Source organism: Leptosomus discolor, chromosome 13 (genome assembly GCF_034619465.1).
Source record: "Leptosomus discolor isolate bLepDis1 chromosome 13, bLepDis1.hap2, whole genome shotgun sequence".
In the NCBI taxonomy this organism is placed as follows: Eukaryota; Metazoa; Chordata; class Aves; order Leptosomiformes; family Leptosomidae; genus Leptosomus; species Leptosomus discolor.
Genome location: NC_141403.1, coordinates 2,822,717 through 2,944,612, shown reverse-complemented (window position 1 = coordinate 2,944,612; position 121,896 = coordinate 2,822,717). Strand labels below are relative to the sequence as shown.

Sequence of the window (121,896 nt, the reverse complement as noted above, 5' to 3'; positions counted from 1 at the left end):
CTGTTTGTCTTCTGTAATCTGCTGAACAGGCTGACTGATCTTTGGCCTGCTGGAACTGTGACACTCCACAGCAGCCGAGAGTCTCGAGTCTGATTTCCTTTCAGGACAGCTAATGCCCTGTCTAGGAAATGTCCCAAAATGCAGTGTTTGCAGACAGTAATACAACACATAATTTAGGACACGACAGATAACCATCATCCAATAAAACATTTAGAAATATAAGTTAATACCATGCCTTTCCACCTGAAGATCTCCACGTGCATTAGAGCAGTGCCATGATGTCCATTTTGCAGGCCAGAAGCTACTGGCCTGCAAAAGGACCCAGTGAAGGCTGAACTACCCACTCAAGGATTAACTAATTATCCTACAATTAGTGTCTGAGGAACAGGTATAAAGCTTTGTTGGATCATGAGTTGTAACTCAGAGTTTGATGTGCACTTTCACAGCACTTTACACGTGCTTATGATGAACAGAAGTCCAGATTTCTGTTTTTTCCAGGAAAAAAAAAGTACAATTCAGTTATGGCTGGAATTTATTATAATACAATAACATAATTGTAATAAAATAATGGGATGGTAGTGAAATCATTAAACAGAAAACCTTAAGCTCTTAGTTCTGTGGTCAAACACTGGAACAGGCTGCCCAGGGAAGTGGTGGAGTCACCATCCCTGGAGGTGCTCAAACAACCGTGTAGATGTGGCACTTTGGGACATGGTTTAGTGGGCATGGCGGTGTTGGGCTGATGGTTGGACTTGATGATCTTAGAGGTCTTTTCGAGCCCTGACGATTCCATGACTCTCCATCATCCTGCCTTCCACCTGCCTATTCACGTGTACCGATAGACTTGAGAGAAGGAGCAGTGTCGAGACACAAAGGTGACCCAAGAGTAAGCGGGAGATCGTGAATCTGAGCTGTGGCACCCAAACAGGTTTCTGAACAACAAAATGCACTGCCCAAAACCTGCTGGTTTTTCTCAGCTGCACAGACCCGAGCAGGACCAGGCAACAGCCTACTTAGTGCTCTGCGTTTCCTGGGGCTAGGAACGCTTACGTATTCAGTTGCTGTAAGCCCTCCTAACGTCCAGCCAGTAACGAAATCAGCTGTATGGATTGTAAGTCTGAGCCTTAGACATAGCTCCTCTTTTTAAATTGTTCTTTTCAAAGTAACCTCCTAGTTTGAAGCAATTACCTTTTGCATTGTTCTGTATTGTGTGTGCTGAACATAATGGTTTGATCTGAACCGTAATCTTTAATCTCTGTTACAGTCAGTAAAGCTACAATAATTATAGCTTTGGATGTACAGATGCTTAGTTGCTAATCCTTTCAAATAAAAATATTTAAAAAATGAACGTGGGAGCGATCTAATCACAGAAGTAGCAGCACGGATTCCACCAGCATAAATAATGCTGGGTAATAAATTTGCAAGTTATTTAGTCCTGCTTCCAAGTGTAAGGCTTCACCCTTATTGCTCTGCCCTGGAGGCAGGTTGTCTGATAACTTCCACTGAAACTTTGGCTCTCCCAGATCTGTGAGCTTCACAATGCGGCTCCTATATGTGTGAAAGAACTTCTCTGTTATGCTAAAAGCAGTGAATAGTTCAGAGTTAAAATGTTATTCTACCGTGTTCCATTAGCAGAGCGTTTATTTGCTTGATTAACCTGCTGCGATGGATCAAACTGCAAAATTTTTAAACGCCCAGAATGGCTGGGATTCATTTAGCTCCCTGCGCTGTCCCAGACAGAAGGACTTTGTCAAGAAAGAGGGTGGATACATCTGCTTCTTCATGACACAAAAACTCCTCAGCGTCTGCTGCCAGCAGGTTGGGGGCTACTGGAACCAGGAATTCAGACAGAACCATTGAGCTCATCAGTAACTATTAAATGCATCTCCTGTGACTTGGACTAATTTTTCAAACCACATTAACATTTGCCCCCTATAACTCCCTGTAGCAGCGAGCTCTAAAATGTGGTTTTGCATTGTTTGAAAATACACTTCTTTTTGTATGCTTTAAACTTGCAGCCTGATCATTTATTTGGAGGATTCCCAATTTCTGCTTTTGGAGGGAAAAAATAACCCCCAAACCATTCACTAATTACCAAGTTCTAGCTGTCAGATTCCAAACTGAAGTGTCCTGACCCATTTCGGTTCCTTTGTATGAAAGCCAAGCACAGCTCTGCCTCTCTTTTTCCACTTCTCCTTGTACCCTTTTAAATTGTACTTTTTGGAGATGCAATGATCAGAACTGCAACCATGAATTTATCCATTGAAAAAGAGAAGTTTTTTATACAACACTTAAAAAATTCTATTTCCTACGTAATTCCTGATCCATCAATGAAACCTTTGCGGACAGAAACGTTGCAAAGTTCCCTGCAGGACTGTAAGAACATGTTTTCTGGATATTTTCATCTCCACCTTTCTGCAAATCCCCTATGCATCCAGGATAATGAGAACAGCCCTGGAAATTTGATAGTTTAGTGTTGCCTCTTAGAGCATTTGGGTCATTTTTCTAAGACATTTTCAAAGTCTTTCTAGACTTAGCTGAACATAAGGAGCTCTAAAATCATGAGCTAAGGATTTTGAACTAAGCCACACTGAATACAGGAATAACTAAAATGAACATATGATTTTCAGGAAATTAAAGCTAGAAAGCATTTTCTGTTGAACCACAAATATTATAAATGACTAATTTTATTTTGTGTTACAGGGCTATTTATTTTCGAATGCTTCTTTTGTTCACATATTTATTTGCAAAGTTCCATATTTGCTGAAAAGACAACGCGGGAAAAAGAAAGAGGAAACGAAGAAAACAAATAGTGATCGTGGAAGAAAGTAAGGCAACTAAAAAACCGTCAGTGGAAACACAAATGTCACAGCACACGTACTGAAAAACATGTAAGTAACAACACTAGGGCAAAAAAAACAAGGAAAAGAAATAACTAGAAACTCAAATTCTGGTTTTTCTGCATAAAGAATGTTTTTCCTGGGTTTGGGAAGGGTTCAACCACTCTCTCACGAAGTCAGTAACGCTGGTGTCGAGAACCGAACAAAGCAGTGCAATTGCACCAACCGTAACCTTTGCTAAAGTTCTCTGTGACTTGTGCAATTTCTAAATGAGACCGTGATAGAAAGCTTAATCAGAAAACATCTGTCTCCTAAGATGTAAGACTCTGCTCTCTCTGAACTCTGTTTAACAAATTCTGATTGCTTTTCTCCTAATTGCAGTAGAAAGAGTGGGACCAGATTGTTTCTATTTTTATATGCAAAGGAATTGCATCTCCGAGGATAAGATTTTAGCCACGACAAACAAAGCAAAGCAAAACTCCTCCAGCCTTCCACAAAAATCTTCTATTAATTTCTTTCACCACTGCAGTGATTTCCAGCCAAACTGCACCATCTAGTTTTGTGCTCTGGTTTTTGAGGCTTGAATGACATCTTTAAAAGCGAGGTTAGAGAAGCAGCCCGGGGGTGGAAGCTCAGCCTTGCAGTCCGCTCTCAGGATTTCTTAGCCACTCTCCTTTCCCAGAAATGTTTTAAGGAACCGCTATTACTCCAAATGCAGCAAATAGAGGTTTCAGACTGATTCTGATGTAATTCAGGTCATTTAAATTCTGATTTCCGTAAAAAATAGTATCTGATGTTAGTGGCGATTATGTCACCTTCTGCACTTATTTTTCACCTGTACAAGTTACAGCGAAATAACTCCCACGATACCCAAACAGTAAACCTACTCTTCTATCAATCTCTCTTCATGCTGCACTTTTACAGCAACAAAAATGTCTTTTACTGGCACATTGTCTTTGCCATGTAGATTTCAAACAGCTACGGATGCATCATTTTAAAGGAATCTACACATGACCTAATGCAAGACACTGTCTTTTCCACATGAGATGCTTACTATGTTACGGCGTGGCAAATAGTTACATCCATGACATAGAAAAAATGACAAAGTGCCTAATCACAAGACAATAATCCTCGTTAGATTCACCCTTTTTAGGATACGACAGCAGTGGTTAGGGCAATGAATGTTTTCCCACAGTAACGACTGATTATTTGTGATTTTGGGTATCTCGCGTACCTCTGAAAACACGGCCAAGTCACACAGCCTGGCGAACCGAGGCTCCTTATGCCAATCGCTGTCTGCAAAATGCAGATTAGGGGCTGCTTCCTCTCAGCTGACGATGTGAGAAAGCCCGAAGTTACGTGACAGGATTGTCCCCTCTATCCCATTGCACGGGTCTCTCTTTCCTCTCTCCAGCTAACACCAGTCAAGGGCGGCACATGAACACGCGGTCTGCGGCTCTGGTCTGTGCTGGGGGGGAAAGGCCAGAGGCATTCCCAGCCGTCCTCGGCTTGCTGGTGCGCGGTATGGTAACGGTGCATTTGGTCGTGCCATGCCCTGACATGTCAACCCCCTGCTCCTACTGGCTTTGGTGAAAGACTTGTCTGTAAATCCAAAGGTGACCGTTAATTATTTTATTCGCTGTCTCTGCCTTTATTTGTCCCCTTCAGTACTACAGAAGTTGGTGACAAAAACAACTAACTGCTCTGGCTGAGAAACTGGTTGAAGACCATCGGAGAGATAAGACAGTTATCACAACGGTATTCATCAAAGTATAAAGATGACAAAAGTTGCAGGGCGCCAAACTCCAACCCTGCAGAAGCAAAGGTCTGCAGATGTTCTCCTTCTGTAGCGGAATGGAGGCACAGGAGTCGTAACTGAAGCTTTTTATAAGAAACAGATCTACTCCAAACCAAAAAAAGCAGTATCAGCTCGAAAAGTTAAAGATGAACCCAGTCGTTATCTATTCACTTATTTGAAGATAAAAGCGTTATGATTTTCCAAACTCTCACAGCCTGGGAAACGTGGGAGGAACACGGGAAGCAAAGAAGGTAAGGTCTTACCTAATGTTTTGGCTTTTTCCTTCCACCCGTGAAAGAGAAGAGCTTCACAGCCCTCCCTGTCGGGTAATGCTCTTCCCTGGTAGCAACTACATCACACTTACAAACCTATTTTGGGACGTAGAACTCTGAGCCTGCAGCTATCGAAACCAAGTTTCAGGTCCAAAGTTGTACTCCCGGAAAAATTCTCAAAATATTTCCAATTTGACATTCGATTTAATAACGGGATTACGACTGATGTAATGAGGTTAGGTCACATGACCCCAAACATAACCACATTACTCTGGTTCTCGCTACCTATTGGTGTGAGTTTTAGCTGTTTGTGTGCCCCATTGAAGGACACCGACTTTCCTTGCTGAATTGGTCTAGATCACCCTGACACAACCTGATTTAATCTTTAATCGTAACTAATCTTCATCTTAATCTTTAAAAATGTTAATCTTTCAAAACCTTACACAGACTGTGCATTTTCTTGGAATTGTCAGGCCTGTTCTCGTGCTTCTTACCCTGAGCTTTTTAACTCAAGGCGTTTTAACTCCTTGTTGACCTTGCAAGAAGGATTACGTGCCCATTATCGTACAGGATCCTGAAATGCTGCTGCCCTGTGTAACAAAGTGTTATTAATAGAAGTGAAGCTGCTAAATCCAAGTAAATGAAACCCCAAAGGTATTTACGAACACCACCAAAGTAACCTCTACGTGTAGGATTAGTAACAAAACCATGCTATGCTCATTGGTCGATTTTTATTACCACCATTTCGGAAATCAGAAAAGGCAAGGAAGAAAACTGGAGCAGTGATGGCAAAAGGGTTCAGAAGCCAAGCCTCAGGGAAGATTTCATGGAGTTCCCTGCGGTGAGGAGAAAGCTGATCATGTACTTCTGCCTGTGGCTCAGAGGTTGCTTTGGAACCCAGGGAAGTTTGTGGCTTGGCTGCAGCTCTCCGGGCTCGTCTGGGGAAAGGTGCCGTGAGTAGCAGAGAGCTCTTGCAGAAAGAGTGTGAAGGAATCATTGCTGGGCTATCCATTACAGCCTGAACGAGGCAGTCGGGCTGGCTCAGCTGAGAGGGAAGACAAAGTGACAGCAACCAGAGAGCAAGTAAACACGACTGGATTGGAATTTAAATGTAGGGTGTAAGGAAGACGCAAGGAGGCTGGTGTGAGTGATTAAACTTGCAGAAACAAAAAAGACAATGCAAAAGTTGCGAGATTTACGTGGTACTTTAGTAATTTATTGCTGATAAACAGGTGAATGACAAGAAAAGTTGTGACAGTCACGCAATCTTTCTGCCTGAACAATACAGAGTATGGAGGCAGAGGGGTAAAACTCGGCCCCGTGCACAGGAGCGTTAACCGGAGGAAAGACAGACTCAAGACAGACCATCACGCGGCAGAGGAAGAACAGCCAGTTAAACAAGAGTTTACTACAGCTGATTCAAAGACTGGGTATGAGCAGTAAGAACTAACAGAAACATGCAGCGGTAAATGGCGGGAGAACAAAATGTGAGATGTACAAACAGCATTGCAGACTGTAGGAATGGAGGCTCCATGGGCAGCACATTCGTACGTGTTCTCTCTGATGTCAGCAGAATACCCCCTGCCGCCTCCTTGGGTAGCAGAACCTCTGACACCTCTCCAGAGGCGCTTGTGTTGGGCTCAAGTTCTACCGTCGGTGAGCACCGTAGTTTAAGGTACTTTTTCTTCCCTCAAGATCTTCTGGCATTCCTTCCCGCCCGTTGTCTCACTGCACCCGACATCCACAATCGTAAAGCCACAAGGGTTTGTGGTGTCTCTCTTCCAAATGCATTCCAGAAGCGACCCAGCTGAAAAAAAATCATCAAACCTCTCCCTCTTGTCCTACCCAAAATTGCGCTGTACTTTCCTCCCACCGATCGGTGCCTGATCTTGTCGGCAGATCATCATCACGCACGACTGTGCCAATGCAGCGTGGGAAGCGCGTCAGTTCCGTGCACGTACTTCCTCTGGCAGCACTTGGTGGGTTTGATGAAATCTGTGGCCTTTTGGAATGACCGATAGAAAATCTACTTTTGGATGGTTCGACTGAAAACACGAGCGAGGAACAAGTTTTTTTGAGTCGTCACCTTCTTCCAGAGTAAGCTACAATTGTTTAAGAACTTTTCTGTATAAATTCCATTGCAGGATGAAACATAGCAGAGAGCAACGTCTACTCAGTGGAAATTCCTTTTCTTACAACGGTTAAGTACATTGCAATATTGTAAGTTATTCAAAGAAGTAATCCAGCGATTGTGCAGTAATCTTTTTACTGAGGAAAATAATATTTAAAGAAGATGGAGGATGTTTCAAGTGTTCTTTTCAGAGCAGATACCTGGGCCCAGTCGTCTATAAGTGTGTGCGAGCCACGCTGCTGCTCCTGCAGCGTCCTGCTGCTGGAGATTCAATTAAACACAACACACCTATCTTCTGAAACTCCATTTTGATATTCTTCCACAAATGCCTCTACGTATTTATTATCTCACAGGTTCTCAAGCGCATCAGAGTAGCATTTAAAGTCTTGCAAAAGCCCATCTAGCAGTCTAAGCAATTAAAAGAAAACAAATACTGTCGAGCTTTAGACATGGCACTGGCTTCTAGTTATGCAGAGACAGAGATGTGTTCGGCACCGCTTAATGTTCCTCCACACAAAACTTAGGGCCAGTCTTGAGATTCCACGTACCGTGGGTCTCACAGCTCTGACAAGATTCTGCAAGTTGTCGCTGTGCTGCTCTTCTAACGTCCTTCCCTACGCTCACAGCACAGAAACAAGTCTTCTGAAACAGCAGCAAAACCACAAATAGAAGTGGAATATCAGAGAAGCACGTGTCAACACTCTGTTATTACAGCTAATACAGGGAATCAGCAGCTACACTGTGTAAAAATAAAGCAGTAAAAACACTGCATCTCATATAAAATAAATTTTACTTTTGTCTATGTTTAGCCTGTATCCGGGGCTAAACTCTAACAGTTGCTCTGTCACCCACTGACCCCTCACCAGCCAGGAAGGGGAACCGGGAAAAGGAGAAGAGACCCATGGGTTGAAGTGAAACAGATTTAATGAAACAGCACTAACACCAACAAAATTATATGAAGCCACACGAATACACAGCAGTCACAGTCAACAGGAGAGCAGTCCTCAGGAACAAGAAGCCAGAGGAGCAGGAGGAACCCCCCAGGAGCTCCCCTTCCTCTGCCAACCTCCCCCCTTTACAATGACCGTGACATTGTGGTACAGGTACCCCTGCAGCTCACCCAGGGCAGCTGCCCGGGCTGACTCAAACGGCTCATGGCCTGTCTGGGCTGGGATCCTGTCCCAGACAAACCAGGACAACTTTAATGTGAGATGGTAACAAGACACAAAGCTACAGCACGTTTTCGCTTCATAAACCCAAGTTCATGTACACAGGGACTATATTAAAGTCAGCTGAAGCTTCAAATTTAAGCCATATATGTATACAGCAGCTCAATGTTGTATTTTTATAGCTAGTTTTACACTCAATAAAATAAATGACATATGTCAAGTTACATAGCCACTACTGGTAACTCAGAAATAATTTTGTGACAAAATGCATCACTCAATGTACCCATCCATTTGGTACCCACTGCAATAACATCCATCAAAGTATTACTGACAAATCTCAGTTTCAGAGCTGAAGGAGCAGAATTTCTCCCTCTGCTACGGAAACCCTCACTAGGAAATTCTTATGTCTGTGCTCTGCATCAAAGCGACAATGAGGAAATTCCACGATGTGGCTATAGATCGTTACTGCGTGTACTGTGTTCTACTGCACATAGAAATGTTCCTGTTCAACATCTACCGATGCTGGAGGACAGAGAAACCTCTTTTTGACTGTTGCATAGAATCACAGAGTGGTTTGGGTCGGAAGGGACCCTAAAGCTCACCCAGTGCCACCCCCCTGCCACGGGCAGGGACACCTCCCACCAGAGCAGGTTGCTCCCAGCCCCATCCAGCCTGGCCTTGAGCCCTGTCAGGGAGGGGGCAGCCACGGCTGCTCTGGGCAGCCTGGGCCACGGCCTCACCGCCCTCACAGGGAAGAATTTCTTCCCAATATCTCATCTCAATCTCCCCTCTTTCAGTTTGAAACCATTACCCCTCACCCTATCCCTACCCTCCCTGATCCAGAGTCCCTCCCCACCTCTCCTGCAGCCCCTTTCAGCACTGAAGGCCGCTCTAAGGTCTCCCCAGAGCCTTCTCTTCTCCAGGCTGAACACCCCCAAATCTCTCAGCCTGTCCTCACAGGGGAGCTGCTCCAGCCCCCTGAGCATCTTCGTGGCCTCCTCTGGACCCACTTGAGCAGGTCCGTGCCTGTCTTGTGCTGGGGGCCCCAAGTTTAAGTAGAAGGTCATTTTACTATCACTTATTTGCATCACTACTTCAGTGATTCACCAATAATTTTGTATTTCTAGCTCAGAGTTTTACACGTCAAGAGACTTTTTACATTTATGATCCAAAAAAACTGATACAGAAGCCTGTGGAGCGTTTGGAAGCTGTGTGCCTGCGACTGGAGCGAAGAAACTCCTAAGATGATCCCCTCAACTTAACTCTACTAGATCAGGAGCTGGGTAAAACAAAATGAAGCCACCAGTAACGCCTACTGCATAAAAACAAGCACAGTGACTGAGACCAAATCGTATTTGGGGGAGGCGAGCAATTCCATATCTCCATCCTTTTTTTACTCCATGTCTGAAGAAACTCAACACACGTGAACAACACGGATCTGGATTCTTACGCTCCTGCTGCCATCTCGGGTGCACTTGGGCGCACTCCAGCCAGCTGCCAGCCCCTTGGCACCCATCTTCCCACGGGCAACAGCAGAGGAACCGAGAGATCAGTGGCTTGACCCTATCACCCAGCAACTTGTGGCCGCCAGGGTTAGTTGCTAAAGCCAGAAGGAATAGCTACGTTACCCACTTTTAAAATCCTTTTTTTTCACGCAATGGGCTTGAGAGGAAAGCACTAATGGGGCGTGTGGATTATCACTCATCAAATCTGAAAGCACAAGTGTACCCAGATCTTCAGGAACTACTTTCGAACGTGCCCTGTGGAGAACTGTTGGGTCTGCTGGCCCCATTTCCAGCTGTTTTGCACCAAAAGCGGCTCAAGCCCGACGAGAGCCGCACTCGGCAGAGGGGCAGCAGGGACTGCGAAGGGGAAGAGGGGGGGGAGAACAGCATCCCCGCTGACAAGCGGGCACGGCCGGGGCAGGCCGAGCTCCCGAGAGACCCGGCGGTGCCCCCGCCGGCCGGACGCGGCCCTTCCCCGCCGTGTCCCGCAGAACGCCGAGGTGGCGGGTCACGGCAGGGGTATCCCGGGCACGGCAGGGGTATCCCGGGCACGGCAGGGGTATCCCGGGCACGGCAGGGGTATCCCCCGCCCGACATGGCCGTAGGAGGGGGAGAGCAGAGCGACCCTCTCCCCTCACCGCCCGCTCCCGCCCAGCGCCTCTTCCCGCCCCGCCCTCACGTGACGGCCGCGCGGACCCCGCCGGACCGCGGCCACGCCGGGCCCGACCACCCCCGCCCAGCCCCGGTGATACAAACGCTCGCGCACGCACCAGCCAATCAGGGCAGCGGGCTCGCTTCTCCCTGCCCTCCCATTGGCCCGTGCCGCAGGGCGGGCCGTGCCGCAGTACAGCGGCGGCACTGCCGGGCGCACCCCCTCCTCCCCCACCCGCGTTCCCCTCCGCCGGTAGCGGGCGGGCGGGCGGACGGGAGCGCGCGCGCGCGCGCGCCCCCGCCGCAGTTCTGCAGTCTGCCGCCGCCGCCGCCGCCGCGGCGGGGTCTCGCGCACGCTCCGACCGCCGCAGTAGCCCGGGTCTCGGTGGGGCGGGGCCGGGCCGCGGCGCGCCGCGCGCTCCCCGCCGGTTGCGGGAGGAGGCGGGAGCGGCGGGGCTGGGCCGGGCTGGGCCGGGCTGGGCGCGGAGGTGACTGCCCGCCGGCAGCGGGGATGCTGCTGCCGCTACCGCCGCCGCTTGCGAGGGGGCAGCAGGCGGCAGAGCGGGCGGCCGGCGGCATGAGCAGCGGCGGGAACGTTCGCCGAGCCCCGCGGCAGCGCTAAGGGACTCCTCCTCACCGCTCCGGCCGCCACCTGCGAGCCGCGGCGGTGGGTTCAGGCCGCCCCCGGAGGCAGCAGCGCGAAGGCAGGCGGGTCCCCTCCGGCCGCCTGCGAAGGGGGGGGGCGGGCGGGCAGCCGGGCCCCGGCCCCCAAACCGCCGCCCTCCCTCCTCCTCGGGCCGCGGCGCTGCCCCCACCGGCCAGCCCCCCTCCCGGGGAGGCGGCGGGAGGGAGGGAGGGGGCCAGCGGAGCCCCCTCGTCACCTTCTCGCTGCCCGATCCATGGGAGGAGCGGGCCGCCTCCCTCTGGCTCGCCGGGATTGAGCGGAGCGGCCGGCCGCCGGCTCGGAGGGAGGATGCCACTGCTGCGGAAGGTGCTGCGGGTCTCCAATCGCTCCATGCTCGCCTTCATCTTTTTTTTCTCCTTCTCTTCCTCCTGCCTCTACTTCATCTATGTGGCCCCCGGGATCGGTGAGTCGGGAGCCGCCCCCTGCTTCGGGGTGGGTGGGTGGGTGAGGGCGGGGAGTGGGATCCGCGGCCCAACGGGCCGGGGGGGGGGGGGGGGGCAGCCGTGCGCCCCGGCCTCTCACGGCGGGCACCGGGACGGGACGGGCGTCTGGGGGGGTCGAAAGGCGAGGCCCCCCCCCCCCCCCCTCGCCATGGGGGGGTCGGGGCGGCGGTAACGTGCGTTAATGTCGCATCTTTGTTCTGTTGGTTTCTGATGCTCTAGAAGATTCATCTGCCATCGCGAGGTAGGTAAGTGCTGTTCTTGCTTCCCAGGCCGGAGAAGGGAGGCAAAAAAAAGCAGCTCACCGTGTCATCGTGTTATAAATTAACGGTAGAAACCGGGAAAGAACGGCACAACTGCCCGCTGGAGTCACCCGAGTGCGTTCGTCTCTTAATTCATTAGTAGCTGCGTTAATAATAAAGCACGTGTGAACAGCAATTGAGAACCAATTGGAATATTTTCTGTTTACTTCTGTTGGTGGGATCGCTCTTCACGGGTTGTAGTTTAACTTCCACCTCTGAAGGAACAACTTCAGAGGGGAAACCAATCATTTATTTAAGAAAAGCTACGTAAAATAACTGTGTAAGTCTGAGTCAGACAAAAAAATGTGCGGTTTTCCCAAGTTTGCTTTTCTGCTGTTTCTGGGAGACCATCAGGCTTTTTCTCACTGGATGATCCTTTCAGAACTGGTGAGCCTGACCCCTGAGCTCAGGCAACGGTGTCCTGTATGGTGCCTGTGGTGTTTCACTGTGCTGGGTGTCTGTTGGCAGCGTTTTCCTTTTTTTTTTTTTCTTCTTTCAGGTTAACGTTAACACTTTCTCCCACACTACTCCTTCCTCATCAGGTACCTAAATAGCTGTAAAACCATCTTGCTCTTCGTCCTCAGTGCTTAAAATTCCTCGTGGCAGTTATTACTACATGTCCACATTGATTTGACCACTGTGTCTGCAGGAATGGTTTCCCTGCTGACTGGTGTCTCTGCGGTTTGGCTTCCTCTTGTTCACAGTCTTCTCTCTGGCTTGTAAAGCCTTTCAGGGTGCAGTTACTACTCCCATACTTAGAGCACTTCATACGATATCGGCATGCCTGTCAATTGTGATTACAGTTCAAATAAATATAAAAAAATATTACGGGATGATGTGTCAGGGGTTGGAGTTCTTGAGTTCCTTGTCTGTCAGTGTTTCCCCGCTGAAAGGGCTGTAATTTAGTCTTGTGAGAGAATGACGCTGCTGGGGTCCATTTAAACATCGTGGTTCTGTGAGACACCAGTGCAGTGTCAGAGCAGACTTTAGTTACAAGCGGTTGGTGTATGATTTAGAAAACAAAGTGCAGTTTCCATATCGTTATTAACGTCGTACATAATATATGCAGCTGGAGTTCTACTTTGTTATTTAAACATTCCTTCTTCAATGAGTATCTTCGTAGAAGTACATCCCCTTCTTACTAAACACGGCGTATACCTTGTTAGAATCAGAGCCTGTAGTGATGAGACTTTTCTTTCCCGCCATCATCTTGCTGCTCAGCTCTTGGGGTTTACATGTCTGTTCAGTTCCCTTTGTAGCAGCAGTGAAATGAAATCAACAGTCTGGACCAAAAGTATTCCTGGGGTAGGTGGTTTGGGTCTGATCAACCTTAAGGAAAAAAAATCGTACCCAGACTGGTCTCTCTTGCTCTCTCAGCCGCCTGTAGCGCAGTTAGCGATTTCGGGCTGTGGTTTAATGGTACAAACCCTTCGGTAGTTACAGGAGTTGGTGAGATTACGGCTCTTTCTGGCTCCTGATCAATGGCGTGCTGCCCTCGCTCTGTATGCTGTTGTGAACTCATCCAGATTAAACAAAGCAAAACCCCACAACATTGGAATTATTCTTTGTGGCATGTCTTGGATCCAGTTTGAAATGCCGCCATGCTGTGCTGGTTTTACTGGGGGAGGGAACATAGAAAATGGTAAAGGAAAGGGCAATAGGAAAGTTTTACACTGGTAATCTCAGCCTGTCATCTTGCAGATGTGATGCTGATTTCCCAGGAATTTGCTGCTGGAAATGTTACTGTTTAGAATGGAGAGAAGGTCAAATAGTATCTTAAAACCACCAGGCATGCTGGCAGCGTTCTTGGGGAAAATGTTAGTTGTAAGAATGGAAGATTTGAAAAAACCCCACTAACACCTCACCCCCCCCCCCCAAGTTTATAGGCAGATGATTCATCTGATAATCCGATGCTGTATGCTCGTGCCATTTGCATATTGCGATAGAATAGAATAGAGTATTTCGGTGAGCTTGCTCTCCTTTCCACCGAGTGTGACAAAATAGGGGTATCTAAGTCAAAGGTGACTGTGTGGAGAGGAGGGGGGCTTTAAGATTGCTTATGGAGTACCTGTTAGCAGCAGCTTTTCATGAAATATATTCTGCAGTTAAGCCATAAATGGTTAGGATCTGTCACGGTTCCTGTGTACAGATATGTTTGAGTGAAGATATTTTGGTTCATCAGAACGCTTTCTTCCTCAAGAAGCTACAAGGCACAGAGTAGGAAAGTTCTAATTGTGTTGTAGGGAACTGGAGCTGCTCCCTGGCTGGTTTCTCTTCCTGATGGTCAGAGGAACTGAGAAGAGAGGGAGAAGTTGGACTCCCAAATGTTTTATGGAGCGGCAGTGTACTGGAAGGTGGGAGGGGAAAAAATAAGTGGGTTATGTAGCAGAATGGCTTCCTGAGATGTCAAAGCAGAGTGAAAATTTGAAAATTATGGGCTAAGGGAGTGGAAACCCCTCCTAGCAAGCAGTTCATAGCTTATCAAAGACAGGAGATGTCTGCACGAGTAAGCCCTTGGCACTGGGAGCTGCTGGTTTTGAATTAGTCAGTGAAGGTGGCCTGTGATTCTGAAACTTCACTGGAAGTTACAAATATCTGTGTACACTGCAGTTAGGGACTGGAGAAGCCCGCTGAGAGCAGGAATATACCAATATGTTCTTTTTCAGTGTTGTAGATAACAGCACTGATAAAAGGGACTTGAATAGTCGATGTCTGGTGCTGACAGCGATTCGGAACACGTGTTTAGGTTTGAATTTACATCATGGAAAGGATCCAAAGCTGAGGAGAATAGGACAAAGTGGCAAGGCAATGGTGACCAAGAGAGCGTTTGCTGATCTTGTTTCACTGCCGAGCCAATCTGAGTGTTGCCAGAGAATTATTTTTCCTTGCTTTTCCCATTCTCTGTCAGCATCATAACTGAAACCGCGTTGGACAACATAACTGATCTCAGAAAATGATCTCTTACTCATATCTAGGTTATTCCTTTCCGTCTGACTCAGCAGAGAACCTTTACCAGGTAGCGTGGAGGAGTACCGCGGAGCTGCCAGCGTTGTAGCCGACCGCAGTCTGACTCGGCCAGCTTGGACGTGGTGACCTTTGTAGTTCCCAGAAGAACTGGTCATGGGACAGTGCGGTGATCGGGGGAGATGCAGTCTGTCTTTGACATCGGCAACTAGAAATCCTGAACGGTGGAATGAGATTGAGGAGCTAAAAAACAGTTACTGTTCTCTGTCTTCTGCTTCTTTTCTTGAAACTTTAGTACTCCGGCAATCCCAACCAAAGGGCAGCTGGGCAGGCTGGGTGGAACTTGGAAGCATCTCCATTGGTTTTAGCTCACAATTTGGTATCAGGCTATTTCTTATTCTGTTACTAGAAATAGTTTTCCTAATAGGAAACGGTGTGTTCACTCCTTTTTGAACTTGCACAGGAATGGGGGAAAGAGCTGAAAATACTCTCAGCAAGGTGAATGGTTGCCAGTGCTTCCAGGTGCTGAGCCCCTAGTGATGGGCCCAGCCTCTGGGCTGATATTCTGTGTTCCTGGCTTCTGTCGCAGTTGTGGTATTTCTGAAGACTTGCTGTATGGTCATAGAAAAATTTAGACTGGCAGGGACCTCTGGAAGTTACCTGATCCAACCTCCAGCTGAAAGCAGATCCTTCTAGATCGGATTGCTCAGGGCCATGTCCGGTTGAGTTTTGAGTAACTCCAGGGATGGAGATTCTGCAGTCTCTCTGGGAAACCTGTTCCGGTGTCTGGCAACTGTGAGAAAGCTGTAATATGTCATTGTAATTTCCCATCTTGCACCTACTTTGCATGGACTTGTTTGCATGGCCGTGTGTCTCTTCTCTGTCTATCTCCAAGTGTTCGATTTCGTCTTCTCTATGCACTTGTACTACATAGCTGAAGACAGCAAAAGAATTCATCCTCCCCTTAGCTTTCCTACTTAAGTCTGAACAAACCCTACAAACAGTATCCTATTACTTTATGCCCCATCTTGGAAGCGTTCCTCTGGGCCTTGCTCTGGTAGCCTGATGTCTGTCTCTTACTGGGATCCCCAAACTGGACACAGTACCCCAAACACAGTTTCACAAGCTGCTGGATAGAGAGTAGTTGTTTCTATTGATCTGCTGGTAATGGTGTTGCTGATGCAGGGCAGCATCCTGTTGGCTGTGTTTGACTGGAAGTATCCTCTGATAACAGACTGATGGCTTTTGCAGGATGTGGTAGATGTTCACAGGTTTGTTTGTTGGGTTTTGTTTTTTTTTTCTGCTATCACCTTTTACTCCTTTCTAGAGAATTGTTCTCATGGGTCTCTTACAAGTTTCTTGAGTGAATGAAACTTGTCTGTCCCGTTGTTTCGTAATTTCTGCAGGGAATGCCTGTACTACAGACCTGGTTGTTGTTTGGGAGCTATTTTTGGCTGTATTCCTTTATTAAGGCTCACCCGTTATTAAATGCTTCGTTTGGAGGCAGGAGTGATTTCGTGAGCTGCAGTGGTCTTGCTCGCCTTGCAGGTTTTTCACTTCAGTTCCACAAATTACAACCAAACCCTTCGACAGAAAACATTTAGTCGGTTTTAAGGTCTTCCCTTCTTTTCTTGTGCAAAGAGGAGTATGAGGGTTACGCATTCTTCTGCTTGATCACTGATTTCCAGTATCAAAAGTTCCTTGGCATTCTGACTAATGGCTTGAGCTCATGAACTCAGGCAGTTTTGTGGGTAAGTTTTCTGCCTTATTCTGGGAGGTGCAAAGATTTTTCCATGATGTTGGCCCAGCACAGTCATTCCTAGCACCTGATGCTGAATAAATTATTGCAGTTCAGTCATTCATGACTGTCTTTCACTTTTACCAGCAGATAAGCTTTGACTAAACATGCATATTTTTTTCTGAATCAGTTGTTTTGCATCTTTATCTGACAGTTTTCCTGAAGCCCTTAGGTATATTCAGTTAGTCAGGGAACTGCCTGCATAAGATTTCATGGAGTATTCTTCTTGTGGTGTTGCTCTTAGGCAGAAAAGGGAAAAAAATACAGGCAGTTATGGTGTACAGCTCACTTCACAAGGACAAAGTGATTAGGAGACCTCATGTGAAATGAGTTTTCACTTAAGCCAGCCAGTTATTTGAATGTGGTGTTCTCATCTATTGAGGAGGAAGGCACTGTATGCCCTGGAAGCATTTATTTGAGCTGTGGTGTTTTACTGACATGGCCAGAGCTGTAACCGTTTCCACATTGGTCTGTGGTGACAGATAGCTTCCACACTGGCTTTTCGTTATAAGGCTGTTTCTACAAGTGGCCATCTCTGCTTGCTTTTCCACAGCTCTTAGCCTGTTTTGGGCAATCTTTCGTATCCAAATTATGCAGGGATTATGGGGAGCATGCAAGGATTGTGCATTGTGTGGCATCCAGTGCTGGATTCTTGTGAATGCAATGCAGAGATTGGGTTCGGAACTTTCAGTTAAAAAAGAGGCTTTTTTGCAAAGTATCCCCGATGGTCAGTTCACTTTCTTAAATTTGCAGTTGTCCTTCTTTACCTTCGCTTATTGAGTATGTATCTTTTTTTATTTAATTCTTGATGATACTTGGAACATTCCATTTACAGATACTACAGTTTTCTATTTTTCTCAATAACTAAACTCATTAAAACAAAATTCTGGAAGAATTGGCAAAGCTTAGGCTTAAAATGTCATTATAAAACAATTTAATTGTTGATGTCCAAAGTCAGCCTGCCTGGAACAGTCTTCACTGAACAAATCTCTTAATGAAATTTAATGATGTATTTTGACGTTGGAGTTGAAATTTTGCTAAAATAGTAGAAATTCAAGGAAAAATATTTACTTTCCTGATTGAATCTGCCTTGTGTGGATGAAAAAAAACAAAATAAATGTATGTAGTTGTGTTGTGGGTGATGACAGCGATGCCAGTTTTTGAATCTCTGCCGTTTCAGAATTGGCTGTTGAATTAGTTCTGACTTGCTATAGAGTCACCTGATAGCCTGAGACTGGAGGACAGAGTAGTATCGAATGTGTTAGAAATTGTACTGAACGTGGTATCATTTATCATGCTTAAAAGTATTGCTTGAGAAAGAAATTTTGATTTAAGTTTTTTTTTCTTCGCCCATAAATGGAGACTTGATCAATGACATTTCCTCTTTTACTGGTTCCAGTAAACAGTGAACTGACATTTATTCAATTCCTCGGAGGACTCATCCGTTCGGCATGCCTTTTGTGGCACTGAGTACACAGAGCTTGTCCTGGAGCATTGAAAAAACACACCACTAAAAACAATGCTGAAGCCTCTCTGGTGCAGCTGATACAGATTCATCCATCTGCACCATATGAATGATCCCTATTAGCTTCCAGAAGCGTCAGTAGTTTTTGGTATTTTCAGTAGATTGGGGTGGTCTGTATCTTTCTAAGACATTTTCCTTACAAGGAGGTATACAGATGCAGGCTTAAATGCAGTCTCACCATCCCTGTGAAATAGGATTGGATTGCTAAATTACAGATAGTGCAAAATTGATATTAAATATTCATCAACAGATCAAGTCGAAAATGAGTTTCAAGGCATACAATTTTTTGCTTCTTTTCTGGTTGTTGCATGTATTTTGAAAACAACTTCTGATCAACAATAAATCTGTAAAAATAAATAAAATCGTATGGAAGTGGAACACTTCCTATAGGATTTGTCTCTGCTTGCTGTAAATTTCGTTCTGTGAATAGGAACCACTTTACAGCAGTCTTAGGTTACTTTGGGTATCGCCCTTCGCTGCGGAGTTGTTCAATGAATCTGGACTGAAGTCACAATCTTGTAGTTGTGGAAAATATTCCTGGCTCCTGGAATCGTGACTGTGATGAGAAACAATCTTCAGCTGAGCTCTACTTACTGTATATTTGGATTAGTTTGTAGAATTTAATCTTTAACACTTTTGTGTTAATTTACCATGCATGAACTCTGCCAATAGAGTATTTATAACTCCAGTATTGCTGAGAATAATATCACATAACCTTGAGATGAGAAGAGATCCACGTGGGACTTGTTCTAGAAATGTTCCTGTGAGATGATTCCCCATTTGCAATTACTAGTGGAGGACTTTCTGTTAACCCATTCGAATCCCTGGCAGGTTTTATGGGACGTGTTCAATGTGCTTTTCAGAAGCCCTGTGAAAACAGGGGTCGCGGATGAGGACCTTCAGGGGCAGCGGTCATTTGGCAAGACCTGTTTTCTGTAAAGCTGTGTTTATTGCGTTTGAGTTTTGCAGTGTCCCTGGATTCTCTATGAAGTATCTCCTGCCTGAGCTTTTCGGTACCCCCCACCCCCAGAAAATCAATGCATAATGTGGCTACAGCTGCTCTGATGAGCATTATCTCACTTTTTAAGTATGGGGAGTGCTAACCTGTTTTGCTAATTGCTTTGCAAGTGTTCTGAGATAAGGCTTTTTTGTGTGTTTGTTTTCGGGTTTGGTTTGGGTTTTTTGGTATGATAAAAGCTGCATTTTTAAATTAAAATTGTGGTCTTCAATTCTGTTCATCTTTTCTTCTTTGTCATTTAAGAAATCATAGCTTGTAATCTAATTAATGCTTTTCTGACTGTCTTGTTAAAATAATCACAGTTCTAACTCCCTACTGTTCCTAGAATGTTAGTTATTGACCCAGCTTTAACTTCAGTTGATCTGGCGTATGCTTTACTACATCGATTACTTCTAAGTGCATGGCACATTGTTTTGGCTTTGCTTTGGTGTGTGTGTACAGCATGATAAATTGCTACATTTTGATATAAAACTGAGTTTTGTGCTTTTCCTGTGAAGCTAAGGGATGATAAACTAACGCAGTTTGTGAGAAGTGCTTTAATTTTTTGGTGTGCTGCTGGAAGAAGCTTGATTCCCTAATGGAGAGTGATCTCTGAATGAGACCTTTCTCTTTAAAAAAGGTCTAAATAGTCCTCGGGTGAATTTTTAAATGACAGGAAGCTACCTGATGTAAAACATTGAGCCATTTTAACAGATATTTGTGTATTTTAAGAATTAATGCATTCCTGCCCCGAGGGTCTTGTTTTCAGTCTAACACATAAACCTATTAATAACTAGTGAGCTACAAAAACTGGAGACAAAAATATGATCCGTCTGATATTTTTAACATCTCTGAAATACAGGATGATCCCTTTAACGCCCTAATGTGCCTTGTCAGAATGAGTTTTAAATAATGCCCTAAAACCAGGACTTTTGATGACTGACGTTTGGCTGTGTGTCCATGATTGCCAATTCAGATCGGGATCAAATGCTAGTGAAAATTCCGTGTGAATTGGGTAGGAGCTCATGCTCACACTGCGGTTGCTTTAGGTGGAACATCGAGTATAGTATTTATTCCAAGGTGTCCTGTATGGATGTGTTGGTTTATATCCTGCGCTGCACTTCCGATTTGCTTACCTTGTAAACGGCGTGACAGTCTGGGTTCTGTATGTTTCTTGAATCAGAAGTGCTGTTTCTTGCTTACTGTGGACCATGTGCAGTGAAATAAGGAGAATGTGAATAAAACTAGTTCTAGGTGGTTACGCTGTTAGGTGGTGGGTTTTTTTTGTTAAATGTGAAATTTTGCCTCCCTGGTTTGTGCGTGCGTTGCAGTGTGACAGGAGTGACGGTTGGTACAAACGCAGAAAGACAATAGTGGAAGAAAATCACAGAATAGTTGACATTGGACAGGACCTATGGAGGTCATCTGCTCCAACCCCCCTCCTCAAGCAGGGCCACCTGGAGCCAGTTGCCCAGGACTGTGTCCAGACGGCTTTGTAGTATCTCCGAGGACAGAGACTCCACAACCTCCACGGGCAACCTGTGCCAGTGCTCGGTCACCCTCGCAGTGACAAAGTGTTTCCTGATGTTCAGAAGGAGAAACTCTCCTGTGTTTCAGTTTTTGCCCGTCACTGGGCACCACCGAAAAGAGCCTGGCTCTGTCTTCTTTGCACCCTCCCTTCATACATCCATATACACCCACCCTTCACGTAAATGGATGTGATCCCCCCGAGCCTTCTCTTCTCCAGGTTGAATAGTCCCAGCTGTCTCAGCCTTTCCTCGTAGAAGAGATGCCTCAATCCCTTTGCCTTCTTCATGGCCCTTTGCTGGGCCCTCTGCAGCGTGTCCCTGAAGACGGCAGCCCTCCAGTCCTGGGAGTCATCCCACCACGTCTCTGTGAGGCTGGTAAGACTGTAGCCCTGGAACTGCCCGCAGGTCTCTAAGTCATCGTGGTTGTTCCCCGTGCTGCGTACGTCAGTACACAGGCACTTGAGGGGCACCCCAGCACGTTAAGGGTCGTAGCTGTGGCAGCATGGGTAAGGTTTGTGGAAACCAGTGCTAAGCCCAGGAAGATGACTGGTGTTAAAGTACCGGTGACAGCTGAAAAAGAGGATTGCTGCGGAATCCTCATCGAACTCCAGCCCTGACAGAGTTCTGCTGGCAGTTGTCTTCCCTCACCACGCTGGCAGAAGAGATGTGTTTCTCTGTTGCGCTTCTGGCCGCTGTGGATTACCTTGAGTGCTTTGGTGCTGTCGTGGCTGGGTGATGTGACATGTGAACTGTGCTGTTTTTCACAGGTCTTTGCCGACAAACCTGTGCCAGTAGATGAGGTTTATTTTTAGGACTAAATGAATATCTTTGGGTTTTGCCTGATGCTTTTAGCTTCTGAAGTAATTAATTGGCTACTCAAGCATCTGCTGCTTCCTAAGCAGCTGTTGAACGACAGTGGAATAGAGGGATCAGGTCTGTGCTCCTTGTAACTATGATTGCGCTGGAGACCCAGGCAGCGGGGAGAGAGACTGCACGGAAAGGAAGATGTTTCATTGTGTTTCTGTATTTGGGTAGAGCTGGACGGTGAGTTGACAAGCAGACCAGCCAGGAAGAGGAGGTGTTGGATTGGGGGAGACTACAAGAGTAGCTTGATGGAAACATGGCAAGGCTAGATCTTCATGTTAGCCAGAGCAGCTCTCGAATACTTAGGCCAAGGTGGCAGCAGACTTTGGCTGGTTTTTTAATTCTGTCTTTTCATGATGCCTGCTTTTGAGAGAACTGCCTTCCCTAGCTCTCACAAAGGTCTGGTGTATTTATTCTAATTTTTGTCCGTTTTGTCAGAAGAAGGAAGTTGGGCTTCAACAAAGGGGAGATGCAGAAGCTTTTGCAGAAAGTCTGTTTTAGCAAGGTTTATGTCTGCATTATCTGCACTACAGTAAAGTTTTTCCACTTTCTTGTGGACTTGTTTGAAGGTCTTAGTCTCAGTTCTGTACTGTATCAGTCCTGAGACTGCAACAATAACGTGTTTGAGTAGGTTTTACTGATATTCCCTGCGGTGACTTCTGGGGCAGACCTTTCGTCTTGGCCGTACCAGGAGCAATGCTGGCTGCTCAGTGACCATAATTCCCGTCACTGTGTGTAGTGAGTGACATACCTCTGTCTGACAGCTGAAGAGTTTGCGATCGATGTGAATTGGTAGCAGCCAGAAAGAAATTCCCAAGGCGGGTGGACACGTACATAGAAGAAAAAGCACTGATCCCTCTCCCGTTAAGAAAGGTGGTGTCATTCTGAAGAAGTTTGAGGGTAGGGGCTTGTGGTGGTGGTGATGACAAAGAAACAACCAGCAGCTAATGAGGTGACTTATGGGCTATCAGAAAGAGGTCTGGGCGTACGTGCCTTGGGTTTGAGAGACCTGCACAGTGTTGACAAACTGAACGTTTTGGCTGGTGCTGCACAGTGCTCACACAGCGTCGGGGCTTTTCTGTTTCCCACTCTGTCCCCACAGTGATTAGGCTGGGGGTGGGCAAGAGGTTGGGAGGGGACACAGCTGGCACAGCTGACCTGTGAGACCAAAGAGATATTCCATAACAAGGCATGTCACGCTCAGCAACAAAACTGGTGGGGTTTTTTCCCCCCAAAGTAGCTGCTGCTTGGGCACTGGCAGGGCGTTTGTCTCCTGTTGGTGAGTCTGGTTGGGTTTTTTTTTGGTTTTGTTTTTCATCACTTCTGCCCTTCTGATTCTTTCCCCCATCCCACTGTAGGGGAGTGAGCAAGCAACGGGGTGGGAGCTTACCTGCCAGCCAGGTCAACCCACCACGCCTGGTAGGTGTGAATTAAGGTTATGTTTCTATAAACCTGCTGTTCTGCAGTGTTAAAAACTCAAGTGACTTTGGCTTTTGATATCACATTAAAAAGGACAACATAGCACAATCTTACAGAGGTTATTGTTGAAATCAGTATTTACTGATTTATATTTGGAAAGAACTTCATTTTAGTGTTGGAATAAGAAGATACTGAAGAGCTGTACAGTAATACATGAGGAACAGAGAAGGGAGGATATCAAATTGAAATATGTTAAAGTTTAAAGTCAGTCATTCTCTGTTAATTAGGAAAATTTTGTCCTATTTGAAAGGCACATTTCCACTTAGTTTTGCTTTCAGGGAAGCCTTGAATTTTGAAACTGTTTGTTTGAACGTGGGTGATTGTTCTTGGAGGAACAGATCAAATGACTTTTATGTTAATTCCTAAAGGAAAAGGTTTCTTGAGTAGGTAACTTCATATATGAACTCAAGAATGGTACAGATTCCCTGAAATGTTTAAGACACCCTAAAAACCCCCAGAATTTGAATGGAAAACTACAACTGTGAGAAAATAATTGGAACCCCAAAGTGCCACTTTACAGTGAATCGGGTTAAAATTTTGAGACGTTTTTGTGCAAGTTTTCTGTGAGGAAATCTGAGCGTTATCTGTTGTCTTGGATCCAGTTGTCTTGAATCTCAGTAAGAATCGTTCTTGTTCCATCTCCTACCTCTGTCATCACGTCAAGGTTGTAGGTTTGTTGGTTTTGTTTCTGTCTTGGTGGCTGGGGGGGTGTGTTGAGACAACTTCAGGATGCTAACAGCTGAGTAACTTCCACACACGTGTAAACTCTGGTTAACTGAAACAGTTGGTCACCGTGGCCAAGAGTTTGAGAATTGTGCGCCATGCGTAGCACTTGACGTGTTCAGAGCCTCTCTTTTAAGTGATAATATACCTTGTTTTAATAAGGAGTTCTTTGAAAGCAGGGAGAGCCCCTCCATTCATTCTTTTTAAAACAAAAACATTATTGTAAGGTTTGCAAATAATATTCCTGAAAAGATGATGTTGGTATTTCTATCTCTGTGGGTGTCGGTAGTATTGTTTGCTACCGTGGTGGATTCAGTCACTGTATTTTCCTCTGGAAATGCCCCAGTCCATCATCAACAGTTCTCTGTAGCTCTGGTCTCTTTGTGTTCGGCTGTAAGGAGATACCAACCGATCTGGAGTTATTTGTGTCATGGTACTGCCGGGTCATCTGCTGAAGTGGGGTTCCTGAGATAATTTTCTAACTTTCTCTGATCCCTTTAGGACAGGTTAAGATTAATCTGTTGTTTTTCTGGTGTGTTTAGTTCTTTCTTCCACAGTCTCAAAGCATTTTTTTTTGGTTAGGTTGGTTACTAGTTACAGCGAGCCAAAAATCTGCCAGACAAGCGGGTGCTTAACATAGGTGAAGTGACAGATAATCCCGCTGATCCTCTTTGCTACCCAGAGTAAAAACTGTTCTGCAAAGGGAATTTGTCCTTCCCTTTGCATTGATTTTTGAGCTCTGTGAGCCCTGGATAGGTATTTGCATACTCAGACAGAAGTGCAGCTTCTTTTCCAACTTACTTTCTTCTGTTTAGGACAAAGAATTATCTTGAGATCAGATTTGGGGCTGAGACAGAGAAGTATTTCATGCTGTTGTTATTAGCGAGTTGCTTAATTACTCAGAATGTTGATTTACACACCCTTGATGCCTATATTAAATATTTCCCATATAATTATCAGACATTAATGCTTTGAGGTTGGCAATGGTTTGTAGCAGTTGTGTAACGAAGCAGCTGTTGCGGGTGAGTGAGCAGCAGTACATTTGACTGAAAGTTGTGTTCGCTAATGAGTAAAAAGGGGGACTGTTCTATGAGATTAAAAGATTTTCCAGACTTTTTTTTGTCCTATATTTCTATATGTAGATGGATATAGGGATGTGTCTGCATATGGAAACCTTTTCATTGATGAATTCAATTGTTTCTTGACACTATCAGGTGCTTTTTGTAAGTTAGAGAAGTGAAAATGTCATATAAAGTGTGTATGGACAATTGATAATTTTGGGGGTTTGTCTAGACCTGTGAATATGAATCCATTTTATTCTTTTGTTTTGCTGCTGTTAGGTTTCACTCTTTGTGGATCTTTGTCTCAAAGGATTAATAGTCACTAGTCATGGATTCAGACGTAGTAACAAATACTGAACACATCAGAAACGGATGTTAGAATAACTTGGAAATACCTTGTTTTAATTCAAATTCTCAATTGCTTTTTGTTTTATCAGCAAACACGTATCTCTTTATGGTGCAAGCTCGTGGTATAATGTTGAGAGAAAATGTAAAAACAATAGGACACATGATCAGATTGTACACTAACAAAAATACTACACTGAACGGCACAGGTAAGAATATTTCTTATTTAATTTCATTTTTTAAAGCATTTTATGAAGGAAAAAAACCTAGCCAAACCTTAATGGCATAGCTTGATTATGAAAACCTAGACACAAGTCCTACTTCTCTAACTGGAGCGAAGCCCAAATAGTTACTCTTTATCAGTTCACTTTAGTAGGAAATGTTTGTCATAGATGGAACAAAGATATCTTAGTTTAATTACTGCTCTTTTAGTGCAGTAAAATGTTGAGGGTTTTTTTTAATCATGCTGCTAGGAATTTGTTGCTTACCAAGTTAATGCTTTCACCTGCATGATGATATGTTGTAAATTCAGTGGATAACATAGGTTTTTACAAAATTCAATTCCTCTTTTGAAGATTATCCAGAAGGAAACAATTCTAGTGACTGTGTTGCTCAAACAACAATGTATCTTCCAGAAAACTTCACTTACTCCCCTTACCAGGCTTGTCCAGAGAAGCTGCCTTACATGCGTAAGTTTTAAACTGACCTTAATGTTTGTCTGGTAAATTGGATTGTACTTAAACCAAAATACAATTATTTTAATATAAAATATAATTGTAAGTATATAGCAGAAAGTAATGAATATTATGATTTTATTTACGAATCATTTTACTTTATACAAATTAAATGTTTTTATTAATGTGTAGAAATACTTTAACTTTATAAAAAGTACCCATTCAGGGTTGCATATTTTGAGGAATAGTTAAAAATTTCCTTTTTGGAAGTGGTGTTACGAATACAAAGATTCGTGAGTCAGAAACTAGTTCTCCGATCTTCATCAGCTAATCACAGTTACCTCAATATACAAGAAACAGAACGAGATGGTGTAGTGAAGTGAGATGTGATGGAGGTAAGAAAGTGCTAAAGCCCTGTCGTCATGAGGAAGCAGTGCTTACATAACAAGTGAAAAATTCTCATCCTCAGGCAATTTTAAATTTAAACTTTCGAACCCAGGTGTTTAAGATCCCAGGTTATTAAACAGAGCTCGGTTAGGTAACCCTAGCTTTATTTGTCTTTAACCCTAGAATCTAAGCTTCTCATTATTTTGTTTGAAAGTGTTTAGTCGCAGGGGAGCATCGTGCAGAAATAAGAAACTGAGCTGAGTACTTTGGCACCGTTCCTGTTTCGGTTTTCTGGGTTTTTCTAAGACCTGTGGTATCACAGCTGTCCTAGGGAGCAGCATCACAGCGTAGGAGGTCTTGTAAGCAGGTGTTGCACAGTTAAAGCAGTTACAGAAACTCAGATTGCAAGAGTTCCTCGATGTAATTCAGGGTCCTTAGCCTGGTTTAATAAAGTGGCTGAAAGGCTGTTAGCATGACTTTTTTTTATCTTCTTTCTGTAGACAAAGTGTAGCTTTGTTAGGGAATAATCTTTAAAAATCTTGTTTAGAACTGTACATTTTCATGTGATTTCCCCTTTCCGGCAAACTTGCCGTTGTTCAGATTCAGACAGAATTCTGGGCACTGCTTGCTCTCCTCCAGCTTGTAGAGAAAGAAATCCTTACGGAGCCAGAAGTGTTAGGTAGGAAACCAGTTCTGATAATTAAAAAGAAAGAGGCAAATCACTCCTGATGGTGACTGCTTTACCTCGACCTTCACCACTGATCGCTTGCTATCAGGTAGTTCTTATATTTAACCTTTATAAAATTGCAGTGCTTTGGCTATAACAGAGTTCCTTCTTAGAAACCACTATTGAGTTTTCAGCTCTTTTCTCTGTGGTAGGAATTGTTGTTACATTATCAGTTGCCGTAGGAAGCAAGGGATGATTAAGTAGTTTATTTGCGCTCTGCGTTTGGAAGAAATCATAACTTTAGTCAGTAATCCGTGGAATTACTTCAGTTCTGGTAAATGTTTTGTAGACAGGCTTAGTATTTTTGAGTGAAGAGCTAATAGTAGCATTAGTATAGATCTCAAAGCTAATTTGTTAAATTGAAATGTCTCATTTGGTGTCAGAATGTACCAACTAGAGAAGAAGAATCAACAGCTCTCTGTAAATAAGTGTAAACAAGTGACTGTTTATTAGTATTTGGCAGTATCTGTTATGCTAACGTGTTTATTTTACTTGCTGTATTTAAAATCAAATGAGTAAACTACTAATTTGTGAGAGAGAAAATTTGAAATAGTTTCTGAAGGTATTTGTGGTGCCTTCCAAAATTCTAACCTCTTGTCTTCTAGGCTAACGGCTGACTTAAGCTGTAGGCTGTCATTCAACGTGAGCAAGTAATTAAATATTTAATACAGCAGTTCAGGTCCATATCATGCCGAACAGTGTTGCTCACAGCCGAACTGAAATGTTGATCATTTTTTCTTCAAAGGAAAACAGTGGGTTTTATTAGGCTAATCTGGATTCCATTGTAACTTATTTTTTAATCTCGATAGGGAAGTTTATCCGGTGGAGAGTACAGTAACAGTGCTTGTTATCTGTGTTTCTCTTCAACGCTTTCAAATTCTAAACTTTGTCTCTTACACTGTACATATACAGAGACAGAGCCGAAAGTGCAAATCAGTTGCTGTTGCTTATGAATTAAATCATGTAGAAAACTGTCTTAAGCTAAGTAGCAATTAGCCATGGTGTGATAATATCCTTATTTCAACCTCTTTCCCTCCAGAAATAGGGTTTGACTTTCAAAATCGTGTGGATGTTTTTTTCTATAATACCACATTGTAAATAGATAAAACTAAATTATTCCAATAGCACATGTTTTAACTACTTTGGGAAATACATAGTTAAAAATAAAAAGTTAAAAAAAAAGTCAACTCTGGATAATCAGAGGAGCAAGAATGATGCTGATGCTGACTGAAAAATGCATATAAATTAGTATTTTTAATGAACCTCTCCAGGGATCTGGCGGCTGAATTCTGCCAGATTAGTTGGTTCAAAACTGTATTGACTTCTGCTGCCTGTGCTGCTTGGGTATGGTCTGCTGCCCAGGGGTGGAGGGATGGGGCAAGTCAGAAGGTACCAAGGCCCCTTAGTAGGTCAGCCTGCTTACAGCACGTTGCCTGCAGTCCCTGGTGGGGACTTGGTCGCCCTGATGGGTATTTAGAGTGGCCAGAGTAGGGCTGCGTTCTGCTCTGCCGCCCTTGCTGTGAACCTCGTTGGCTATAGGTAACTCTACCAGAGTTTGTCTATAGGTCTCCTTACTGCTGCTCTCTTTGCCATCTTTGTGCTTATTCTGTCCTGCTTAATTTAATAGGGAAATCATAATTTTAATAGGAAATAATTCGCTGGGTGAGTTACTGTTCATCAGAGGGATGTATGTCTTGCCCTTTGGTTTTCATGTCTACCTTTTTAATCACAATCTCTGTATTTAATCTAAATAATTCTTCTCTGAAGATTGTTTAATGCAATGGAATGTTGTCGGTGGTCCTGAGATAGCCAGGGGAAAAAAATCTGCTTGAATCACGTATATTTTGACCTGCTTAATAGCCTACGGTTACTGCAGAAGTAAACTGCTCTTCTTTACATCAACCTGCCAAATTTGTATCGTGAAAGGGATGTGGTAAAATCATGTTTTGTCCCGAGTTCATATGCTCTTAAAAAAGGATCAACCAGTGCCTTTTGTGTGTGACGCAGTCTTTCAGGTTATACCCCCCTGGCTGAGCGCTGGTTCGTAAGCAAGACACTTCTCAGTACAAAAGAGTCTTTAGTCAGCGTAATTTTAATACTGACTTGAGAGGTAAGTGGAAAGCAGATCAGTTTTTTTCAGTTGTATGAAACAAACCCCCCACATCAAGAATTTTTAAGCAATCTGCCCGGATCATTTCATGGTTGGTCTAAGAACTGGCTCTTAGTGAGACGTAAGAAATGTCCAGATCTTCTAGCTTGATCACCTCAGTATGCTGGGGTTGAATGCACCTGAACCATTTAAAAGAGATATTAGAAAAATCTGTTTTGTATTTTAAAAAAAAAAATCATAAAAGCAATCAGTGGAGGAAGTTCTACTGTCTCCAGAAGCAGTGTATTCTAGTATTCCATCGACTCAGTAGTTAAGCTTTTCCTGATTCTCACCCTGCATTCACTTCTTTCTTTTATTTTTTTCCTCCCCCCTCCTGCAAGTTGGTCATATTTCTCCTTGCCCTTCTTGATGCATGGAAAAAAAGTTTACCGTCTGTGTACCGAATTATTCAGTCTTGGAAAAGAGTTGTCGTTTTGTCACTCTCTTCCTTTGTAGCTAAACCAGTCCTTTCAGCCTTTCTACGCTGCACGGTTTCTAAAGCTCTTGTCATTCTTGATTTTTGTGCTGTAGACTTTCTCCAGTTGGATTTCCTTTTGAGGCATTGTATCTGGCTAAAACCCTGGCTACAAAACAAACTAGTAATTACCTTGTCTTCTAAATAACAGTGGTTAATGTATTCCAGAATGAGTTTTGCCATTTTTGTGCAGTTGCATTACAGTTTATTGTCCCGTATTAATAGGCAATCCATTATAAACCATCAAAATATCTTTCTGTGCACGGCAGCATAGGCAGGTATGTCCTGTTTTGTGAGTGTGTGCTTCATTTCTCCTTCAACCACCCATCCTTTTGTTGGTGTTTGGTTTTTTTTTGAATTTCACTCTATTGATTTCAGTATGTATCTGATTTGTTGAAATTACTTTATTTTCTGATTCAGTTCTTCAAAATGCTTTCTGCTTCCTCGGCTTCCTTTTTTGTGGGCTCTATAAACGTGTTTTGTGCAGTGTGAAGGGGTGAATGCTAAGCCAGGTATTTACTGAGCTGCTTCTCCTGCCCCACACCAGGGACAGGGAAATGCTGCTGATCTCTCCTGGCCCATCTGCTCTGTACTTTTGGCAGTACCGATATTTCAGGGGTTACTATAGCTGCATTTTAAACGGTCCGGAGGGAATTTTGTCATGTCCCATCAAGTCAGAAGCACCTGCCTCATGTAAATACTGTTTTACCATTCTTTCTATTTTTTTTTATTTTTTTTTTTAATTTAAAGTCTGTGGGCATCTTAATCGCCTCTCAGCTTTTCTCAGGAGTCTAAGGCACCTGAGTCCTTTGCGTCATGTGTTGTTTGCTTCCTTTTCTGGTATAGTAATTGACTTTTATTTATCTTTATTTTCCCATTAGGTTCTATAAATAAACTGGAAGGCTCTTGTTGCTTCTCTGCCTCTTGGTAGTTGAAATTGATTTGGTGATTTATTTATTTTTTTAAAATTTAGTTTGTGCGTGTTTCTACTGTATAAACTGGTCTTCTGTTGATTGCCCTTGTTTCTACTTTCTGTAAGATTTCTTTTTCAGGTTATCGAAGAGTTTCAGATACAACTATAATGATCATCAGCTGTTTTTTTTAAAAAAATATTTTTATTTAAAGCTCTGTAAGATTAACTTGTCCTGGTGTATATTTATGCAGTCTTTTTTTAGGCAACTACCAAGTTTCCTTTCTCTTCTAAAATAAATAAATAAATGTGGATTTGTTTAAATCTGCGCTTAAAAGATCATCTTGTGCTGTTCCTGATCCTTTTTTTCCTATCATTCTCCTTTTTTAAAGTTACCATCTGTATTTCCAAGTAGTTCTACATTTAATCATATCCAAACCCAAACTAGCTCTTGCAGCGTCTTCTGCTTTCTTCTGAAAGCAACAGTTATTCCTGGTATGCTCCAAAAATTTCGATCTTTCCGAAAGATCTAGCTAGGTAGTCAGTTCAGTGTTACAACATGCAGTGATCTTTTGGGTATGAGCACAGGGGAGAAAAGGGGAGTGATTTCTTTCGTTGACTTTAGAATTCCAACCCTTACCAAAAGGCTTAAATTTTTAGACAAAAATAAGTAGAATATTTTATGGTGGCTCTCAGATAGTTATTGCAAGATTTTTATTGTATGATCCAGCGTAGTAGTTGCTGAAGAACAACTTGAACTCCTGGTTAATGACTGTTACACTAATGTTCTCCCCAGATTTGCTTGATTCCTTCTACTGCTGCTTTTGGGGCTATTTGCTATGAATCTTTATTTCCAGTTTTGAAATTTATACACATGCATAAGCTAGTGTCTGTCAACTTTTAACAGTCATCTAAGCGTAAATATTTCCTCACAATAAGTACTAACTTGATTTTTTTGCTACCATATTGTGGTCTTAATTCACTGTCTTAGTGAATTCCACTCTCCTCAGTAGCGAATGCTTTTCCTGTTGGGCTAGTTAGTGCTATCAGTGGGAATTCTCAAATCCAGCTGCTTGATGCAGACAGTGGTGAATTAGTGGGTGAAGGCTGCACATGAAATGCGTGTAATTAGCTTCAATTATCCTTAAAACTGAGAAAGTTTGAGTGCAGTGATGATGCGTTTTCTTTTTTCGTGGAAGTGCAGGTAGGAAGACACCCAGAATTTGAATATCAGCTCAGTGGTGCAGATGATGTGGAATTGTTGACAGTGGTACTTGAAAGATGATTTTTCTAGAATAGAGTCAGAATTCAAGTTACTTTGTATGTTCTGTGTCCTTTGAAATGAGTATTTTGCTCGTAGGATTTACTGAAGGAATGTTTATATTGGGAAATACTGAAATTCATTCTGTAAAAACTGAATATTAAGAGGTCAGTATAAATTATTTCTTTCTTATCTGTAGGTAGTATAACAAATTTCTGATGCTATTTGTCTATGATATACCTGTTAGCGTTAGATCTGTTGTCTTAATTGAAATTAATAAATATTTTTTTTTTTCCCCTCTGTTTAGGAGGCCTTATTGATGTCAATATGAGTGAAATTAGTTTTGATGAAATTCAGCAACTGTTTTCAAAAGATTTAGACATTAAACCAGGAGGACACTGGAAACCAAAAGACTGTAAGCCACGGTGGAAGGTGAGATGCTGCTTTTCTGTCATTTTGGTTTTTTCCTGTTGGTGTATAAGAGTAGCTTCCATTGCAGTCAGTCTTTTACTGCTACATATTGTATATAATATGTAGTATGTTACTGTGTATGTGTTATGCTATCTGTGCTCAAGAAGAGACTAAAGCTTGCAGAAAAACTTGAAATAGATTGTCAGTAACTTCTAAAGGTTCATTAACTGTTGTTACTAAACATTTTATCATGTGGATGCAAACTTGTCCTGTGTGTATGTTGCTTAAAGTATAATTAGAAGCAAGTGAACATAAAAGGAAAATCTTACTTATATTTCACTCGATTTTTTTTTTTTTTTTCTTTTTTTAATTGTTTGAGCAAAATTCCAACACACTTCCCTAGCAGGAATGAAAGTGTAAAACACTGAGCCAATTTAAGTGTGAAAGTTGGAAAACCTACGTAAGCTTGATCTGTATTGAAACGTTAACATTTTAAAATGCTAGTATAATAGCTTAATATATATATAATTTTTTGAAGGTGGCGATCCTTATTCCTTTTCGGAACCGCCATGAGCATCTTCCAATCTTTTTCCGTCATCTGATACCTATGTTGCAGAAGCAGCGGCTGGAATTTGCCTTCTATGTTGTTGAACAGGTAACAACATTTGCTTGGAAAGTGAGTCTTCAGCATTCCTTACTAAAGGGAATTTGATATTCTTGCCAAGATTTGGATGAATCAAGAGTTTAAAATTTGTTACTCCTCTGTTCTAATCCTTTGAATGAAGAAGGAAAGTTCGGCTCCACGGCCCAGTTTAAGCAGTGGCCAGATACATGTTGCTTTTGTTCAAATATGGGCTGGTATATAGGTGACAACGTGGCCTCTTTGTAAGTTTTCAAGGACAAAAAAAATGGGGCCACATCTGGCGGGTGACCGGTCACCAGTGGTGTTCCTCAGGGCTCGATTCTAGGGCCAGTTCTGTTCGAGACATTTATGAGCGACCTGGATGCAGCAAGTTTGCTGATGATCCCAAACTGGGAGGTGGTGTTGACTCCATTGAGGCAAGGGATGCCTTGCAGAGGGGTGTGGATAGGTTGGAGCGTTGGGCTATGATTAATGGGATGAGATTTAACAAATCAAAATGCCAGATTCTGCATCCAGGGTGGAGTAAAGCTTGGCACAAGTGTGAAAGGAGAGAGGAGCGGCGGGAGAGCAGCCCTGCAGAAAGGGCCCGGGGGGTGCTGGTTGACAGCAGGCTCAGCAGGAGCCAGCAGTGGGCCCTGGCAGCCAAGAGGGCAGCCCCCATCCTGGGGAGCACCAAACACGGCATGACCAGCCGGCCAAAAGAGGTGATGATCCCGCTGTCGTTGTCCCGAGGCGTTGGTGCGGCCTCCCCTTGAGTGCTGAGCGCGGTCCTGGGGCCTGCGGTTCAAGAAGGATGTGAAGGTCCTTGAATGGTTCAGAGGAAAGCAGCAAAGCTGGTGAAAGGGCTTGAAGGAATGTCCTGTGAGGAGCGGCTGAGGACTCTGGGTTTGTCCAGTTTGGAGAAAAGGGGGCTGAGGGGTGACCTCACTGCTCTCCGCAGCTTCCCGAGAAGGAGACGTGGGGAGGGAGGTGCTGAGCTCTTCTCACTGGGATCCAGTGACAGGACACGTGGAAATGGTCCAGAGCTGCGCCAGAGGAGGTTCAGACTGGACATCAGGAAGCATTTCTTTACCAAGAGGGTGGTCAAACCCTGGAAGAGGCTTCCTGGAGAGGTGGTTGATGTCCCAAGGCTGTCAGCATTTGAGGCATTTGGACAATGTCCTTAATAACAAGCTTCAACTTTTGGTCAACCCTGGAGTGGTCAGGCAGGTGGACTGGATGATCTTTGTAGGTCCCTTCCAACTGAAATACTCCGTTCTACTCTAGTTGTCTGTTTTAACAAGAAACAGAACGTAATGGTTCTCACTTGGTTTGCATCGGTGCTTCTTTAGCTCATAACGTCATGCTGGATTAATCCAAACCACCCACGTTTTGATACGTCACAGTTACTAGTGCTATAAGTTCTAGTGCTGTTAAGTTTGGTGCAAGAGGGGAGAACATCTAGACTTTTTAGATCCTGATGAAGTACAGTTGATTCTGTTGGTGCTAAGCGGAGCTCTGCTGAGCTAGAGAAATAAGAGGCATCTTGGTCAGTGCTTTTGGTTTGTGTGGTAGAGGAGGCATTTCTCAGAGTGTTGAAATTTTGTCTCTCCTTGATTCATTACAACGTCTCCTTTGTCTTCTGGTTGAAGACAGGTACACAACCTTTTAATCGTGCAATGCTCTTTAACGTTGGCTTCAAAGAGGCTATGAAGGATGCTGCCTGGGACTGCATAATATTTCATGATGTGGATCACTTACCTGAAAATGACCGGAATTATTATGGATGTGGAGAAATGCCACGCCATTTTGCAGCAAAGCTGGATAAGTACATGTACATGTAAGTAATTAGCTTAATTCACACTGTTTCTTAGAGACCCAGAAACTTTCTTAAAGCGTGTATGAAGTTTGTGACAGTAGAGTGAAACCAATAAAACAGCCTCCTGCCGTGCTACTTACGTCAATAAGTATCTAGTTATTAAAAGGAAGATTTAAGTTTAGTGCATACATTTGATGTGTTGCTAATTTGATGATATTATTTATAATTTTCAGGGTTGAACTTGTTGCAATCAGGTGAAAATATGGCGATGTTAGTCAAGGGGGAAAAGCTTACCTTGCTTATTAGAAATATATCTGGCTACAGAGGCCTTTGCAGTGGCTGTTAACAAAGATAAGCAGGAAATCTGCAGCAAAATACCGCGGGGAAAAATGTCTTCCTTAATTTTCTTGTAAATGTATTGTTTATTCTTTGTGCTGCTTTTTGAACAGAAGATGTTCTGACTGCTAGACCATTTCGTGTCTTGTGTTCAGTCTCTGTTGACCTTTGAATGTAGTGGGTCCTGCAGTTTTGTTACCTCCTCTCCTTCTGCCACTTTACACTAAGGATGTTTCACCTGCTTTTGAACACTCTGCTGTCTCACTGCACTCTTCACACAAAGCTGTAGCTTATTGCTTGCTCCATCGTACGTATTTGCCATCCTGAGGTTTTATTTGTGAAGCTGATCAACTAGAGAACCTGGTCAACCTGACAGATCACAAGTAATGCGCTGAAAACATAACTCCGTGTTTGGACTTCAGGTTGTCAGCCAATTAGCCGTCAAACCTTTAAATATTTCGTAGGTATTTAAAAATATATAAATGAACACATAAATGTGTAAGAGATTTCATCTATCTTTATGTGTATTTATAAAATACTTTATATATATAATTTATAAAATGTATAAAATGACTAGATACAGATATTTACTAATATATGTTTCTGAAATAGATAAAAGTAGATATAAATACGTATTATAAACTATAAAAATAAATATATTTTTATCTATATATACAAAAAAGAGCACGGGTACCACACACAGTGCATACATATGAATAGAAACCTCAAACAGTTCCAGAAACTGCCATACCCCTGTTGTTTTTAACTGTGGTTGGTGGGTTGGTTTTGGGTTGTTGGTGGGTTTTGTTGGTTGTCTTTTGGGGGGAGGTGTTTGGGATTTTGTTGTGGGGTTTTTCGTTTTTAGAACACCTGTTATTTCAGTTCGATGTTGAAAGGGATATATAGTAACAACCTTCCCCGAGAGCTGTTAAGATTTGGTTGAATCCTGTGTTTCCACAGAGATCAGAAATTACGTGACTGTGTATTTCTTTTTCTTTCCCCTTGCATTCTGGAGTTATTTGTCCTTCAGTGTGGCAATTGTGCCCTAAGCAATGGTAAATTTTTTTGTAGTTAGTCCTAACTCCTTGAAGGTTCCAGATTTGGGAGCATCTCCTGAGAAATATGTTTTATTACTTTTATTTGATGAAATTGTGTGCTGTTTCTGAGAGAGGAACACCTTTTCTGTAGCAGTTCTGGGTTAAGTCGGTATTGATGGAAGTAAATATAGAAACGTAAATTTTTTTTTTTTTTTTTTTTTTTTTTAGATTGACAAAGTGTTTTGAAAACTGGAAATCATATTGTCTGAGCTTTAGTATGCTCTTATATAGCTATAGTGGCTGTTCGTGTTGGCCAACTGCTTATTACTTAATAATATCTTAGTAATTACTGTGTGCTTACTGACAAAAAAGCCTATAGATCCTTTTGAGTCAGAAGTTTAGCTTCTGAAAACTGGGAAATTGTTTTTTAGATAAGGGTGTATTTCACTGTGGTTGAACACGTGCTGTGAAACTGTTCCTCTCAAGTTTTAACAGTTCTGTAGAACACAGTTATGGTTCAAAATGACTGAATTGAAGCATTACTAGTTTGTAATTTTTTCAGTTGACTAAAGAGAGGTTTTTTCAGTGGAATAGTGTCAAGATAAAACAGTTTGAGGGCTTCACTTAACTCTTCAGCTATGGGTCTAAATAAGCCATCTGAAATAAGTGATGGACTTTTGTTTCATGTGGTGATACTAATTTCAGCTACAGCTTGAGCACCTTTTCTGCAAATCGGACAGCACTGCCGGATTTTGTTCAACTTCCGTATGTGTGACTTAGCGGCAGCGATTTGTGAACCAGTTTCCCTTCGTGAAACACGTTCAGGGTCTGTTCATGCCCCTTAGTTTGGGGTTCTTGGCTTTTTTTGAAAGGTAGTGTTCAAAGAGAGGGCTCCCCATCTGAGTTCAGCTGATAATTCAGGATTTGTCTTTTGGTTTCAGTCTTCCCTACAACGAGTTCTTTGGCGGTGTGAGTGGCCTGACAGTGGAACAGTTCAAGAAGATCAATGGGTTTCCAAATGCCTTTTGGGGATGGGGTGGAGAAGACGATGATCTTTGGAACAGGTGAGCAGTCAGTGCTTATGTCTTTCTCCTTGTCCTGTGGTATCCCCCCTTTGAGAGCAATTAGGGAGTTGGTTTTTTGTCAGTTGTTACCTTTATTTGATTTGTTTTTAAATGAACAAATTCCAACATTTCTAAAGAGTTCATGTTTGAGGGAATAAATATTGATGTTCTTTTCTCTTGGCCTGGGGACAGTTAACAGCCTTTGAAGAGAGAAGTCTTCTAACAAATAACAGATATTACAACAGGTGACAGCGTTAAGCATATTTAGTCTCATTCCTTCTAGTCTGTGCGTTGCTTTTTGATTCTAATTTACCTCTCTCTTGCTGCTGAGCGTTACTGAATGCCACCCCACAGACTTGTAGAGTAAGCGTGAGTTTAAGTCTCTTTCGTACCTTAGGAGCAGTATTTGAGAGGTAGGTTAGTTTGTGACTGCATTGGTACTCACAAATTGGACCACGGACAACAGTCTCACTGTATTCTACCTGCTCACGGTAAACAAGTGTAAAATATTCCAGTTGAGCTGGAGACAAAGCGTCTGCATGAGTTTATACAGAGAGAGGTGTTTTAAAGGGAGAGTTGTGTGTGTTTTCATTCTTTTTTTCGTACTATTTTCGTATTTTTATGCTGTTGTGCTTTTTAAGAGCGAAGCAGGAAATACTAAACATGAAATTATTATTATTATTTCACGCTTCATTGGTTTTGCCAGATTTTTTGGTTGTTGGGTGAGGAGTGTTTAGGGTTTTTTAGGGAGAGAATGTCAGTGAACGCAAAGACCTGGCTTATAAGCTTTGATGCATGTTTTTCACTTTAGCTGTAACTAGTAAAACCATCTTTTTAATACTTTTCAACTGTTTCTGTGTTACCCTGCAGGGTTCACTATGCTGGATTCAATGTAACCAGACCAGAGGGGGATTTAGGGAAGTACAAATCCATTCCTCATCATCACAGGGGTGAAGTCCAGTTTTTAGGACGGTAAGAAAACCAGGGAACCGTTCAAATACTAGAGCTGAGGATGTAAAATGATTTCTTACACACCTACAACTAAGCAGTCAGTGCTTATCAGTGTTATTTCCTCTTTAGTGCTAAACTTTGTGTTTTCTCAAACACATGAAGTTCGGTGCTCAGGTATTTCTTGTTTAACCATGAGAGAGACTGAGTTGGTGTGTCAGAAGATATTCTCATCATAATCTTTGGTGCAGAATGTTATTGTTCCTTAATAGTTCGGGCATTAGTGCTGGCAGGGCTCCATTAGTTGGTTAATTTGGATATTTTGCAGAAGGAAGCAGTACAGCTAGGGAAAGTGGCTCCTGCATGGAAACAGGCTTGAAAACTCCTCAAGGATTGATTGATTTCTTGTCTGAGACACAGGTCTGAGACAGGAGCCTCAAGAATGAAATGAGAAACAATTCAGACATTTAAATGTATAATGATGAACAGTGAAGGTTCCTAGATCTTCTCCGAGCTCTATAGTCGAGTTTTATAGGAAAAGAACGTGAAGAAATTAAATGTTCTTTAAAAATCAGTTTAGTTTGGGACCATAAAAAGCATACACGTTAAATGTCTTCTTTGTTATTTAGTCTTAATGTTAACTTGTATATGTGGACATTAAATCTAAGCGTATTAAAAAGCAGAAAGTGGCTTGCTTAGGTAGGTAATTTGGTAATTTCAAAGGGCTGAGAGGTAGTTTCAGAATTTAAAGTGTGTTTCAAAATGAAACGACTGTTTACAGTATCATGTCTAACATCAATTGAATTATTTCTTGCAAACCTTTCTCGTGTTTTCTTCTTCCAACTCCCTCTGCAGATATAAACTTCTGAGGTATTCCAGAGAACGTCAGTATATTGATGGGTTGAACAATTTAAAATATACTCCTAAAATACTTGTCGGTAGATTGTATAAAAATATAACTGTTAATCTCATACCAGAACTTGCTCCTGTTAGAGACTATTGACGGAGGTGGAACGACAAGCTACCCTACCAGAACAAACTTTTAACACTGGAAGCTACTAACAGACACTGTAAAGCAAAACAAAACCAACAAACAGCAGCTTAGAATTAGAGATCTTTGACCATTTGATGATGCATATCTGGGATGAGAAGTGATTGTATGTACCCTGCGTTTTGTCCTGAAAGAAAAGCCAGCAGCTACCACTCAGCAGTACCACTCAGATGTTTACAGCATGAGACTACTGTTCAAGCCTTCATTCTTCATATTCTCTATCTTAATCACTTAAATAAACTGCAGAAAACAGACTTGTAGCTTCTCTGGAAGCAGGGACTGAGACCTCTTCTTCCAGGAATTTTTTTTTATACTAAACTGCCCCCCCCCCCCCCCCCGTATTTAAATTAATGCTTTTGTTTCTTTGTAAAATGTGTTTTGTAAATACGTGATGTAAATTAATGTGTATACATTGCTTTTAAATTGCTCAATATTTTATGCTTCAGTATGTACTTGAGTGTGTTCTCGTTTGAATTCTATAGGAATGTTTTTATTAGCATGAAAGAACAAGTGTAAACTGTAAGTATGCTTAAAAAAAGGTTATACCTTATGTGAAATGAAGGAAATATTAATTGTTGGCCAGCTATGACTGCAAACTGTTATACTAGTTTTGAGCTCTAGGCCTCCTGCATATCTAAATAGAAAAATCAATTTTGTATATGAACTTGCTAGAAAGAAAGCTTTTAATTTTATTTATTGCCAGCAAAATTGTATGATACCCTGCCTGCCATCTAAATCCTATTTATATGCATATTGCATGTGTATGACAGAAAATCTTGCGGTGGTTGTGTATTATGATCTACAGGAGCTCTTAACTGTTTCAAGTGTGCCACTAGTGTCAATGTCAGGGATTTTAACGCCTAAAACAATGTGTCTGGGTGCGTACAGTATTTTGGTATTGTTCTTTTTTTTCCTTTTTCTTTTTAAATCCTAGTAAACAGCACTTTTATTCCTCCAAAATCAGAAGAGCCAAAAATGTGTCTTCATTGGAAGAATATTACAGTTAGATTTTTAAGAAAATACTAAACCATAGTTCTAATAGTTCTAATGCTTGCAGGGCGGGATTTTCAGAACCACGGTGTTGGTCAGGCTGTTCCGCTGCCGATGGCGTGAGCGGGACGGAAAGCAGGCCAACCCCAAGGGCTTCTTAAAATTCCACCCGTAGTAATCCATATAGCTATTCCAGGGCCTGTTCTGGTCGAGTGCTGAGCGCTTCTACGACGCACTAAGTCTCCTCAAGTCGGTGACTTCCGCTGAGAGGGAGGTTGCGCAGTCCCGCTCAGGATCGCTCCTCTCTGTTTCTCTGGTTTTGTGGTGTCACACGTGTGAGTAACTCGCCTCGTTCCTTGGCTTATAATGAACAACATTTCTTCTTCTTTTCTGTTGGCTCGTGATGTTATGCTACCTAAACTATCCCGCTGCTGAGCGTTATTATCTTTTCCTGATATTTTTTTACGTCCCTTGTTAATACTAAGGAAAAGGACCGGATCGTATATTTTCTACGTTAGCGCAAAGGTACTGACCAAGATCTATTAAACTGTTTCGTTTCTCCATTACTCAACTCTTTAGGAACCAAAGACTGACTTCTGCTCTCCTGCAGAGTGGGAAGCAGTACGTACTGAGGATTGCTTATCCACAGAGTGTCCTGTAAGAGCGCTGACAGAGAGTGCTAACTTGAACGCGTCACTAGGTGTTGGCTTCCCAAATCGCCGCCGCGGGCGGTGTGGTGCTTTGTGTATTTGAGTTTGTTGGCCGTAAACACCTTTTCTTTCTTCGACATCCCAGCAGCTAATTTTGCCCTTAGCCGTCATCCTTCAGGAAAGTTCTGAGTGTAGTCGTAGGCATCCCAAATATTTAGTAGAAATGTAATGATTTAACTCCAGCAGTTGGGAGCCGTTGTAAGGGATATTTTAAACGGCACTGCAATGACCTTAAAAATCTGCCAGTTAATCTTTACCAGTTCATGCTTTAGGGGTGATGTAAGGCAATGAAAATAACAAAAAGCATAAAGTGAACAAAACATCCTTCCAAAGCACGCTGAAGTGGTTTGATCACCTCTTGATATATTTTTCTATAACTGAGTGTATAGGATATTCTGAAGCGTATGGATAAAGGGGAGATAATTAATATACTGTATGAGCAACTATATCTTCAAAATAAAATTAGTCTTACTTCGTAACAGAGTAGTACAATTCTTTAAGAACTGTTGAATAGATTTTTAAATCCCTGATGTAATTTTGCGGTGATTTCTGGTTTTCAGTACAAGTTCACCTACAATTTAACGCCTGTGATGATGAAACATCCTTTGGTGCTGTAGGTCTGTGCTGTTTCTGAAGCATGCTTCTGTGCCCATTTGTCAGGCATTCTGTGAAATTAATATGCAATTTGTAAAAACTCTAATGCATATATATGTATATATACACGTACATATATACGTACTATTTTACACCTATGCTGTGGCTGAACTAATACACCCTGACAGCTCTAAGTGATTAATCATGTATGGTCTCATAAAAATGGGATTTAAAGCGGCATGGGAACGGGTGATGATATACAGCTGAGTCCTCCAAAAGTTTACGTTTTGGTGCCCCGAAGTGACTGGCAGATACTAAATTAACCAACTCTTAACCACGCTGCCAACCAACCCTTCTCTAAATACCTTCTGTCACTTTGTTGGGAAGTTTTAGAAGTTACCATCTTAAATTGCATCCAGATAGTGCTTGTGTACTGCCTGCCTGAACTCGGTACTATTCTGTGGTGGGTTTTAACATAGACAGTGCCTTCAAACACAATAAATGCGATGCAGAACTAAGAGTTGTGCACATTCCTTTTGATATTTTCGTGATTCTTGTAAAATGTAGAGAGAAGCCGATCACGTTGGCTTTTGCATTGCTGACAAGGCCAATTAAGGATGTCTTCCCTTTGAGGACTGACCACGGAGGGAGAAGAAAGAGGGAGTATTTTACAAGATTCTGAAGGTCTTGCAAATTAGCAAGTAAAAATATTACAGAAATGTTAACTGTGGAATCTGGTTGATACGCTAAGATACTCTTAAGCCCGTTTGCTGTAGCTCAAATTTAAGTAGGAGAATATAAAATATAAAATCCATTTTGCAGTAGACAGTATATTGAAAAGCAAGTGCAAAATGTCCTTTTTCTTGGATCTTGCCAGACTATTTTTCTATCATTATGTTTACTAATGACTGTGTTGTAGTGGGTGACTAATGAGCCAGTTAGTTAAAAATATTAAAAGAACCCATTGTGTATCAGCAAGAGGAAGTGTACTTAAGATTATTTTATTTGTAGAGGTATGTAAGATAGGCTTAATGAAAAATGCACTGAAACAAATGCTGGGAATTTCCTGTGTACTATCATAGTTTTGTTTTTTTGTTGTTCATGAAAATGTTTGTACTTTTTTATCATTGTCTTTTATGAAATATAATGTTCTAAAGCTTGTGTTGGCTTGTTTATTCTGAGGTTCTGCGGAGAAAATATTTTCTTTGTGTTTTGTTTCTAGATGAAAGTGCTCATTTTTCTAGTGCTCGGTTCCTCGAAGGAACAACAAAGGGAAGGAAGGGACACCTGGCCAGCAGACGCATCAGGTTAGGCTGTGATGGGCTCAAGCCTCAGGCTAACAAATCTTTTTTCCCTTTATTGGTATTTAAAGGTTTTCAGCTTTTGGCTTTATTAGGCTAAGTGACTCAACATTTTTGTGTACTTTTCCAGATAGGGCTGCTGTTCTGTTGCGTCTCCTCATGGCTCCTCTCTGTACTTATTTCTGTCTAGGAGTAACCATCCTTGTATGTGGATTACAGGAACGGGAAAGAGAAGAATCCATTTGTTTTTTCCTGGCATTAAATAGGGAGCTGGTTTTCTCAGGAATCATCAGTCATCCTTATTTTTCTTTGTATCTTAGAGCTACTACGAAAGCGTCTGGTGGTTAGAGGCATGCAGGTCGTTTTGGGGAGTGCTTCAACTTGGGGCAAAGGTATTTGCAGAACTTAATGAAAATACACGAAAAAACTTCTTCAGGGATGTTTGATGAATACATTTTTCTGCAGCACTGGATGTGGACTCTCCTTGAAAGTGTCCCCAGTTACAACATGTGGGAAAGCAGGGCAGGAGGCGTTTTCAGTGCGTGTGGCATCCTGATCACCCTTAAGTGCTGCTCTGGCTTGCTCTCGCTTTTAAGCTGCTTTTGCTTCTGTATCTTAAGAATCAGCACTGGGAGGTGAGGTTACGTGGTGGTTACGTGAGGCCCTGGGTAGGTGTCCCGTGTGACTTCATCTCCCGTGGGCTTCAGCAACAGAGCACGGGTGACGGCAGGAGGGGGACCGCGTTTCCCGTGTGCTCGCTTTTCGTGAGACGCCTTCAGGTGGGTTTTGTTCGCTCCCTTTGCAAGAAGCAATGTCGTTTATTGACTTCATGGAAGACTTTGGGTTATTCTCAGAATCCCAGTAATGGAGTTTCAGTGGATTTTTTTTGTAGAGCTTGTTGTGTTTTCTGAAACCCTAAACTTTTATTCAGAAGAGCAATACTTACAGAATACAGAAATACAGAATACTTGTGTTCAGAAGAGTATTTGAAAAAAAAGTCAGTACACATTCTTCCTAAAGTTAACAAAGTTAATAAACAACTGGACTGTTACTGTTCAACATTTACTATGAACTCTAAAGCTGTTGATAAAGTCAGAAACTTAAGTTGTTATCATTTATGGAAATTTTAATTTACATGTCTGAATTTTCATGCTTAATGTCGGCTTCTATTCCACTGGCTCACTGACTACTGCTGTAGTTGAGTAAGAAAAGGGACTGAGGAGAACAGTAATGGAGTAATGTCGATACCCAGAATCGTTAGCTGTGAACACCACCTGGAAAAAGAAAAAACAAATACAAGACAAATGGGAAGTGGTCTCTAGGTACGAGCCTGGATGGAACCGTTGTGCTGCTTTGATCGCTGGGATCCGTGGCTGCTTGTCACACATGGTTTTTTCCGCTGGTTAAATATCCTTTGTTAAAAGCACACATGGCACTTATATTACTTCAAATTTCGTCATATATATTTATTATCCAAATCCGTGTTTCCTTGTTGGTGCTCGTAAATGGCAACAAGTTTGGGTTTTTTCCTTATTGAAGGTCTAAATTGAACCCCATTTATTGCCTTTATTTAAAAAATCCCACAAAACCAACCACCAGAAACATCCCTTCAAGTATTTGAATATTTTTCTTGCCCTTACGAAGCCCTGAACGTTGAGGAACAGGATTAAACGTAGTGCTACAGTAACGGTCATCAGGCCAGAATAGGAAGCAATGAGTTTCTTTAATCCAACTCGGGTGTCTGGTAGACAGAGGAGGACTGCGTTAGCGCTTTGGCCACACCCTGGTCATGACGTTACGTGCGAATGATTTACAGCGACCCTTTTGAGCTCTTCCACGTCAGCTCGTGGCCTGTCCTTTGACTTCTCCCCCTGTTTTGTGTGGTGAGATGATGGGTGTCAACTTTTAGAATGGCCCCAGTTTAGTAACGCTGTGATGCAGAGCTTGTGCTCCTTTCAACACCGATAAAAGCCACCAGAGAACTGAGCAAAACGTGACCCACGCTGGGGCTTATTTTTAAGAAAGGAGGCTTTTGCACTCTGGATTAAATTAATTTCTAGTCTGGAATATAGACTTACTTTGATGTGTAGTCAATTTAGTTGCACGCTGTAGATCTTTCATCTTACCTCTCTTGTTTCAGTTATCACAGGAGGCAAGACTACCTGGCATTAACCTTCATTATTGTCTGGAATAAGAATGCCATCTCGTCCGTTTCAGGGAGGCAGAGACAAAATTTAACCCAGGGGTTTGCCACCTTTTCTCCAAGGAGTGAGGAATGGCTGTTGCCATTCGGTTACAGACCGTACAGCTGCTGGTGCTCACTGGTGTGTCCCAGTCCGGCCAACAACTGATACAGGACTGCTCCTGCTCCTGGAAGGTCGTAGGAAAGGGCTGATGCTCTGGAAGGGAAGGGGAGAGCCCCCAGGGATTCCAAACCCTGCAGTTGGTACCTGGTTTGGACCACCTTCCTCTAACCGCTTTATCTGTCCCGTGCAAACTGAGGAGGCCTCTTACGCTTTTTTCCTGCTGTGAACTGAGGATCCAAGCATCCAGAGCACGGATCATACTTCCATCATCTTTAAAAATCTGAATTTTGTCTGCAGCTGTACAAATACAGCATCCAAAAGGCAGAAAAATCCTTTTCCCAGAAGATTTAACAGAGTAGTGCACCTGCTCTTCTCCCTCAGGTGCCTACGAATAGTCACAGGACAAATCACAGGTTTGAGTAGAGGTAGGAGGACAGAAAACCTCTTCATAAGGAATTCATTGAAGAGCTTAATGAGAGTTATGGGGAAGCTAGCAACTAGGTTCTCTCATGAGTACGTTGTTACAAGCTTTGAGACTGGATTTGAAGTGTTAATGCGAAATTATTTTAAAGTGAAAAGGAAATTCCCCGTGTGCAATTGGTAACTGAAGCCTAGATATATAAAGAATCTTTATTCTTTGCCACTAAAGTGCAGGAGAAAACGAATACTCACGTCAGCATGGTGATGGAAGGGATTCAAGCCCAGTCTCTTCCAGTAAGAGGCTGTGTCAAACTCAGTCTTGTATGTCCCTGCTACGAATTGTTCTTTAGTCGTGAGCTCGTGGAGCTCTCCGTTGTCATTCGTTTGTCTGTGTGGTGGCAGAAGAATGCACACTTATATTTTGGTTAAAAGCCCGAGAAAAACGCAATTGAACTGGGGGGGGGGGGTGGTGTGTAGCTTCAGGAATGTGGTGAACGCTCGTGTTGGTCTGGAACGCCTTACGTCCGCCCGTATCACGGCTCCTCCAGAGCTTCTCTTGGCATTTGCTGCTTCCACGGTGGCCGCAGCAGGTGGCTGCCTGCCCTGTCCCTGCTCTGCACGGCTTGGGGCTCAGCCGGGTACTGCTCACAGACCCTTGGCAGAGTCTTGGGAGTTAATTAGGTGAACCCCCTCAGAGGGAAAACCTCACCACTGCTGTAAGCCACGTGGAAGCTCTAGGACGCGCTTACTGTGCAAGTAAGTGGGGTCAGCTCTTGATTTTTCCATACTTTTCCTTTCTTCTTTAAATTTATTGAGCTGTTTTGTGAGCACGAACGTTTTTTGCCGCTGGCTGTTTGAAAGGACTGTAGGTCAGCCAACGGCGTGGCCTGCCTGAGTTCCCTGTGCTCTGTATCGACCCGTTGGTTTTCCATCCTCAGCAAACAGAGGGCTTTGTTTGGTTTGAAGGTGCTATCAGTGCTGCCCAAGGCCATAGCGCTGGCTTGACGCTATACACCTTGGAACACCAACTGATTTAGGGCTCCAGAACCGATACTGAATGCTGTCTCTCAAAGATAGCTCTTGGCTGAAACCTGTTTCTGTGAAATAAGTTAATTAATTATTATAAGTTATTAATTATAAGTTTTTGGTTGGGTGGGTGATCTGCACATGACAGCGCTGCCAGTGCCTGGTTTTAGTAGTCACAACCCCCTGTTCTGTGTCCTAGCTGCCAAATCTTTTTGTGAACATATTTTGTTCAAATTGCATGGAGAGAAAAATAAAGTTGAATTTTTATTTATTTTTTTAAATCATTGTCCAGTGGATTACTTAGGATTTGTGCTTTAATATAGCTTATAACTGAAGTCATAGAACACCCTTGGTATCTTAGTTGCTCTGTAGTCATCAGGGGGTTTTTTAGCTGTTCAAATGTCTCTATTTTTTTCTTTGCCATAGGTTGATCATTGTTAGGTAACTCTTCATTTATCTAATGAACTTTCTCAGCTAAAACCAAGCACGTCTTTAACTGAGAACAGTTACTGCAGAATTTCTTGCTAGCATTCAATTATTTACAGATTAACAAGGCTGGAGAGGTTGATTTAGCATTGCCATGACTTTCGCATACCTCGCCTTAAGGTTACTTTGTGCTTTGTTTCAGATGTTCGGTATGTTTTTAAGGCTTCAGTTAACATCCAGCTGTTCAGCCAGCTGTCTTTATATAGAGCATCTAAGCTCAGATTTGAAGACAAATAAACTGAACGCCCTCTTAATAGAAAACTTTGCGCATTTCCAGTGACCAGACTGAAGCTGTCATCCCACTGGAGGGGTGGGAGGCAATTTAGGTAGGACCACATGGAGAGATTTTTGTCCCCCACCTTGTGCAAGTACGTGGTGGCCTTCGCTGTAGCTGTGTTTTTCAAGGACGCGTACGAGAGCGCTGTTGCTTCTGCCAGCCCCCTGCTCTGCGACACCAAAGAGCCCCTTACACACAGCTCCTCATGGACCTCCTAGAAATGCGTCTGAGCCTGGGATCCCACTGCTGGAATTCCTGCCCTGTGTCGGCTTTAGCCCTATCTCACTTTTTTAGGTAGAATAGACCGTTAACAGACCTGGAAAGGTCTCAGGTGAGACTTTACAATTCCCTTGAGGTAAGGGCAGCAGTGGGATGTTGTTTGTTGGAGAACGTTCATTCTCTGTACCCCCTAAAAATTTTTTCCAGTTTCATTTCAGATTATACTTTAAGTAAAAATTGCTTTTGAATTTTTAAAGTGTTAATATGTCCTAAAATTGAGGGCGATTTTAAAAAAAAAAAAGTTATCTACACTTGAAATTCTATATATAGAGAGAGTTATATATAGAGTTATATATTCTATATAACTATATTTTTTAAAAGATGTGGCAACATTTAAATATCTGGGAGATTCTTTTTCTTATTTTAGATGTAATTGCTTCTCTGTGGGGGAGGAGTTGATAAAGCTTAATCCCCGAATTTTCTCCTTTCGGCTGACTTCTTGAAGCGAAGGCGGCTAGCAGGTAGGATGTGGTATGGGTTCAAAACAGTTCCGTGTTTTCTTTTGAAAGCTGTGGTGGTGTGGGAAATGAAAATCCATTTAGAAAGAAGGAAAATAGCCAATAAAGGCAGGATTCTCAACCGGAGTCTTAGTTTCGAACAAACCAGAAGAGTCTGCCTGATTCTTCTGGTAACAATGCAGCAGTTCATTGCTGGGTACTAAAAAGTAATAGAATCCTTTGTAATGAAATCGAAGAGAAGCGATGATTGAATTAAAGGATCGTTTAAAATACTTTCTTGTGCTCACAGTAATTAGAAAGCATTATAAAACCATTTTGGTAGTTGAAGCTGTACTACAGTTAAAAGCCAATCTGCAGCAAATTCATCCAATAATGTGTTCTCTTTCCTCTGAGTGCGAAGGACATCTTAACGTTAGAGCACGTGAAACCCGTCTCTCAACTCTTTGGCCTCTTCCCCTTGCCTTTCCCGTCTCTCACTCATTATTTTGGTATGACTTACTTTGAGTTTAACAGTTCCCAAGATCCATCTGCAGCTTCTTTATATAACTTAACTGGAACGTTTGGAGCCGGACTTCCTCGGACTGAATCCAGAATTTTTATAGAAAGAGGATGCTTGGAGTCAGCAGAGTCCTTCGGATAGGAAGGGAGAGTTTTAATGTTGTGAGAAAGGTGAGTGACGGTGCATAATGAAGCAGTAAGGGATATTATTCTTTAGATCTACAGAATATACCTTTCTTTCTTTTTTTTAAATTTTTTTCCCCCAAGAGGATCCCTGTGTACTGCAGAAATACAGCCTGAAGCTTTCGGGGGGCTGGGCAGGGTGGGAGCGGGGAGGAAGGCGTCGGGCGGAGCGCAGACGTGCGCGCTGGGGAGGCACCGCGGCCGGCTGGGAGAACGCTTCTCTGTTTTCTCTTTGGCGTGGCTTAGCTGCACATCAGCTCCAGCGTGGACTTGTAACTAAACTGTGACCTCAACGGGAAAGGATTAAATCATCAAAGGCAGTAGGAATGCTTAAAATTCTGGCAACTCTTCCTCCCTGTTTTGGAGTGGCAACTCGAGCGCAGCTGTCTGGGTTTGAGAGCCTCTGGTGTCTTGTGGCCATGGAGTTCTCTTAATTCTGCTGTAAACTTGGTAAGTGCCACGTACAGACTCTCTCCTAACACTGTTGGATGAGATTTGTCCGCCCCTGGCAGCTCTGCAGGGACTGGAGAGGAAAACCTTCCTTCAAAGGTGGGATGGCTGTCGTTTCGCTCCCAACTTGCTCACCACAAGCCGTGGTTATGCCCTGATGCTTTGCTGGTTCAAAGGCAGAGTTGAATTGGGGCTTTGACCTTTGGTGACCTAATTCTGCAGATGAAAAGCGAGAAAGTAGAGCTTTGTGGAAGGTGGTAATCAGGGATGATCTCAAAACAGCAATCATTGAGCTCCGTTTGATCACTGCAAAACGATTTGTGATGGAGATGGTCAAAACCAAGAGCCCTCTTGTGCGTCCCCGCCTACGGTCCGTGATGTCCTGAGCATCCCACCAGCCGGGGCCCTGCCCTGGGCCAGACCCACGCCCTGACTCCTCACGCTCCCTTTCTGGAACGCAGAGGCTCCTCAGCCTTTGCCTTGAGGCGTTGGCAAGGGGGGCTCTAGTGCCACCACCTGTTTTCGGGACTTTTACACCCTGGGAGCTCAATGATTGAGGCTGCTTCCTCGCAAAGGGTGGTCAGGTATTCGTGAGCTGGAGAGGAAGAATGAGCAGGGGAGAGAGACAGAGAGAGGGAGAGACGAGGCTGACGTTGGAGGATAACGTGGCCGCGGCTGTAGCCCGCTTTGCTGGAATAGATGAGCCCTCTGGAAGGGGGATCCTGGCTCTGGCTCTGCCCTTGGCTGCGCCAGTGGGTGCTGGGATCCCCTCTTGGCTTGCGTGGGACAGAGCGGCAGGGGAGAGGACTACAGGAGGCATTTCTCCAGCACGGATCTCATGAAGGGAAGTGAAATCCCCCATGCCAGGAGCTTGTTCACAGCGGTGTGAGGGCTATTCGTGACTTTTCCACAGGCCTAAGGCTTCCGTGTAGTGAATATGGGATTTTTTTCCTTTCTTGTCTTACACTGTTTTTCACGTAGCTGCTGAGGCTGATGACAAGTGCTGCTTCTCTCACCATAAAGCCCCCTCGCTAATCGCTAGAGAAGGAGAAAGAAGGACCAGGAAAGCAGCAGTAGGAGAGAACTACAGCCAGTGCATACCATAAAATCAAAGTAATTGCAATGAAATTCTATTTTTCACTTACACTAATTACAGTTTAAAAAAAAAAGAAAAAAAAGGGAAAAAAAAGCAGGAACTACATCAGTATGAAGGACTTCAATCCTGAGACACTTACCGGTGGTGCAGCTTCGGAGAAAAATGCCAGGCCAGCTAAGAAAACAAGAGATACAGAATAAAAAGTCATTTTGCCTACCACTAGGAAGTCTCAGTGTCAGCAAGTAGAAACTGGTGGGATCTGTGATTTTTATATCAAGGCCTCTAAACTGAGGCTACTTATCAGAAAACCCGTATGACTTTCAACATGCTGATTCATCCTATTTACTCAGCAAACAATGAGAAAATAAGTAACTGATACAAACTTGAACCCTGTCTGCAAAAATAAGTCTCCTCTATCATTGCCTGTGGAAATATTGTGAATATTGCCTAGCCCAACTGCGGTGAACTATTTTCTCAGAAACAATGTCTATTCTGGTTTATTTTTCTCTTTTTGTTGAGGGACAACGGTGTAGAGATGTCATATCGTTGAGAGAAATACAGATTTCTCATCAACTCAGCAATTTCGAGTCCAGTAAGAACTTCTCTGTGGTTATGGCGTGGCATGATTGACTCACCCGTGTTTATCTGTTAAGAGATTTCTCTCTGTGGTGGCCTTCTCGCCACCACTGATAGAAGGTAAGTAGATGATGTGTGGGCTGTCTAGCTGTCTTAGGCATTCTCCTGCAGGAAAAATATGTGACCTTTGGTTTGCAGCACGATAAACGGAGACCTACATACCCCTTTCTGAAGCAGTTAAAACAGGGTTTTAAGTCCTATCACTTTACTTGTCCCTTAGATTCAGTTCAAGTTCAGGACTTCCCTGTACCACTGCAAGTCAGCTCCCACCAGAAGCATCTCCTTCATTTTAGGGAAATGTTAGTTCTTGAAATCAAACTTCTTTCTGATCTTTGGTTAGACACATGTGTGTGCACTCTCTTACTAGGTCTGTCTTATCATCAGATGGGTGACTACGTGCAGAGCAGTTTTTGTTTTTTTTTTTTTTTTGTGGGTTTGGGTTTTTTTTTAATGACTACCACTGCATGAACATATTTATGTCCTATTTTGCGGGCTGGGCATAGCCCACTGCAAATCAAACCTACTGGTTTTCAAGCTCTGGGAATAGCAGGATCCCATGAATTCTGCAGGTTTTAAGATGGGTGCTGGTTTGAAACTATTTGCACTGCTTACAAGAGTTGTGTAACCATGGTAGTATCTAGAAATCAGGGAAAAAAGTAACCAAATAGTGAAACGTTAAAGGCAGGATTTTGTAACTGGTGAATTCACTCAGTATGCAGCCATCCCAGCGGGCTGTGGGTGCAGAGGTAAACTCCAAGGTCAGTGGCAGATGAGTGCTGATGGTTTCTGAATGGCATCATTTCAGTAACTGTCTGTAGTTTCTGTAATCCTGTTAAAAAACAATTCCTCTGCTTCAGGGTATTTTAAATACAACAGTCTGCAGAAATCACTGCTGAAGCCCTCAAAGTCTTTGGTCGGTTTATCCACCACATGGTTTGAATCACAGTCACTCCACAGCTTACCTTTCCCTGTTTCTAAAAATCTGAAGAGAATATTGAGATGATGCCTCTATTTTAGGACTTTTTTTTTGTAGTGATGGCTGGAGATTTGACTTATTGGAGATTTAATTGGAATGAACCTGAATACGGCAGCCAGATGGGTTAAAGATCAAAGTTGTTAAATGCGGCGCTAATTGAAATTGCTTCAGAACTTCCTAGATTAATTGAGCAGCAAACCTTCCTCTTGGAACAACAAAGTGTTGAGATTTACCTGAAGTCTGAAAAAGGTACAGAGATGTTAACTCTTTAATCTCTCTGGATAGATGTATTTGAAGAGCCTTTCTGCATTGTTTGTGCTGCTGCTAGGTATTCGGAATTTCTCCTGTTTACCCTGTGGCCTAGTGGATAGTGGGACCTTCCCTTCTGCGTGTAAACTGAGGAGCACGATGACTTTATAACTTCAAGTATATGTCTTTGGTCAGGTTCATTAAGGTAGCGCGACTCTATACCTTTCTTACTTTGAGCCAATGCATTTGGTGAGACTTCTTTAAGGTAGTGGAGGAGGAGAACAGAACCAAATCAAGTGCTGCGCCGTGCGTGTTTCCCAGATGTCCTTTGCACTTGGATGCAAATCATGACACCTTAGAACACAATAAAACTTCACCAGTAGAATCAAAACCGTTTTAAAGACTTAACATTTTATTGACTCGTCTGAAATTTGCCAGGTTATAAAATGGGAAAAAAAAAAAACCCCAAACAACTAACATAGCAAAAAGTTATGCATTAGCAGTAGGAAAAACCTTCCTCCTAAAAGCCTACGATAGTTCTAGCAGAGGAGGGTGTTTGTGGAACGACAGTACGTGTTTATTCCTGGGGATCAGTGACAACAGCAGTGGTTGAATAAGAGAAAGGACTGAGGAGAGCGGCAATGGTATAATGGCGGTGACCGGAATCATTAGCGGTGAACACCACCTGGAAAAGAGAAAACTTGTGATCACGATGAACAATGTATATCCCAAACTGCCTTAATAAGAATTAGCAAGCACACGCCATTGCCTCTGCAGAATACTTCGCCAGTTCTGCCCAGTCAGGGGTTTTACCCCTCTGAAGGGGAATGCTCCCCGTGTCCAGTCAGGGGTTTTACCCCTCTGAAGGGGAATGCTTCCCGTTCTCTTTGCGCTGCTTGCTGAAGACTGAGAAATCTGTGAGATTTGGGCCGAGGTCCACAAAGAGCCTCAGCTGCGGTGAAGCGAGGTGGAGGTACCTGCTCCTGAGCCAGGCGAACTACTTTGCGATGTGGAACGGGAGGATGAGGGGAAGGTGTCTCAAAGGGCCAACAAGAAAAACAGAGAGGTGAAATCCCACCTAGTGGACTTGCACACCACCTCCGTGTGAGGGGTCCAGGCCAGGTGGGCAGTTGGAGCCCAAAGCTGCTTTCTGTGCTTCAGGGCCTCGCTCCTGTTTTCAACACAGCTGGTGATGGGTCGGCTCTTGCATTCAGAACCGAGTGGCTGGACTTGCCAGAGCAAGGAGAGGCCCTTGTCCTAACATAACTCAAATTTGCTGCTCTCCAAGTCTGTCCCTAGAACTTGGGACACCCAGTTCGCAGGGAAGCGTCGTCACGTGAGTTAAGCTCCCGCTTTCTTTGGCTCTCTTTAGCCTGATGTTTGATCTGTTTTCTGAACCATGACCTATTTTCTACAAGAGAACTAGAGAGTTCCCTCCTCCATCCTGGTCTGCCAAAGCCTAAGCTGCTGGGACGTGAGGAGGTCAGTTGCCTCTCACCCAGACAGCCATTGACCTCTGCCCACCTCCCAGGCCAGTTTGTTGGCCTGCAGGCTGTTACATCCAAGGAAAGCTGCTTCAACAGCCGAGCTGGAACAGTCTCAACCGGGTGTTTTTAAGCACCTTCTGAGCTGAAGCCCTTCCGCAGGCCCCAGCAGCTTTCAGGTATCCAAATGGTTGGGGAATATTTTTGAGGATTGTTTATGTGACCTAAATGGCCCAAACTGCACCTCACGCTTCACGGACCTGGGCTTCAGTCATTTGTTTTAGTCTTCCACAGAGCTTCATAAACTTGTGGTTTAGAATGTTCTACCACACAAGCCATTCCAGACTACTTAATTTGGGGAAACTTAAATTTAATGGCAGATTAAGCCTGAATAATTTAAACAAATGTTTTGGAAGTGCCAAGTAAATGTAATAGAATAGAGCACACGGTAAATCGGTGTAGGGCTGAAAGCAAAGGGAAGCACAAAACATAATTATATTGCTGGCCTGGTTATGAAATCTGAGTATCGGTGAAACAGCCAACTTTTCCTTTCCCACTATGGTTATTTCTTTATATTTTTATGCCTTTTTTTCCTATTGCATATTTCAATACTGAGCATCTTTTTTTTAAAGAAAGAATTGTTTTTTCCTGTAATTACAGCTCATACATTCAGGGGTTTTCAGGTGACTGATATGGGGGAAATATGTCTGATGAAAGAATAACTTATTTCCTATAAAATTAGGGTTTCCAAATCCCTGTATTCCTTCAGCAACAATAAAAGCAGTGCCTGTTTTTTTTTCATGGGTTTTCTTTTTCTTGTTTGTTTTTTTTTTTGAAACACTGCCTACTTTTGGATAACGTAGCTCTCTTTGAGCAAAGGTCCCCACTGGTCTGAATGGGTGAACGGGCACAGCTCCACTTTGGAGGAGCTGTTGTGTGGGCATTTGCAGGGAAGTTGGCTGCTTCCTTTGGCTCAGCCGGCTGTGTGCTGCCTCTGTCTGCCCGCTGTCGTGTCGCACTGAACCGTTTCACCGAACGATGCCGCTCCCTCAGGGTTAAAGGACTGTATTTGCTCTGTCTAGCTGATGCCACTGCACAGCAGAGAGGTGGTTATTGCAAATACTTACGTCAGCGTACTCATGGAATGGAGAAAGCCCAAGTCCCTTCCAGTAAGAGCTGGTGTCAAACTCAACCCTGTATATTCCTTCTACAAACTGTTCTTCTGTTGTGAGCTCGTGGATCTCCCCGTACTCTGTGGTTTTCCTGTAATGGTAAAATATCTACGTAAACATTTTATACTGTCATTTAAATGCTGAACAGAAGCAGTCGATGTGGAACAGCAAATAGCAGAGGGGCTGCACATCAAATTCTTCATAATTTGAAACAATTCCCCCCTCCCATGCAGTGTATGTTTCTGTATTGCAGAGCCTGTCCTTGCTGCCGCCTCGTCCGTATACATCACAAATCAAAGCTGGCTGGTTTTTTGGTCATTTCGGTTGCTAGGGCAGGGATTATAGTTAAGGCCCCTCTTTTGATGTCACGTTTAACTTGTACCAAGTGCCCTCGAACCAACTGTTAGTGGCTTTGGAAAAGGATTGTCATGATGAAAGGCAAGATGCCAAATCTCAAATTATAATTAAAGAGGGAAGAGAGATTCTAGTGGAAAATTATTTTATCCTCTAGTTATTAGCACTGAGGCTACAGGTTTTACCCCTATACACTGATGTGATTTTATGTGACCCTGAGGGGTAGTGTCTTGGAAGAGCAATTTAGCATCACAAGATGTTATTAATTTGAATTACAATGCCTCAGTCAAAGAGCAGGGGCCTCTTCCACTGGGTGCCGTATAAATGAGCAATAGGAATTCCCAGCTCAGAGAGATTATGTGCTCAGCTCGTAACAAAAAAATGTGGGTGAATGAAGCCCAGAAACAAGAAGGGAATATGGCTGGCATTGCACCCTGTTTGTTTGAAAAGGAACAAGCTTTGTATGACAGCTGTTCAAATATTTACGTGCTTAGCTCCTAAACCCCATTTATCTCTTTTCCATCCTTTTATTTCTGATTTTTTTACCAGTTTTGTTTTTTTGTTTTTTTTTTTTTTTTTTTTTTTTTTCTTCTGCTGAAAGTATTTATTTGATGTTTGTAGCACTTCCTAACCACGGGATGCAGTTGAAGGAAAAATGGAGAAAGCCTTGACTTGAAGAACGAGTGAAACGTTCTTGTCTCATGGCAAGGAGTAGCCGTCTGGGCAGAAAACAGGAAAGCTTGAGGAGGAAGAGAGGGAGGGGAGAAAGCAGAGACGTGCTGCTGTCAGAGGTAGAATCACTCGTGCTATTGCAGCTTTTCTTCCCCAGCTGCTGCCGCCTCCGTTTTATTTGTCATCGCTGGCTAATGGTGGTGAATGCAAAAAGTCTGAACGACAGAGATTTGCCTTAAAGGAAGAAGTAACAGGGTGGAAAATCCCATGCTAGTTTGCAGGTTTTCTTCTATTTCAAGTTTAGCACTTTGAAGACCGACCAAAGTCTCACTGGCCCAATACAAGTGAAATCAACTGTGTCCAGGGGAGACTCAACCTGCAGAGAATCCAAGCCCTGTTTGAAACGTGGCTCACGGGCAGTCTGTGAAGTGTACACATCTCTCTTCTGTTAATGAGGGCTTCCTGGCTTAACCTATATCGCCTTCATAACAGTCAGTGGGTAAAAGGAGGAAGAATTCATCGGCCAGTGTGCTTGAGCCAGTGAAACAGAACTGCTGAGGTGCTGCAGAAGCGTTCACAGTACGAGTTAGCAATTCAGATCCACCCGCTTACAAGTTGGATAGTCTAGGCACAAAGCAATTAAAAGGAAAAATGGCCTCAAAATCCTTGTTCAGGCAAACAAATAAGATTTCGTTTGAGAAAAGCGTGGATGTAGCTTGAATGGTGCTTTCCCTGATGGGTGCTGACCCAGAGCTGCAGGTGTAACCATCCAGAAGAGCTGGGAAAGCGGGAACAGGAGTTCACTGGAAGACCCTCGCCCGCTACCAGGAGTTAATGGCACTTTCTTAGTTGTTAAGTGGTGGCCATTCAGTGCAAGTGCTCTCGCAAGCAAACCCTTCGGCATCGCTGCTGCGCTGGCAGCCAACAGGACAGCGTGTGATCAGAGCCGGGATGGGATTAGGACAAGGCAGAGGATGCCCTGCGTTCTTCCCTGGTAGCAAAATGATTCCTTCTGAACAGCACTTGTTTTTCTGTCTGAGTAGGGGAACAAATACAGTATGGTTGCTTGTTCTTAGCAGGATGGGGGCTGCCAGCATCTTCTCTAAGACAGACAGTTAAAAAAAAAAAAGCTGTGCTTTTCCAGCCAAAAAATTTGCAAACCACTGGTTGAGTTACTACAGCTGCAGCCCCGACTGCCATCCTGATCCTGTTTTTCGCTGTCTGGACCTTAGCTGTATGTCGTGACCAGTTAAATCTGCGCTGTCTGTGCAGTGGTGTTTGTGAGCTCTCGGGACACGTGCTGCGCGGAGATCAACTCTGCCCTCAGGTGCAGACTGCTGAGAAAGCATCTCAGGAACATGAATTATTATTTTGGAGTTTTAGAAGAAAGAAAAAAAGGAGGGTGGGAGGAACCACTTCAAATATGCTGAAGTCTTTTTTTTTTGGATGATGCTTTACAGCCTAGGTCCCATGAGAGCTGTGCTTGATGAATGTAGCTCTTGAACTACACGATAAGACCTAGGTTTCCAAAAACATGTGAGGAGTGAGAAGGTCAAAGCTAGCCATGGGAGGAGCTCCTATAGAACCCAGCTCACATGCTTGCCAGGTCTCTGTGCCCTGAAGCCTTCCTCAGAGTGCATCTCCGCTTGAGTTCGCTCTTGCATATTTTTGCCTGGACTAATTTTGAACTAAGCCTCTTCATAAAGTCAGCTGTTGCTATGCGAGCTTCCTCCCTGCCGTCTAAATACTGTTCCTCTGGCCAGTTGCTAGGTGCGTTTGCCTAATTCCCTAAAATGTGTTAGAAAGTAAAAACAAGCAAACAAAAAGGTGGAGAATATAACCTTTATGGACGTTTGTCGAAAACGCAAATTTTCCATATGCATCTGCCTATCTACTGTAACTTCAAAACATCATTGACCTGACAGGGGTAGTTACAGATTGTGTTCCTTGGTTGCATTCAGATTTTCTTCTGGTTTAACACAGAGAAACTCTGATTTTTCCAAAAGAAAAAAAAATGGCAATCACGTGTGAAAACCCCCTTCAAACAAGTGTCATCAGCTCAAGTCAATCGTGTTGCTGAAAGCAACCTTGGTGCAGATGCAAGTCAAGGGAAAGGTCCAAATCTTTACCTGCGATTAAAAATTGTGGTTTAATATTCCTCCAGTGCCTTCCCCCAGCAAAATGCTTCTCACTTGCCTAGGGCTAATCTTCTCAATTTATATTTAAGAAGAAGTGGTTTGATTTTTCTCAGGGGTGTGCTGACCTCAAGTGTCAGCAGAGGTTGGCTGAGAAGAACTGCGGGATTTCTCTCCTGGGGCTTGTTGGCAGCAGCATTGCAAACTGAACAAGAAAACACTGTTATGCCCCAAAAGTGAGGGCATTTAACACTGATGTTGCATTTATCTTATTCCTCTGTAAACTGTATTTTGTATTACGTCTTTAAGAGCACTTGGTGAAACATCTGAAATAATCTGGGTTTCCTAATAATGGCGGGAATACTCACTGAGGCCAAGAGGTTATCCTTGTCTCTGCTTTCCTCGAAAACATCATTTTTTTTCCATGGGGTTTCTCTGTTCAGTAAGGTGTATAAATCCATTCTGAGAGGCAGTTGTTCCTAGATTAACACTCAGCATTTGGGAGTGGAGGTGTTCGTTTCTTCCTCAGTCTCCTAACCTTTCTTGTTCCTTTTCAATGGGGAAAAGTATTTTTTTATTTGGAGTTTTATAAAAAGAAACCCTTCAGATGGAGAGAAAGGTAGCTCTCCTTGTAGTCTTCACCTCTGTTGTTTGTTTGGGTTTTATTTTAATGCAGCTTTTGTGTGCATCATGTTATAAAAACCCTAGTAAAAGGCAGTGGGATGCTCTGGTGGCTCCTGTCCACGCTTGTGCTTGTCCTCCTCTGCTTGACTATCCTGCTGTTAGTAGGAATTTCTCCTGACTTATTTGAAAATCTGATTCAATCAGTTCTTACAACGAAACTCCAACGCCTGAATGCCGCACCTATTTGAATTTTCGTCACCTGTATTCCTGTATTACCTGCACTTTTCCCACAGACTGCAGATATTATTATTGTTATTATTGTTATTATTACTATTATGGTTGTTATTATTATTATTATTATTATTATTGCCTGCCCCTCAGCGATGTTCTGAGGATGCTTTGCAAGTGTTAGGCTGTCGTTCCAGCGACAGCCATGCAGGTCTGTAGAAATGAGCACGAACAAATGCTGAGATTGTGCTTCTGTGTTGGGTCACAGTGGGACTCTGTAAAACTTCCTGGTCCAGGACTTTCTTCCAGCCAGAGCGTTTGTTACACAGGAGGAGATTAATGTGCTTGTTATTTGTGTGTGTACGAAGCTGACAGGGAGGGATTTTGTATGGGGCTGCTGCAAATAAAGCTCTCTGTCCGTTGCATGTGAAGGTAGGAGGTTAGCCTGGAGTACCTACAAAATTCCAGTAAATAGGATTCTATTTTGGGTTTTTTTGATAGAAATGAAAGTACTGAAGCTAGGAGAAAAATTAATTATTAAACCTATTCCCCTAAAAAGACAAGATGAACATCTCAACATACTTTTGCAATTAGCACGTATTTCAGTCATGGATAAGTTCCGTTTGAATTTGATGGATTTTTAGACCAGAATTCGTGTGCTGTTAACAGTGACAGCGTGACACGTGCTAGAAAACATACTGCTTTTTTGATCAGAGCTCCATTCCCTTTATTTCTCAATTGTTTGCCCGAGGCCCCTTGAAAGTGGCTCCATAAGACCACGTAACTTACCCCGTAGCAAAGTCCTGCCAGCTTCCATCTGCAGCCTTTTTAAAGACTTTAACAGCTACGTTGGCTGCAGGACTTCCTCTGACTGCATCCAGCACTTTCACCATGAGAGGGCATTTGGAATCAACAGAGCCATGGGAGACCTTGGGGAAAGCAGGAGAAGTTGTGTAGGAGCTGTTCACCCGCCTGCAAAAACCTTCTTTCAATGAGAAGATGGATTCTTACTGCAGAGTTAACGTTGACTTGACAGCAAGTTCTTTGCCAAATGGTATTCAAAGCTAGTTTGCAAACATCTATTTCTTAAAGCAAAGTGTCTTAGAGCTTTATACTGGGCACTTTATTACAAACACACACACACACACAATTTGCTTGATAAATAGAGTTGCATATGGCCCTGGGAAAGTGTTGTAAGTTATACCTTTTTAATGAGGTCACAAATAAGAAAATAATAAAGTACTATAAGTGCAGGCAGGGTATGTTAGCCTAGGAAACCAACAAAGAAACACCTATGACCTCCCTAGGGCTGAAAGGATATTTGTTTCTTAAACTTCGTACTGTACAGAATCCTTAGTCATACCTCGAAAACATGTTTTTAGTGCTTTAGGGCAGTACTTGTTTGGTGAAGAAGGTAAAGCTGCCTCTGCAGTGAAGATATAAGATGCGAGTTAGGAACAGACAGAAAGAGACAGAAATAAAAGGTCACACCTCCTAGATCCCTGGTGCTTTCGTAATATCCTAAAATCGATGGGTAAATGGCAAAAAAAAAAAAAAAAAAGTAGTTTTAAGAATTCTGAAGAAGCTACTTTAAAAGGTAGTAAACCAACACTCCAGCAGAGCCTAATGGTTACAGAATTTCATGGATGAGGAGGATGCTAGTCATCTAGAAAATCTAGATTATCATTCTTGTAATGTCTGAGTTTGAATAAAAAGAGACTTACCAGTGGTGCAGCTTCAGAGAAAAATACCAGTCCAGCTAAGAAAACAAAGAGCACAGAGTGAGAGGCCATTCTGTTTGCTGTTAGTGAGCCTTGGTGCCAGCAGCTAGGAGCTGAGAGGATTTGGGATTTTATACCCAATCCTACAACAAAACAGGCCGCTTATTGGGTGCCCATATGACTCCAAATCTGCTGATTCTGATTATTTGCTTAGTAAACTGTCCAATCCTTGAGTCAGTCCATGAATAGCACTGCCATTGCAGTCAATGGAGGGACTGCAGGATCACTAGAGCAAAGAGAATAAGTAACGGACACAAACATGACCCTTGCCTGGGGAGATTAGGCTCGTAGAAAGCCCTCCACAGAATAATGTAAATGACCTTTGTTTGCCCAGAAGTCCAACCTGTTGGAGGAGATCTCCTTTACCTTGCCCTCAGGTTGTGCACAGTAACGCCCCGATGCTTTCCCCACGCCTGCTCCACGGTTCTCCTCCATGTACTCAGTGCGTTCTGAAGAGCAGTTGCCACGCAGAGATGCGGACTCGGTGGGGGTTGGTGGAGTTTGTTCGTTGTCTGGCTCAAGCAGTGCTAGTGGTCCGTGCTGGGAGACAGGTTCCCAAGCAGTTCCCTCGCTTGTTTAAAAGGAGCGATGTTTCTTTTGAAACTTCATTCAGATAGGCCCTGACAGCGTGCTGCCTCGCACCAGAAGTTCCCAAGGATTCATCTTGTCTAACCTTCAGGTAGACACTGTGAGGTTTCTTCTTGGTCACTGGGAAAAGACCTGCAGAGAACAGTCCCCTTGGGAACGTAAAGATCCAAGACAGTTGAAATGAGTCCTCTCTTGCTCCACGTGCCCCAGAAGGAGCGAAGGCAACGACCACAGACTGGTAGCTGAAGTTGACATCTAGCTAATGTTCCTGTTGCCAGACTCCTGTTGTACTGGAAGTGTTACTGTCGTGCTCTGAAATGTACATTTAGGTAAGAGGTTCTTCAGGGATGAGCTCAGCCCCAACCTAAGTTGGAAAGGAGAGTGTGTCAGCCGGGGGAGTTGGCATGGTGTAGCTGGGTTTCTCCAACTGCATCACATAAACGTTGTCCATAGCGTGCCCTGTGCTAGCTGAGAGAGAAGGAAGCCCTCTGGCATTTCCTTTTCCCCATGTCCTAAACAACCCTGAGTCTGCAGGAGCTGGCACATTTAGTCTTTACTGATTTCACAGGATTCTGATGAAAACCAATTTTGCCTCTTAACTTGCGTGAGGTTGTGGTGAAGGTCTTGGAGAGACGTCATGGGCGGTATTCCCCAGTGGCTTTCGTGCCTTCAGGCTGCTTTATGCAATCGTTCTCTTTAGGCAAAGTTGGTTTTTGAAAAAAAAAAAAAAAAAAAAAAAAAAATCTATATTACAGTAATCTCCTGAACTGGGCTCAAAGTGCCCTTTGTACTTACAGCACCACAGGGCAGTCCGTGGGCAGCATCGTGCGCTCTTTTTGCGTGCACAGGAAAGTCAGCGCGAGGTGTCCAGGAGTAACAGACCAAGCTACAATCTGGTGCTTCTGGGATGTATTCGGATCTTGGAGTGGTAAATACTGCTCTTAGACCTGTGCATTGACGGTTTACTTCGTTATTTTGCTCTCATTGTTTGTAAATATTTCTCTGACACAACGTCAGGAAGAGAAATTATCTGTATTCCAGTGCGAGGAGGCTGGCTGCTCATTTGCTGCCAGCTGTTCTGCAAGGGAATGGTGCCAAGGAGCTAATGATATTGGCACCTGCCTGCACCCAAAATTGTTCTCCCATGGGAGAATAACTTCCAAAAAAGTAATTGTTTTTCCTAGGTTTTCCTGAAAGGCAGCAGTTTCTGAAAAACCAGGTCTACAGGGATAGCAGATTTATCACCTCTTTTTACTTTCCTCTATTAGAACCTTGACTGTTTGGCAGCTGGTTTTCAAAGTGGGTAAGGAGCGTGGAAAATTCTAACCCCAAACGATCTTGTTGCCCTTGTCCTTCAGTCTTCAGCTCTCCCCAGCCACAGACTAGACAGGGGTCCTTTGACTCTTAACAGGGGCACCATTTTGAAGGGAAATCAGGGTTTGTGTTTGGGAATCTCCAAAATCTTCACACATTTTGCAGATAACTAGATTATTGCTCTAAGAGATGAGTGGACTCAGCGAAAAGGTAAAAAAAAAAAAAGGTCTTTGTTATTTCTCTGAACTGGAAGGCCATGGAGCATCTAGAATATATATAGAATTCTATTAAAATCCTGTGTGAGCCTAACTTAAAATTACTGAAGCCTAGTGAGCCCAGTGTTAGGTGGATCTTCCTCCCTCCATTGTCAGCCTCAACCTATTAGCGCAACATGCTGATGTTTTCCGTAAAACGTAGGGGAGGGCTAAGGAATATGGAATAGCTGGCTGGGAAGAATGATGAGCAGAGTATTTGCTGAAAGAAAAAGGCACTTGTTTAGAGTCAGAAGAAAAGATGAAACCAAAGGGAAGGAAGAGGCTCCCACGTGGCTGGTTTTTAAATGGAGAAGGACACGATGGTTCAAGAGACACCATCGTCTTGGTACCGGCGGAGTTTTTTACATTTGCATCCGACTGAATTCTCTGATTTTTACAGAATGTACCAACCTCAGTGGATGGAATTTTACTGCCTTGGGGGAGAAGCAAACATTGTGTGAGAGAGAAGGAGAAAGGGGATGGGTGACGGCTGGGCATCCCGCTGACTGGTGTTTGTCTGTGGTTGTTAAACCCTTTCTGCGTGATGGGAATCTGAACCTTATAAACCGAATAACTTATCCCGGATATAAAAAACATGTGAAAGTGAAATTAAAAGGGGCTTAGCGTTGAGGAGTACGTGTGGTTGGGAAACGAAGCGTTCTGAAGGAGCAGGGAAGCTGCCGTGAAGAGCGGGAAACATGTCACCAGGGGAGGGGTGCAGCACGGAGCCTTAGCAGAGAGGAACAGCATAAAAGCATAATAGCATAAAATCCTACATAACAGCATATTGTAAGAAAAGAGCAGACAGAGTCACTGAAAACCCCTCAGAAAGAGATATTTGGGAATCCTAGTGTGGAAGAAACAGTAGGGTTCTATAGCTAATACAGAGATAGCATAAAGCTATTTGGGGACTAGGGGACACACAGATGAAGGGGTGATCCCCCAGCAAAGAGGGTGATTAAGGGGCCAGGGAAGAGGAAGGCAGAGTCCCTGGTGTGCACAGTAACCTCAGCTTTACGGAAGCCAAGAAGCATGAGACCCCAGTTATGGAAAAAATTAGATAATCCTCAAATATGTAAATGCTTTAAGGCTTATCTGAATTCCGAATCAGTTGAAGTCCATCTCTGAAGAATTAGAAATAATGCCTGTTTTTAATGAAAACATGCTCCCTGCTTGGAAGCATTACAGTGTTCAGGTCAAGAACAAACATGTCCCACTAATACTCTTGTTTATGTCGAGGATTTTTCCAACTGCGCTGCAGTATCTGCCTCTCTCTTCCATATAGTCTCACAAACTCACACTTGTTTTACACGGATAAGCTCCTTACTCTCTGCGCCATTCCCTTGTATTGGATTTTATTTAGCAAGCCGACTGCTTCTGCAGGACAAAATGCTCAGACAGGCTGGTCTATCTGACTTGGGCCATAAAACCCCATAAGCTACTCCTGTGACATTGGAGTGAAAGGGGCTGAGAGATGGTAAGCCATTCAGTGATCTGGATGGATTAGATAGATAGATTTCCCTAGCACTTTCCAAAGAATTAATGAATTCCTGAGCTCTGAAAAAATCCTTTCTGTACTATAGAGAACGTGACACCTTCTTTCACTTTTCTGGAGTAACATTCCGGTAGGATTTATAGGAACAGGCCTGAGATTTTTGCCTGAATTCATTCTGAACTAGAATCAAGAACTCCTTGGGTTTTACTCCAGGTGTCTGCCAGCCGGGCTGCTGTGGCGGAGCGCTGGCCACGTCAGCAAGCGCTCAGTGCAGTGCCTGCTGAAGTCAGTGAGAGATTTTCTGTTGGCTTCACTATTTGCTAATCAGGTAACATTTTCCCTCCCTGCAAAGCCAGGGGTAATACTTTTCTAATTAAAAAATGTGCTCACGGAGAGTCAGGTTTGAGCTTGAATTTCAATTTGCAAAGAATCGCGTTAAAAAAAGAGTGGCATTTCAGGCGTGTGTGCGTGTTTGTCAGCCTGCTTGGTTTTCTGTGAGGAGTATGCCTGTAGTTAGGGTTTTAATGGTCACTCTGAAATTCCTTTGTTCATAGGACTGACACTGCTGTTTTAATGGGAAGTAAGGAAACACTACTGCTCTTGAACAGAAAAAATGAGAAAAACATTCTTATTTTATACCCTGTATAAATTCCCGTTAATTTGAAAACAAGGAAGTGTAAACTGTTAACAAACCATTTAGCAGACAGATGGGTTGGGTTGGGCTTCAGGTACAAACTCACAGGTTTTGGCCATTTCAAGGTTATGTCCAAGGGGCATCCTGGGACACAGCCCAAAGTTCAAAAAAAAAAAAAAGGAAACATCTAAATAGATGATTGTTGCTTTGGGGCGTTTGTAACGTATGAATTCTCCTGGCACCTGCTCGTCTCAGCAGGCTTTTGCTCTGCAGTGTTTAAGCTCCAAGGTCACTGGGCACTATGAGGTACTACTTTAGCTACCCCTCTAGTCCCTGTGCTCTCTCTAAAACAAACTTCTGTTCTCCAACTTTAATATGTATTCACGTCTACTTACTAATCCATCAGTCTAGGTAAGTGATTGCAAAAAAAACCCCAAATTAATTTATACACAAAGCTAACTGAGTAACCTTGTGCCAGCCCTGGTGCCTCAACCTTTCCTGTCACTGAAAGGTGCTTGAAACCTGCCCTGAGATTGGTGTTTTTAAAGGTCAGGTTCTTTGTTAGCAAAATGATAAGATTGTTCAGGTTATAAATTTATTTTTTGTGCTCTTCTTACAGTAAGCGGTACGCAGTAAATCTGCAACATGACTCGAATGTTTCTGAAAAAACCCATTAACAGGAGCCATCGTTTTCGGAGGGTTTTGGCGAGGCTCTTTTGGGAGCGTATGACATTTTTTAAGGGAATCTCCGTAAATTCTTAGTTTTTCCTCAGTGGACTGCTGATGTCAATTGAATGATTAGATCTGACACGACAATTAAAATCTTCCCCTAGCTATTATGGCCATTAAAAAGATTCTGTAGGGTTAAATTATAATCTTTTCTCAGGTTGTATATCTATTTGCTAAAGCTGTTGCAGCTCTGTACTTTGCTCAGCATCTTGCGGTTCGAGATTGTAAAACGCTGAGTCTAAGGCCCTTCGTCCTGGTACCTGAATACAAACAGGTGTGTGGAAATGCCTGTTTTTCCAGCAGCCCAGGGCCACCTGGGTAGTCTCTTCAAAAAGCTTCTTCAAATTTGCACAGGGCCACCTGAGCCATTGGTTAATGCCTAATCATCCTATAACGTCCTTTAAATCACTCCTTCATTAGTGGAGATCCACGTACATGGATCACCACACGGACTCAGCCGGATGGAGCTTGGATGTGAACTGTTGCCCGGGAATAAAATCCACCGGGCGTGCTGTGGGGTGGGAAGCTACCGAGTTACAGTGACAGCCACACACCTTTGCCTTTCTTTTCATTAACTGAATCAGTGCCTGCTTCCCGCCCACACCCCCGAGGGAGCGCTGCGCTGATCATTTGATCTCATAGACACTGTTCCTGTACCTGCCGTGGGCTTCGCTGAACTTTTGCATCAGTTTCCAAGTACTTCTACAAGTGGCACTGGTCTGGAAAAACGGACGTGTGCCACGTGAAAATGGGTCTGAGGGGAAACAACCTTTTGAGGGACAGAAAGAGAAAGGGATCTCAGAAGGGCAGGAACAGGGAGGATTATGACCCTGACGTACAACACAGTAGTAACATCTGGATTTCCTTTTTTTTTTTGGGTCTTTCTGCTCTTCCTCAAATTTAAGAAGAAGAATAGAGCATTCTGCAACATTTCAAGGAGAAATACTGTTGAGGAAGGGCTAGGCACTTCTGTGCTGCCGAACCAGCAGACAGTGTGATGCATAAGCAGAAGAAAAGAGTTAACAGCTATCATAGACCAGCCCCTGCTCTTCGACTTGGTTACCTGAGCCAAGAGCCGGCGGGACCCGCAGCGGGTGGGAAAGCTAACCCTGAGCAAGGCGGGAAACGCGCGGCGAAGGCGTGCTGCAGCACACACAAGTGGCTCTGAGATTCCTCGTGCTTCCCGTGACGTGGCCAGCAAATGGAGCTGGTTTTGTACTACGTGGGACAGAAGTCATTGGTACTCTCTGAGGTGCTGTGGGGCTACGTGAGCCAGCAGGACGTTAACTGGCAGTCGTGACTCGGGGTATGGCGAGGGCAAATGTAGCTTGTGCCTGTTTTCGTACCTGCGAGTACACAGACTCTCAGCACGCCTTCGGTGTGGAGTGCTGCCTGCCCTACGTGGTGGCAAACACCGCTTGCTGCTTTAAACGGGGGAAGAAGGGCAATATATGTGGATCCTTTCCCTGCTGAAGCCCCTTTGCTACTGCCAGGCAGGCTGGGAGACTGAATTCTAATCACCTAACAGGGACTTGCTCAGGTTTATAGAGTGCAAGCCTGGGAACAGCTCAGTGCAACGCTTGCTGAGGATAAAAATAGCAGTTTCTTTGCTCACTGTCTCTGAATTAAGTTCAGGACATCTCTTGCAGCACAAAAATAAAACAGTCAGCTGAGGCTACAGCCTGGCTGTACGTGTGGCTGTTGGGCCGGTGTTCCGGATCTACAGTCACAGCCATTATAAGCTATGCAGTTGGGGTGTGCATTTTATCCCTGCCCTATGTCTGTGTATGCGGGGAGCACGTGGCTTCTCTTCCTCGGTCCGTGTAGTGCCCAGCACCTCCCATTGCTGAGAAACCGTCCTGTCACAGGACAGTGCGGGACCTGTTCTGCGTCCCGGGAGGCTTTATCAAGAGCCATCACGAAGCAGAGGCCTGATGCATGTTTAGGACAAACTCGAGCAGAACAACAACCCCCGTAACTCTGTGTGTCGTGCAGGACGTCACGTCCAGGGGTGAAACAGCAGCCGGCTGAGAGCCGCCGGTCAGGTCTCTGCTAGAGTTAGGAAAAAAGACCTGTACTCAAGTCAGAGAGAGAGGAAGTTTGAGTTCCTGACTCCAACATCTGGTTTTACAAACCTGGAGTCCGCATCGTGATTTCAAATGTTGTGTAAAAAACCGCCCTGTGCAAAACGTTACTCCCACCGCTCACCCTCATGGGCTGTGGAGGTCTCAGGCAACTTTCTAGGAAGGCTCATTTTCCTTGCTCACAGCAATCCAAGCTTGCAGCAGAGCTGTCCAAAGGACCCCTTGGTGCTGGATGTTTGTCACTGAATGCTATATACCAATGATTTAACTTCAGTATAAGCCCATGGGCCTTTCATGTTCAGGCAATTAGTCTAAACCCTTCTCTTTGCTTGGCTCTAAAAATCTATAAATTCTATCATGCAGATTATGCTGCAGAATGTACCAGTAAAACAGGCCTAGGTTGTGGTTTACCTTTTGGGACGTTTTTTCCTCCAGAGTTTTGAGTTTGGGTTTTTCAAATCGCTGAGAAATTTGGTGTTGCTTGACTGAAAAGGAAATCTGGAGTCCTTGCAGTATGAGCTGTGCTTGTTCTGTGATTCGAACAGCAGTGCCCAGACCAGACCTCACGGCCCACTCCTGCCCCTCCTCACCCCGGCGTTCGTGCAGGGCTGATCCGGGGGGTGCCCTCCCTGTCTGCAGGGCAGCACCACGGTCCCTTCGCTGCCACACCACGCAGTGCACAGCACCCCGTCTCTTCCCGAAACTCTGCCTCACAGCCCGCCACGCTGGAGCCACTGGAACCAGCTTAGGGAAACATGTACTGCTAAACTGAATTTGTTTAATCCCCTTCATCTCTGTGATTTTCCCCTCTGAGTGTGTTTCGAAGGAATTTTAATCCCCTTTCGTGCAGGCCAGGGAAGGCACCGAGGCTAGCAGCTCGTCCACACCTAGCAGGATGGTTTCCACCCTTTATGTTCACAACTATTCAAGTCCTTAGGATCACTTGGATCCCTCAAAACGCTTTGGAAGGTCAGCCCAAAATCCTTATCCACCCTTGCTCATTAGCATTCTCCCCCAAGAGAGGACAGAAGACTTAGGCACTCTGGATGATTTTCTTTGTTCTGCTTTCCTTCACGTCCTTTAAAAGATTCCCTCTGTCCTCGGTATTAGACTTCTTCACCCCATCGGCTATTTGTGCTGATGACTTCCCAAGAGCTTGACATCATTAGCTGTTGGGCTCCTGGTGACAGGGAAAAAGTAAATTTTAGCTTTTTCTTTAACGATGATACTCGGCAAGTGGGTGCTTTAATCATTGAAAAACGATGAAAGCAGCGCAGCCTGAAATGGGAAAAACCAGCAAGTAACTCCAGCCCACGGCTATTATCTGGGGAATATTTGACTGTAGACTGAATCGTGGATCTTTTCTTAGCACCAGCTTGATGAGGCTATTGAAGTTCCTCCTCAAAGTACGAAAAGTCACATAAAAGGAGGAACACATACTAATTTTGCTCCTTCCTTGCACCGTTACGGAGGAAGGCTGTAAATAGCAGGAAAGGTGTGTAATTGCTAGTCACGCTCCTTTCTGTGGAGCAATCTGGCACGCAGAAGTTGGGGAAAACTCCGTGCCTGAACACACTGAGCTATACGTGGAAAATGAGACTTTTTCCCTCCTCTGCCTGAAGTGACGTGCCCAACTGCACAGTGCAAAACCACAGCTGGATGGTGGATGGTGGGTTTATTTCCTGCAGAGGTCCTTAAATGTTCTAGTAACTCCTGCCAACACGAGTGCAACTGCTCTGAGAAACCACCCCCTGGGCTCTTTCGAAAGCCAGAACTCCTCCAGCTGCTCCTTTCACCCAACCACCCAAAAAACCACCCCAAAACACCCCAAAACACCCCAAAAGGGTGCCCTGTTCTGCCCTTCCCATTCACCTGCCTGTCAGCCCGTTCCCGAGGGGACCCTCCCCCGTGGCCCGTGGCAGGGCACCTGGTGGCCGTGGAGCTCTGCAGCCCCCCGGGCCAGACCCGTGCCACCGGGGGTGGTTTGGCCTGGGAAGAAATGGCTCCTGCAACCTGAAGCGGAGTCACGTTGTGGTACAAAGGGACTCACGGCTCTGGCGTAGGCAGGTCTTGGCTGCTCGGTTTCAGAGCAAAACTTCACTGTAAAAATCAAAAAAAAAAAAAAAAAAGAGCCACGTCCTTGGCTGAAGATAAACAAACCCAGCAAAACAAAGTTAATCCTTTTAAAATGTAAATATTAAATTAAACTTCCATTTTGACAGCACCCTTGGGTCTGTTGCCCTTTGGCTGTGATACCTCCCCTCTCTCCTCTGCTGCTGGGCAGCCCCGCTGGGATGGGAGCCCATCCCTTCCACCGTACGGGGAGCAAATGGCTCAAGGTGGGAGGAAGCTGTTGTCCCTGGAGTCTTGTCCCTGCGGATCACGGCACAGGGAAAGGAAAAGGCACTCGAGCTGGACTGGGGGGGGGAGAGTCTGCTGATGGTTTGGGTACGACAAGCAGGGTGTGCCGTCTTCCCAGCGTGTCTTTTAACGGCCTCTCTGCTCCCAGGATCAGAGCAATGCTGCAAACGATGATGGCTTGCCTGGCTGCTCCAGACTGAATAGCTAAAAAGCACGGGAGAATTAAAAAAAGATAAGAAGAAGGAGGGAAAAAAGGGAAGAAGGAGGGAAAAAAGTTAAGAAGGAAAAGAAGGTAAGAAGGAGGTGGAAAAAAGAGGCTGAGATGTAAAGAGTGTGGTGGTAGGCAGGTGAATCCGACCCTTTTCATGCTGTTCGTGCGAAGAGCTGAACCTAGGAGAGGGCTGAGGTGGGCTGGCCCTCTGTCATGTGTGGAGTCCCTCTCACAGGTAGGACGATGAAGGCCAGTGGCTCTGGGTAGGGATTGTTGCAGTAGGATAACACCCTCCTGCACCCATCTCTGAGCATCTCTGTGGCACTGTGGATCCCCCAAAAGGTGGGTGACTCTTGTTTCTATCTACCAGCTAAGGGTAATTTTCAGTGCAGCAGTTTTGGCCCACCAGTCTCTTCCACACTCCTCCTGCTTGCGACGTATGACCTTAACGCAGCCCGTGGATGTATTTGTTTGGATTAATCCTGTTTCTATGAGTAAACTTTGCTAATTCTTCTAAACAACTTTATTTGCCCAGTTGAGCTGGACTTTGGGCAACTTGAAATTCAGGTGTCTGCATAACAGTGCTGAAAGGCACAACACAGCCAGTACCTGGAAAACCTGTTGTGCCTGCCCAGAGGGGGACCTTTCCTCCTCCCTGCCTAGCAAAGAGAGGAATTTTAAGTCACCCTGGCTTTCCATCCTCAGTTTGTAATTCTGTTGCTAAGTGGCAACGAAAGAAGATTATCGGATCACAGATTAGCAGAAACCTCTATTCAGTGCTTTTGTGTAATTATACATTTCAGTTACTCGTTTGAGAACTGATTTTTAGCTGCTGTGCCCCCACCCCGCCCTCACCGCTCCACAGAGCTCTTATCCTCAGGGCTTGGGCAGGATCCTGAACAACTGGCCCATCCTTTCCACACTCAGCCTCTGCGCCCCAGGGTGGCTCTGTCTGCTGGGGTACCCCAGGGGTCTCTGCTCTTGGAGGGAGGGGTGTGTCTCAGAAATGGCTTATTTTGGGAGAAAGCAGGAAAGTGTAGAAAATGGTTTAGAGAGTTCAGCTCTTTCAGAGGTCGCCCATTTGCTGCCTTCACTGACAAATTCCCCGTTTCTTTTTCTCTTCCCCCAGCCGAGGCGGTTCCGCTCTCTCAAGCAAAAGTGGTCAAGCAGCTTCGGAAAGCGGAGGAAGAAACAAACCTGAGAGGCCAAGGTAATTGTTAAATGTTGAGGGTGAACCTCTGGCAGAAATTGCTCAGGGTGGGGTTTGAGAGGGAACCAGCGAAAAGGGGACGGAAAAATCCAGGAACAGCACATCTGGCTGGTGTCGGGGCGGCAGAGGGAGAGGGAGTCTGGGAAGGAGATGTCATTGCCCAGCGGGGCGGAGGGGACGGTGGTGCACAGGAGTACCACCTCGTCGTGTAGGAACGCAGGCAAAAAAACCCCGTGTGGTTTATTTTAGGTAGAAAAGCTGCACCGAGGAGAGCAATGCAAGGAAGAGGAGACAGAAAGAAGGGCAGAGCTGTGCGGGGACCCATCCCTGGGGCTGAGGGAGGGGAGAAGCATGAGCTGAAGATTTAATAAGGGCAGGGAAGGGGAGGAGGAGAAGTGCTTGGCTAAAATGGCAGTGAAAGGTAGGATCGGCGTGGAGGGATGGTGAGAAACAAGGGCTGCAAAAGCAACAGAAGGGAAGGGCGTGCGGAGGGAGAGAGGTAAACAGAAGGATGCGCTTGCAGGAGGTGATGGACACAGACTGTCACGCAAATAAAACACAGAAACAGAAAGTAGCCGCATACAGAAAAGCAATTCTGTGGGCAGTTCGATGTACCTGCTTTTCAGGGGACTGGTATTTTCAGTGTCTTTTGTGCTCGAGTCTCCCAGGGAAGCAGTAACTCAAGAAAAATATTTTCTGGGCAGTCTCTGTGGTTTAAGCTGCAGCTGACATGAAACACGTCCTGCCCATGTGCCTGCTGGCCTTGTGTCTGAGGGACACCCTGCTTTGCAGAGTCCCTTGCAGAGGAGACGTTAGGGGTTTTTTTTGGTTTCAAATTTTAGGAGGAATCAATACATGCTGTCCTTTTTCCTGAAGAGCTTGTGTAATCCTCCTGTCACCCCACTCTGCCTTAGCTTTGCATGTAAGTTCTCTTGGGAGGTAACTGTGCTGTTTTCCAACGGGACACTGTTCGCTAAGATCCGTTTTAGCTCAGTGGCCACACCAGGGTAGCCGGTCACCAGAGCAGCGGGCCCAGAAATGGAACTTCTCTTGCTGGGGTGTGCTAGTTCAGCCACTCAAAGGCAAGGCCAACATTCCCTCTGCAGTTCCTACCCCAGCACAGATTTTCCCCTGTGTGTCACAGACCTCCTCCAGACTCCAAGAGGAGAAGGGGGTTTGATTTCTTCCCGCCCTTCGCAGCAAGCTGCAGGAGGCGTTTGCCGCCGCGGCGGCTCTTTTGTTTCGGCACAGGAGGACGGGAGGTTGCTCCGTTTCTTTCCTTCCCACCTGGGTCCTTTCAGCTCTTCAGATCTTTCGGGGGTTTCAGTCTGAACAGGCAGCATTGGCTTAATTAGAGCAGCACCCAGGGAGCACACCAGAAGCAAGGGGCTGGGAGAGCTTGCCAGGTGGAGATGGCGGAAGGCGGAGAAGCGAGCAGGCAGAGGGACCAGCGGGTGCTTCGGGGCAGCGATAAGCACAGCCTCTGCTTTTGATTGCTGCCCCCCCTGAGCGGTCTGCTTTCAGAAACCAACCAAAAAATAAGGTTTTGCCCGAGATCAGGTAGGGCCCTTCATCTGAAGTCGTTCTGGAAGGAAGAAAAATACCGTTCAAAAAAAGAGAGCATTCTCGTTTCACTCCTCCAGACATCCCACTGCTCTCATGGTTAGTCATCCGCGGGCTAAACTCCATCTCTGACCAGTTACCAAGAACGAAATTCCTGTGCAAACTCAATTACCAGGATGATGGGAGCCTTGCTGTTTGTCCGAATATCCGGTTATGAGGGTGACTAATTCGTCCCTGACCTCGTAATTACGACTGCTGTGATTAACGCAGCAGCGCCCGTCAGGGTTACGCTTGCCTCTCACCCGAGGCCAAGCTCTGCTCAGAAGGAAAAGGAATTGCTGGACCCTCTCGTGGTGCCCTGGCCTAGATGCTGAGGAAACTACCGAGTGAACCCTGATGAAGCAAACATCATAGTTTGCTGTTGCGGCAAGTAGGGTCCAGTCTTGACCCTGGGTCAAATCTAGGCTCCAGCATAGTGGGGTGCAAAGGATGGACCATGAAAGAGGCACCAGTAGAAGAAAATCAGCTTTCTGTGGAAAACCTGCGAAGAAAAGAGAGAGGAAAGGGTGAAAAACGCGCTGTGTTGCACAGCACGTAACGAGACTGTTCGTCAGCTCTCTGAGGGAGCAGACACCCTGTGCTGTTTCACAGAACCACGGAATGTTAGGGGGTGACATTTTCTATTGACACCACCCCCCCCCCCCCCTTCATTTTTGCTGTTAAGAAAATACACATCCATAACAGGTCTCTCTTCTAAAGGTGTCGCTGACTGGTCGTTCCTTTTGGCTTGGGGTGGCAGTTCTACACAAACCACCACACAGTGAACTGGGACGCTGGGAGGTCTTTTTCCCCACCCCACAGCTTGACTCATCCCCTGGGTAAGCCCAGCACCCTGGCAGAGATGCCTCAGGTTAACGCCACGCAAAGCCGAGAGGGAGAAGAGTGAAGGAAAAGGGGGACGGAGGGGTGCTGCCGGGCACTTTGCTCCGGCATTACTCGATGACAAGACCAACAAAGAAACTTGCCGTTTCCCTGGGGTACCTCTCGTTAGCTGCAGCTCTGTTAGTCAGGCTGGGTTTTTCTTTTCGTTACAAAAAGTGGCAAAACTTTTAAAAGAAAAACGCCAGAAGTGCCTCCTAAGAAGGGGTTTGTCCTTTGAGAACACGGAAGCGTGGATACGTTGCCGCACGTGTTTATTGACATACATGTGTTGCCAGGGAACATCTTATTGAAGAGCTCAGTGACAAAGCTGGAAGAATCGTTATTCTTTGGAGGGGATTTGTGACCTGCACGAAAGGGAACGCTAGAAAGGAGAGGCTGTCTTGCACTCCAGGACCTCGTTCTTCATTCCCACGGGCTGTGGTGAGCACGGCAGCTCCCCGCGGGTGCCCCTGGAGCTCTTTGTAACCAAGGGTGGTGGGTTGGCCCTGGCCAGATGGCAGGTACCCACCCAAGCCACTCTATCACTCTCACCCCCTCAGCTGGACAAGGGGAGAGAAAATATCACAACAGGCACGTGGGTCAGATAAAGACAGTTTAATGAAGCAAAAAAGCCGCGCAAAAGCAACCCAAAAGGTCTTATACTCTACTCCCCATCAGCAGGCGATGTCCAGCCACGCTCTGGGAAGCAGGGCTCCGGTACGTGCAGTTGTTCCGAATGACAAACTCAAACTCAAAACGAATGTGTCCCCCCCTTCCTCCTGGTTTCCCCAGCTTACATCGCTGAGCAGACGTCCTGTGGGATGGAATGTCCCTTTGGTCAGCCTGGGTCAGCTCTCCTGGCTATAGCCCCCCCCGAGTTTTTACCCACCCCCAGCCTACTGGGGAAAAGGTTGGGGAAGCAGCCTCGGTGCGGGGTGAGCCCCGCTCAGCAGCAGCCCAAACCCTGGGGTGTCACCAGCTGCCGTCAGGGCTGCGCCCGGGGCGGACCCGTTCCACCAAACCGCCGGCCCGTCAGCTCCGGCGGCGCTGGCGAAGCCGGGCGGGTCCTCGCCGGCGGGGAGGGCGCTCGGGGCTCTGCTGCCGGCCCTCGCCCACCCCGCAGCCCCGGCCCTCACCCCGCAGCCCCGGCCCTCCCTCACCCCGCAGCTCTATCCCTCACCCCGCAGCCCCGTCCCTCACCCCGCAGCCCCATCCCTCCCTCATCCCGCAGCCCCATCCCTCACCCCGCAGCCCCATCCCTCACCCCGCAGCCCCATCCCTCATCCCGCAGCCCCATCCCTCATCCCGCAGCCCCATCCCTCACCCCGCAGCCCCATCCCTCACCCCGCAGCCCCATCCCTCATCCCGCAGCCCCATCCCTCCCTCACCCCGCAGCCCCATCCCTCACCCCGCAGCCCCATCCCTCATCCCGCAGCCCCATCCCTCCCTCACCCCGCAGCCCCATCCCTCACCCCGCAGCCCCGTCCCTCCCTCACCCCGCAGCCCCATCCCTCACCCCGCAGCCCCGTCCCTCCCTCACCCCGCAGCCCCATCCCTCATCCCGCAGCCCCATCCCTCCCTCACCCCGCAGCCCCATCCCTCATCCCGCAGCCCCGTCCCTCCCTCACCCCGCAGCCCCATCCCTCATCCCGCAGCCCCGTCCCTCACCCCGCAGCCCCGTCCCTCATCCCGCAGCCCCGTCCCTCCCTCACCCCGCAGCCCCATCCCTCACCCCGCAGCCCCGTCCCTCATCCCGCAGCCCCGTCCCTCCCTCACCCCGCAGCCCCATCCCTCACCCCGCAGCCCCATCCCTCACCCCGCAGCTCCATCCCTCACCCCGCAGCCCCATCCCTCCCTCACCCCGCAGCCCCATCCCTCACCCCCGGCTCGGCGGGGCGCGGCTCAGCATCCCTGCCGTCAGGGGGGATGCAGGGACAGGCGCCATCGCAGGCTGCCCCCTGGCGGCCGCAGGCACCCCTTGCCGCCACCTCCCACTGGGGGTTTTCACCGTCTTTGGGAAAAATCCTTTTTTTTTTTCTTTTTTTCTTTTTTTCTTTTTTTTTTTTTTTTTTTTCCCCCGAGGCACCGGGCCGACGGCAGGCAGGGCTGCAGGCAGGAGGAGGCAGGGGAGGCAGGAGGCAGGCAGGAGGAGGCAGGAGGCAGGCAGGGCTGCAGGCAGGAGGAGGCAGAGGAGGCAGGAGGCAGGCAGGGCTGCAGGCAGGAGGAGGCAGAGGAGGCAGGAGGAGGCAGAGGAGGCAGGAGGAGGCAGGGCTGCAGGCAGGAGGAGGCAGGAGGCAGGCAGGGCTGCAGGCAGGGCTGCAGGCAGGAGGAGGCAGGAGGAGGCAGGAGGAGGCAGGGGAGGCAGGAAGCAGGCAGGGCTGCAGGCAGGAGGAGGCAGGGCTGCAGGCAGGAGGAGGCAGGAGGAGGCAGGAGGAGGCAGGGGAGGCAGGAGGCAGGCAGGGCTGCAGGCAGGAGGAGGCAGGGGAGGCAGGAGGAGGCAGGGGAGGCAGGAGGCAGGCAGGGCTGCAGGCAGGAGGAGGCAGGAGGCAGGCAGGGCTGCAGGCAGGAGGCAGGCAGGGGAGGCAGGAGGAGGCAGGGGAGGCAGGAGGAGGCAGGGGAGGCAGGAGGCAGGCAGGGCTGCAGGCAGGAGGAGGCAGGAGGAGGCAGGAGGCAGGCAGGGCTGCAGGCAGGAGGCAGGCAGGGCAGCGAGCATCACACTCTCCTGTACAGAGAGAAAAACTCAATGGTTCTGCTTCAAGAAGCGCGTTAACGCCCTTCTTGGTCATCTGTTGGCGGTAAAGATAAGGAACCCATCCTCTTTGCGGTGGCACCAGGGACCAGGCCTGCCCTTCCTCTGTCACCGTGATTCAGGAGCTTATCTCTTGTGGCAGACAGAGCCAGCCATAAAAAACTGGAAATCATTCTGTCACCAAGGTAAATAAAGGAAAAATATAAGCTGAAGGCAGATTGCCCTTCCCTTTGGAAGCCTGGATTTCTTTGCTGATGCACCACAAACAACCTTAATGCACTCAGACAGGTCAGGTATTGTCAAACTCGACCCCCTCTGGACAAAAAGTACCGAGTAGGCGGCACAGGGGAGTATTTCGAGTCCTGTTGATCCTTTAAACCCAGCTGTAGAGCACAGCAGGAAAAGGGAGATGGGGGAGAGAAGCAAAGGGGGGGCAGCTGAGGGCAGGGCTTTGCGAAGGAGGCGCGCTCTGAAATGGGCCCTGGTGGGGTGAACTGCCGAGTTACTCGTGGTACAAATTCCTTCCAGGGCAGCAAACATTCCCCGCAGGTTATTTCTCTCTAACACACAGCAGATAATTTCGTAAGCTCAGGCGGAGAGGCACGTTCAGCACACCCCCTTCCAGAAACGATTCAAAAAATAACAGCTTCTCTCCTTCTTCCACCCCATCACGTATTGTGCTGCATTGTCTTTTTCTGACAGTCCCAAACTTCAGCGGACGCGATAAATCATCTTTCAGGAGCCTAAAATCACGTTTACAGCAGAACCTCACTGCTCTGGAGCTTCCTACCGCAAATTATTTTCTCCCTCCTTGCACCAGATGACAGCAAGAATGTTTCTGCTGCATCCGTGGCCTTCAAAGACGGATTTTTGCACCGTGTCCGCAGTGTCCCCTCCCAAGTTCTTGCCCACCCCCAGCCTGCTGGCTGGCAGGGCAACGGGAGAAGCAGAAAAGGCCGTGACGCTGTGCAAGGACTGTGCAGGAAGGACTAACACATCCCTGTGTCGTCAACTGGTCCAAAACCTAACACCATTGGAGCTACTATGAAGAAAATCAACTTTATCCCAGCCAAAACCCTTACAGTGGGATCCCAGACTGCTCTAGAAGTTACCAGCAGGATTTGTAGGAAGGGAAACATAATAAAATAGTGAGGTTTTATTTTTTGGTAAATGACACACTGAAATATACCTTACAAGTGGGTTAGTGGGGGCCTTGAATGTTCAGGATCTTTTAGCAGAATTGTTTGCTTAAAATATCATCTCCTTTAAGAGACTGCCTTAATCCTTGAAGAGCTAACTGTGCTTCTACACTGACCTGGATCAATTTAGGAGTCCCAATTCTACTGCGATTGCTTTCCCAGCTCCTGCTACTGGTACTTAGGTCTTCTTTTACCAGCTCCTGCTGCTGCAAAAGCCCGGCTCGCTGGCTGCGGGGCAGAAGCGTGAGGTGTGTCACAGGATGATGCCCGGCGGAACGGCGAGCGCCCTTGCACACCGAGCGCACCTGCCCCGCCAGCGCTAGCTGTGCTGTCAGGTGTGGGTGACATCAGGTGCAGTGTGGGAGATGGGATTTGGCTCCGTTTAAAGCTGATGGCCGTAAGTACGTTAACTCCTTCTACTTGGGAGCTCTGCTTTTGTTTTTCTGTTCAAGAAAGGATGAGAGGAGTAATTGGTAATGCTTGCAGAGTTAGGAAAAAGAACATAAATCTGTTTTACGTTAGAGAGGCAATGCTGGGAGGTTTTCGCGAGGGAAATAACTCAAGGGAAGCAAGGCAGGCACCAGCTTGGCCAGCACGGGTGGCAGGAGAAGGCAGCGAACGCAACCAGCCAGGCTGGAGGAGGCCATCGCAGCCCTGCCCCCGGTACCCGGCGCAGGGCACCGCTGCAGCCCGTGTCCTCCTGCCGCCCAGTGCCACGTCGCTGCCACCCAGCTGCTCCCAGCAGCTCAGTGCCTGCCACCTTCCTGTGTCCCACAGGTGCCCCATCCCCAGCAGGAGAAGGGGAGTTGGCTGCTTGGGGGGGCTGGCTGCCAGGCCTGAGGGAGAGCCGTCGGTACCGGTGCTGTCCTCTCAAATCCTGCGCTCCCCCCGGGTTTAAACTTTAGCCACGCTCCAAAGATCTTGGATAATCATTAGCCAGGGAATCGATGCAGTTTGTTGCTTCATCACTGGGAGGTGATATCTCATCTTTGAGTCTTATTTGCTAGAGATAACAGATCTAAGAGAAATATTGTGCTGAAACCTTCGAATCGGTAGGTCAGAAACCAGCTTGGAGCTGAGGCGGGAGGGCTATAAACCCTCCCGCCCCCCCAGCACCCTGCAGAACAAACTCTTTGCCATGCCATTTCCCCCACCCCCAGCGCGTCCCCAGCACCTTCTGGAGGCGTTCCCACCGTTCGGCTGAAGACACTTTCTGATACATATTTCAAGGAAATGGGTTTCAGGGCAATTTTAAACCCACTGCTATCGCTTCGTACACTTACTTCAGTAACTAAAGGAAAATAATGGAGTAAGTAGAGGGAACAGCTGCACAGTGTGAATCTCTCTCTCCCTGGGCTTCCCCAGCTAATACAAGGTGATGATGGAAGTTTCCCTCAGCATTTGGCATGTCCAAAAAATTTACTTAGTATTAAAAAAAATGACACTTTTCAGCTGTGGCCTCTACTCTCATGCCCCCTTTCACTCCAGCCTCAGTGGCTCCATGAATGGGGAGCTGTAAAAATGAGGACAACCTCCCCACACACCCCCTGCCCTCACGCAACAGGGGAACAGGTACTCAGCCCTGCACTGCCTCCAAATTTCATCTGCAGCTTTGCCTGCTTTGGTGTTTCTTCTGCCTGTGGAAATAAAAGACGTGGTGCAGTGAGGAGGGTGGCCTGGGGCACTGGTACAACCTATTTTGTCCGTATCCTCTTGGGCTGCAAAACCTGAGACCCTCCAGCACTCGGTAGTGCCCAGGGAGTTGTCAGAGAGCGACGGGCATGGCCGCTCTGTGCGGCAGCACCTGAAATTCAATAAAGTGCCCATTTTGTGAGCAGCTTTCAGCGTGTCTTCTGCATCGGCTGTATCGCCATCCATCCCCCTCTTGGGGTAGCGGTCCTGGGTTGGATTTCCAGCTGCCAGGGTGCTGAGCACCAGGACGTGCTGGGGAGACTTGACTGCCTGCAGGGCCAGCTCCTGAGGTGAGGCCACCCGGAGAAAGTGGGAGCTGGAGACCGCCACCGCTTTGTGTGGTTCGAGGGTCACAACGTTTGCGCAGCTGGTTGTTGGCAGAAGCTGTCACGGCAGGGTTGGGGCACTGGGCACGGCTTATCTGGCAAGCAGGTCCCTGCCCCGCGCTAGTTTTTTGTTCAGGGATTGCTTTCTCTGCAGGGAGAGCAAAACGCCACGTTTCTCCACGTTTCTCCCTAATCTACCGCCCATTTGCCCCAGGTGACTGCTGTCCTGTTCCCTCTTGACATCGAGCCTCTCCTGGACCACGCCAAGAGTCTTTCTCCTCCGGTATCTCACCAGCAGCAGTCACCGTGAGGGGACACCTAGGAAAGAGGGTCTTCCCACCAGGGCTCCCAGCTATCGGCTTTCTCCAGAGCTGAAAGCCATTTTCTAGGCGCTCAGTGACCCTCGGCGCCTTGGAAAACCACGTGCTCGCGCCTTGAATCCGCGCAAACTCTGTCATTCGCAGCAGCTTTTGTAACGGAGCGTGTGTGCTTCGGCTCCGGGGGCGGGCAGGGGACATGGCGCCCGTCCCCACATGGAACAGGGGCTTCGAATCCCCTCAAGGCCAAAAATCCCCGAGTCCCTGCTCTGCCCCCCCCCCCCCCCCCCCCCCCCCCCCGCCCCCCCCAGCTGTGACGCACGGCACGGTGCCAGCCCGCAGCCCGGGTCGGGGTGGCCAGGCTGGGGCAGCCCCTCAGCCCCCTCCACGCGCGGCCCCTGGGCCGAAGCGGACGCAGGCCCAGGCGGACAGGAGCCATTTTGCCTGTCGGGCCAACAACAACAGGCCCCGTCAGGGCCTGCCCTGCAGCTCGGGGTGCGCTGGGCACCCACGGGACCTCAGGCACCCCGGGGCTGAGCTTCCCAGCTCCTGTGCTACAAGATGGGCTCAAAAAACACCCCCCACTGGCACTCTGAGCCCCTGTTCAGCCCGGCCTCGTGTCCTCAACACCCAAAAGGAGGTTGTTTTTTTTTTCCTCCCTCTTGCTCTTGATTTTCACCCAGGTTGGTTCGCTCGAAGGGCCGCCCTGGTAGCAGGCAGAGACCCACTTTCCTACCCACAAGGCAGGAAAGGCAGATGGTTGTCAGGGTGTTTTGAGCTCACGGGGGAGCTCAAAGGCCACCAGGAGGGAGAAGGGGCCAGCAGAGGAGACAGCCAGAGCCACCGGCTCCACTACAGCACAAGCAGAGGGAGTGATGCATTTTTGGGATGCCTCAAGGCCATAAACACTCACCATCGAGAGCAGTCGATTTATTTAACTTTTTAAAAACTGATTTACTGCTGATAACCCTGACAAGCTTCAAGCCTTTGATGGCGGACAACGGTCAAACGCCCAGGAAAGAATGGAGCCTGGAAGAGATCATCCCGCCTTGCCAAGTCTAGCCTGGCTCCAAGCGTGTGCCGAGGCACAACAAAGGCAATACTTTTTGGGGGGAGCACTGGGGACAGCCACGTCCGTGCTGCAGCAGGCTGGTTCATACTGGTGGAGCCTGATGTACCGAGCGAGGATTCGCAGGAAACATGAATCACGGAAGAGCAGCGTGGAGTCAGTCCCTGCCACGCTGGTGTTTCAGCACGACCGGGCTCTGTCCTTCTCAGTTAAGAAAATTACAGGCTCGTTTTTACTTTTGAAGTCAGAATGAGGCACATCTCTTGCAGAGATAAGGGCCTAGGGCTAGTCCTGCGCTCAGGGTTATCTCGTGGTCAGACGCTAACCAGGCGCTTCCATTAGTTTGGGTCTGTGCATTCCTCCCACCATCGTTTACAAAACACAGCCCCCTTAGAAGTGACTGACTCAGTCTGATGGATGTTTGCCAGCATCAGCACACGCTGATAGCATCTGAAGTCCTGGGGCAAGGCTAACCCAAATCATGAAGATCCACTCGTACCGGCTCCAGTCAAACACAGCACTAGCACCTCCGTGATAAATGTTCAGCTATAAACAACACACAGGGAAGTTGGGATTTCTGTGACACAATCCTGCCTCTGACAGCTTCTTCTGGATGGTAACAACTCTATGTTTTAACAGCCGTAAAACTAAGACAATATTTTATTTCACGCTGTTTGGAAGTACAAACTGATTGGAAGAGTTTGACTCAAAGCCCAGTGAATTTGCAGACAGGATGCTGTTGTCTGACATCAGGTTCTTACAGAATTTAGCGCACTTAACCAGCAGGCAGAATTCACATTTTTTTTTTCAGAATCTGTAGGTTAGCAGGAGAGCAACTTTATTTACATCTGCATCTTTCAGATATTCCTTCAGGCTGTTTGGGAAATCCCAATCCTCATTCTATCTTTAAACTTTTTATTTGGAGCAGGAAAGTCTGTGTTTTCGCCAGTGTAGCTGTCTTAAAACTGAATGAATAATAATAATAATAAAAATACAGTAGAGTTCTTTATTTTAAGATTGCATAAAACCACAGAAATACTCTTATTAAAAAGTCAGAAATAAGTTCACTCCCTCTAACTGCAGGGAAAAGCGGTGACCACCTAAAACTGCATGCTTGCTTAAAAGCAAATACACGTACTTTAAAAATGAAGTTTAAGAGAAGTCCAAGCAAGTGAGAAGTTTGATTTGCTTGGAAGTACTCCTCCACTTAATGTAAAGGCTCACCTGTCAAGCTGCCTGTTGAACATAGCCACGGTTCCTACTTTTTATGGTTTTGAATGCACTTTTACATCCTTATCAGTAAAATCAAATGTACTGAGAGCATTTCTAGTCAAAGGCAAAACGTGTGAGTAGAAAACGTAACCCTGCAGCTGCAGGAGAACTCCAGGAGAGATGGAGACGAGCAGAAAGAGCTCTGCAGGCGCACGGGCTCGCTGATCTTACAGGTGTGAGACAAACAGTGTACCAACACCTAATCTAAAACACTTCTCCTCTGAGGAAACAGGAGGAGCGTATGACAGTCTTTCCTTTATAAAATTCACTCTAAACCGTTTCAAACTGCATACAAATATTTACACGTGCTTATATACATAGTGCCAAACAGTGCAGTACTGCCTTCTGCTTCTGCCACCTAAATTTCATAGAAAGAGAAGTAATCTGGAGTGTTGCAGACTTAAAGGGAGCTTGCTCTCCTCTTGCCAGAGCTAAGGAAAGCTGCCATTGTACAGCACTCCACAGGCCACCCAAGCTCTGGTACTGGAGCCAGCAGAACCTCACAGACACCCACAGCAGGCTGCATTTCTGCGCTTGGATCTGTGAGTTCACAGAATTAAAATCACTTCGTTAATTGCACTTGTAAATCAGATCTTATAGACGTCTAAGGGTCACAGACTCCGCTAGCGAAGCCACTGAACTGAATCTCTGGCTCTAAAGCTAAGGCAAGTTTTGGCTGCTCCTCACGCGTTATTAAAGGACCAACTAGGAGCCAGTGAAAAATGGATACGATGCAAATGCTTATGTGTCCATGTCAGCCGAGACCCACACCAAGTAATGGAATTTTTACATCGAGGTACCCAAAAAACTGCAGTTCTCTGCTTTTTTTGCTACCTGCTCCCTTTAACCCCTGCGCTAAGTACCGATTGCGTAAGGGACGACCGCTGATAACCTGAAGTTGTGACATCCCTCCAGGACATCACCACTGCCCTGAGGACTCTGGCTCTGGTGGCCTGGGCTTCTCAGGAAGGAGAGAATTCGTAGCAATTCAGCAAGGTGCAGAGATCTGCAGCTCAGGAGGAGCTGCCCTGGCCCACGAGGGAACCGACAGCCAACGTGCGATGACAAACCGATGCCCTAACTCCAGCAGACCCAGCAGACAGCAGCTCAGAAACCTAACTTGGGCTTTGCAGGCTGCTATCCACCACTGAATTTTAGACTTCTTTTTTCCTGCTTTCCCATAATTATGAAGCTGGGGTTATGTGGTATTATTACACTAACGGAATAACAAAAAGCACTTACAAAACCAGCAAACAAGGAAAAAATAAATGTATTTCCCACAGCCTTCCACTTCCAAAGCGTCACTGTCAACGTTACAGAACAACAACAGCAGATTTCCTTACTAGCTTCCCGGGCACAATCCTTATTTATATATAAACTACCACAAGCGAGTCCACATCAGCCTGAAAGCTCCAGCAAATTCAGGTCTCAAGGAAAGCCCCGAGGCGAGGCCCACGTGGCCACAAGGGTGCCGCGCGCCCCCACCCCGGCAAGGGGCCAGGCTACGAGCGAGTGTACTGCACCGTGCTGTACGTGGTGACCCGGGAAGACTTGCTCAGCGTGGCGCTGGCAGGAGGTGGCCCTTCCGCGTCGGAGCCCGCCGGGTTGAGCAGGGAGTCTGTGATCAAGACGTGCTCTTGCCTTGCCGGGCCGGTACCCGCCGCCTGTTCGGCTCTGCTCAGCATCCCCGAGGCCGTCACCACCCTTTCGTTCACCCCCTCTGCCGAAGCGGGGAAGCCGAGCGAGCCCTCGGGCACCAGCACCCTCTCCCGCTCCCTCACCACGACGTACGGGGAGTCGGGAAGATCCTGAACCATCAGGGCTCCTGGCCCCGCACCCTCCGACTTCACCATCCTCTCCGTCACCACCACGTTACTCCCACGCGGCAAATCGGGGATTTCCACCAGCCGCTGCAAGGTGGACGCGGGGGCCAGCACTCTCTCTGTCACCACTATGTTCTCCTTAAACTGGGGGTCTGGGAAGGCGGCGGCCGAGCGGGCAGGAGCCCCCACGGAGTAGGACGTTTCCGTCACGGTGAAATCGGTCTCCGCGTGGGCCATGGGGAGGGGCCGGGCGTCGAGCTGCCCGGAGCGGGATGCAAAGGTTGTTTCCGTGACCACCTCCTTGGACAGGGTGTCTTCTCCTGCGCCACCACCCACTGGTGGGGCGGGCTGGAAGCGGGTGCCTGAGGCAAAGGCTTGTTGGGAGCTGGGAGCGTTCTGCTGATCTAAGAACCGCGACTTGGCGTCACTCAGACCGAAACCTGATTCGTTCCTGGAGCTACCCTCTTTCATGTTGATGTGTCTGCCTATGCATATCTCTGCTAGAGTCTTAAATTTGTCTCCCAAATCATCAAGGAAATGGTCATCAAGGTCACCCTCAATAAAGCTGCAGCAGCCGATGGAGCCGTGGGGGGAGCCTGACTCTCCCTGGGAATAAACCAGGAGACAGTCGTTGGCAGCGTGGGCTTCATCTTCATCCGCAAAAGAGACAGCTTTCTACAGAAAATAAAAAGCAAGCAAAAGTTCATTAATGCCAGCTCTAGACTTAATAAATCTGAAAATCAGGAACTCTTGGTCAAAAAAGTAAGACAATTTAACTGAACCCACAGAAACTGTCAACCAAGCGAGGCCAGTCCCTAGATGTGCTTGTTGCTTTTCTGAAGCTAGTCTGAATTTGACAGGACACTTGATGGGAGGAAAAACCTGAGATTAAACCAAGGAAAACCTTGGGTATTACCACCACCTGCCGCTATTCCTACCGGGAATGGTGCCATTTGTGATACCGCTCCACCTTCCCAAAGAGATTGATTTTATTTTGGTTCAGTGAGTGAACTTCACCTCTAACTGGGTGTTTGTGGGAGAGAGCCAAAACTATGCCCGGGAGTATCCTAACATTTAAAGGCACATTTGATGAGCACCCGCTGACACGTTATCCCCTGCCACGGCCCTTTTCACCGGCACAGCCTGCAGGATCACACCCAAGAAGACCAACAGCAAACAAACCACAAAGCTGAATGGCTTGGTAAGCAAGGGAACAGAGTCCAGCACATAAATTTTTAGGCTCTATAGAGGCCACTTTGCAACAAGAAGGGCTCCTGGGTTCTGACTATCGAGCTCCCAGGGCCAGCTCAGGCTGAAAGCAGCACCTGCAACGGAGCTGCTGCTGGCGCAGCATGAGGGCCTGTGTGCATGCTTGCACCGGCTCCAGTTCCAGGAGCGAAGGCAGCCAAATCCTCTGGGCCTGCTGAACCAGCTTTACCTCACACGGCTGCTGGCTTGGGCTCAGAACCACTTTCCTGTCACATCTGAAGTTCCAGAGTGCGTATGAGCTCAGGCACCTGCGTAGAGTGGTCCACATCCAGACCCAAAGTGACTCTCTATGTTTATCTGCGTTTGATCCTGGAAGGAGGCACGTTGCCCGAGAGGCTTCTCCAAAAATCAGCAGACGTCTGAAACTATTTGCTCTGGTTACTTGTCTGGGTTTGGTTTTCTTTCCCCCTATAATCTGAGATATTTCAGCCTCCCAGCAGAGCGCTGTAGTATGGCCTTTACTAAGCCCTCCTGCAAGGCTTCAGCAGGCAGCTCTGCTTAAAGTACGTCTTAATATTCGGAACCGCCAAGAGGGGAAGGAAAGCAGAATTGCTGCTGCTGCAGCTCTTCACCCAGAAGACCAGTAGCTGCAGCACTCAGGAGACGTACAATTATCTTAACCTCAAATCCTTCCTTGGCCTGAGGGGACGATTCAAACCTGCTCAGCTGCTCCCCTGCAGAAGCCCATCATCAGCGTGTGAAGAGGTTTTGTTTGGTTTGTGCAGGTGACAGATAATCCGTGTACTCCGTGGCACACGTAAGTGAAACCTTTCACTGCAAGGAGCTCACCAGCCTACGGACTAATGACGCACGCTGTGCCAAGAGGAGTAGCTGCAATGAGGAGAAGCAACCTACTGGCCAATGGCTAGGTCACCAAGACCAAAAGAGAAGTCAGAAAGGGGGTTGCAACATGTGCCTCACCGGCTCCTGATGAGCGGCCCTTTACCCAGGCTGCTGGGCAAAGAGACAAGTCCAGCACCACTTACTTCACCGGCTACTTTGAAAAGGCAGACCCGCCCAAGGCATCCCATGGCTTATCTTTCAAAAACCTGCTCCATGGCAAAGCTTGTAGCTGTGACTCACCATGAGTCACAGGTGCCGCCCTACAGGCCAGCTTAGCGTGCTTAAACTCCTGAGATTTAGCTCACGCGGCCTTTCCCATGGCTCCCTCCTGGGCAAGGGGTTCCTCGGTCACTGCTGAATATTCCCGATCCCATTCCCAAGGACCTCCCTCGAGAGAAGGGTCTGGTTGTGGGAGACCTGGTACGCAGCCAGTGCTACAAGACCGAGCATGGTCATGCTCCAAGTCCCAAGCCTGATCCAAAAATCTTGAACGGCCCCAACTCCACATGCACACAACCCTGACCACCGTATCAGGACTGTTTACACACACACATCTACCCATCCGGGTTTGTAACAACAGGAGCAGCATTTCACAGTGCTAAGTGTAAATATCAAAATACTGTTATTTTCAGGTCGTATGCTTACGTCATTGAAGTAGTCTCTTAAAAATTCCTCGTTCATGGCTCCTGCCGCTCCCATTGCGACTCCTCCTCCAGCCACCACCGTCTTGCCTTCCTCACCTGCCAGGCCTTCAGCCCCTCCGGCTGCCATGGCTCCATACTCAGCACCAGAAAGGAGATGTCTTTGCTCTTCCCACCCTTCCTTGGTGATGGTGCTGAGACGGTCTCTCACGTGAGAGGCAGAGCTGCCTCCTCCTCCTGCTGCAGCCTCCTCTCCACTCATCCCTGCCGCTGCCGCCGCCGCTGTTGCTGCTCCGCTGGCCGCTCCTCTCGAGTTGCCCAGTCCAGTGGGTGGGATGAAGCTTAGCACTGGCTACAAGAACAACACAAATGAGGATGGGACATGAAAGCCGCGCTGTCTAGCACATGGAACTCACCAAACCAGCAGCGGGGCTGGGTGGGACCTGGGAGGGTGCTGGTTTACGACTTGTTTGAATTCGCACTGACACATGTTGCTGCAAAGGCTAAGAGGCTTCCTGAAACAGGGTGCAGCTTCCACAACTGCATTCCCAAGGACTGTAGAAATGTTTCTACAGATCATTGTTTTCTTAAAACTCAAAGGGTTGGGAGTGAAAGCAGGGGAAAAAAAAAAAAAAAACACCACCAAAAAAAGGCTTGCAAAACTGCAGGGAGCTGAGCTGTTCCAAGAAAGACACTGCCCAGCTTTCCTCAGACACAAAGTGGGGGGGCGTGCACTGGCTGCTGCCTCTGTGGTGCTGGCAGGCCCTTGCTCCTTTTCTAGCAGTTTGGCTTCCCTGTTAATTGTCCTTTAACAAGAACTTGGTGTGAGCATTGGCCCTAAATCAAAGCCTTTTACCTTACTTCTGTTTCTTTGTTACTGTGCAAAGGCATGGCAGTGTCATGCCCCTTTTTTGAAAACTGGGTTTTGCAGCATAACAAGAGAGGGCAAACTTCTCTTGGCATTCACTGTTCCCTCTGCAGATTTGCACTTTTTTCTGCCTTTTTTTTTTTTTTTTTTTAATTGAGATTTTCCTTTGTTTAAGAAGGCAAACACACAGGGAAGTCAATTAAAATGCAGCCCGAAGCTCTAAAGCAGCGAGGAGAAGCTAAGCTTTATAACCCATTCCTTCGCTGCTCTACCATGTTTCCAAAGGGGTGCAGAACATTCCAGGCTTGCAAATGCAAACGCTTCACTTTACAGCATGGATGCTTTTCCCACACTCCTATCTTCTGCTCAGACACCATCACCATTTGCTTGATTGCTTTCCCTTTACTCTGGGATTTAAACACTACGGTTGGTTTTGCTTTTTCTAGAGCCGCTGGTCGAATTCACCTTCCCTGCATCCTTCACCGAGCCTCACGGGGTTAATTTTAATTAATGTTCAGGTGCCCTTAAAATCTGCCATGCAGATTTGTACCATCAGCCTGTAAGGTGGAAGAGAGACCAAGTGCCAAACTGAACTCTTGGAGAGAAACCAGAGAGAAACGCCATTCGGGATACATGCCTTCTCCTCGGGAGCTGCTCCTTCGCTGTTCCACTGCCGCAACATTGCTTCGCTGTAGTCCGGTATCGCAGCAAACCCCTTCGCGCCCGAGCCGCAGGGACACAGCAGCAGCAACAGCGGAATAACTACAGGGGAAAAGGGAAGGAAGAGGAAAAGGGAAGGAAGAGGGAAGGAAAAGGGAAGGAAGAGGGAAGGAAGAGGGAAGGAAGAGGGAAGGAAGAGGGAAGGAAGGAAGAGGGAAGGAAGAGGGAAGGAAGAGGGAAGGAAGAGGGAAGGAAGAGGGAAGGAAGAGGGAAGGAAAAGGGAAGGAAGAGGGAAGGAAAAGGGAAGGAAGAGAAAAGGAAAAGGGAAGGAAGAGGAAAGGAAGAGGAAAGGAAGAGGAAAGGAAGAGGGAAGGAAGAGGGAAGGAAAAGGGAAGGAAAAGGGAAGGAAAAGGGAAGGAAAAGGGAAGGAAAAGGGAAGGAAAAGGGAAGGAAAAGGGAAGGAAAAGGGAAGGAAAAGGGAAGGAAAAGGGAAGGAAGAGGGAAGGAAGAGGGAAGGAAAAGGGAAGGAAGAGGGAAGGAAGAGGGAAGGAAGAGGGAAGGAAAAGGGAAGGAAAAGGGAAGGAAAAGGGAAGGAAAAGGGAAGGAAGAGGAAAAGGGAAGGAAAGAGTTTGCCATTAACTACGTGATTATTAGGGCCAAAGCATGCTGACAGCCAGCAGCGAAGTCTGGCCAGCTCCCATACCGAAATGCATCTTTAACGAGCCAGTGACCAGCACTGATCAGTACAAGGGCTGACAAGGACTGAAGGTAGGTTCCCAAATACTCAAGGTATCCCCCAGAAGCCTGTGTCAGGCTGGTTTCCTGGAGAGAAAACCGACAATTAACCCGTCAGGGCCTCAGCCCTGCAGACGACCACACGCACACGCAGCTACACTTGTATCAAAGATCCCGCACGCCAGACCCAAGCCCTGAATACCCCTGTACAAGCTCAGCATCTTTAACTCCTCCTGTTCTAGTGCTACCAGGTAAGGACACGGCGTCAGGTACATTCCACCTCACCGCTGCTCTGACAAGTCTAGAGCGTGGCCTGGGGAACTCGGAACAATCCCGTTTCAGGAGCAGAAAGTATCCGTGCGGCATGAGCGTTCCCACAGCTAGAGTGCCACCAGCACAGGCAACAAACTACTGCACTTTAAATGCAGCACTAGTACCCACGGCCGTACCCTGGCTACAAATGTTCTTCTCCTATTTTTGAGTTTCTATTTCGTCTCACCAAAGAGCAAGGTCACGTGCTGCTCCGAGCAAGGCACCAGACCTGGGCCTGCAGTGAGGGAGAAGAGAGCGGAGAGCGCGCTGCGGTTGGAGTGGGAAGAGTTAGGGTTCCCCTGGGGAGGTGCAGGCACAGCGAAAGGATTCCTTCCTGCTTCCTCACCTGCTGTTTACAGCGCTAGACACTAAAGCTAGTAAATTTAAATATTAAATTTAAAATGCACCGCTTGAAATCCTTTGAGGGTGAAGTGCTGATGCTACCAAAACCAGTCAGGGATTTGCCATGACTTCACACGGGGCAGGAGCTTACACAGAACGTTATCAAGATGATAAAACCTGGCAGCCTGACGCTTCTTTCCTGATGCCTTGCAGACTGTATTTGCAGACTGTATTTACAGACTGTACTTATCTACAGTGCTTCTGAGAGAACACGAAACAGCTACTTACGCAGCAAGAGTAAAAACGCCAAGATGATCAGCGCAACCGCTCCTGGTCCCAAACCCACCGACTTGGCACCAACCACTTTCTCTTTGCACGCGCCGTCATCTGCACAGTTGCAAACAGTCAGCTGCAGAGATTGTGCCTGAGCACAGCTGGACCCTTGGAAATCCTTTATGAGGATGGGAACTTCAGTTCTTCCCAGCTTCAGGTTTTGTGGTACCAGCTGTATGCTGGTGCCTGAGGCAAAGCAGGGGGTTAAAGAAAAAGAAAAGACAAGAAATGAGCAGAGAGAAAGTTGATTAAGGGAAATAAAACCTTCACAGCCTTCCAACAAGCCCCCTCCCGGTAAGTCCAGCCAATGCAATGGAATTAAGTTTAATTAGCTGCTGCTACAGGGTATGTGCTATTATTTTTATCAATTAATTCATGCTGGTAACGAAGCAGCTGCCAGTTGCAGCCTCAGATAATTGCAAAGAGTTTCACACCACCAGAGACATCACGAAGGCAGCCCAACTGCCTGCACAGCATCAACCTTCACGTCATCTGGGTCGCTGAAGGCTGAATTCACAAAAAAAACCCAGTTTCAGCCTTTAGGAGACTCATGTGTCGTAGACCACAGGCAGAGACCGAGCAGCCAAGATCCGCCCTGCTCCTGTGGCAAGGGATGCCCAGGTGGTGTGCCCCGCTGCGGAACGCCACCCTGTTTGGGACCTTTTTGGTCCCAAACCTGGCCATTAGGATGACTCTGCTGATGGCTTCGCAGTGTTATGCTGCAGGATTACGGAGGGCAGAATAATGAGCCTGAGAAGCAAAAAAAGTGTTTTCTGGTGCCTTCAACCTACCTGCAGCATTTCCTTCGAGCATTTCTCAAGCTTTATGAATGAAAATGTAAGAAGAAAGTCCTCGTGCCATTCTGAAATACTCATTATTTACGATTTCTGACTTATTTTTGTTCCTACCACGCCGGACAGCCTTAGACAGGTTATTTCCCCTTTCCAAGGCCCACTGTGCAGCCAGATTTTTTTTTTAATTTATCTGTAAGTCAGAGCAACTGCAGCCATTAACACAACCACATCTCCAAGCTCAGTGGTAACAAAAAACCCTGCATGTTTTTTGTGGAAGGACGGGAATGGCTTCATCCCAGCATTACCCACAAAACCCTGGTCACCACATGGGGGTCCTCAACCTAGGCAAAGGTGGTCCAACTGAGGGAAGGCCACAGGCCCCAGAAGACGTGACGGGGCTTTCGCAGCCATTAGAGAGAGGGGAGCAGAGTGTGAGCAATGTGTCTTCATGCCCAACTCCAATCCCACACGCCAGACCCAAGCCCTGAATACCCCTGTACAAGCTCAGCATCTTTAACTCCTCCTGTTTAACTCATCTTTAACTCCACGCCCAACTCCATACAGATGGGGTTTTTTGGTCTGGATCAGCCAAAACTGTCAGTTTGACTGAAATCAAATTACAACACTAGGACTCCACAGAATCGAAAGTAATTAAAAATATATTTTCTTACCATTGCTGGATGCAATCATCCATTGTTTTGCTGTCCCTTGTGGCTCATCAATGACAGTAAAGCTGAAGGGATCGCTGTTTGGGTGACCATCCAAATCGTTAGCTGTGACATCGACTGATTTTGCATCTGAACACACGGTCTGCACCGCGTTCACAATAACTGGGCAGTTATCATTTTCATCTTTCACTTGAATAACAACTGTGCCGGTGACTGTTTTTTTTGGAAAATCTAAGATTTTAAAATACAAAAAGTTAGACTGATGTGGAAAGTGCAAAAATTTCACCTTAAAAAAACCTTCTTATTTTCCAAAACACGGACGTTTCTGAAATAAGTTAAAAGAGATCTCCCTGGAGCTTATGGGACCAATACTTAATTCCTAATGTTAATAAACATATTGACAAAGATCTTCTGAAGGCAAGTTTGTTTTACTATTTTGACTTGTAAAAACCGTATGTATTTCCTACATAGGGTTACATGCAGATTATGAAAGAATTTAATTAGATTGGCAAGAAGTTCAGGGAGTCTTTCTTGCTTCGCATTCAAGAACACTTAGGACTCTGAAGCCTGTCAATTAGCATACTGAGACACCGGCAACTTCCACGTTGGCAAGGGATGTTTCTATCAGACGTGGTCTTTGCAAAACTTACACAAAGTTCGCCTCCATCTAGTCACAGAAGAGAAACGGGCACCTCAGGAACCCATTCCAAGGTTCACCCTGTTTCAGGGAGTTGCCCGTGTCTCTCCTCCAAATGCAGAGCTTATGGGAAACTGCACTAGGCACCGAGCTTTTGGGTGGTTAGGTAGACAGGTTAAACAGGGAGGTTAAACCAACTATGGTTGTAGAAAAGCAAACTAAACCCTAACCAAACCAACTCGTGTGAAAACAAACCCCTCTCAACTTACCAGTAGTTACCCCCAGCATGGTGATTGTGTAGGTACCATTTACTACATGAGGCGATTCGTAATCGAGCGTTTTGGCAAGTCTGATTTCACCTGTGACCGGGTCTATTGTGATCCAGTTTGCTGTATCTCTTCCTTTCATGTATCTGATTGAAATTGCATATCAAGATGGACACATTTACAACGAGGACAACAACCATCAGCGGAAAAAGCAGCTTCACAGTGTGTTTACCCTTTGTTTAAGCAGAGACCCAGTCCCTCGGTCTGACGCTCCTGCCACGGGAATTGGTTTCAACCATAAACCTTAAGATTACAAACCTACCCTGAATGTTGAAACCTGCTTCTCCCTCTAGAGCCAGAATTTAGGTGTGGAGGTATTATAAAAAGTAGACCCAGGGAGCGAGACCGGAGCAGGAGCGGGAGCCACGCTGCTCTTTCCCCTCTGTTCCTGTTCCTGCTCCCAGCAACAGCCGAGCAGCAGCCACCCGGGCGAGAGGGCTCCACCACTGGGTCTCTGCTGCTCTGCGCCGCTTGCAAAAGCCACGGTAGGGATTAAACCCACGTTTCAGCTGAAGAGCTGCGATCCAAAAGCCAAACACGCTCTACACCCTGGGCCCGACCACTGGACCTTCCTGCATATCGCTTCCGAACGCCTCGGCAGGCGGGGAAGGGGGGCGAGCAAAGCTGCTCTCCAAAGCAGCACACAAGCACGGCCAGCTTCAGCACAAACACTTCACGGCTCCCCAGACACAGCCAAACAAGCGGGGTTTTCACCTCAGCTATTTTCTGCGTAACAGAATAGTGAAGATGGTGATGATTGTGTCGGTTTAGGTGTCAATTACGCAAAACTATGGCCTCCGAAATGATTTCGGTTCAACATACGCATTTTTACAGCCAGACGTGCTTGCTGACATGCTCAGCTACGATGGCTATAAACAGACTCTTACATGATGCGCTCTGCTGTTTTTCCAGTGTCTTCATCATAGGCTTGATACTGTCCAACAACCTGGTTTATCTGCAGCTTCTCACTCGCTTCGATAACTTTGGTGCCCCCGGGGAATAGAGGGCCTTCCCGCACGTTAATCACGTTAATTTTGATTGGAATTGTCTGTGCTTTAGAACTGTATTTAACGGACTTGTGGAACTCTGCTTTGTTTGTTACAACAATGCCCAAGTTCAGGCTTTTCATTTTTTCATAATCCAGTTCCTAGAGGAATAATAATAAAAAAAAATTCACTCAGAACTTGACAGAATCTGATATGTAGACAATATTCATACATTTAATATTTAAATAATACTATTTAAATAAGAACTGTTGGTTAACACTTTTCTCTCAATACATAATGCTTTAACTCTTTAAAAGTACGTAAGTCAGATTACTGATTTTTAATGGATGGCACCATAGGCATGTCTTTATATTACTGAATTTAAACTAATTTAAGGAAGGTGCAACGAGTCACATCCATATATTCTGTCTTTACTTTCAGTGAATCAGAACTCAATACTACTTGGCTCTCCCAATTTTATTTTTATTTTTAAACCTGATTAATTTACCTAATAATGCTTATCAATTTTTTTTTACAGTTACCAGTTTTCAGATAAGGAAATCAAAGCAGAAAAAAAATAAAAACCATACTTAGAGCAGTATGCATCTTCAGTTCTTGTGGGCTAAAGGGGAGTGAAAATCAGAAAATACAAATTTCCATTTATGGAAACTATTTCCATAATTTCAATTTATGGAAATTCATAAAATAGTCTGCAGCCCATGGCTCACGGAGTAGGTGTTGCCTGCAACGTTATCTGTGGCCATGAGAAATAAATCTAAATTGAGACCAGCAAGGAGAGCAAAAATACGGGAAAGTTTACAGCACATGTGTTAGTACTGTTGCCCAATGACGGGGGAAGTTTGGGGACTTCTGCCCCACTAGACATGTTTGAGATCACACAGAATGCAAATGGTAAAGCTGGACAAAATTATTATTTTGCATGAAATTACTGAATTCACCAACAAAGAAAACACCAAAGGAGGAGTGTCCACCCTGCAGATTTGCAGTTTACATACTGATTGAATATAAATAATTTGTACGTCAACTTAGAGGGAATAAATTATTCTAATACTTAAGTATAAGACTCTCTAAAGAACATACTAACCTTCACAACGGTCAAAATTCCTTCATTTGTTCGGTTATCTGTCACTATACGAAAAAAGCCACCCTCATTACCAGAAACAAACGAAAAGTTTGCCAGCCAGTTATCAGAAAACTCCTCATCTTTGTCAAATACTTTTATTCGCAGAATTTCCACATTTGCTCTGTTTTCTTCAATGCTTCCTTCGAACTGCAATCAAAAGCACCCTTCGTTAGAAAGATGTCATGATCTACCTCATTTCACCGGCGCAGGAAGGTTTGCACAGCCTCAGAGTGAGCAATGGGATACTGGCAGGTGATGACTGTACTTACTGAGTGACTTTCAACCACAGGCACATTGTCATTGACATCCAAAATCTTGATTTCTAAAGAACATGTTGCAGCGTTCCCACCCAATTCACCACCACGGTCTTTTGCTTCCACCACCAAGGAATAGCTACTTTGGGTCTGCCACGACAAAAAAAAAAAGGGTTTAAACCAGGCTAAAAATTTTTCCTTTGGTGTATTATCTCTATTACATTTTGGTAACCCCATCTCGTGGCCAATTATAACTCCTCTTCTCTGGCTAGTAGTAAATCTCACACACAGCTACCTCGCCAGGCTCTGCTGGAGGAGAGCTGAGGCTCTGAAAAGGATTTGGGACTTTTGCATTTCCCCTGCCGAGAGTCAGCCTGTACTCCCGTGGCAAAGGGAAAGTCGGTGCCCACGAACAGGGCCAGGACCAGTGACACCAGCACGCCAGGGCAGGGCTAGAGGCAGAGATGCGGCCCTCAGCTGCGGAGAGCCACCATCCAGCTCCCCATCTGCTGGCCAGTGAAAATTCGCGCACGGCCACTGAAAATTCACGCACGCCCGGGTAAAGTTGCCGGCAACACGTGGCTTCCAACTCTTTGCACCTCGGTTTCCATCGCAGGCTACAAAAGCTCGGGATGAACCAGCAGCTCTGCAGAGGGGGAGCTGGGCTGCCTCTGCCACCTGCTCTCCAGCAGAAAGCGATGACCACTCGCTTCACGGATCTGCTGCCCTGGCTGCACGCGAGGGACAGAAAGCGAGAGCCATCGGCCTGCTGCGGCGCGAGGGAGGGGACAGGGGAATACAGCCGTGATCCCATCACACCCCCCTTCCCCGCCCCCCCCCCGTCCCTGCAAACCAGTCATCAGCCAGACCAGGCTTTAATCTCTATTAGTACCTCTCAAAACCAAAAAGCCCTTGCGTCACTGATTACTTGAAAGCAGAGATGATGTGAGGTTTTGATTTTTTACCTGTGTTTATGCTACGGTTATACAGTCATTCTTGTCATTCTCTCTGCCCCACCCCTGCAAAATCACTAACGCTGAAACACAAAAATGAACGAAGCTGAACGTTGTTCATTTTTGTATTCTGTTTGGAAGTAAATTTGTCAGAGACTAAATTATATTTTAAGCAGTATATTTGACAGCTAAAATTTATATAGTAAAATGTTGAGAAATTGTTCAGTAATGTCTGGTTTTCCTGTATTTTCCACTCCTGGAAGGAGGAGAAGGGAGGGGAAGGAAGGCAAGAGGGCCAGCTCCTCACCCCAGCCTGCAGGGCTGAAGGTGACACAGCAGGCATCAGAAGGCCACTGTTAACAGATTAGAAAAGGGAAGGTTTTTTTTTTTTTACCTCTCTGTCAAGGTTTATTTTTGCTACTCGGACCTCGCCAGTATCCTTATCCATACTGAATGCAGCGCTAGGGCTTTGGGAAACAATCCTGAAAGCAATTTTGGAATTTAGGTTATTTGGTTCATCTGCATCTGTTGCATTTATCCTTATTACAATCGTACCTGGAAAAAGCAAACAAAACACAGTATTTGTTTACACTGCCACACACTGGCAAGTATTTTTACTGTCATGCCAAACCAGAGCATGCTGTCAGATGCACTGCACAATTTCCTGATGCTCTTGCCTTTATTTATTTAATGAATAGAGCTAAAGAAGCGATCCTAAAACAAGTATATGTTAAAAGTATATCCTCTAGCAAACAAAAGATTGTATCCACACATCTGTAACTCACAGAATTCAATGCACCAGATTTAAAACAACAGGTTGAATTCCCTCAAAAAATTCAGACAGAAAACTGTTGATATTATACAGAGAAGAAAGGTTTTGAACAACAAGCTACATTCCCCTCACACAGTATTCTAAAGGGAGCACTACTAACTCCTCTACCTGAAAGTTATTAAAACAATTGCTCCGTATTAGTGCCCTCCAAGAGCTTTACTCAAATTCCATGGTGGTCCCCGTGGTCCCTTATAACTCATGGCACAGGGTTTTGTCCTCTGGGAAAGGGTGTACCTCAGCATGCAGTGCCCGAGTGTGAACACTAGCTGGAATTCAGGCAGAAAGCAATCACCATGTGGCTGCTACTGCCTTGAAAGAGAGCAGAGGGAACTCAATACCCCACCCAAGCGGATGGTCAAGAACTTGTTTCTTCAGATTACTGCGACACTGAAATGCACACAATGTCAAGTATTCATTAGGTTGTTTTATTCCAGCTTTTCTTCTCTTCTGGGAAACAGTCTGCTGCTCTTATGCCTACTGACAGTGATAAGAAAACTTGCCACTACCTTGTTCTTTGAGGCTGAGGTCACAGCCCCATGCAGTCAACAGTGAAGTACCTCTCCAGCCCAGAGATCAAGCAGGGTGGAGTCCCTCCCAAACAGGCTGGGACTGCTAGGCCAGAGGTGCCTTCCTGCCAAAGGACTCCGGGTCCTGGATCTGGGGTAGCTCTGACACCAAACCAAAGGTGCCATTAAGACGAAGGGCTGTTCCCTGTTGTCTCTAGGTGGAGGCTTTCCCTTAATCCCACCACACAGCTCAGCCCTGAATAAAAACTTGTATTCACACGTGGATAACCTGTCCCACGCAAGCAAGAGAACATATCCTTGTTCCTGCAGCTCTGCTGCTGCAAAGAGTATAGTCACTTGTGCCTTTGGACGTGTTGGGAAAAGTTGAATGAAAAAAAGAAGTCTAAAAATAATGTTACCTGTTTCACTTAATTCTTCAACTGAACCAACAAAAACTTCATGTGAGAACACTGGAGAATTGTCATTTATATCCACAACTTTAATTGGGAGGTCTATTGGCTCTTCCAGTTTTGCTCCAGTCTTATCTAGTGCATGACCTCTGAGCTGAAATAACACAGACAGAAACAATACGCAGATCCAATGACTGACTGTAATATATATAAATACACACGCAAACCAGAAATATATATATATAACAAAATCTAAGCATTGCCTAAGCATATCTGATATGCTTATAAATATAAGAATGTTTACACACACAAATACGCAGAAACATTAAAACTAATTGAAGCAAACATATTTGAACAAAATAAATGGATAGGAAGGCTCTACAAGGAAAAAGTTACTATTCAACTTACAAGCAGCATCGGAGTCTTTTCTCTGTCAACCCTTCCTGTTATGTTCAGGTCTCCAGTCTTTCCATTGATAACAAATAATCCAAAAGGGGGTTCTGTTACTCCTTGGCCAGATATAGTGTAAGTCACCACTACCCCTGTATCTTCTAGATCAGAATGTATCTAGCAGGAATATAACAGATTCAATGGCATTTGGTAAATAAAACCGCATTTAAAACCACAACCAAAGTATTTTTGCTGCTTTGGTAATGAACAAACAACAATAAATATTAAACACATTTATCTGCACTCCTCTGAGTGCGCAGATGTTGAGAGGAATGCAGGAAGAGCTGCATGTTTCGTTTGCAGACCTGGTGCAGAGAGATGAGCAACATGATGGGCAGTGCAACAGCTGGGAATCATAGAGGTCTGTGGGAGAAGAAAATCTGGGCTGCTTGGACAAAGAGAGCGGGATAGGATACAAGAGCAAGGAAAGGCTGGGGAATATTCAACTGTGAGAAGGTGAAAAGCTGGAGTGAGGGGAAAAAGGAGGAAACTGGCTGTTCAAATGGATGGGGGCAAATAAAATGTGGAGAAAGACCAAGGGGAAAAATAAAAAAGAGAGTCTGGAATGATGGGTTGAGCAGGGGAGACTGAAGTTACTTAAGCAAAGCCTGGAAATAAAATCTGACGATGTTTTAAGGCAGATTAGACCTAAGCTAGGGAGTGTGAGCAGGACTGAGGGAGTGACAAGGTGGAGGAAGACAGGTCAGACCTGGGGAGGAACAGGTAGAAGAGGCCGCACAGACCAGAGGGGCCACCGTTCCTCTGCTGTCAGCAAACGGCCGCAACGCCTGCAAAGGCAGGGGTGCGTCGTGCCAGCAGCACCACCAAGAGGCAGCCCAAGCAGAGGGAGCAGCCTGCTGCCACCTGCAGTTACTTCCCAAGCTCAGGGGTGGTGAATTCAGCTTTCAACACCGCTGCTGAACCACAGGCCTGTCACTCTCGCACAAAAGAGAACACTTTGGTTATTTTTAGCTCCAGTTCCTAAAAAATCAGGCACGCATCATCACGCTCCATGTACACCCTTCTGCCCAAGCACCACCAGCAGTTTTGGGACCCCCTTGCCGAGTTCAACCGCAGGTGAACACAGGTGGTGGAGTGAAAAAACCTCAAAGATATTGCATTCCCAAAAGTTTTATGAAAACTGGTGGCTGGGAAAAAACGAGCCAAATCAGGCTTCAACAGTAACTCATCTGCTGAAGGAAGGAAGCAGAAGGAAATGTGCCAAACTTAACTGTCCTTCAACAGTGCTGTAAATTTAGAGAAATATCTGTGCATGTGTTTAGGGCAGCCACACCTTTATTTTCAATATTTTCATTGATTCATTTATTTTTCACATTTTCATGTCGATTTTTATATGTATTCTGTGTTTCTCTCTTTTCTGGGCTTACTCTAGCGATTGGATTCTTATAGGAATTGTCCTCCTCTTCCCGTATGAAAGCCGGAGGGACTGTCCATTCTCGCTTCTGCCTGACCAGGCTGGTGGGATCAGACAAAATGCCGCTCCTGCCATTTCGATGATAAACCTGTGGAAAAAACAAGGCTGAATGTCAGCATTACATTTAGCCCTTTCAGATGGATGTTTTATTGCTGCTGTAGCCCAGCTTTTGCTCTTTCAACAGCTAGTAACTTTGAAATCACGGAGCAGCATTAGCCTTCCGAGCCACAGCCTAAGAGCTCTGTGCTCCTCACGCTGTTTGAAGAGCAAAACTGCGCTTGTCTTTTCATCAAGACAGAATTAGGCAAGACAGGCTTTAAACACACGAGCACGCTCCCCTAACCAGGGGTTGGTAAAAATACACCTGTAACGGAAGACTTAAGTACTTGGCATCAGATGTGGGAAGAAGTTTGGCACTGAGGCTGGTTTTCCACCATTTCTGCCTTGTCACCCTGTTCACCACGCCACCAATCTGCCTCGTGCTCAGCCGTCTCTCTGAAGCAGACCACATGGAAGAGCAGGCCTGTACTCAACCCGTCCGCTGTCTCTGCTGTCCTTGCTCTACTACCCCTCATTCTCACTCTGCGTGACACCCTTCGGCCTTCTGTCCAGCTTAGTCCCTGCTGTGCCTGTGACTGCCAGATTAACATCTGGAACTGTTTCCAATTGACCTTCCATAAAAAAGTTGTTGAATCCATTTACAGAGAGTTAAAAACCCCCAGATATCTACAAACTCAGTATTTTAGGGGAAGTTCCTCCAAGTTGAACACCACCTAGTTTGATGGATGTAGGAGTCTGTTCACTTACATTTCAGCTTTCATTATTATTCATTACACAGCTTTCCCATTTCAGAAAACGGTAAAACTAAAGGTATTTATCAACTGAAGTAAGACACTTTGCTCAGAGAACCCTTCTTCAGGCACTGATAAAGGAAAGCAGTTTTCATTATTTCCTACCTTCACGTGGAATCCATTTCCATAATTCAAACAGACCTGCAATGGAAGTTACGACAGTCACTATTCATCCTACGTCACTTTAGCAGTACTAAAACTTAACTGACATGACCCGCCTCATAAGAAGAGCAAAGCCATACGGAAGAGGGCATCTGACCTCTATCAATTAATATTTACCATTACCCATAATAGCTTCTGAAAAATTCACCCATAACCATTCAGACTAAAAACATATGCCATAATTATATAATTATTAAGTTTTGCGCTCGTCTCCCAGCAGGAAACAAATAATAAGCAATTAATGGTTTTTTGCCCCCTCCAATAAATGCAGACTTCAGAGTCTCTCTTAAACAGCCGGTTTTTAGTGCTGAGTAACGCTTTGCTATTCAAAACTGATGGGAATTTGCCATCGATTGAAGTAAGTGTTGGTTGCCAGCAGCACTCCGGAGCAGCCGCTCTTCTGGGCAAAATCACGGACTATACAGCCTGTGGCGGGTCACCAACCCCATCAGAGAACAAAACAGGTTAAATAATGTTTAAAAGCAAGGACTAACCAAAACACCGACAGAAGCAGCTCTGTACTTGGCGCCTCGCTGGGAGGATAAACGGCACACGTACATCCCTTACGCACACACGGCGTGCCAGCAACAAATCCCCTTGCTCTGACAAAATCTTACAGGCCAACATTCGGTATTGGGACTGCCCACCTCTTCATCCACCAGGATAGCTATGTATGCCCTTCCACACCCCAGTCTGGTGCCCAGTCCTAGCTGGAAGGAACTGGAGCCTCAGCCAAATTACCCGAGACCCTGTGTTTACGGCCACTCCGCAAACACCAAAGACTCTGCAAGTAACAAACCCCCTCGAGCAGTGCAAAAATGTAGGCTTTGGGAAAAAGCAACAAGAGGAAGTAGGTTATTACAACGTGTGAAACCAACAAATAAAGCTTTTGAGCCTTGCACAGGTAGAGAAGAGGACACTTGTATTGGTCTCAGCACTGTTACACCTACCTTCATTTTACAATTCAGGTGTTTGGGGGTTTTTTAATACCAATGCCTAAGGCAAAGTAGGCTCAAAAAAGGTGATTTCCTACTGAAATAAATCAGGGAGTAGCTCTTTATAGTCTCTTTGGTTTCTAGACTGTTAACTGGGCTCTCCCTATTCATCCCTCTGACTCAGCCCTGACTGCTGCGTTGATGACAGTTTTTTCTTTTTTTTTTTAAAGATGTTATCTCTCTCCCACACAATGCAGCGGGCAGTGTTGAGCAATGTAGCAGACTGCTGTTTCGACTTGTACAACAAAACTGTTTTCCAAATGCCGATTTTCCCAATCTATATATTCCAAAGACAAAAATCAACAAGTTCCCTAACGGGTATGCCCTGTGAGGGCTACAGGATCTGACACCTTAGACCAAATTGTTTGCATGAATATTCTTATCTTGCCTGCTTTTATTAGTAATATGGATTTTTAAAATTCATTTTTATCATTAATGAGATTGTACCAGCAAGAATGACAGGAGAATTTTGGCTTATAATCAAGGTTTTTCCACAGAAGCTGCAACTCTTTTGGAAGGTGAATAGCTGTCAAGGTGTCATCGTCAACATCCTTGTTTGCTCTTACTGGCAAACTGAAGGGAAAAGTGTTTCTGTCTCAATGCTGAACGGAGGCAAGAGGCACAAGGTGAGAAGCTTCCTTGTACCTGAAACCTGAGAAGCACAGTATTGACAGAACTGTCTGAAGTTCAAGAAGCAGCAGGGCTTCCCTCGAGACACATACAAAGAAAGCGGAGAAAATCCTATTAGTCACTGTAAACAGAAAGTCTTTCATTAAGATAACTAAAAATCAAAATCAATTTATTCGCAAATGCTGCAAAGCAGCCTCAAAACATTCTGTTTTATTGCTAAGACAGTAAAAAATACTTTTGCTTTTGTACTTTTCAATCTGTAGCCCACGGGCAATCTCATATGGGACTTTGAGACATCAATAAATAAAACTGCCATTCTTTAACACCTTTTACGAGATGAATAAATACCTTTAGAACAAATATATAAAGGGATCCTGCGTTTTTATTAAAAATTTTTAAAGGATCCAAAAATTTTACAAAGTGGAAGAGCACTTTTCAATGACATTTTCAAGAAAAAGTGAAAAGTCACATACCCAACAGGTGTTGAAACCTGAATTTCCTTTTTTTTTTTGTTTTTAATATCCTAGAGCTGCCTTCTATTAAACAGCTTAGTAAGAGTAGGAAAGCCCTGTTTGACATTTGATGGGGATCATCAATAGCCTTGGCACAAAACCCAGACATCTACTGATGACATTTGTGGATGACACAGAGCTGAGAAGGCATTGTCAGAAGACAACTGGTTGGCTACGGAAAACGAGGTGGAAAACCTGAGGCCTGAAGTAACAAAAATGGAATGAGATACTACAGGAAAGCAGGAGGAGTAGGCAAGAGGGCAGGGGGAGAAGGGAGTGACGGCCGTGTATAGGGAGTGCAAGGCTGCTCTTGCCCAAACGCGTGTTAATGTACAGCCAAGAAGTGACTAAATGACAGATTTTGACTCACAGCTTAGTTTTACAGTGTCAAGATGAAGAGTGATCAAGCAAGATGGTATCTCTTCGTATTTGCTACCCCATGAAACTGTAAGTCCTAAAAATGTGGTCTTTCACGTACGCGGTGTGTCAGGAGCCTGGGACCTCGCAGCTCCTGTCAGTCAGTTTGGTGTTGAAGACGACGGGCAAGTGACGACCTTCCACGCTTAGAGAAGGCGGCTGAAGGGACCATCCGAGGTTACCTACCGGTCTGCTGGCCCTGGGGCAGGACGAGCTACACCCAAGTGCTTCCTGACAATGGTTTAACCTCTTTAAGGAGCGCTGGATGTCCCACAGCCTCGCTAGCTGACCTAAGGCGGTGCCCAGCTAACCTTACAGACAGAAAAGGCTTTGTTAATTTTTATCCTAATTTTGTTATCCTAATTTTTAGCTCTTTGCAAGTCGATCATACTGCTGTTTGGATGAGGTGCAGTTTCAGATTAAGGCACACAAATTTACATGCCTACATGAACGTTAAGTGCCTGAACTCCTGTTATACTCAACAGAAATACAGCCAAAACAGCCAAGGTCATCAGGAAGCAGTTCAATTCACCCCAAAGCCAGCCCACATCTGCTGTTTCTCTCTGGACTCCATGACTGTAGCTATGTCTACTCCGTAAGCCCGATACAACAGGATATGTAGAGCAAAGCAGTTGCCGCTGATAACCCAACACTGAACAACCCGTGTTTTGTGGTTGTTGCTTCACACTAGAATTAGCCTGGTCCCACAGACCAATCGCCCTCGTTCAGAGGGAGGCATCTCCCAACGCAGTTTCACCCACGAGGGATCAAGAGTCACACACTCTGGAGATTTGCTTCGAAAGCACAATGTGCTCCAGCCACATCGCTGCACTCCGCATCCACCGCGTCTCCATCCACTGTAACAGAAACTCAAACACCTACGTGAAGGTGTCTCAATCTCAAACCGAATCTCCCTCTTTGCCATGCTGATACTGCTCTCCTCAAACAGAGCAATCCCCTTTTTCTCACAATCGCCCTTCACATATCTGAAAACTTACGCATCTTACCCACTTTCTCTTCTCAGTTCCCAGTTCTTTAATCTCACTTCAAGAATCAAAAAACCAGGAGCTCCTGAATCTAGATTGCGTTTTTTATTCTCCTCTAGTCTCTCCTGGACAGATTCACTTTATTCTGAAAGTCTGGTGTCCAAAATAATATACCATTTTAGTTCAATACGATGGATAAAGTACTAGATCTTACTTCTCACCTGCTTTCAAATCATACCACAGTTCTGCCCCCCTCCCCCCCCTCTTTTCTTAGAATACTATTAAGTTGTCAAATTGATGCACAGATGCTTGTAAATATTTTTACCATGTTTCAACATGTTACTGGCGGTAGAAGTGAGGCTGCTTTGAATTATCTCACTTTCGCTCTTTCTAAAACTAAGCATCACATTGTTTGTTTGTTTTTAAATTTAACTTGTTCCTATGAATTTTGAAAAGTAATTGCTGCTGGCTCTGACATGACAACAGTGATCCAATGTATTCTGGACTGAATTTCACCATAGTTAGCCTAAGTCTAACACCCCAAACACGAAGGAAAAATCTGAGAAGACGTTCAGAGAAAAAGTAAGTCTTGCTACTTGTGAAGGAAGCTTCACAGATCTGTCAATTCTTTCACTCAAATGCAGGAAGTATTCCAAAATTTCCTCTCTTGAAGACATGATGTCCACCGCCTTCAGGAATGACCGAGGAACCACCCAGTCTAATAACCCTCGATAGCCGTGCCCGCCCGGCAGGCCCACGGCTCTGGGTGTGTGCCGCGGCCAGACGCCAAGTCTAGCCCCAACCCAACCCTACGGGCGCAGCACTGTCCTGCGCCTCCCTGGAAAAGGGCTGGAGGCAGGGACACGGGGAAAGCTGCCGTGACCTCTGCGAGCTACCCAGGGATGAAGATGCAGGGATGCAGCCCGCAGGCAGGGCGGGAGGGCAGATGACCAAGAGATACTTCCAGGAAAAACTGGGAGAGGAAGAGCTTACAGCTCTCGATGCTTCTAAGGTAGCAGACGCTTTGGGAAGACACTACTTTTAGGCTGTTTTGGTTTTTTACTCAGTAGTTTCTTAAGGTTTTGAAATTACCAGTGACATCTTTGCATGTCAAAAGACATAAATCACCCTAGTGTGACGTTCTCAAACTAGCCTTTCCTCCACATGAATGGCTTTGTCCAGATTAGGGAAAAAAAACCCCAACCAAACAAAAAGGGCAAAACCCAGCAGTGCCTCCCTCTCTCCTGACAACTAAGGTAGCTCTGTTTGCTCTAATATTCCATCCAACAATGAGGCATTTAGGCACCAAACTGCCTTCACTTTTAGTATACCACACCCTGCCCCGGCTTTAGCCGAGTCTGAGGATGATGAGGATTGGTAAGAATGATTTTCTTCCTTTTGTCGGGCAAAACCAACAGCGTCCTGAGCCAGCGCAAGCCACAACGGTGTGGCTTCATGTGTTATAGAAGGAATTGATGGAAACTTTTGTACAAGTAGTACTCTGCGTGTTTCCCATCGCTTTTTTGGGGGGCAAAACGAGGATAAAGCATTTTCCATTCAAACCGTGCTGCAAACAGCGAACAGGGTTTACTGTTGCTGGGTGACTTGTGTCCAAGCACAAGTCAACATTTAAGTTATCAGGCCAACGGGTCTCCAGCTAACAAATCTGATTTTGCAGGACCTCGAGCTGAGGGAACAAGGTCCTGATCCACAGCACCTGCCATCCTGGCCGTGGGACAAGACGTTACCGAACCCTGCCTGGCTCCTCGGCCGCTGCCCGACACCCGCAGGCGTCCTGCCAGCCTGGAAAGGCGAAGAGCTAAAGCACAATGCCATGGGTATGGAGGAGAGCGTCCCGTAAACCACCCAGAAACAGCTAGAAAGCATCAGTCCAAACCAAATCGTGTCAGTTTCTTATGAAATATTCCTTGCTTTTAGGCTGAAAAGTGGTTTCATAGGATGGAAGGTCTAAAGGCTGATGGCTAAAAAAGAGCGAGGGCAGGGAAGGAGACGGCCTGCAGTGCCTTGGATCGTGAGGGATCTGGTATCGTTTCTCCAAGGCAACAAAGAGTTACGTTAAATCATATTTCACGATCCGTTCTCCCTCCTGCCACTATTCTTTCACGAAAGTAACGCAATTTGTTAACACAGGCAACACGTTGAACAGGCAGACGGCAGCGGTATGAACCCCACGCTGCGCTCCCCTTCCCCCTGGCCTCTCAACACCCCCACCCACCCGAGACACGGCTCTGACCGGGATTTTCTACCTTCACCTGCTTTCGGACAGCGAACGGCGATCGCTTTTACCTGCTTCCCAAAGGACGGGAGAAAACCCGTTCCCCCGCCACCAGCGGCCGGCGGCGGGAGGGCTACCCAGCCCCGACGGGAAGGGCTCCCCCCCGCCGCCCCACACCAGCCCCCCGCGGCGCCGGGGCCGGTGCCGCCACCCCCCCGCAGCATCCCCCGCAGCAAAGCAGCGCCTTGCCCCCCTCCCCGGTACCTGGGGACCCCCCCCCCCCACCCCCCCCCACCCCCCCCCCCCCGCGGGCAGGCGCTCCCCCCCGTCGGGACCCGCACTCACCAGCAGCGCCAGCAGCCGCACCCCCGCGGCGGCGCCCCGCGACATGGCCGCCACCTCCTCTCTCTGCCCGTGGGGACGGGGTCACCTCCTCGGGCCGCCCGTGAAGGGGAAATGGAGGCGGCCCGTCGAGGGGCTCGCCACTAGCCGCGGGTGGGTGGAGTGTGGCGGGCGGGGAGCAGAGCCGGGAGGGGGCAGGTGGAGCCCGGCCCGGCCCGGCCCGGCCCCGCCCGGCCCGCGGCGGGAAGCCCCGTCCTCCACCGCCCCGCCGAGCCCCGCCCGCGGGAGGCCGCTGAGGGCCGCCGCCATTTCCCTGGGGCTGGAGAAGTTTTGTACCCCCTTCCCCCGCCCTGAAAAGCGAGCTGGAGCGTACCCAAACCGTGCCAACAAAACGAGAAATTAAGGATTCATTGATAGGGGGGGAATACAGTCTCGTGGGAAAATAAAATTGAGAGTTGTTTTAGCATAACCTTCCCTGTAATCTTCTTTTTAATGCGCTCCGAGCCATATCCTTCCTGCTCTTATCCGGCAGAGATCTTTCCGGGATACACCTGATTAATTGGTGCTTGGGAAGGCCTAACTGACTCCTCGTGATGGCGAAACAATTAAACACACTTCCCTTCCTCCGCTCTTCTCAATTACCTCATTCATCTTTCCGAGATCACCGTTGTCGTAGATAATTTCTGAAGCGGCTGGTTGTGATACGACGTGTGATAGTATGAGGGCTCGGTGAGGCAAACCAGCCTTACGGGAGTGTTTCCAGTCCCACCGTGTCCCCTCGTTACTGTTGTAACAGGGTAAAATAGATGATTCCACGTCGCGCGTGATGTCATTTGCAACAATTATCGTTTACGTGGGGATCACAAGGCAAACAGTTTTACCTCGCAATTTATTCTGAGGTTATGTATAACTGTTTGTATTATTTACAAATGTTATTTCACAGTTTGAGGAGTTTGCTGATACCCTTGCACTAATATAATTTACTTAATTTAAGGAAAACGACAGGCAGAAGCAAAGAAGCCGATACACATGAGATGAACAGTATTATGCATTTCCATCCTCTTTCTTCATTCTGTCACTGAGTCACCGCGCTGGGCTGATCACTTTGTGGTCATCAGGCTGAACAGAAAAGCGTACGTTTGCGCAAGAATACAGCCTGAGATCCTCTGAGGATCGTCAGGGTCTCAAGGGCAGGGCTGTCATTCGGTACCGGTTTAACAGACAATGTCACCAGTGCAGCTTATGTTAGTAAAAGTAGCGTGAAATTCTCTTTTAGTAATTCCTGTTGGAGATAAGTGAGGCAGAGCATGTCTCGGAGAGGCTTCATTTTACACCACTTTTAATTTGGTGATTTAGAAGTAGATTCTGATCCTAGATGTGTATTATGTTTCCTAGCCTGCTGGTTAAGCATAACTTGAAAGTATTTATTTACATCAAAAAGCTGCAAGAGAAGAACCTTGATTTGCAATTTTCTTTTTAAGCTGGAAGTTAGCTCCCTGGAATTCTGAAAAAGCTTTTGGTTGTTTATCCAACGCACTCTTAATGGGGTGTTAGTAATAGACATATTTACAATTATTTGCCAATTTTTTAGTGCTTATATGATAGAGTAAAAAGCTAGTTTAATTTCGTTTGAATAATCCTTAGCATTGATTTCCCTTTGAAGTTACCTGTGTGTTTACGGCAGGAGTGAGTGGCATCATCTCCTCACAGAGCTCAATAGCCACAGAGAGACAGAAGCTCTTCTGCAAATTATTTTGCCAGAACTTAGACGTCTGTTTTTATGTTGCTTATAACTTTCACATGCGTCAGCTACGTGTCCTGTGCGACCTACAAGACCCTCAGTCATCATAAAAAAGTTTAGGGCTTTTATTTTTATTCTTAGTTCCCTTGTATGGAAAACTTCTATGATTCATATTGTAGAGAAATAGTTGCCTGATGTTAGGAAATAAATGCTGAGCAGTATCAATTTGTTTCTAACACAGCTACTAACTGTGTCCCTGCCCACTGAAGTCTAATTTCTTTCTGCTTTTCTTCCACATTAACCTGCTGGCTGCGGAGCGCTCCTCCTCCCACAGCCAAGCCGCGGTCCGTTTGCATGGGAGGATCCGCAGAGCATTAGATCTCTGTTTTCCCTCTGGAGACAGCAGCAGTTCAGAGTTCACCGACACCGCAGAACAAAGAGAAAGTTCATCTTTGCTTTTCAAACCGTAAAAGCAGCTGAGCCCTTCATCGGCGCCGAATGAGGAAAGGGCCTTTCCGAGGTGCGAGGCGTGCGCCAGGTTGCTCCTTTCTCAAAGCACGAATGTCTGTCCAAATGTTCTTGATAAACTTTTGGCAGCAAATAAATTATCATCTAAACCAACCTCACTGTTCCTGGGAGGGAGACTGTTTGCTTCCAGGGATAATAGTTGCCAGCACAAGTATTCTAACGAGTTACGGTGGCGCCGGGTGGCCTGGGCGTAAGGGCCAGTGGCTGGCCCTTGGGGACTCCCCCGAAACCTTGCCTCGCCCCCAGCTCTGCCTGCCACTCCCTCCTCATGCTGAGTAATGCTTTACAGCGGTGCCAGGCGACTGCTGGCTTCCCTGGGGTGGAGGGCTAGAGCAGGCCAGCAGAGTCCACCTCTGCTTCTTACCAAAGCAAAGGTGACTTTACTGTGGGTTTGGGTTTTTTTTTTTCCCTAGAAAAGTACAGTTTCTTCTTTTAGACAAGCGATTCGTCCAAGTGAGACGTGCAGTATCTAGCAAATGGCGTTAACGTGGAAAATCCAGTGTATATTCTTAGAAATGAAATGTCGAAATTCCTTTATGATTCACATGAAGCTCTCATGCAAGTATTTCACATTGTTTGAAATTATGTCATGAACCTTTTCTACATTGTTTAAAAATTCTTTGCTGCACCGTGGCCCCAGCTGCCACCTGGTTGTTGGGAAAAGATCCCGGTAGAAATTAGTGTATCGAGGCTGCGCTTGAATATATCAAAATTACATTTACTTATTCAAATATATAATGGATGATGTGTATTCTGTGAAAAAATGTGCACATCACGGAGAGGATTCTTAACCCTCGCACAGCTCGGGACTGGGACGGTTGCATTAGGTACGGTTTACCAGCTTCGAAGTGCTTGCAGGACCAGGGCCCTTGGGGGCAAAAATTAATGGACTGAGGAAAGAAGTACATTAGCAACACGGTTTGATACTTTAAGTAAACACTTGGCACTCCTAGAAGGGAGTCATTGTTTTTCCTGTGTGTGTGAACTGTGGTTTTGACTCTCCATGCCTCCTGTCACGCTCCTTAAACAAAGTCGAGCTGTTCAGTCCCTTATAACCACCAGGAATAACCCCCCTTTGTTTTGTTTTACCTCCTCTCTCTCACTCAGCTGCTTTCTCCTTGTCTTTCTCTCTTCAGCTCTTTCCCCTACATCCACTCTTCTGTTTGCTGCCTGCCTGGTTTTTCTTTCCCGGTGTGGCCGGGTTGTTTCAACTTCCCAGCTGCAGCTGTAGAAATGAGGAAGCCTGCCGAGCCAGGAGCTGTGGGATTGATGGAGCTGGAAAAAAGCCAGATCAGATCCTTGCTCTGAACACAGGTGTTTTGTTACTCTCTGACAGTATAAAATCCCGTCTTTCATGTGTACGGAACAAGGAGTGGCAGAGCAACTCTTTTGTTGTTTTCCTCTGCGTAGCACTCAGGGCCGCTCTGGAGTTGTCTGTAGGCTGTGCTGACAGGGTAGCGCGGCTCTTTCTGGGAAATCTTACGCGACAGAGAACATTTAGGTAGATATAAACAAACAATTTCTTTGCTGTGCAGCTGGTAGAATAGAATAGGATAGAATAGAATAGAATAGAATAGAATAGAATAGAATAGAATAGAATACCTCACAATTGAGATATAAGAGCTAATATACTTGAAATTATTGTGTGTGCCTCTACACTAAGTCAGCAGGTAACCTTAGAAGGGGTTGGCTTAGGAAAAAAAAAAAAAATAGGTCTCCGTTTTAAAAGTGAAGAACACCACAGGCACAAAACCAGATGTCAATTGATCTGAAGTTTAGGCTGGAAATTAGAAGTACAGTGAACGCTCAGTTTGGTGGGGTTTGGGGTGGCTTTCGGTTGGAAATGCAGAGACAAGAACTCAATTGTGTGGTTTTTTTTTCAGTCAGCTCATAAAAGAGACTATAATGTGGTTGCCAGTTATCAATGGACTGAATGTGATAACAGGGGAAGTTCCTTCAAATTTTCATAGAATCATAGAAAAGAATCATAGAATGGTTCGGATTGGAAAGGACCTTTAAAGCTCCTAAAGAGGTGCTAGAGCAAGCTATTTGCAATCACTGGCAATACTCTGCTGAATTTTCAGATTAGACTCTGAACTTGGGTGCAATAAAATTGAAAGCACCCCCTGCACGACATTGGAGCGTAACTGATGAGACTTACAGGAAAAATGGATGCATTTCTTTCCATGCCGTCCCTGACAATGGCAATGGGAGATGCCATTTAGAAAGCGTGTGCAAGCCTGGCCATCGTTTGCAGTCCATCCCCTAGAGCTCACCCAGACGAGGCTGTTTAGTTTGTGTTTATAGACCTGTTGCACACGAATGTCTCTAGTCCCTTTCTAAGCCTGTTGATGGTGCACTTACAGCCCACCATGGTCATTTTTATTCCATAATATATTAACTACAGAAATCAAGGAGATAAAAGTCAGACTTACATACCCAGAAACAACACAAGAAAAGCATTACTTTCCTGCTATTATTAGTAAATTTTGCACGTCCAATAGCTGTTATTTTGCTGTTTATGTACAAATAATGGATCTAGAGTGGATTTTACAGTCAAATGGCATTCATTTTAGCAGACGTTCAGCAGCAAGGACTCAAGAAGTGTCCTCTGTCTGCGTGCTACAGGCGCTTTGCTGGCAACTTATTTATATGTATTAGCAAAACAACTCAACCTCTGAGCTTCTTACAAACATTGATGAATTTATGGTCGTATTCCTAAGGGGAGTAGATTGTCTTGCCATTCCCCTATTTCAAAGACAATTTATTGAAAATTCAGAAAAATTAAACAACTTACTGAGGTCCTATAAGGAGTCCTGGGGAGAACTTGGTCTCTTGAGTCCTGGTCCAGTGTCACAAGATGCTTCACCTCCCTGACACCCTGAGCCCGCCTTGACTGGCACCTGGACAGACCCTTGCCTAAATCTTTGTTGCTCGATCACTGTAAGGTCAAAGCCTGCAGGTACAAAATTACTGTTTATTTTACCTACTTATTTACTGGCTTGAATCAAATCTTGAATAACTGAGTTGGAAAAAGCCCGTAAGTAATTATATATATATAGATATTTTTATTTTTTAGAGCTCTCCTAAAAAATAGGAAAAATAAATGGGCTAAACAGATAGCTAACTAAATTTGCAGGTAGGCCCAGTAGTGTGTGATGAATAGCAAAGGTCAGGGTGAAGGTCCATTAAGCAGCTTTTGTTTCCTAAATTGGCTTTTCGTGACTGTTCCATTTCACACCTTGTTGTGCTGTATCCTGTATTACAAGATGCTGTTTAACTACTGGTTGCAACAAGAAAATAGGACAGATTTGTCATTGTACCGAAGTGCATCCAAAACTGTCACCAACTGTAGCTTTGTCATTGTTCTCCTTTTTGTAAAGTTTCAGTGCACCTGGAATATGAGTTAACTTGACCCGTTTTTGGTTTGTATATGCACTCCCATAGATTTCAGCTGAAGTTGCTTGGGCACTAAATACACAGAAGGTGAATGATAAGTTATCTTTGTTGCACTGGCAATAGCGGTGTCCTCAGACTGACAGCAATGTCTTTGCTATCAATTGGAAGATGCACAATGCTTTTTCCTAACTGAACTTCCTGAAAAGATATTTAAATCATTGTCTGAAGTATGTGTGAGTGCCAAAAACCACGCTGTATGCAATACTGAGAAAAAAGGTGTCAAAATGTTAAGGCATGATAAAATGACACATTAGACTTAGAAATAAATATATGATTCTCTTTTTAAAAGCAGTATTTTACTGCATTAAAATAAACCCTTTTGAAAAACCTCTCTACAAAAAAATCATTGTTATACTGGCATGGGACACTAGAAAGAAACTTGATGCAGAAATGTCAAAACATGCTGGTTTTACTTTCAGAACCAAAGTGGTTTTGCTTGGCTCAACTCAGCTTGACCTGTATGGTCCGAATGTCCCCGCGATCCCTGCGCTGCCCAAATACTGGGATTCAAGTGGCTTTTGCTCACTTTCCTCTCTGTGGCTGGTACCCCCGCGTTAGGCTACAGCTCCCCTGAAGCACTGCTTCAGAGTTGCAGGTATCACGGAAAAGGCCGCCTAGAGAGAGAGAACAAGGCAGAGAATGGTGGCTCGAGGACATTGTACTATAATTCCTGTGACACCTGACACAAATTTCTGCTTAATGACCTAAACCAAAGTATCTTAGTCAATTTGACACATGAAATATTTTCACCCTGGGATGCCCTGACTTTCTAAATCAACACCTTTTGTTTCAGATTATCTTTTTTTTTTTTTTTTTTTTTTTTTTTTCTGAAAGAAAATTACAACTAGAATCTTCCTGCACAAATCAGCAGTTTTAAGGAAATCGTGTTTCCCACTGATAAATGGAAAAAAAATACCCTGAGCCACTCTACTTAAAACGTGATGTTCCAAATGATCATTTATTGTATTTTTTCAGTGCCATTCAGAAATTATTACAAATAAATCTCTAATATTTTTATTTATGAAAACACAGTAACACTGTTAATAATTATATTTTAAATAGAATGAAAACGATGCATTTAGTTACTCAACAGTGACGAGCATCTGAATTACGCAGTTGTGTTAATTCAAGCAAAACAGTCGACTTTGAAAATTTTTTGCTTAAATTGTCTTTTCATATTGCACGTAGTAGGTGCTGCTCACAACGGTTCAAATGTGTTATTTATTACCACAAAATCAGGACAGAGTAAAAAGTATCGAAACCTGCAGTTCAAATTCAGACAGTGTTCCCGAGACAGAAATCGAACAAGAACCTCAGCTTGTGGCTCTCTTTTCTTCCACGGCAGTACACTTTTCAGGATGCCAAGATCTCAACGAGTAACACTGTAGGATCCTGCTCCGCAAACCCAAGTAAAAAAAAATAAAGCCATAGACTTGGTGTTGCACGCTGCTGACCTTTAGTAAGAGTTTTGAATGGTTTAGAGCAGGACTGACATCACTACTCAAAGTTGTCTTTCTCCCCTGAAAACCATTCATTCTGCACTATTAAGGAATATGATTAATTAAAGGTAGACAGCGAGCGGGCTTCTAACTTACAACTGCAGGAAAAGAAACAAACCCAATGTCTGCTAGTCAGGATTAAACTCTATGCTTTTTTTAATAATAAAGCTAGAAAAAGAACTTGCACAGAATTGTTAAGGAACCCAGTACTTGGTGACATCTTCAGGTACAGTTTTCTTCCACGATTTGTAGTAACCTAAAAATATCCTCTAAGAAAGCAGTTTTAAGAAAGTTTGTAAAAACTACACAGCAAGAGAAAATAGTATTCAGAAATGCTCTAGAAAGGCACTGAGGGATAATTTTATTGCTGTTTGATGTGAGAAACCAATATTAAAACGTGCTAGAAATCTTTCAAGAAATTGTATTAAGTAATAAGCTGTTGATCTTTAAGAAGTTGGTAAAAGATAGCACTAGAAGGAGACAACTACTACATAACCGAAATCTGTCCTTTGAAACATTTTTTCTCTGTTAATTCTTCCCCTTTCGATTTCTAGACACGCAAGAGACCGTAGTTAGTTCAGACACTCATACTTCACACAGTGTTCCTGTTCAAGAGGGCCACAAAGCATTCAGCATGTGCTCCCCAAGACTAGTTTTATTTATTTGAAGAACAATTAGGAAAAATATTTCTGATTTGCACAAGATGATTACGGAAATATTTACACAAGACTTCATTTTTATTATTTTTTTTTTACATTAAAAAACAATTCTAGTGGGCTTTGGCTGTACTGTATAGGCTTTCTAAATGGTCAGTCACACGTATTTCAAATATTTGCTTTTTAATGCAAATAGGGGGTTAGCAAAATGAAAGGGAGCTTGTTGCCATTTTAGTGAATTTTGGCACAAATTCTCCAGATATAGAAGGCCATAGCTTTATATATGGGTACTTATTTTCCTCCTTGAAAGACTGGTTCCAGAAACCGTACTTGCAGTTGGTACGTAATGCATAGGAGAGGCAATTCCCACTGAAGTCAATGCCATTTTAGTGATACTTGAGCTAATCAAGGCTGCGGGATGAACCAAAAATAGCAATTCTTCAGCTATTATGAGGAGACCCTCTAACACAGTTGCTTCAGAAAAGGGCTTGAAGCCGTGAAAAGCACCCATTCCGGAGGTAGCCTTGGGTTTGGTCATGACTCCTAGGGCTTACTGATGTTAATGGCAGTGGCATTGACCCAGAGGGCACTGCAGGTTGTCTTGGACAGCAGATCTAGTTGCATTTCCAAAAGCATCTTTTAAAAAACCCTTTTCCTTGTCTCAGCTCAGAAACCTCTTCCGGCTCTTCTGCGATAAGTTAATCTGGAGACACAACTGAAAGTTTCTTTTCATTTTGGAGAGTGGGAGGCTGACAGGCAACTCATAAACTTTTCGCTAACCTGTCCATCAAAGCTGAAGAAGCAAAATTTCAGGGAAAACTACTGATTTGGTGGTCTAGCAAAAAAAAGCTAGTCCCTCTGTTTGACTATTTTATTTACACTGAAGCAATGTTGCGTACACTATGGTTACTATACATATGATACAGCAGTAAAATGAGATAGATACTGTATTTCAGTATTTGCTCCTTCAGATCATATTCTAAGCCATATTAAGGTACTATTAGAATAACAGAGTCCAGTAGAGCTGTTTTTGTGGGAAAATAAAAGCCAGATTTAATTAAGATTATAGAATCATAAAGACTTTTTCAATTAACACATTCAAATAAACTTTCAAAATATCAATGCAAAATACATTGACATATGAAATAACAATTCTCCACATTGCTTATTAGCAAATTTATGCTCCCAAATGTTTTTTTTTCTTTTCATGAAGGACTTCAGCTACCAGTGTCAGTGATACAATACTTGCTCTTGCCTCCCCACATCACAAAGCTTCTAAGCTTGTCAGTATTTTCTTGCCAGTATTAGAAAAGAGAGCTGTCACAGTATATTATAGCCCTCTTAATATAACCTGACATTGGAGATTTAAGTGGTAGTCATAGTTTGGCACAAAAATCTGGCTAAGGGCTGAAGTCCTCTTAGATTTAAGTAAAGCTCTGATGGCAATGGAGGAAAGATGAAGCCAACATCTTCCTGGGTGACAGTGTCAATGCGGCAGCACGGGCTGCGGCGAATTGCAGATCACGCTCCTCCCCGTGAGGGTAACAGCATGGCAGGCCGTGGCAGAGTGTTTGTTTCACTGAGAACTTCAGAAAGCAATGAAAACGTACTGTGTTTATATGATTATTATTTATAACTATTGTTGGGGGTGGGAGAAATGATTGAAAGTGCTGTTTTGCAGCACTTCTTGAATTACACGCAAAGTAAAGTGATGCATTTGAAAGTGCTTATTTAGTCTTGAGTTGACTAGTTATTAATTACGTTCTTTTCCGGTCTTGTCAGTGAGGGGCTGTTAACCCAAATCTACTCATTGTGGGAGATCACTCAGCATACAGTATTTTAACACTTTTTTATATGACATTAATTCATGATGGTAGTCTACGCACACAAGGATCCCCTCTCACTGCTCCTCTTGGCAATCAGATCTCTCTCCAAAAACATTAGTAGCTGTTTGTGCACTTGTCGTGCTAGGTGGAGAGAAAGAAATAAATTTAAAGCTGACTTCAACTTTCCTTTCACTGACAGAGTCCTGCGTTTGACCTTGAAACGGGGCACCCTTCGGAGATCCTCACACAAGCAGGAATCCCTGAAACTTTAGCGCTATTTCCTAGTTATAAATAATAACGATATCCTTGGTGGGTGGCAGCTAACGAGCGTTGGTGCAAATGGCGATTTCGGCAGGAAGGGGTGCCGGCAGAGACCTTACTGACTGGAGTACTGCACAGTGCTGTACTTTGTCACTCTTCTCCGGGAGGTGCCGGGGGACGCCGTGCCCATTGCCTGGCCAAGGTGACAGTCGGCGCTGAGCATCTGACCCGCGCTGCTCAGGCCCCCCAGGTTTGCCCCCGCTAGGCTTGTCCCTCCCAGGCTGCTCATCCCAGACCCTGACACTACCCTCTCAGTGACCACCACGTTGTGGGCATTCGATAACTCCGAGGGAATATTTATTAAGCTGCCTGGCATGCCGGAGGCAGGCCTGAACACCCTTTCTGTCACCACCACATTCGACCCGTCTACCAAATCAGGAATGCTCAGGGAGGTCGGGAGCCGGGAGTTAGGTGCGATTACTCTTTCTGTGACGATCACGTTGGACCCATCTGTGAGATCGGGGATATCTAGCATGCCACGCAAATCAGAGGCAGATGCAGGACCGACAACCCTTTCTGTGACAACAACGTTGGACGCACGCAGAGGGTCAACGCAAAGAGAGGGGGATCCGGAGGTGTAGGTCTCAGTCACCGTCATGTTGCCGTGGAGCAAAGGATCCGGCATTGGCCTCGGGGGCTGTATGGTTGACCCGGATGTGTAGGTGTTTTCGGTAACAATCGTTGTAGTGCCAACGGGGGGAGGCATCGGTGCAGATCCATTGACAACGATGGTGGTTCCGGGTGGTGGGAGGTTTAGATCACTTTCAGGGTTGGGAAAGGTGGCGTTAACGGATGGCCAGGGCAAGTTGACGTCAGGGAAAGGTTCGATCTCTTTGCCCAGACAGATCTCTGCCAGGGTCTTAAATTTTGGTCCTAATGTATCCAAATACGTTTCATCTGTATCTTCCCCAATAAAGCTGCAGCAACCCACAGAGCCAACAGGAGTGCCGACTCCTTCATGATCGTATATTAATAGGCAGTCGTTTGCTGGCCGACCTTCATCTTCATCCGCGTACACAAATGCTTTCTGTAGTTTGCAAAACCAGAAAAAAAAAGTAGAACAGAGTGACTTTTCATCAGGATTTTAACCATGAAGACTTAAAACAGCAGTAAGCGTTCCCTAACCACAGTGAGGCTCAGCTGACTTGAAAAACAGGACATTAGTGGGAGCAATTATATCATCAACATTTTTGTGACCTTGAAATGAGTTTTATTCAAATGTTACTGATATTTTATTCTTGTTTCTGCAAGCACTTAACATCTCAAATTTGGTCTGCTGTCAGTGGGTCTGACTGGGGGGTGAACAGAGAGAGTGAAAGGGGCAGGGGAACAAATGTGCTCTTTGGGCAGCAATATCGGGACAAAGCAGTAGGAAGACGAGTGAAGCAGGATGGTGAGGGGAGCCCTGGAGAGGCCAGGACAGAGGGGATGGGACAGAGGGTTGGCCACAGCAAGGAAGGCTTGGTGAGCCCAGAGGGGAATCCATTTTGAGCAGGATGGGTGTCACTGATTTCTGATGGCCTTGGGGATGCTGCTCAGTGCAGACTGGGCAGGAAAGAGGAGAATTTAAGGTGAGTGAGGGGACTTCAGGACTGCTCTGTCCGCTCCTCCACTGAATCTTGTTTATATTGTGAAATAAAGCAATCCTTATATATTAACTGGTGTTTTGGTGACATATGCAATTATAGTATTTATGCCTCACAGTTCCCACTAATTATGAAAATATATCCCATTGATCCATTAATCGTGTAAACTCCATAGCATTTTTTTTTTTATCCCGTATGTAAAGGCTAATTAATATGTTGCCAATTACAAAACTGCATGTTTGTGTCATTTGCAGTTCACAAGTCTTTTAGGGAAGAGATATGGCAGTTAAAATAAGGAAGAAAGTGCACTGGTGTTCACAGATCTTTAAGGGTTAAAGCCACTTCATTGAACAAGCTGTACAGGAAGCACATGTGGACAGTTTCACAAAGTTATGTATTCATACACCGAAAAAGGTGGCAAATATATAAATTTGGTGGTCACTTATGAAGCTGAAACAGTTTAATTGCTTGCTACCCATAACTGCACTGTGTCCCTCAGTTTTACAAAACGGCAATCAAATCTGGGATACCAGCAGCTCCAAAGCAGTACTACTAGTGCTGTAGTTCCTACTGGTACGATCAGCTTTGCTCTCACACCAGTCTTACATCATCAATCTGAGTGGAATCCAAATTTTGGATTTCCACCATGTAACTTGGGGAGGAGAATCTAGCAGTAGGCTCACGGAAGATCACGAAAGACGATCAGTAATTAATTACCTCAGAGAAGTAGTTGTCTAGGAAGGCCATGTTCACCCCTCCTTCTCGATACTCTTTTATTGTTCCTCCAATTGATCCTTTTGCTTCCCCCGTTCCAGAAATTCCTCCAGCTGTTCCATAACCAGTACCAGTGCCATAGCCAACCCCTGTAGTTTCTTCAACACCAGAAGCTACTCCTCCTGCTCCTCCGTATGTGTTTGTATATATGTCTGAAAACAGAAGAAGAAAAGTTATCCTGCCTGTGTTCTGCAAAAATTTGCACAGAGTTTGCTGGTTGTTTTTACAAGTAGTGCAATGACACTGCTGAGTTTCTAGAGGTATTTTAGACTAATTTCAGTCACAGATCCATGCGCACGTGCCAAACATTGAAACTGCCATTAAAGTTAAGCACATATTGGCAGACGTCTAAGGCCTTGATTTTATTCCTGAGGCTAAGCTGCATGTGCACTTGTGCTTTAGAAAACCAATGATTTACTCGTGTAATTGGCGGGAGAGAGTCTTCTGTCTCCTGTGCATGTGTGCTGTCATGGGATTTGCCTTAGAAAATCAGATAATGCTTATGGGTATTCATGCAAATACATAAATGTATATTTATGATCACTTTGGGGTTAAAATTGTTTTGCCACAAACTCTTTGGAAAGAAATAGCTTTGTAACTCCTTTCACATTTTCTAGTCGCTGGATTGTTAAGGGGGATTTGGGAGAACAACAACTGATCATAATAACCGTCGGTGTTCATAATGCAGAATGAAAATGACCTTTACGATAAAGTCGTACCTACAGGATTTTATCTTCTCCAGATTTTTTCTTATATGATAACAAGGAATGAGTAGTCTTAAATATCAGCATGTAATGTAATAAACCAATTGCACATGGTAGTCTTGACTATGATTACACCAAGGAACATAGGCTAAATTATGTTGGTTTTTAATTTAATTTTGTTAGTCCCAGTTTATAGAATTTGAACCAGAGGCCTTCACTATAATGGTACTGAACAGTGGAAATAAAGTAAGTTACGTGTGTAAAAGTCTTAAACTTTTCAATTGTCATGGCAGCAGAACTTCCCTGAGAACAAAGACTCTTAATTCATGTTTATGCCTCAAAATGTTCTCTTTTGATTTTACTTTAAGGATGAGAACATTTTTGAATAATCAATAGTCATCAGAGACGTTGTCTTGCAGAGCGACATTTCTTCCTGTCAGGAGCTAGGGAAAATGGACCTGTGCCAGCATCCTTCCTGTTGTGGAGTGAGGAATGGGGAAAAAGAGAAAGTGGCACTGCAGAGCTTGACTCATTCTCCATGGCCATCGAATTCCTGGGGGAACTTTATCTCAGAAGCAAAAATTTATTGTCCTATATACCAGCTTTCTGTCTGGGCTAGTGCACAAATGGTCACTAAGTCACTGCCTACTTGACCTGTTGTCCTAACTTGACTTGTCCTATTCTCCCTTGCGGGAAGCAGAGCCTGAAAATTGGGAAGAACTGAATCATTCACCACTGCGTTATGAAATAAAATTTCCTTATTCTGGCCTCAAGATTGATTTCTACTAAAACTAGTGTCTTGAAAAGACCCTCCATTCACTAGCTGGAATGATAAAGAAAAATTGCCTGAGATTTGAAAGCCTCGGCGGGTATTTCATGATAAATCTAGTTTGCAGAAATGAATCTGCTCAAGGGTTTAAACCTCAGATCCTTTATTCATACTGGAAGTCCTACTAGCATCAGTTTGCCTGTCTGTAGATGGAGGAGTGGGAGACCATGGCTTGTAGCTGGGAAACCAAAGTGCTCCTCAAATCAGAAGAGATGAAGTTCTGAAAGATAGCTTTAGGATAGCGCACACATAAAATTTTAGGATCTGCTTACCAGAGGGTTCACCGAAATCACCTCCCGCAGCTGTTGTTGGGGCAAGAATGTGCGAGACATCCTGGAAAACAACATGTTCACTCCTTGAGTTATGACTTTGAAATTCTCATATGAAGACAAAGACTTTGTGAATTGTGTTAAGGGATTAGCAGTCTAAGCTGATAACAATAGCTATTAATTACCATCTCCATAAAAACCAACCAAAAAAAGGCTCCATCCAGGTTTTTTTCATGGTCAAGGTAAAAGGTGATCGGTGAAGATGGTTTGTGTTAGCTTGTCCTGCTTTGCACTGAAAAAGCTTGCTAGTTATTGTGTTTGAGCTGAGGGAATAGTAACACCCAACTGTTGGGCCAAGCTAACTGAACGTAACTTCAGACACGCAGACTCCATCTGCAAACGTTAATTAAGAATCACCTTTCGTATCTACCTGGGAATTGTTGAGAATACCAGGCTTCTTTTAGAGGCTGACACAATGCTACAATCACTGTCCTGCTTCTAGCCAAATGCAGTCTTTTCTGTAAATATGAGTTACTGCAGGTTTTAGATACGTGGGATGTACTGACCCTGTCTTCAGGCTGTGCACCTTCTATTCCCCATGGATGAATTGCCCCTTCGGTGCATTCAGGTACAGGTTCAAATCCAGTTCCAACTCCAGCTGCAGCGCCAGGTCCACAGCCACAACAGTCGCTCATTGACATCAAAATTGGAATCACTTAACAGGAAAGAAACAGGAAAAAGAGATTCAGGACATCTCTTCCTCACAGGAATAGCTGCTTCTCCCGGAGGGCAGGTGCTCAAGAACTCTTGAAAATATGCCTTTTAAAATGTTTCAAACCGAACAGCCTGCAAGTCTGGCTTTCAGAATCATTAGCTGCTTTTGGAAAGGTATGTATTTGGAAATTCGGAATGATTTGTCCCTTCGGTTACAGCAGAGCAAAGCGGGGGTGGAGTAGGGCTGTTCCTCCAAATTTATGCCTGTACACCTGGGAACAGGCTTTGATCTAACTCAGCTGAATGAATAGAAGTT

At 45.4% G+C, this 121,896-nt stretch overlaps 5 protein-coding genes across 9 annotated transcripts in view; 1 reads left to right on the top strand and 4 right to left on the bottom strand.

Annotated features, from left to right (window-relative positions):
- The first annotated feature begins 11,339 nt into the window (after window positions 1-11,339).
- On the top strand, window positions 11,340-38,901 carry B4GALT6 (beta-1,4-galactosyltransferase 6). The gene is made up of 9 exons (XM_086472631.1): window positions 11,340-11,454; window positions 25,171-25,287; window positions 25,654-25,767; window positions 31,969-32,093; window positions 32,611-32,727; window positions 34,347-34,534; window positions 36,828-36,950; window positions 37,821-37,922; window positions 38,754-38,901. Exons 1-9 carry the CDS (start codon window positions 11,340-11,342, stop codon window positions 38,899-38,901), a joined length of 1,149 nt encoding a protein of 382 aa, XP_086328757.1.
- Window positions 38,902-43,710: 4,809 nt separating this feature from the next.
- On the bottom strand, window positions 43,711-50,231 carry LOC104341544 (transthyretin). 2 transcript variants are annotated; one of them, XM_086472632.1, is made up of 4 exons: window positions 50,157-50,231; window positions 48,296-48,426; window positions 45,523-45,658; window positions 43,711-43,818 (listed from the first exon to the last, which is right to left on the bottom strand). In XM_086472632.1, the coding sequence occupies exons 1-4, from the start codon at window positions 50,229-50,231 to the stop codon at window positions 43,711-43,713; spliced, it is 450 nt and encodes a 149-aa protein (XP_086328758.1). The 2 variants fall into 2 exon arrangements, with proteins under 2 accessions (XP_086328758.1, XP_009959735.1); XM_009961433.2 differs by having other exon boundaries at window positions 50,163-50,231.
- Window positions 50,232-52,461: 2,230 nt separating this feature from the next.
- Window positions 52,462-60,346, bottom strand: LOC104341839 (transthyretin). Its single transcript, XM_009961432.2, has 4 exons — window positions 60,278-60,346; window positions 59,343-59,482; window positions 54,496-54,631; window positions 52,462-52,569 (listed from the first exon to the last, which is right to left on the bottom strand). Exons 1-4 carry the CDS (start codon window positions 60,344-60,346, stop codon window positions 52,462-52,464), a joined length of 453 nt encoding a protein of 150 aa, XP_009959734.1.
- Window positions 60,347-83,824: 23,478 nt separating this feature from the next.
- LOC104346698 (desmoglein-2) lies at window positions 83,825-106,722 on the bottom strand. Of its 2 annotated transcripts, none has more exons than XM_086472600.1 (15): window positions 106,678-106,722; window positions 100,500-100,535; window positions 99,497-99,631; window positions 98,067-98,225; window positions 97,668-97,812; window positions 96,305-96,465; window positions 94,973-95,107; window positions 94,665-94,850; window positions 93,461-93,720; window positions 92,517-92,659; window positions 91,614-91,841; window positions 90,104-90,334; window positions 88,400-88,528; window positions 86,903-87,246; window positions 83,825-84,820 (listed from the first exon to the last, which is right to left on the bottom strand). In XM_086472600.1, exons 1-15 carry the CDS (start codon window positions 106,720-106,722, stop codon window positions 83,825-83,827), a joined length of 3,333 nt encoding a protein of 1,110 aa, XP_086328726.1. The 2 variants fall into 2 exon arrangements, with proteins under 2 accessions (XP_086328726.1, XP_086328725.1); XM_086472599.1 differs by having other exon boundaries at window positions 86,903-87,250; window positions 88,404-88,528.
- A 10,037-nt stretch (window positions 106,723-116,759) lies between these two features.
- LOC104348015 (desmoglein-4) overlaps window positions 116,760-121,896 on the bottom strand; it is a 20,673-nt gene continuing 15,536 nt past the window's right edge. For all 3 annotated transcript variants that reach the window (XM_086472583.1, XM_086472584.1, XM_086472585.1), the window contains 4 exons: window positions 121,433-121,581; window positions 120,870-120,930; window positions 119,008-119,216; window positions 116,760-117,731 (listed from right to left, as the gene is read on the bottom strand). In XM_086472583.1, coding sequence (XP_086328709.1) covers window positions 116,760-117,731; window positions 119,008-119,216; window positions 120,870-120,930; window positions 121,433-121,581 — 1,391 coding nt within the window. The remainder of the gene's footprint in view (window positions 117,732-119,007; window positions 119,217-120,869; window positions 120,931-121,432; window positions 121,582-121,896) is intronic.

Excerpts from the sequence above, each read along its gene's own strand:
- LOC104346698 (XM_086472600.1), bottom strand. The coding sequence starts at position 106,722 with ATGTCGCGGGGCGCCGCCGCGGGGGTGCGGCTGCTGGCGCTGCTG. Across the intron at positions 94,851-94,972 it reads CTGTGGTTGAAAGTCACTCA|TTCGAAGGAAGCATTGAAGA; the intron begins GTAAGTACAGTC and ends TTTTGATTGCAG. Across the intron at positions 90,335-91,613 it reads GATGATTGCATCCAGCAATG|GCACCAGCATACAGCTGGTA; the intron begins GTAAGAAAATAT and ends GCTTTGCCTCAG.
- B4GALT6 (XM_086472631.1), top strand. The coding sequence starts at position 11,340 with ATGCCACTGCTGCGGAAGGTGCTGCGGGTCTCCAATCGCTCCATGCTC. Across the intron at positions 25,288-25,653 it reads TACTACACTGAACGGCACAG|ATTATCCAGAAGGAAACAAT; the intron begins GTAAGAATATTT and ends CCTCTTTTGAAG. Across the intron at positions 37,923-38,753 it reads GAAGTCCAGTTTTTAGGACG|ATATAAACTTCTGAGGTATT; the intron begins GTAAGAAAACCA and ends CTCCCTCTGCAG.
- LOC104341544 (XM_086472632.1), bottom strand. The coding sequence starts at position 50,231 with ATGACTTTTTATTCTGTATCTCTTGTTTTCTTAGCTGGCCTGGCATTT. Across the intron at positions 48,427-50,156 it reads AAGCTGCACCACCGGTAAGT|GACTCTGCTGACTCCAAGCA; the intron begins GTCTCAGGATTG and ends TCCTATCCGAAG. Across the intron at positions 45,659-48,295 it reads TGGGAACTGTTAAACTCAAA|ACAAACGAATGACAACGGAG; the intron begins GTAAGTCATACC and ends GCCACCACACAG.
- LOC104341839 (XM_009961432.2), bottom strand. The coding sequence starts at position 60,346 with ATGGCCTCTCACTCTGTGCTCTTTGTTTTCTTAGCTGGACTGGTATTT. Across the intron at positions 59,483-60,277 it reads TCTCTGAAGCTGCACCACTG|GTCTCCCATGGCTCTGTTGA; the intron begins GTAAGTCTCTTT and ends GCTTTCCCCAAG. Across the intron at positions 54,632-59,342 it reads TGGCAGGACTTTGCTACGGG|GAAAACCACAGAGTACGGGG; the intron begins GTAAGTTACGTG and ends TTACCATTACAG.